The 131504-nt window shown below is 35.0% G+C and overlaps 10 protein-coding genes and 1 long non-coding RNA gene across 22 annotated transcripts in view; 6 read left to right on the top strand and 5 right to left on the bottom strand.

The window, feature by feature from the left end:
• Nucleotides 1-20947: 20947 nt before the first annotated feature.
• LOC115967469 (protease 2-like) lies at nucleotides 20948-47850 on the bottom strand. The gene is made up of 10 exons (XM_031086606.1): nucleotides 47700-47850; nucleotides 47119-47606; nucleotides 27052-27398; nucleotides 26538-26829; nucleotides 24912-25070; nucleotides 23854-24219; nucleotides 23330-23395; nucleotides 23134-23182; nucleotides 22588-22711; nucleotides 20948-21264 (listed from the first exon to the last, which is right to left on the bottom strand). Exons 1-10 carry the CDS (start codon nucleotides 47845-47847, stop codon nucleotides 21174-21176), a joined length of 2130 nt encoding a protein of 709 aa, XP_030942466.1. The 5' UTR covers nucleotides 47848-47850; the 3' UTR covers nucleotides 20948-21173.
• Nucleotides 35063-44970, bottom strand: LOC115967557. Of its 4 annotated transcripts, XR_004086489.1 has the most exons (7): nucleotides 44751-44970; nucleotides 43401-44511; nucleotides 43250-43303; nucleotides 39911-40077; nucleotides 39100-39184; nucleotides 36500-36688; nucleotides 35064-35463 (listed from the first exon to the last, which is right to left on the bottom strand). XR_004086489.1 is itself a non-coding variant. In XM_031086837.1 (4 exons), exons 3-4 carry the CDS (start codon nucleotides 44405-44407, stop codon nucleotides 43261-43263), a joined length of 1050 nt encoding a protein of 349 aa, XP_030942697.1. In that variant the 5' UTR covers nucleotides 44408-44442; nucleotides 44500-44511; nucleotides 44751-44970; the 3' UTR covers nucleotides 43250-43260. The 4 variants fall into 4 exon arrangements, 2 of the variants coding, with proteins under 2 accessions (XP_030942604.1, XP_030942697.1); XR_004086509.1 differs by lacking the exon at nucleotides 39911-40077 and having other exon boundaries at nucleotides 35063-35463; XM_031086837.1 differs by lacking the exons at nucleotides 35064-35463; nucleotides 36500-36688; nucleotides 39100-39184; nucleotides 39911-40077 and having other exon boundaries at nucleotides 43401-44442; nucleotides 44500-44511.
• Nucleotides 47851-49860: 2010 nt separating the features above from the next.
• On the bottom strand, nucleotides 49861-57851 carry LOC115967759 (phytochrome-associated serine/threonine-protein phosphatase). Its single transcript, XM_031086928.1, has 10 exons — nucleotides 57559-57851; nucleotides 56207-56353; nucleotides 56034-56101; nucleotides 54966-55023; nucleotides 53466-53576; nucleotides 53261-53311; nucleotides 52463-52606; nucleotides 52289-52384; nucleotides 52100-52171; nucleotides 49861-50423 (listed from the first exon to the last, which is right to left on the bottom strand). The coding sequence occupies exons 1-10, from the start codon at nucleotides 57637-57639 to the stop codon at nucleotides 50340-50342; spliced, it is 912 nt and encodes a 303-aa protein (XP_030942788.1). The 5' UTR covers nucleotides 57640-57851; the 3' UTR covers nucleotides 49861-50339.
• Nucleotides 57852-59383: 1532 nt separating this feature from the next.
• LOC115967322 (G patch domain and ankyrin repeat-containing protein 1 homolog) lies at nucleotides 59384-63091 on the top strand. 2 transcript variants are annotated; one of them, XM_031086501.1, is made up of 5 exons: nucleotides 59384-59442; nucleotides 59499-59637; nucleotides 59725-59778; nucleotides 61296-61418; nucleotides 62609-63091. In XM_031086501.1, exons 2-5 carry the CDS (start codon nucleotides 59557-59559, stop codon nucleotides 62738-62740), a joined length of 390 nt encoding a protein of 129 aa, XP_030942361.1. In that variant the 5' UTR covers nucleotides 59384-59442; nucleotides 59499-59556; the 3' UTR covers nucleotides 62741-63091. The 2 variants fall into 2 exon arrangements, with proteins under 2 accessions (XP_030942361.1, XP_030942291.1); XM_031086431.1 differs by having other exon boundaries at nucleotides 59388-59637.
• Nucleotides 63092-64022: 931 nt separating this feature from the next.
• LOC115967242 (mitochondrial intermembrane space import and assembly protein 40 homolog) lies at nucleotides 64023-66855 on the top strand. Its single transcript, XM_031086337.1, has 4 exons — nucleotides 64023-64304; nucleotides 65317-65348; nucleotides 65426-65551; nucleotides 66282-66855. Exons 1-4 carry the CDS (start codon nucleotides 64181-64183, stop codon nucleotides 66450-66452), a joined length of 453 nt encoding a protein of 150 aa, XP_030942197.1. The 5' UTR covers nucleotides 64023-64180; the 3' UTR covers nucleotides 66453-66855.
• A 1842-nt stretch (nucleotides 66856-68697) lies between these two features.
• On the top strand, nucleotides 68698-72509 carry LOC115967166. Its single transcript, XM_031086253.1, has 4 exons — nucleotides 68698-69545; nucleotides 70802-70899; nucleotides 71771-71832; nucleotides 72003-72509. The coding sequence occupies exons 1-4, from the start codon at nucleotides 68741-68743 to the stop codon at nucleotides 72124-72126; spliced, it is 1089 nt and encodes a 362-aa protein (XP_030942113.1). The 5' UTR covers nucleotides 68698-68740; the 3' UTR covers nucleotides 72127-72509.
• Nucleotides 72510-76551: 4042 nt separating this feature from the next.
• Nucleotides 76552-79635, top strand: LOC115976685. 3 transcript variants are annotated; one of them, XR_004089512.1, is made up of 3 exons: nucleotides 76552-76814; nucleotides 78118-78206; nucleotides 79385-79635. It is a non-coding gene; the product is annotated as an uncharacterized LOC115976685 (long non-coding RNA). The 3 variants fall into 3 exon arrangements; XR_004090555.1 differs by having other exon boundaries at nucleotides 76553-76814; nucleotides 78118-78179; XR_004089087.1 differs by lacking the exon at nucleotides 79385-79635 and having other exon boundaries at nucleotides 76561-76814; nucleotides 78118-78510.
• A 7092-nt stretch (nucleotides 79636-86727) lies between these two features.
• Nucleotides 86728-88521, bottom strand: LOC115992271. The gene is made up of 3 exons (XM_031116422.1): nucleotides 88190-88521; nucleotides 87967-88072; nucleotides 86728-87831 (listed from the first exon to the last, which is right to left on the bottom strand). Exons 1-3 carry the CDS (start codon nucleotides 88519-88521, stop codon nucleotides 86728-86730), a joined length of 1542 nt encoding a protein of 513 aa, XP_030972282.1.
• An 11327-nt stretch (nucleotides 88522-99848) lies between these two features.
• LOC115967025 lies at nucleotides 99849-108227 on the bottom strand. Of its 3 annotated transcripts, none has more exons than XR_004086405.1 (6): nucleotides 108143-108227; nucleotides 104587-104714; nucleotides 103139-103292; nucleotides 101450-101536; nucleotides 100550-100675; nucleotides 99849-100387 (listed from the first exon to the last, which is right to left on the bottom strand). XR_004086405.1 is itself a non-coding variant. In XM_031086147.1 (4 exons), exons 2-4 carry the CDS (start codon nucleotides 101495-101497, stop codon nucleotides 100109-100111), a joined length of 453 nt encoding a protein of 150 aa, XP_030942007.1. In that variant the 5' UTR covers nucleotides 101498-101536; nucleotides 103139-104566; the 3' UTR covers nucleotides 99852-100108. The 3 variants fall into 3 exon arrangements, 1 of the variants encoding a protein (XP_030942007.1); XR_004086404.1 differs by having other exon boundaries at nucleotides 99850-100387; nucleotides 103139-103284; XM_031086147.1 differs by lacking the exons at nucleotides 104587-104714; nucleotides 108143-108227 and having other exon boundaries at nucleotides 99852-100387; nucleotides 103139-104566.
• Nucleotides 108228-108240: 13 nt separating this feature from the next.
• LOC115966890 (SNF1-related protein kinase catalytic subunit alpha KIN10-like) lies at nucleotides 108241-113576 on the top strand. Of its 2 annotated transcripts, XM_031086047.1 has the most exons (7): nucleotides 108241-108322; nucleotides 110700-110892; nucleotides 111239-111423; nucleotides 111646-111825; nucleotides 111914-112045; nucleotides 112883-113068; nucleotides 113279-113576. In XM_031086047.1, exons 2-6 carry the CDS (start codon nucleotides 110703-110705, stop codon nucleotides 113054-113056), a joined length of 861 nt encoding a protein of 286 aa, XP_030941907.1. In that variant the 5' UTR covers nucleotides 108241-108322; nucleotides 110700-110702; the 3' UTR covers nucleotides 113057-113068; nucleotides 113279-113576. The 2 variants fall into 2 exon arrangements, with proteins under 2 accessions (XP_030941907.1, XP_030941948.1); XM_031086088.1 differs by lacking the exon at nucleotides 111914-112045.
• A 14762-nt stretch (nucleotides 113577-128338) lies between these two features.
• The window catches only part of LOC115966723 (WD repeat-containing protein 26 homolog), a 12678-nt gene continuing 9512 nt past the window's right edge, over nucleotides 128339-131504 (top strand). For 2 of the 3 annotated variants that reach the window (XM_031085987.1, XM_031085911.1), the window contains exons 1-2: nucleotides 128339-128511; nucleotides 129516-130341. In XM_031085987.1, the coding sequence (XP_030941847.1) occupies nucleotides 129544-130341 (798 nt within the window). In that variant the 5' untranslated portion in view covers nucleotides 128339-128511; nucleotides 129516-129543. Of the gene's footprint in view, nucleotides 128512-129109; nucleotides 129205-129515; nucleotides 130342-131504 lie in introns of all 3 variants that reach the window. The other variant, XM_031085943.1, reaches the window with a different exon arrangement.

The following is a 131504-nucleotide window of genomic DNA, read 5'->3' as shown; positions in this document are numbered from 1 at the left end:
TTTTTTGGGAAAATGCTAGATATATAATTTTTTTTTTATAAACTGTTGGTGGTGAGTGATTATTGATAAATAAATAAAAAATGATATCATTAGCAGGTCCAAATGAGAATTAGTAAAAAGTTGATCACAATAACAGTTTGTAAAAATATTACAAAATAGATATTATTGACTAGTTATTGATAATTATACATGTGAAACATCAACGTATAAAAGGTTGTTTTATTTTTGCACACATAATAATCATCGTCTACTCTTTTTCTTTATTCTCAAGATACATAAAGAAATAATAAAAAAATTAAATGCAAAATAACAGTGCTAATGTAAATTTACATAATTACCATAATAATTATGGATAAACTTTAAACAATTATACATAAACTAACGTGAGAGATTTTGGGCCTTAAGTAGGTTTATACACTTCTAAAAAAAGGGGGGTTCATACCCCGGCATAATCTAAGTCTATGTCAAAACCATATAAACCAATCCAATGACACTAAACGGAGTACTGAGTCCGAATCCCACTAGTAGTAGATACTAGATAGGAAAAACAACATAAGAGCTAAGAAGGTTAAATTTTGGTTAAGTCATTGGTCCTCACCTTATGTGTCAAACGTTATTCCTTCTTAGTGTTACCGTTTCCTTATCCATATATAAAAAGGACCCAAGTTTAGGGTTTCTATTATTCAAAGTTCAGACAATTAAACAAACAAAACAGCAAATAATAAACAGAGAAAACAATTGGCAATGGAGCTCGAGCAGGTTTTGTGGTTGAGTAGTGGCGGTGGTGGCGGCGGTGGTGGTGGTGGTTTCTCTACTTCTCAGTTTCAGGGAGGCTATGCCTTTGATCGCGGATTTCAAACCACCTGCACCAAAAATCGATTAGTGTCTTGGTCTGATGATAAAGAACAATCATCAGGAGCGGACTCCATAGCTTAAAACTCTCTAAAAAAAAATTAAAAAAACCTAAAACCAAAACTTAAGCTTAACTTATTTATAAGACAAAAATTCAAAACTGACCCTTTAACTTTCAGCATTTTTCATTTCAATTCTCTAACTTTCAATTTTGTCATTTCAATACTCTAACTTTCAATTGTTGTCAATTTGGTATTTTGTTAACCAGCTGTCAAGTGTCTTCATTAAATGAGCAAAACGACGCCGTTTTGGCTCTAATTTTTTTTTAAAAAAATCGTAATTAAAAGAAATTAAGAAAACTATTATTAAAAAAAAAAAAAAAAACGTTTAGGGAACAAAGCAGAGATTAGTAGACTCACCCTAAGTATATATGTTTTTTTTTTATGGAATATATATGTTCTTTTTAGTTAATTCTTTTAAAAGGTTTTTTTTTAGTGGTCCTATTTTGTAGCTATTAAAAAAAAAAAACAATGTGTTTTTATTTTATATATAATTTTTATTTTTAAAATTTAATTTATAAGTGAGGCTTTTTTTTAGTGCTCCTATTTTTTAACAAAAAAAAAAAAAAAACGTGTTTTTATTTTATATATATAATTTTTATTTTGAAAATTTAACTTATAAGTGGATAAAGCAATTTGAAAATCAAAGTGACCCTATTTTTTAGGCAATATTTTAGTAGGAGTTAGAGTTGTATTTTTACCGAATTATCTTTTAGTTTTGTCTCTACTTAAACATAGAGATGTCGGGGCATTTTAGAACCATGGAAATGAGGAATTCAAACAGGGAAAGCCCCTTAAATAGTAGTGTATGTGTGTGTGTGTGTGTGTGTATGCATCAATTGGGTTCTGTAAAAAAATTGGGTTTTTTTTTTCCTATTCATATCAAGTTATTCTCTAAAAGTAAGAAGATGCTCACATACCTTCATTTCCTAGCTAGTTACGGAAACTATTGAAAGACAAATCAAGAATTCGTAGCTCCTTGAAAGGGTGCAATAGAGACACATTTAGCTAAGCATCGACATAATCACTGGCAAAATTCTCATATTGCCACAAATTGTTGAGAGAGAGCTCAATCACATGACCTTTGGTGGCATTACACCTAACCCCCTCCCAATTACAACACTTACTCTTTGCCTCGTTAACCCATGAAAGAAGAAGGTTGGTATTGTTAATATTGGATTACATAAATCCTTTCAATTCTAAGAGACCAATCATCTCTTCTTCAATACAACTTTTGTTCTCACGAATGTGAGTAAAAAGTAGTATAGCCCACAGGGAAAACTTTACTAAAGGCCACTACATTCACAAAAAGAGCTACACAAGTAAATAATGGCATTTTGTTAATCTTTGATGGTGTATTCTTGTAATTTCATAGAGCCTTCGCAATAAGATTGCTGAATTATAAAAAGGTCTAGTCTTTTGACAATCCATTTTAGAAAAAAATTTATTAGTAACATATGCCTAAAAAGTCAAATTCGGCAACTCCCTAAAAACGTTTTCTACAGCTTTCAAGACTTTAGACTAATTTAAAAAAGGCCAAAACACCATTTTGGTCCTTACATTTTGAGAGCAATCAATTTAGTCCATGCTATTTTCAAGTCACAATCAATTTGGTCCCTACTGTTAAATGACTAACGGAATCTACTTAGGTGGCAAACGAAATGCACACATGGCATAAATCAAATTAAAATATAAATAATCATTCCACATCAGCCTTCCACATCAACTTCCACTGCTGTTAAAATCCCACGTGAGTCTCACTTGTCATCAACGTCATCCTCACTTGACAATGATTCCATTAATTCCACTGTATAACATAAATGAACCTGACTACCATAAAAAAAAATAATAAATAAATAAATAAAATCAATCCCATAACTATCAACAATAAATAACCTGTTGTGTGTTTAACCACAAATCAGAATCACATTCACAAACATATTACAAAATAAATTTTGATTCCATTAACGATGAAAACCATTGTTTAGCTAATAAAAGTCACTGTAAAGCTTGTAAACAGTTAAGGACATTCCAATGGTCAACACAATTATAAAACAAATGTGAAGAAGGCCTTACAAAAATCAAGGAGGCCATTAACATTAATTAAAATCATCTTAATATAAGTTCCAGCTAGTAACAAATTATTAAGCTACCCTCTAATATTAAGCTGCCCTCTTCTACAAAATAACTCTAGCAAATCCTGCTTACAATCCTAGACCATGCATAAAAGATTGGCTCTCACTAAACCTCAATGCATCCATATACCTTGATGCATTTGTAGTGGCTCTTAGAGTCTCATCAATGATTGTTCTTTTTTTTGGCTTTGTTGAATCCCAACAGTTGTTTCTCCTTTGGAGTGAAAGTGGTAGCATTGGAGTTGGGTGGTGCACAAGGGAATTCTACTTCACTGGTGGTAGGTGGTGCACTTGTTTGATTTGGTTCAATAGTGGGAGGTCCACCACTTGGACTACCCTCACGCCCCTACAGACAACAAATACAAGATAATCAAAACTACAACATTAAACAATAATAAAAATTGAGAAAAAAATTCTAGATATATTAAAAATGGAGGGAAAAAAAACAATACAAGATAGTCATAAAGCCTTAAATCAGGTATTTATGTTCTTGGTATTGGTTCTTTTCCTTTTTGGTTTTTTGGCAGCTCCTGGAAGTGAAGAATTTCCTCCAACCTCCCCTTTGCAACTTCTTTTGTTATGGCCTAACCTCCCACATGCCTTACACTTCTTAGGGACTCCTACTCTTCTAAGCTTGGTATGGCAGGTTGGTTCATCAGGTTCCTTTACTCTACTTTTTTTAGGCCTGCCAGGTGGTCTACGTTTAATGGGAGGTTGTACAGAAGGAAGTCCAGTTGATTGCCACATGTTCTGCCCATTGATTGGCTCATAGCATGCCTTATACGCATTGACTTTGTAACAGTCATTTACATATTTTTCAGCATCTTCTCTGTTGAAAAAAAATACATGAAATGACATGGCAGCAAGGTATATCAGTGATCTCCCATTTCCTGCAACTGCACTTGTATTCAGCCAAGTCCACAATGAATCTATTAACCCCATTTTTGACCTCAAACTTGGTATGACCAGCCCAACAAGCTAGCCACTTGCCACTTGCCACTTCCAAGCGTCTCCTTGTACAACCTCTTCTTAACCTTAGACACAACTCTGACTCAAATTTCCAAATTGTTTCCTTGTTTAGTTGAAATCGTCCCATTAAATACAATCTAATGTCCTCAAGCTGAATACACAAACAAATGGAGAAATGAATTATCACAGTATTAAATTACAATTAAAGTGAGAATTTACAAAAGAATATAGATAAATTACCATGCACCAACAAACAGTCAATGACAAAGCTAATAACAGTCAAACAATAGTTATAAAAATAGCAAAAGTGTAAAAGCAAAACCAAGACACGACAAAAAAAGGTGTCAATGTTGAGATTTTGTGGTCCCTAAAAAGGTGTCAACCACAAACCCATTATAAGTGGAATAATATTATGAAATACTTATTCTTAAAATTCACAAAGAAAGTACACATAACAACTCACCTGCTGTTTGGGTTTGTCATTGACATTTGTGTTCTCTGTTTCTTCATCTCTTTGAGGGTCGAGAGCTCAATTGGGAATCAGCAATGGAGTTGGCGAGATGAGAGTGGAATCGGCGAGATGAGAGAAGCTTTGATCTTGGGGATTAGGTGAGAAGGTATGTGGCTATGAAGAAGGAGGAGTTCATGTTCACTGAGGAGCTTTGTTCATCAATGGTTTCAGTCTACAATCACCAGAGTCTGCAAGAAGAGAGTGGAACCGGTGAGAAGAGATTAAGCTTTGATTGTGGGGGTTAGGCAAGAAGAGATGTGGCTGTCAAGAAGGATTTCATCTTGGGTTAGGGTTCAAAATTTCATTTTAGGCTATGAAGAAGGAGGAGTTCATGTTCACTGAGGAGCTTTGTTCATCAATGGTTTCAGTCTACAATCACCAGAGTCTGCAGGAAGAGAGTGGAACCGGTGAGAAGAGATTAAGCTTTGATTGTGGGGGTTAGGCAAGAAGAGATGTGGCTGTCAAGAAGGATTTCATCTTGGGTTAGGGTTCAAAATTTCATTTTAGGGATGAAGAATTCAATCGTGTCTGAGTTTTTGACTAGTGAGGGTGACGTTGATGATAAGTGAGTCATGTGAGACTCACGTGGGATTTTAACAATAGTGGAAGCTGAAGTGAAAGGCTGATGTGGAATGACTATTTATATTTTAATTTGATTTATGCCATGTATGCATTTCGTTTGCCACCTAAGCAGATTCCGTTAGTCATTTAATAGTAGGGACCAAATTGATTGTGACTTGAAAATAGCAGGGACTAAATTGACTGTGACCCTAAAATTTAGGGATCAAAATGGTATTTTTGCCTTTAAAAAACACGTTAAAAAAGGAATCTGAATTCAAGACTTTAGACTGATTTCCAAGACTTTTAGAGTCAAGACTAAAGAGTCTAGCCGAGAATAGACCAAATAAAAACCACGAAGTTTGGAATCTATCACAAATCACAATTTCTCACAACACCGTCGTACACGATCATACTCTAGATTTTACAATACCTACAAAACAACCTTCTTCTCCTTCTTGGCAATTGCACTCACACTGTGCACATTGTTTTACAACATAATGGCAAAGTCATGTTAATTTTTTTTTTCTTTGTAAAATATGTTAACAAATATATCTTTAATGAAATGAAAAAGTCCACTACGCTACCACCCCTCCAAGCCCAAACTTGGATATACATTGTTTTATCGTGTGTATGTGTGTGTGTGTGTGTTACCAATTAGTCGCTAACCCGTGTAATGCACGAAAAAACTATTGAATATGAGATTTTAAAAACTTTTCATTAAACTCCCTACTACAAAGATATAAATTTACCATAACACAAACTTTTAGTAGGAAAACAAAGATAATGATATTTAATGGATTGGGTAATATCACAGGCTTTTAGCAGAAAACAATATTTCTTATAAATCAAATAAAAAAAATGCTAAGTCCACAATATTTTCACAATAAATCACAGGTAAGCTACTATTGATGGATAAAAAAGTGATATTAGCCGTTGGTCTATTTTAAAATCAGTAACAACTTGTCATCTAGAATTTGTTATGAAAGAATTATGGAGATAGCATTTCTATAAATTAAATGATAATATATCAGACTGAAACTTACCACGATTGAAAATAAAGGTATTGTGAAAATATTGTAACATTTTGTTGTGTTTCTAGACTTCTTTTTTGGTTTAATCAAATTTGGAGAGCAAAAATTCACTAAACCCTAAACACTAAGCGCTAAGCCCTTAAGCCCCTAACCCCTAAAGCCCTAAAAACCTAAACCCTAGACCCTAAAACCCTTACACATTTTTGGATTGAATAGTCACTTTAGGATATTGATTATAATGAGAAGAATTTTGTGTTAACATGTTGCCTTCTTTGAAATCTACCATTGGGCCCAAATATTGGAAAAAATATTTCTTATAGGACCTTTAATCCTTCCTTAACAATTGTAGCTGCTCTTGCATGTACTAAAATTTCGGACTTTTTTAATCAAATTGTTTTTCTCTAAAAGCCTATGTTATTACCCAATCCATTAAATGTCATTATCTTTGTTGTCATACTAAAAGTGTGTTATGGTAAATTTATATCTTTGTGGTGGGGAGTTAAATGAAAAGTTTTTTAAAATCTCATATTCAATAGTTTTCCCGTGCATCACACGGGTTAGCGACTAGTTGATAACAAAATCGAAGTCCATCATAAAATTTTTTTTTCCTTTTCTTATTATCATATATATATATATACACACACACACAACAATTGGGCTGGGCTAGGCTGCATCCTAGAAGGAGAAATCCAGTCCAAGTATATCCAAGTCTGGGCTTGGAGGGATGGTAGCGTAGTGGGCTTTTTCATTTCATTAAAGATATATTTGTTAACATATTTTACAAAGAAAAAAAAAATTTAACATGACTTTGCCATTATTTTGTAAAACAATGTGCATAGTGTGAGTGCAATTGCCAAGAAGGAGAAGAAGGTTGTTTTGTAGGTATTGTAAAATCTAGAGTATGACCGTGTACGACGGTTTTGTGTGAAAGATTCCAAACTACGTGGTTTTTATTTGATCTATTCTCGGCTAGACTCTAAAAGTATTGGAAATCAGTCTAAAGTCTTGAATTCAGATTCCTTTTTTAACGTGTTTTTTAAATTAGTCTAGCGTCTTGAAAGTTGTAGAAAGCGTTTTTAGGGAGTCGTCAAATTTGACTTTTTATAATGGGTATGCCTTAGGCATATGTTACTAATAAAATTTTTTCTAAACTGGATTGTCAAAAGACTAGACCTTTTTATAATTCAGCAATCTTATTGCGAAGGCTCTATGAAATTACAAGAATACACCATCAAAGATTAACAAAATGCCATTATTTACTTGTGCAGCTCTTTTTGTTAACGGAGTGGCCTTTGGTAAAGTTTTTCTTATGGGCTTTACTACTCTTTATTCTCATTCGTGAGAATAAATGCTGTATGGAGGAAGAGAGGATCAATTTGTTAGAATTGAAGGGATTTCTGAAATCCAATATTAACAATACCAACCTTCTTCTTTCATGGGTTAACGAGGCAAAGAGTGAGTGTTGTAATTGGGAGGGGGTTAGGTGTAATGCCACCGAAGGTCATGTGATTGAGCTCTCTCTCAACAATTTGTGACAATATGAGAATTTTGCCAGTGATTATGTCAATGCTTGGCTAAATGTGTCTCGTTGCACCCTTTCAAGTAGCTATGAATTCTTGATTTGTCTTCCAATAGTTTCCGTGGTTGGCTAGGAAATGAAGGTATGTGAGCATCTTCTTACTTTCAGAGAATAACTTGACATCTCTTACGTTGTTTTCTATCATACAACCGGTTCAGTGGAATCATATCTTCAATAGCTAATCTGACAACCCTCAAGTTCATTGATTTGAGTAATAATCTTTTTGGTGGAAACTGGTCTCCATCTCTAATAGCCAGCATGACATCCCTTGAGAACATTGATCTGAGTAAATCTTTTTGAAGGTTTATTCCCTTTTAGCTCATTTTATAATCACTCCAAGCTTAAGGTAATTCAATTAATGAATGACGACAACAACAAATTTGACATAGAAACTGAAAACCCCAGCTAGGACCCTTTGTTTCAATTATAAGTCTTAGTATTGTCTAATTGTAATCTAAACAATCCTACTGGCGACTTTCTCAAGTTTCTCTTAGGTCAGCATGATTTAGAAGTTCTTTTTTTTGTCCAAAATGAAGTTGAAAGGAAGCTTCCCTAGTTGGTTGCTTAAAAACAATACTGAACTACAACGGTTGAATCTTCAAGATAACTCTTTCATGGGTCCATTACATTTGCCATCAAATCAAAGTATAGATCTTAATTTTTTTGGATGTCTCTAATAATAGCTTTGATGGGTAGCTTCAAGAAAATATAGAAAAGATTATTCTAAAATCAGTGAATCTAATTTTATCCAACAATCATTTTGAAGGTAGACTCCCATCCTCAATTGGTGACATGAGTAGTTTGAGAACATTGGATTTGTCCTTCAATAATTTTTCTGGAGAGTTACCAATGAAAATCGTTGCCAATTGCACCTTATTGATGGCTTTGAGGTTATCAAATAATCACTTTCAAGGTGAAATTTTCTTAAAGCACTTCAACCTATCCTCACTGGAGGTTTTGGAATTGAGCAATAATCATTTCATAGGTTCTTTTCCAGTGGTACCCTTAAAGTATTTGTTGTACATAGATGTTAGCAACAATCACATGTCTGGTACAATTCCTAAATGGATAGGAGGAAATCAAAGTTTAATATTAGCATCGACTATTAACTTGAGTAGCAACTTTTTTGAAGGTCAGATTCCATGTGGAGTAAGTGCATTTTCTATAATAGACCTTTCTCGGAACTTGCTTTCTGGATTGTTACCGTCTTGCTTGAATTTACAGAAGGTTCTACACCTACTTTTGCATGGGAACAAACTCAGAGGGTCACTACCAAAAGCCATTCTCAATTCATCATATCTTCTGACATTGGACATTAGAGACAATAAAATTTTCGGCAACATCCCTGAGGAAATTGATGGACTTCCAAACTTAAAAAGTCTTTTGTTGAGGGGCAATAATTTTAGTGGTTTGATTCCAAAGAAGCTGTGTAGGTTAAAGATGTTAAGCACTATTGATCTTTCTAAGAACTCTTTTTCTGGGACAATACCATACTGTTTTATGAACATAACCTTTGGGAAACTAGTAGAGAGTGTTTTTCAATATGGCAGTGGTACTTATATAGCTTTCCCAACTAGTCTTATCCCATATAAATCTCTTTTAAATGTGGGCTTTGAAGGGGGTGTTTGTTTCTAGACATGAAGGCACAATTTGGAACATTTTGAAGGGGGTGTTTAGTTCACCGGATAAATTGTTGTGAGCCACATTGAAAATTTCGAGAAAATTCAAAAACATCAATGTTGAAAGAATTTTCCCATTGAGACTGTTGTGAGAAAGGTCTAAACTTTCTATTTGAGTCATATTTGAGAAAGTTCTTGGAATAGATACTATCAACTGATTGTAAGACAAGTTCAATGCATGAATTGAAGATAATTGTCCTTGCTCTGGAGGGATTTCACCTGTTAGCCCGTTTGATGACAAGTCTAATACTGATACCATATCAAGGACAGGACCCATGTACAGGTCAGACCTGTATCTCATCACAATCTCAATCTTAACTAGAGTGTTGAAGTTAATATATGACCCTTCAATTTCAAAACCCACATTTAAAAGAGATTTATATGGGATAAGACCAGTTAGGAAAGCTATATAAGTACCACCGCCATATTGAAAAACACTCTCTACTGGTTTCCTAATGGCTATGTTCATAAAACAGTATGGTATTGTCCCAGAAAAAAAGTTCTTAGAAAGATCAATAATGCTTAACATCTTTAACCTACACAATTTCTTCGAAATCAAACCACTAAAATTATTGCCCCTTAACAAAAGACTTTTTAAGTTTGGAAGTCCATCAATTTCATCAGGGATGTTGCCGAAAATGTTATTGCCTCTAACGTCCAATGTCAAAAGATATGATGAATTGAGAATGGCTTTTGGTAGTGACCATGGGAGTTTGTTCCCATGCAAAAGTAGGTGTAGAACCTTCTATAAATTCAAGCAAGAAGGTAACAATCCAGAAAGCAAGTTCCGAGAAAGGTCTATTATAGAAAATGCACTTACTCCACATGGAATCTGACCTTCAAAAAAGTTGCTACTCGAATTAATAGTCGATGCTAATATTAAACTTTGATTTCCTCCTATCCATTCAGGAATTGTACCAAACATGTGATTGTTGCTAACATCTATGTACAACAAATACTTTAAGGGTACCACTAGAAAAGAACCTATGAAATGATTTTTGCTCAATTCCAAAACCTCCAATGAGGATAGGTTAAAGTGCTTTAAGAAAATTTCACCTTGAAAGTGATTATTTGATAACCTCAAAGCCATCAATAAGGTGCAATTGGCAACGATTTCCATTGGTAACTCTCCAGAAATATTATTGGAGGACAAATCCAATGTTCTCAAACTACTCATGTCACCAATTAAGGATGGGAGTCTACCTTCAAAATGATTGTTGGATAAAATTAGATTCACTGATTTTGGAATAATCTTTCATATATTTTCTTGAAGTTGCCCATCAAAGCTATTATTAGAGACATCCAAAAATTAAGATCTATACTTTGATTTGATGGCAAATGTAATGGACCCATAAAAGAGTTACCTTGAAGATTCAACCATTGTAGTCCAGTATTGTTTTTAAGCAACCAACTGGGGAAGCTTCCTTTCAACTTCATTCTGGACAAAAAAAACCTTCTAGATCATTCTGACCTAAGAGAAACTTGAGAAAGTCGCCAGTGGGATTGTTTAGATTACAATTAGACAATACTAAGACTTGTAATTGAAACAAAGGGTCCTAGCTGGGGTTTTCAGTTTCTATGTCAAGTTTGTTGTTGTCGTCATTCATTAATTGAATTACCTTAAGCTTGGAGTGATTATAAAATGAGCTAAAAGGGAATAAACCTTCAAAAAGATTTACTCATATCAATGTTCTCAAGGGATGTCATGCTGGCTATTAGAGATGGAGACCAGTTTCCACCAAAAAGATTATTACTCAGATCAATGAACTTGAGGGTTGTCAGATTAGCTATTGAAGTTGAAGATATGATTCCACTGAACCGGTTGTATGATATAGCAAACAACGTAAGAGATGTCAAGTTATACTCTAAAAGTAAGAAGATGCTCACACACCTTCATTTCCTAGCCAACCACGAAAACTATTGGAAGACAAATCAAAAATTCGTAGCTCTTTGAAAGGGTGCAACAGAGACACATTTAGCCAAGCATCGACATAATCACTAGCAAAATTCTCATATTGCCACAAATTATTGAGAGAGAGCTCAATCACATGACCTTTGGTGGCATTACACCTAACCCCCTCCCAATTACAACACTCACTATTTGCCTCGTTAACCCATGAAAGAAGAAGGTTGGTATTGTTAATATTGGATTTCAGAAATCCCTTCAATTCTAACAAACCGATCCTCTCTTCCTCCATACAACATTTATTCTCACGAATGAGAATAAAAAGTAGTAAAGCCCATAAGAAAAACTTTACTAAAGACCACTCCGTTAACAAAAAGAGCTGCACAAGTACATAATGGCATTTTGTTAATCTTTGATGGTGTATTCTTGTAATTTCATAGATCCTTCGCAATAAGATTGTTGAATTATAAAAAGGTCTAGTCTTTTGACAATCCAGTTTAGAAAAAAATTTATTAGTAACATATGCCTAAGGCATACCCATTATAAAAAGTCAAATTCGGCAACTCCCTAAAAACGTTTTCTATAGCTTTCAAGACTTTAGACTAATTTAAAACACACGTTGAACAAAGAAGCTTTCAAGACGTTAGACTTTAGACTAATTTAAAAAACACGTTAAAAAAGGAATCTAAATTCAAGACTTTAGACTAATTTCCAATACTTTTAGAGTCAAGACTAAAGAGACTAGCCGAGAATAGACCAAATAAAAACCACGTAGTTTGGAATCTATCACAAATCACAATTTCACACAACACCGTTGTACATGGTCATACTCTAGATTTTACAATACCTACAAAACAACCTTCTTCTCCTTCTTGGCAATTGCACTCACACTATGCACATTGTTTTACAAAATAATGGCGAAGTCATGTTAAATTTTTTTTTTCTTTGTAAAATATGTTAACAAATATATCTTTAATGAAATGAAAAAACCCACTACGTTACCACCCCTCCAAGCCCAGACTCTAAGGGTGTGCATAAAATCGAAGAACCGAAAAAATCGAATGAAACCAACCGAACCGTGTCCAAAATTTCAATTCGGTTCGGTTTCGGTTTCTATTTCTCACAAACCGAAGTTTCGATTTCGGTTTCCAATATGTATGCACCGAACCGACCGAAACCAAACCGATAGTATATAATATATTTTATATTATAATATTATATATATAATATAAAATCAGATTGGGCCGGCCCTAGGACTTTCAAATACATTAAGCATTAAGGCATTAGGCCTCGGGCCTTGCAAATAATCAAGCCCATTAACCCGTTAAACTAATTAAATATCTAATTAAACTTAAATTAATTAGGTAAACTAATTAAACTAAAACAAAAAGTTAAAAACCCTAGAACACGTTTCACTTTCATCTCATTCTCACTCTCTCACACAGAACACAGCCTCCACAGTCATAATCGCACCTTCTTTTACTCTGCTCAACGCTTCTCCAAGGTTCTCACACCCACAAACAAATAGGCAACGAAAGTTGTGCTTGTTTATGAAATTTTCCTCATCTGCAAGAGCAATAGCTTCGCTCTCGTCGATGTAATTGACCCCAATGGCTTCAAGAATCTAGGCCTCAACGAAATGGCCAACACGGGCCCTGACCATTATGGGGATCGAAACGACGTGCTTGATTTCCTTGATGAGAGACTGGTCTGGCATGCAAGAAATGCCTCGTTGAGATGGGTCCGAGACAATGAGACAACATGCACCAGCTTGTTCAGCAATCTTGGCATGTTTGGCGATCTTGGTACGATTCTTCTTTTTTCTTTCTCTCTTCTCTTTTCTTTCTCTGTCGCTTTGTATCAACTTCGTTCATCAGCTTTGTTCAACTGCTCTATTGCTTAATTGCTTTTTGTATTTTTATTTTTTTTATGTGATTAAAGTTAAGGTTTTGAAAATCTCAATAACCCTCTCTCTGGAAAACCGATCGAAACCGACTAAAACCGAAATACCACTGAAACCGACGGTTTCCAACCATTTCAGTCAGTTTCAGTTGAGAATTTCACAAACCGAAATATTTAGTTTCGGTTGGCCATGCACATACAAAACCGACCGAACCAAACCGAGCACACGCCTACCAAACTCGAATATATTTGGACTGGATTTCTCCTTCTAGGATGCAGCCTAGCCCAGCCCAATTGTCGTGTGAGTGTGTGTGTGTGTGTATATATATATATATATATATATATGATAATAAGAAAAGAAAAAAAAATTTATGATGGGCTTCGATTTTGTTACCAACTAGTCGTTAACCCGTGTGATGCACGGGAAAACTATTGAATATGAGATTTTAAAAAACTTTTCATTAAACTCCCCACCACAAAGATATAAATTTACCATAACACAAACTTTTAGTATGACAACAAAGATGATGATATTTAATGGATTGGGTAATAACACAGGCTTTTAGAAGAAAACAATTTGATTAAAAAAGTCGGAAATTTTAGCACATGCAAGAGCAGCTACAATTGTTAAGGAAGGATTAAAGGTCCTATAAGAAATATTTTTTCCAATATTTGGGCCCAATGGTAGATTTCAAAGAAGGCAACATGTTACACAAAATTCTTCTCATTATAATCAATATCCTAAAGTGACTATTCAATCCAAAAATGTGTAACCAATGTTATATATTGAAGTGTTGTACAAGGCAGAGAATTCTTATGACCACGCCCATATAGCTTCTAAGTTCTAACTATTATGATAAGGAACCAAACAATATTAGTAATCAAAAAAGTATCATAATCCAGCATACTGATTTAAAAGTTACAATTTCAAACACAACCTTACTATGAAAATTCCACCGACATTCAAATATCACTTAGTTTAAGTAAAAATTGTAAAAGTAATAAAATTAACATTTGGAATAGAGGGTTAAAACGTATCTTTTGAATTTGGAACATTTTTTCATTTATTATTCACACCTTAAAACAATAATAGCAAATTTCAAAACCAAATATAAATATATTAACATATAATACGAAACACTATTATATTCACACCTTAAAACAATAATAGCAAATTTCAAAACCAAATATAAATATATTAACATATAATACGAAACACTATTATAGATTTTATATTATACAAGGTTCTTAGCTATCTCTGCTAGTTCCAATTGAATTAGATTTCTATTCTATGTGGTAACTTTTGTCTCTACTAATTTTAATTGAACTAGCATCCTCTACATCATACCAAACAACTTTGAACCTACACACACAGTCACACACACATGGTGGAGACCCACCTTCCATCTCTAATGATGATGTCAAATAATCCAACTTTAAAGATAAGAATGTTCTCTAAAGGTGATATCTTTAAGCCTAATAATTCTGCTTAAAAGATATTCTTGATCTCTAAAAGGTGACATCTTTACTCTTATTCATTACACAGTCAATGTGGACTCCGTCCATGCACCAAACTACAGTAGAATGAATCTCCCAGAAAATTTATGCTTTCAGGAGCATGGGATCAAATATAAACACATCAAAGCATAATCAAATTATATCCTTAACCTAATCCTACTTTAGATCAATTTGGCTGAGATTAAAATATACAATTTTATTTTTCTTGACTTCAATCAAACTCAAACTTAAATTTTGATCACAAAAAAAAAAAAGAATAAATAAACATACCAGGAAAATAAATAAAATGGTTCACAGATTTTTATTTAATAATCTCTAAAAAAAACCAGTCCCTAGAAATATCTAGATTAACATATAAAATTTTCTTTTTCTTGACTTCAAACAAACTGAAACTCAATTATAAGTTTTGATAAAAATAATAATAATAATATAAATGAATAAATCAACCAGGAAAAAAGTCCAAAAATATACGGCTTCTATAAGGCTTTTATCACACAATTTTTGCCTGATAAAATTGACCCACTTAGGTTAATTTTCCACCAAATTCTCGTTTAATAATCTCTAAACAAAACCAGTCCCCAGAAATATGCATGTGTGTTTTACTTACTGTGCACAAACACATTATTCAATATATCTATATATCTAAACCAGAACTCAGGTTCAACAAAAGAACAAACGAAAAAACATTCTCCATTAATCTAAACGCAACCCATCAAAGCCTTAGATTTCTAGACAACAAAAAACAGATCCCAACTGATCAAAACGAATAAAAAAGCCTATGGAGTATAATGGTTACCTGCCTGTGGCCAGAACTCGCTGACACAATGGATCAGATTCGAACCAGCGCTTTAAGTTGAGCGGAGCAGAGGTATTTAGGGTCCAAAAGTTTTTTCTCTTTGTGTACTGTAAAGTAGGGCTGTGCACGGTTCAGTCGGTGCGGTTTTTGGGCAAATTTGCCACCGCACCGTAGGGATTGGTTACCTCTCCATCACCTCCGTTCATCATCACTAGAGATCGGTTCTCCGGCGTCCATCGGTGTGGTTTTTGAGCACCGGTGCGGCTCGGTTTAGTCGGTCATTCTAAGACATACCCACAGATCAAAACTCATGTAACCACAGTGACAGATCAAAACCCATATACTCACAGATCGAAACCCACACTACAACCATAGATCAAAAACCCAAAACCGGAGAAATCAAAAGTTGAAAACCACAAAGGAAGAAAGTAAGCTAAATACCTTAACAATCTATACCCAGTTACCCACAATGAAAAAGAGATGCTTTAGGTTCATCCAAAGTCTCAATGGCAACCAAGATTCAAGAGGTGGTGGCGGCTAGGGTTTGGGTTTGGAAGAGAGAGTTAACTGTGAAAAGAAAAGAGTTTTACTGCAAAAAAGGGAGCTGTGAAAATGTTTGACGTGTAACGTGTGTGGGGGGTTTTGTCTCTGAACTGATGACCTAAACTTCACTTGCGCGTTCTTTTTTTGTTGTTCTTTTTTTTCTTTTAGCAGTAACTTTTGACTATTCTCACATTAACCATTAACCATTCATTCGTTCACATGTCCTACAAACTCCACTTTCCACTTTTTCATTAAAAATGGATCTACAATACTATTCATATATTTAAAAATTATTTTACTACAATATTTTCAGTTTTTAATTTTCAATTTCAGCAAAATAAGTTATATTTAAACGGACCTTAAATAAAAGGTGAAAGTGAGTGGAAATTGTAATGAGATGCCATAGAAGAAGCAATCCCTAATAATAAGAGAAATACAACTAATCATGTAAAATGACTTTCCAATGTAAAGTAAAAAATACAACTGTTCGAGGGCCTTTTTCGGATGCCCAACCACGTGTGGTTCGTTGGAGAGAAGACTTTACTAGGCTTGGGTTCTTTTTGGGGAGTTGCATCCGGAACTCAACATTTGGCCACGTGGTCCAACGGCTACCGGCATATTTTTTAAGCCTATAAAATCATTAAAACCAAAGTCTAAGAATCGCGATAATGGTTGAGTAAATATGTAATAAGTGTTTGATATAATAGCTTTGATCAGTGGTTGTAATAATAGTTGAAATATAGTATTTAAACGTGAAATAATCATATATTCAATGATGTAAATTTAAAGATAAGGAAGCAAAATTACTTATCTTTGTATGGTTTGTAGCCCAGCTGTACAGCTTCTGTGAGTTGATAATATCCCAGCAAAGTGCCAGCGGTAGAGGCTAGTTAAGCTTGTTCCTCTTATCATGCATTTAAATGAGTTTAAGCCTTAGGCAATAGTTGTAATAGTAGTTGGAATAAAGTAATATGTATTTAAATGTGAAGCAATCATATATTCAATGATGTAAATTTAAAGATAAGGAAGCAAAGTCGTTTATCTTTGTATAGTTTATAACCCAGCTGTGTAGCATCAGTGAGCTGATAGGATTCTAACAGAATGCCAGCAGTAAAGGCTAGTTTATCATGCATTTAAATGAGTTTAAGTCTTGGTTAATAGATGTAATAGCAGTTGGAATAAAGTAATATGTATTTAAATGTGAAGTAATCATATACTCAATAATGTAAATTTAAAGATAAGGAAGCAAGGTCACTTATCTCTGATGGTTTGCAGCCCCAGCTGTACAGCTTTTGTAAGTTGATAATATCCCAGCAGAGTTACTCCAGCGGTAAAGAGGCAATTTGCCATGATAACTTCGTAATTGAAGGGGAAAAATTGGTGCAACTGGAGGGAGAGAGAGTATGTCCAGCTGTGTGTAGGGGCTGGTTAAGCTTGCCCCTCTTATCATGCACTTAAATGAGTTTCCCCTTTAACAATGCTCTTTTAATTGTTGTGAAGTTATGAATAGAGTTGCCTTCCATGAGAAGGGATTTTGTAAGAAGTAGTTGTGCCTTCTAAGAGAAGGGTTTTGATATAAGATTTTGGTGCCTTCTAGGAGAAGGACTTTAGTAATAGAACTTCATGCCTTCCATGAGAAGGGCTTTTAGTATGAATGTTTGATATCTCTTGAAAAGTGTGGAGATGGTAAAAGATATAGATGTTTTGTGGGATATAGTATTTGTAATATGTATGATATATGGAAGTATGAGAGATATGGTGGTTAATGATAGTAAAAATATGACATTATAACTGCTAAAGAAGTTATAGAGATTGCTTTCCAAGATGAGAGATTTTGTAAGAGAAGAGTATGGAGATGTGTTTAGATATTTGGAGATAGGAGCAGTAAGATAGACGTATTTTCTAGATATGGAGAGTGAGAGAATGAGTATAAGAGAGTAATAGTATTGTAGTGTGTTTAGCAAAGCTGCTGGGATTGTATAAAGGCTTATGAAGGCATTTATGAGTTAAGGGCTGAAAAGTTTAGTTCCTAATCTAGAAACTAAAAAACTCAGAAGCTTAGAACTTCATTCAGAGCCTAAGAAGATTGTTAAAGGGAGAAAGAATAGGGAAGTGTATGAGAGAGTTCTTCTCCATTAGTGTCCCCCCTTGAGGTGTTGATGAGGGGTCCCCTTAAGAGCTGAGTTTAAGGGGGTATTTTAGCAAAGAATATTAGCCAAAATCTATCCCAAACAGCAATGAATCTTCAGAGAATCGATCTTAAGATTTGGCCAAAAATGGTATGTTTAGCTTTAAGATATTCTTGTTATTTCGGGTAAGAGTTGCTGGGGAAAAAGTAACAGAAAAGGAAGGTATTTTGGCAAGGAAAAGGTAGTTACAATAGTTGGTTTTGGTTTTAGCCAAATGTGGAAAAATTAGTAATGCTCAGGCTACTGGGTCAGCTGTCATAACTGTTCTGAAAAGGCTGTTCCAGCTGTCAGGAAAAGCTGTGACAGCTATCATGAAAAAGCTGTCCCAGCTGTCAGGAAAAACTGTTTGTTTTGAGCAGAAACCAATGAGGTCAGATGGGTGCTTTCAGACTGCTGGATAGGACATTCAGCATTTATTGGATGAATTTGGCTGAAAAATGGTAAGATCTCTTTGAAGGGTATCTTGCTATTTTGGGTATAACAGCTGGTTGTTGGGATTTCAGCATTAAATGGATGATGATATCACTTCCAGTCAAGTGTCAAGTGCTAAATGCACTGCTAGGGTTCGGTTGTAAATGTTTCCTTTTCGGGTGTTTGTGTTTTTGGTCCAAGGTTTCATTACAACACATATCTAGCAAGTAATAGAAGGATTGGTTGAAGGCTAAGGAAGCTTTAGAGATTTAGTCAAGGTCTCATTGTGTTGTGACATAATCTTGGTGAGCAAGAAGAGTTTTTAATGCTTTGCTCTGGCAGCTGGCAAAGACATATATGGTCTGATTGTGACAGACAGCAGTTAGGTATAAAAGATATCATGAATATTTTGTATAGAGAGAGATAAAAGATAGCCAATCAGATTAGGCCACGAGTTTGAGTTGGATTTTAGCTGAAAGTAGTAATGAGATTTATGTAGAATAATATAATAAAGTTTCTAAATTTGTATAGCAACAGCTGGGGATTGAATGAACAGTTACCCAGCAGTTAGATGGCTGGAGATATTGAGCATTTGTCACATGATGAATATTAAGTTTTAAGAAAAGAGTAATGGGGAATTCTATCATTTTAAGTGCTACGTGATAAGAGATGCTTACCATATGTTACCCGCTACACACGGACTCGTCAGAGTTTAGGGAGTTGGAGAAGACACGCCAAGCAACATATTTCTTTTATCAACTTTAAACCGCTGGAGCTTTACTAAACATACTTCTTGGCCCTCCAAATCACAACTCCCAAAGTTTCCCCGATGAGACTTATAAGCTTGGGTCATAAGCCGAAGATGAGATGACGTACCTCGGGTTTTGTTGTCATTTTGTGTAAATATGGGCTCTTGTTGAAGAAGCTGCTTGCCATGAGTGTAAGAAAGATAATATGGGCCGTGAGCTTTGATTCATTGCTTAAGCTCAATCCATATGTTGATGTTGATAATGTCGTGGGGTTATGATCCCAATTGATGAAGAGGAAATGTGGACCATGAATATGCCTCTTGAAGTAAGGATCTTGCGGGCCATGTGAGCCCAATCCATGTAGTTGAATGAGATATGAGCTTATTTTGGGTTTTCAATAGATTTACCTAAAAAAACCAATAATATGTTGATGTGGCATGGGGTGCCAATGAAGTAATGTCACGTGGGCCGAAAAAACAGTCCTCAACAACAACAAAATTGCATGTACCATGAGTTGTATAAATGTGTCTGTATAGATTACATATACTTATGAACACAAAATCAGCTACAACATGAAAAATTCAACAACTTGATCAACAATTCAATTATACAATAGCAACAACAGAAGAAAGAAAGAAAGAAAGATAGACACCATGGACGGGACAAGATCAGTGGCGCAAAATCCTTTGAAAGACCTCTCTGACTTGTCATTCCAAGGACCTCCTTGATGGTAGGATAAACTTGGGAGAGCTTCTGCACTTTGTTCCCCAATATCAGCTTCATTTTCTTCTTTAAGTAGGAAGTGAAGGAAATCAGCCAATTTGAAGAGTAGCCTGATGTATTTCTCAATTTGATGAATCTTCCTCCAAACTGCAAAACATGCATGGATAGAAATAGCTTAACATCATTTCAATTTTTCTAACACGTATTTTCACAAACATCTTCTATGCATTTTCAAAATCAATATTAAAATAAAACAAAACAATGAGCTGCTGCCAATTGCCAAACCCAAACCACAATAATAACAACTTCTCATCCCTGTGCAGGCCCAAATTAATTTTCAATGAAGCATTTTAAATTATGATTTTAAATTTATTTGTTTCCCTACGTGATTGATTAAATAATCGTTAGATTAAATAGACAATCTAGATTAATAGAATTGCACACCGTGCAATACCAGGATTCCCCACTTACCGTAATTATTACATACTCCGGGAGCAATGCTCCCTCCTCTCACATGAGGGTTGGGCCCCATGGTGGGACCCACGCGTGGGGCCCACCCCTCATGTGAGAGGAGGGAGCATTGCTCCCAAAGCACCTAAGTTTTTTCCTTAACTTACAATATAGGAAATTTCCTGTTTACTTTAGAAGAGCACAAGCTAACAAACACTAGATTAAAGCTTTTAGTCCTTACCAACTTATTTTTTTGAAGGCAAACTAAACAACGAAAAGTAAGCTACCACTAACAAGCCCAAGTCTTGACATTATTGATTTGAGATATTTTGATCAATACTATCTATGAGCACTGCATATGGTTCCCACAATGTTTCCTTATTGTTTTTTTTTTTTTTTTTTTTGGATGAATGAGAAACAGCTGACTGAAAAACCAGCGGCATGAGGACTCATCACAAATGTCATTTAGAAGAGCAAATTATCGTCGAGAAGGTTAAGCCGCTCAGATTCTAATAATCACTCAATATACAAAACTATTACTCAAGATGTTGATAACACTGTTTCACAAGTGGATTCTTTTCATGGCTCCATCTCCTAAGGCAGCAATTCATCACTTCTGCCCACATCCAAGGTCAGGAATCATATTGAGAGCCTTCATTATAAACACATACTTGAATGATTCTTCTTGAAGCTTCTCAAATCTGCAACCAAAATAATAATACAACAATTAAGTTATTAGAGAGTAAGGCATTTGGATTTTGGAAAAATGTAAAATGGCTCTAGAGATTATCCATCGAGAGGTGAAGGAGTTAGCAAGAGCAGACACACAGGCCCATTAGCATAACAATTAACAATCTCAAACAGCAAAATAGGCATGCATGAATGGGTTTGAATCTACAACCTCATCCTCCACCTTGCTCTTATAAGGGGAGGAGGTATCATTTGAGCTAGAGCTCGTTAGCATAACCAATCCAAACACCATCAGCATCATTGTCATTGTAAATCATTACAAGAACCTTAGAAAAAAATTGGGAATGAACTATTCAAAGAATTTGAGAAAATAACTTCAATCCATAGATATTAAAAATTTAAAGGAATATAATCCTATGTTATCACTATCAATAAACAACTATTAAAATTTTGTGAAAGTTTATTTTTTTTTTATAAATAATTTGCAAGCTGGGTTAATTGTTCAGTTTATCAGTTTTTACCATGCAATAGCAGATCTTAAAGAAATATAACCCTAAGAAAGTACAGTACCAACAATCTTGCCTCAACATAAGATAGCAACATTAAGGTAGCATTATTAAACGTTTTTATATTTCTTCTTGATTTAACTAAATATTTTTCTTCTATTACCAATTTTAACCTACCACTTTTCTCAAGAACTTAAGTTGGGAGGAAATAATGAAATTAATTACTTAATCATTATTCCATCACTCCCCTTCACGATTGGGTCCAAACTTCCCATAATAAGTGGGGCCTAACATGTTGAATTTTTTAACTCTTAAATTGTTGGTAGAATGGAAAAAAATTAGAACTCAGAACTACCTACTTTGATAGGAAATCATGAATTTAATCACTTAACCACTGTTCTAACCGCCTATAAGCAAAACTTAGATCTCAATAATTAAATAAGAGAGAGAGAAAATATAAATATTAGAAAAGCAGAAGGGAAATGAAATAGGAATGAAAACGGAACGGAAAATGGCTCAATCGTGGGTGCTTTGACTGCTCTTCAGGGTAGGACAGATCGGATCAAGATACAGGCATTTTGCCATCCTAATGGGGTGGCAAAGACACTAATGAGAGTGAGAGATGAACGAAGAGGGGAAAGAGGTGGAGAGAGAGAGGGAGAGAGAGAGAGAGAGAGTTTGGAGATGGTAATAAGGCCTGTATAAAAAATTTGAATTATATATAAGTTGAATAGAAGTAGGTGAAAACCAGAAGAAGTGTTACCAAAATCCTTTTTTTTTTTTTTTTTTTTTTTTAAGATAAATAAAAATAACCAAAAGAAGTGTTACCTTCCCGACTTTGAATCATGCCCAGCACCAAATTCACATTTAAACAACAGTAGGTTATCATCCGTCTTCAAATCCCTTAGTTTTGCCACAAACTTAGCAGGTTCCGAATACATTACACGTGGATCTGTCACAATGCACTAGGATTCAGATTGATTGCTAGGAAAAGAAACATATGCATCATATATGAAATTATAACATCCATCTTCATTGTCCATTATGCATGTGGGCCATAATGGTGGATCGGCAACCAGCAACTACTACACAATCTACCCCACCTATGATAATCATCCAAAAGAACATTAATTTGACCAAATTGTATCCAGTAAGATAGTGTCACAAAGCGTATTGGGTGACTGAGCATCTTGAACGTCTTACCATTTTTGGTACTTGTCAGTAAGGATCAAAACTTAATCAATTTGAAAATTTTGCACTTGCTGTATGATGATTTGCCAAAACTAAAATATATAAGAACCAATTTATAGCAATCTGTGTACTGACAATGAAAAAATTGAAATTCTACACAAAAAGTGAAGCGTTTAATCTTACCATTTAAACCAGCTGTGACAAGAATATTAGGATAATTTTGTGCCTTAACCTGTACAAATATATTTAAAGGTCAGATCAGACAGAAAATCAAAATCTTCTATAATACACAATTTGGACATCATGTTTAAATGGAGAAAAATGATGACCAGTCTAGCTTCACGGTTCAGAGAATACTGGTCAACTATATAGTACTCACATTATCAACAGGGGAATATGACTTGATGTAGAAGTAGAACTCTTCCTTCCGCGGGTCGCCCCATTCCTGCAGAAAGAGATAGGAATCAATTAGAACAAAATTGTCTACACAACACTAACGGATAATATAGAAATAGACCTACACGCAAAGTCAATTAAAATCTGAAAGACACAGGGTGAGAAAGCAGACCAGAAGGACCATGAACAATGGACAGAAACTGTAATAGCAAATGCAACAGTCTATTCAAAGCATTCCAGTATCTCTAGAGCACATAATCTGGTATAACAATATAACATGGTCCACAAAACTAGAGTAGAGATTTGTCATATGTATGGCATAGCCACTGGTACAGAGTCTCATCAAATGGTAAATGCATGGATGTATTCATATGGTATCCGTGTTTATATTTGCAGGAATTAAACAAAGTAGAAAACTAAACAATATTCACTATCACCCAAAATCTAAACATTTTCAAAGGTTGACATAGCAATAAACTCAGAATCTCACAAGAGAAAGAAATATACCTCCCACTCTGAAGTAGTAAGGGGGATAGTTGGATCCAGCATTGTAGTCAACACGTCTACAAAAGGTACTTCAGCAACAGCAGCCTTGAACAAATCAGGCCTCATGTTAAGGACAGCTCCAATGAGCAATCCACCAGCACTTCCTCCACAAATGCACAATTTTTCCTTTGAGCTGTACTTGCTTTCTGTTAAGTACTCAGCACAAGCAATAAAATCAGTTAAAGTATTTTTTTTCTTAAACAACTTTCCATTCTCATACCACTGCCTCCCCATTTCACCCCCTCCACGGATATGAGCTATTGCATAAACAAAACCCCGATCTAACAAAGACAGGCATGATACGTTGAAACAGGGATCTATGCATATCTGTTCAGAAGAAGTGGTTCTGGATTACTGAGAGATTTTATGTGAAACAATTGAGTGCAATTGGAAAACAAGAGAAACCAATGGAAGGATATTGCATCCAGACCAATTTGCATGCACATAACTAAAATGATCAGTCCAATTGATAAACATATCAGCATGAAACAAAATTATAAAAAATAATGGTCAAGTACATAATGCAGACTTCTTAAAGTATCAATTGACTGATGCATTATTTCCCATGATTGGGAAGCAGTGACCTATACACACACGCATGCACACACATGCATGCACACACACACACACACACAATGTTCAAAAACAACTTTGATCTACCCCCCAGTGGTTATGGTCGTGGAATGGGATAGGTCCTAAATTCAAACCTTCAAGGGGTAGGACTAAGGTTAGGCTATAGCCTGCAGGCCCTTTACTGTCTAGACATCTTAGGCATTGGTTCTTCAGTGGGAAAAGGAACTACTCTCATCATGCCCAAGTAGGGTTCTCACAGCTGGAAGCTCCATTTCACCCTTTTTATGTAGCAAAAAAAACTACTTTGATCTTTGAAAATCATATTTTGTTAAAATATTACATAAAAGGAATCAGTAGCCTTTTTTCCATAATCACTATGGTACCAAAAGCATATAAATCCCCGATAATGCCAATATTTACAATTTAATGATGAAATCTTTTATTACCTCATAAGATCCATAGCCACCAAGTAGCAATGGATCTGACCCATCAAGTTTCACTAGATCCTTGTGATAAACAATTGAAATAGGAATCTGAGTACCATCTTGAGCATTTGCCCATTTTCTTTCAGTAACATAATTTGATGCATCAAAACCCCCCAACACCTGAGCAAGATAGAGAAGAAAATTAAATGAATAATGGCATAAAAAATTTAGCATAATTAAAAAACTTATATACGGCATTAAGGAAAAGGAATTAATTAAACATCAGAAAAGTAGCTATGAAGCATAAATGAAGATACTGTGCACAAATTTCCCTTTTGTTTCTTTATTTCACAAGCAAAGAATTCAATCAGCATAGATATCCAATCCATTACTTACATATATTTTCTACATAATTATAGAAGCTCTTTGTGTGGAAGATTGCCCCTCTTTGTTTAATGTGAACAATATGGAAGGAGAGGAATAACCAAACCTTTAATGACAAGGAGGTCAACTATTCTAGAATTGAAACCTGGTTTCTTAAGAGATTTGTTTGAGTGATCCCACATCATAGGCACTAATGACTCAAATTCTGTTTCAGATTTTATTGATTCACTGTGTCTTTGTACCCAATGTTGGTATTTTGTACCTCTTAGGAGTATTTTATGTGCACTCCCAGTGTGCATAAAAATTTCCATTTTTCTCAATTAAAATTTATTACTTACCAAAAAAAAACAGCCCAAACCATTTGATCCAACTACTTTTTTTTTTTATTACTTGAACTCTGCATACTTGTGATACAAGCTATTTTCCCAACCAACGGAAAATAAAATCAAACCCTCTCAAATTTCAGTCCAGATCAATCTAAACTTCAAATGTATAAACAAAAACAACTTGGGGGCAGGGGGGTGTGGGGGGGGGGGGGGGGGGAGGTGTGGGAATATACGCAGACTTCAACGCTCTCAAATCAGAATTGTGTGTGTACTTTTCAAAAAAAAATATATTGTGTATGTCCCAGTCTTCAAGATTCTTCAATCCCATAAAGTCAGAAATTCCATGTGATTGTTTTAGCTAGTTTTGAACAGGAAGTATATTTTGACATTTTTGGAAATTACAGAGCAGGATTTGTTACTAAAAGAGATAGGAAATTGAAATGTATTGATTAATATTGTATTTGTAACTGGCATTGTGAGCTTGGCTTCCTTGGTTAACTCCACATTTTCTTGATCTCTTTCCACAAATATTAAAACACTACTTTAAAAAACCCACCAGCAAAGTCTGTGTATCCTCATTTAATAAGCTTTTTCAAGAATAATTTCACTGATTTAATATATGTTTTTTTCTGCCATCCCATGCGTTTGAGGATTCTTGGATTAATAAAATGAGCAAGCATGTACATCATGAAGTCAAATCACACACACAGAAGTATTCAAATTTGCAATTCAATGTTAGTATGTTCCAACTTAATTTATAATTGCAACACAGGAAAATGAATGCCTGCACGCACATGCACACACACACACACGCACACATATATCCATAGACAAATCATACTCATAGAAAAGATCAGAAAAAACAAATATAACAACTATTTTGAGCATGCAAATCAGAAGTCAATGCAGAAAACAATAATTTGGTTATATAACTTACTGTTTTGATCTTCTTCAAGACAGAAATGCCTGTCTTCATATCATAATCATACACTGAGTGAGGAGTCTTCATTGAGCTATAGTCAAGTCGTAAAATGCTGGAAGTAAATTGCGACTCTGATGGTTCCACTGAGTATGTAGGATCCACAAACTCAACTGTATGACCACCTTGAAGGCTCTTAAGCGGTTCTTCAACATCCGGAAGGCCATAAATAGTTACTTTTGGTAGGCCCTTCTCGCGCTCATATACAACGATATGATCGTTAAAGAGTTGTATATCCTGAATTTTTACACTGGACAAAATTCAAATTTAATAAGCTTTTATTTAGACCATGGAACCTCATGCCCTCCAAGAGTGTTGAGGGAACAGTAGCTACAAAAGATATATTACATTCCATGCAAAATTTTCTAAAATGGATACAGTGATACACAACAAATAAGTTCACAAAATGATAAATTTGCACAAACATCTGTGTAAGCTGTTGCATCATGGTATGTTACGATTGGATTGTTACCTTTCCCTGTGTGGAAGAAGAAGTGTAGTTTCAGATGTATTATCCAGAGGACAAGCTATAACTTCAGAATTAAAAAACTCATTAGTCCTCCTCTTGATAAAAAAATGATTCCCACGATGGCTGACTGAGGTGTCAATGCCGTCTACACGAGGTGTGAGAACTTGAAGTCCATCTTCAGGCTTTGAAACATCAAGATAAAAGTTGAAGCTTGTATTTTTACTTTCAGAAGCAACAAACAAAAACCTCTTGCTCTTAGAAGCTTGAAGATCAAGAGAAAAGGTATCATCTTTTTCGTGATAAAGACAGGTATCACTTGATTGCTCCTCTCCCAATTTATGTAACCATGCCTGTGAGCAATAGAAACAGACCAATACCCATAACAAAGGAACAAAAACCAAGAATGAGTGTGCGAATTCCAAATTCTGAGCTATAGTTATCTAATTCAAGACATATTGTTAATTTGGGGTTTTCTTTTCTTTTTCTTTTTCTTTTTTTTGAATAATTGGTTAGTCACACACAACACCCCCAGTGGATACTTATCATATTCTTATATAGTAGAGAGATATACGTTATTGGGAGGATTCATAAAGAAAAAAAAAATTAAATAACTCACTAACAAATGAAAAACATATGTTAGTAGGTAAATTTTTTACACACGTTTCTTATTTATTGGATTTTGATACGGATGATGTAATATCATTTGATACAAAATACTTTTTCGTCATTCCTCCATACCTGAAGAGAGGAGAATTTAATTTTTCCCATTTATTTAAATTTAACAAAATTATGTTTGGGATTTATTATAAGCTAATGATTTAATTTGTTACTTTTTTTTATTTTTAAATTCCGGAGTTTAATTTGGTACTTTATAAATTATATGATTCGTTTCTTAAAAAAAAAAGACAAAAATGCAAAACTGACCCTCTAACTTTCACTGTTTTTCATTTCAGTCATCTAACTTTCATTTTTGTCAATTCAGTCCACTAACTTTCAATTTTTTGTCAATTCAAGGCTCCGTTACTGTGCAGTTACTGCTGCCGTCAGAATCACTAAAACGACGCCGTTCTTTTTTTTTTTTTTTTTTTTTAATTCGGAATTAAAATAAGAAAAAAAGAAAAAAGAAAAAAAAGAAAACATTAAGGGGAACAACGTCGTCGTTCCCCTTCCCCTGAGATCGAAAGGAAACCAAATTCCTAAATCCCTAAAACCCGTGAAACTTTGAGAGAGAAAGAGTGAGCCGGTTTGAGAGAGAGAGAGAGACTGAGTTCATTGCCACCACCCCAGCGTAAAATTTGCCGTGTAAACCACCACCACCCTTGCTGCTCTGCCTTGACTGAATCCGTGATGGAGTTCTGAATCGGTGCTCTGCCTTGCCTTATCGTAGCTCCTCCTCACCTGTCCTCCGCTTCTTTCCCAGCCACTTTGCAGGTATATTTTTGCAGCTTAATGACTAAACTAAACTAATCTGTATATAAATGGGTCATCTCATAAATACCTTCACCCATCAACACTTCTCTCATAAATACCTTCACTCAGCAAAGAATAAGCACAAGAATAGTTTTAGTGTGTTTTTTTTTGGATATATGTAGTAGCAGAACAATGAGTCGTGTGTTTGTTGAAAAGTATTTTTTTTTTTTTTTGCATTTTGTTTGTTTATGTTGGACTTTGTTGACTGTTAGGTGAGAATGGGATAATCTACTTTATATGGTTTATTTTTTCTTTTTTTGAGTGGATAATATATATTTTATTGTCTGTTTGCTGAACATCTTCACATGCATTTTATTGTTTCGAAACAATTTGGTCCCCCACTTGGAGGAATTGTTTGTTGTGTGGGGTATTTCGATGTCAGCACTTTATTTTTCTGTTGGGCTAATAGTGTGTGTGGGGTTGCTTAACACTGTCTTTGTCGGCTAAAATATTTATGTTTTTTGTGTGCTGACTTTTTTTATTTTAAACTTTCAAAGGGAAGATGATTGGTCAGAATTTTACATTAGTTCTTCACTACAATGGAGTATTGCACCACTCGGTTAAGAAGAGGACGTATATAGGTGGCAAGGTGAAAGTATATGATAATGTGGATTTGGATTGCTTTTCTGTACCAGAGGTTAAGAATTATTGTGCGGAGTTAGGGGTATTGGATTATGTCTAGTTTTATTATCTTGTGCCTAGGTTGGATCTTGACAATGGCCTAAGATATTTGTCTACTGATGGTGATACTAATGAATTATTTAAGTGTCTTGACCCCATTGATCCTAAAATAGACATTTATGTAGAACATTCAACCCCTGTTCAGAAACAATTGTTAGTTAGGGATGTCAGTATTGTTGATGCTGCAAATTTGGTTGGTTGTGGTGTTGGTGTGAAGGGTGTGGGTGTTGATGACATTGATGGTGATTGTGATGATAATGAAGTTGATGTGGAGAATGGGGATGTTGATGTTGATGAAGTTGATGTTAAGGATGGGGATGAGGCTCTTGCAGATGATGAGTTTGAGGAGGGTGGTAATGTAGTTGATGAAGGGAATGGTGTTAGGGCCAAGGATGGGAATGGTGCCGTGGGAGATGTGGATTATGAATGGTATGACTCTGACTATGATGACCCAGCCAATGAACAATTATATGAAATTACTGTGGATGACTACACAATTCAGCCCACCATAACCCATAACAATCAGCCCTCACAAGAACTCACAAATGTCATCCATCCATTGTCACACCCACCTAATTTTGCAAACCAATCACTATCCCACCTAGATCTAGTTCCAACTCTTTTTAATTGGCCGTTGGACGAAATTCCAAGTGGATCCGACTATGCATCCTCGGACCAGTTGCATTCTCCCGACAACTCTGATAGTGAGCAAAAGAAAAAATTACCTAAATTTAGAAGTGAATGCTTAAAGGATCCTGAGTTTGTGTTAGGGATGTCATTTAGCGACAACAAGCAGTTTAAAGAGTTTGCACGAGCTTACAAATTGAAGCATGGATATGGAATCAAGTTGTCAAAGAATGAGAAGGCTAGGGTGAGATATAAATGTGTTAAAGGTTGTCCTTGGAAAGTGTCTGCAGGTATTGATAAGGAGGCAAACTTCCAAATTAGTGCGTTGTATGATACTCATACATGCATTAGATCTTTCCATAGTAGGCAAGTTTCTGCACATTGGGTGGCAGAAAAGTATGTTAATCAAATTTAGACTAATATTAAATTTAAAGCTAAAGATTTGGTAGCTGCAGTGGGGTAAGATGTTACTGTGAAGCTAGCCTTGTCGAAGGCATATAGAGCTAGAGACATTGCTAGAAGCATGGTAAAAGGGGACTTTTATGAGCAATACACCAAGGCTAGACGCTATTGTGCGAAGTTGAGAAGATCTAACCCAGGTACCACAGCTAGAGTCACAGTTGTCGTCCCTGGTCATAATTTTAAGAGTGTCTTTGTGTGCTTTGTTGCATGTAAAGAGGGATTTGTTAGACATTGTAGACCATTGATAAGCTTAGATGCTTGTCATTTGAAGGGTGTAGTTGCTGGCCAACTTCTAGCAGCTGTGGGTATAAATGGAAATGATGGTATGTACCCAATTGCTTATGCTGTTGCTGAGGCAGAAAATAAGGAGACTTGGACATGGTTTTTGGAGAATTTAATAGGTGATATAGGGTCTGTGAGAGACCATGGATGGTGCTTTATTTCAGACCAACAAAAAGGTTTACTTCCTGCTTTAGCTAATGTGGTCCCAGAAGCATACAATAGATTTTGTGTGAGGCATCTGTTTGCTAACTTCAAGAAGAACCATCAAGGAAAGGAGTTAAAGGACTTGTTGTGGGGGGCAGCTAAGGCATCAACAAGAGCAGCATTTGAAAGTTATATGAAGCAAATGGAAATAGTGAGCAAGGAAGCTTGTGATGATTTAAGAAGTAAATCTTCGTTGCAGTGGGCTAGGCACACTTTTCCCTATTATCCAAAGTGTGATATGCTATTAAATAACCTTTGTGAGACTTTTAATTCGAAGATGGTGGAAGCAAGAGAGAAGCCATTGGTCAATATGCTTGAAACCATTAGAAGATATCTCATGGTTAGGATCCATGGGAATAGGGATTCAATGGCTAAGTATCAAGGCCCTATTTGTCACAAGATCAAGCAAAAATTGGAGAAATGTAAAGAGGCTAGTATTGGTTGCACATCTATTTGGTCAGGTGGGACGAGATGGGAGGTGAATAGTGGTGGCAAGCAATTTGTGGTTGATGTAGAGAAACGTTCATGTGCTAGCAACTGCTGGGATTTGATTGGGATCCCTTATAAGCATGCAGTGCACGTAATAGCTTTCAGGAAAGAACATGCTGAGGATTATGTGCATGACTTCTATAAGAAGGATACATATATTGCTTTATATTTGCATCTCATTCAACCATGCAATGGTCCTAATTTGTGGCCGAAAGTAGATGGAGATGCAATACTTCCTCCAATCCATAAAATTCAGCCAGGGCGACCTAAGATTGATAGAAGAAGAAATGATAAAGATGAAGTTTATAACCCTTACAGGATGAATCAAAGACCACTAGGAGTAGCAACTGCCAAGGGCAAAGGCAAGGCGGCAACTGACAAGGGCAAGGGCAAGGCAACAAGTAGCGACAGAAAAAGGGTATTTGAATTCATTTCAATTATTTCCTTAATGCAGAAAATTATGCACATTGCTAATGTTTTTCACATGCAGGCCGCCAGCACTGAGGAGCACTTCATGGGATTTAGAGTGCAAGTAGACATGGCATTTAGTAGCCAACAAAGCAATGTATGTGTGACATAAATATATTTAGCTTGGCAACAATGGAATATAGGAAAATTTTGTGTATCACATAGAACTTAGCAAGAAAACATATAGTGTTAATTCTTGTTTTGTTAGCCTGTAGTAAGAAAACATGTAGCAAGAAAACATAAATATATTTGCTAGCCTGTAGTGTTAATTCTTGTTTTGTTCACTTTACTAATGTTCACATATATTACTTTTATATCTTTTTGTTGTCAACTTCTAATGTCTTTATACTTTTCACATCCAGGCTGTCAACATTGAGGGGAACTCGAAGAGATCTAGAGCAGGAGTTGATGGTAGTTAACAAAGTTGCAGAAATTTTAATAGTCAACAAATCAGCAAAACTTAGTTAATTCTAGGAACAGTACTTCAGAACTTAGGCATAGTTTGTTATGTAATTGGCCAAACATTGTCACACGGCTATTATTTTGTGATGTTATTGCCAAACTATTAAGGCAATTTAGTTTTTGAAGCAAGTAGACTAATATTGAAATTATTTTGTTAAGTTAAAGTGAAAAGGCAAGGCAGGGGTGGATTTGTTTCAATTTTTCTTATTTTGGTAGATGAAAATTGCTGCTGCTGGCACTGATGTGGATTTGTTTTATATTAATATAATTGTTGCTGCCACTTAGTGGTTTGTCAATTTTCATCTAATCAAAACAATCTTAGCATGTAGACAGATTCCTTAAATTTTCTTACTTCAATATGTTATCATTTGTTATGCTGTAAATTGGATTACTTATGATAGTTGTAATGTAATCTGTCCAGTATGGAATTGGTGGACATTGTTTCAAACTTTGGAAGAACATTAACTAGCTAGACTTTGAATGGCAGGTGGCACTTTGAAGGACTCTTTTGAGAATGTTGTTCCTAATATGTTGATAGTCTTTGTATAGATGAAAATTGACAAATTGCCTACTGTGTGAGTGAATGTATACTCTGATGTAATTTCCTTTGGTTTGGCCAAAAAGCAATTTACAAAATATACAAATTCATAAGTCACCACAGTTTGCACAGAATTTTGCCATCACAGAATTCATAAGTACAAAAAATATGCACACAATGGAATCTTTTGATTGTTGTAATGTAATCTATCCGGTATGGAATTGGTGGACATTGTTTCAAACTTTGGAACAACATTAACTGGCTAGACTTTGAATGGCAGGTGGCACTTTGAAGGACACTTTTGAGAATGTTGTTCCTAATATGCTGATAGACTTTGTATAGATGAAAATTGACAAATTGCCTACTATGTGAGTGAATGTATACTTTGATGTAATTTCCTTTGGTTTGGCCAAAAAGCAAGTTACAAAATATACAAATTCATAAGTACACCACAGTTTGCACAAAATTTTGCCATCACAGAATTCATAAGTACAAAAAATATGCACACAATGGAATCTTTTGATTGTCTTCTCTCAGTCTTTTGATTGTCTCAAGTTACAAAATATGCACCAAGTTACAAAATATGCATTGTTTTCTGCACAAAATAAACAAGAGGTCGAATCATCATCATCCGAAAAAGAATAACCACCATGCTCAAAATCAGCCTCAGTCTAAGAAGAATTAGGAACAACGGGCAGCTCAGGTTCATGCACGCCAGCGAGAAAAGGATGATCCAAAAGCGTTTCAGCCGTGAACCTGAACATGGGTTTCCTCACAAGACAAGCCTTCAAGAAATCCCTTGCCTCCTTCAAAATCCCACTTGGAATTTTGGGCAATACGCGCTCATTGCCTATAACCCACAAAAGCTCCTCTGTATCCAACTCTTCCTCTCTATCCCAAGGAGATTTCCCAGTAAGCATTTCACACACCACACACCCAAAAGCCCAAATATCAGATTTCGGGTCTTGCACACTCTCAATCACAGTTTCAGGTGCCACGGCGAATTTTCACGGCGAAGTGGTGGTGGTGAACTCAGTCTCTCTCTCTCTCTCTCAAACCGGCTCACTCTCTCTCTCTCAAAGTTTCACAGGTTAGGGATTTTAGGTATTTGGTTTTCTTTTGATCTCAGGGGAAGGGGAACGATGACCCCTTAATGTTTTATTTTTTTTTTCTTTTTTTTTTTCTGATTTTTCTTATTTTAATTCCGAATTAAAAAATAAAAAATAAAAAAACCAAGCAAAACGACGTCGTTTTTAGTGATTCTAACGGCAGCAATAACGGAGCCTTGAATTGACAAAAAATTGAAAGTTAGAGGATTGAATTGACAAAAATGAAAGTTAAAGGACTGAAATAAAAAACAGTGAAAGTTAGAGAGTCAGTTTTGCATTTTTGCCCAAAAAAAAACAATAAATTTAGGGTTAAATTTATTTTATCTAAAATTATATGGTTTAAAATGTAATTTTTTTAAGTTTTTACTTTTATTCCTTATTAGCATATATTAGTAAAGAAATAAAACATTTTAGCCATGATGTTTATGGTATATCATGAAAACTATATATCATGAAAGATTAAGTTAATTAAATAACTAACGATTTATAACTTACACTACAAGACAATTTGCTATTTTCAACGGTTGAAAACGTCGAAAAAACTATTAGAAACCGTCGAAAAAAGTATTTTCGACGGTTTAAGTGACCGCTGAAAACCGCCACTAAAACCTATGTTGAAACTTTGTTTCTACACCCTATGTGACCGTCGAAAAATGTGATTCACCTTTATCAACAATTATTAAACGTCGAAATATTATTGAAAACTGTTGAAATATATGTTCTCTTGAGATAAATTTCAAGAGTTTGAAACCGTTGAAATAAGTATTAAAAAAAAAAAAAAAAAAAACTAAAGCAATACCCTTTGCTATGAGTGTCTTTCTAGTACCAGGAGGCCCATATAGCAAAATTCCCTTGGGAGGCTTCACTCCAATATTTTCAAAAAGCTGTGGATGCCTTAAAGCCTTAAAGGCAATTCCACCAACTCATGAATCTTATTTAATGTTTAAGAAATCAACATAAATCAGTGAAAAATGGAAGACGATGGCTGTGTAACACCAAAGTACTTAACCCAACTTATTTATCCACCATAAAGCAAAAGTATTAGTATTACTATTAGTAGTTAGTACTGAAAAAGATGGCAATAACACTACGATCACAATGTGGGAACTCTAAATTTGTAAACTTTAATACATTGGTGGTGGTGAATATAGATACTCCTGCATAGTTTAGGCCTATGATTCAAAACCATCATTGCAGTCCAACATGCATAGCTTAGAGAACAAGAATTGTATAAAAAAAGAAAGACAACCAAGAGGGTAACAGATTCACAGTTAGAGCAAGACAAAAGTAATTTTCCTGGAAATTCTACCACCTGTACATTCTAATCAGTACATATAGCAGTAATTTCATTCATATGACGTCATAGTGAACCAAAGAATATTTAGAAAAGTAAAGAGGAAGTCACATGTTTACTTTGCACAAACCAAGAATTTTGGAAATCATCATCATGAGATCTGCTCTGCACTTGAAGCAAAGGGTGAATCAAAACTTGCAAAACATAGCATTTGACAGACTGCTGATAGCTCATACTGTACCTACACGAAGATGTATCCAGCCAAAATAGAATGAACTTTCTCTACAAAACAGACTGATTTTTCTCTTCCATACACTTCCAACAACAACCTGCAATGGAAAATTAACAAAAGATTCAATAATTAACTGTGAATTATTTCCGTAACTTGTAGAAGAGTTTCATCTCAAATATCAACATTGTACAGGCACAAGATTGAGCATAAAAAAATAAATAAATTACCATATAGCGGTAATACAAATACAGCAGTGAGTTCCCTAATGATCATCCCCATTCCCCCCAGGAAAAAGAAAAGAAAAGCCTGCCCTCCCCTCATCTCATAAATAAAGAAGGAAAAGGTGTTGCAGGGGAGATTCTGCCATGCCTATTGCAAGACATAACACATTTTTTTATGTTATTTACCAAACTCATACGAGTTTTTCAGTTTTTGTCAATACTAGGATCGGCAGACATGGCAGGAGAAATTGGGGTAATTTTCAACATCCCACAACCGTTTACAGTGCGAACTAGGAGGCTGTGTCAGGTCATTAGAATCAGTCATCATGATTTCAAGCAATTGGAGCAGCCACATAATGAAGATGGAAAGAAAATTATCTCCAACTTCTTTCAGGTTTGGAAAATTGTGATATCTTCTATTCTTAGCTTTAATCTGACTTATAATTTTATGAAGAAATTAAAAGAGATTAAACATCACAAAAGAAGTTATAATGAAAGTTACTTCTCACTGGAAAATGCCCACATTGGGCCTAACGAAATTGAAACAACTTTTAAACAAGCACATGAAATGCTACTTTGATTTTGACACAGCACAAGAACCAACGTGGTTTGATAAGAAAATAAAGCAAGACCTTCTTCTTGTATGGATATTATGAGTTGGAAAAATATCATTTTCAACCGTGACATTTTGTATTCAAAACATAGCTAGCAGCTGGAAAATTTATTGAACCATCACATATCCCCAAAACCATTTCTCTTTACCCTTTCTTAACCAAAAAAATGGCAGCTTGAAATGTAAACAGAAAAGTGTCAAACAAACCCAACCATCCAAAGATTACACAAAAAAAGAAAAAAAAAAAAAAAAGTAACAAACCCTTTACTTAAAAGAACAAGTAAAGTTAACAAACTAACCTGATTGGTAAAGTTAAGAAGAACGATCAGATTGAGCTAGCTCAAATGGGGCCATGTTTTAGATTCTGTGAAACTTTGCAAAAATGTTACGTTTCTCCTTCAGAGTGGACGTTTAAAGGCCACTCCACCTTCAGTATAGAATTCATTTGCCACACACAAAACTGTATCTTAACCATAAGCCCATATTTCCTGAGAAAGGCCACATTAAAGCAGTTAGAGCCCGCACTGAAAGGTCTATGTCATGAAAAACTATAAAATCCACTTCCTAAAAAAATTGAACTGCTAAACTTTTAGTCACCAGTCTTTTACACCTAGTACATGGGTACGCTCCTTTTTTCAGGTCCTACATAGTAAACTGATTACTTCCCCACGCACCCATGAATCTTTCCTCACCCACCAACCAAAAAGAAATCCTAAGCCTAACCACTCATTCAATTACCAGATTTCACTCAATGTGGCTTAGTCAGTCCTAATTGGTTAAGAAATTTGGTGATTTTATTGCATATTTATGACACCCAAAAGAACAAAGAAAAAGAAGAATAAAAATTTACACCATGTAAATGTTTGGTTGGAGGGATAGAAAATAGGCAGAATGAGAAGGGAGGTGATAAGCAAAACGAGGTGAAAGTAAGAGAATTCCACCTCTCCATCATGTTGTTTGGTGGAAAAAGAGGAAAAGTGAAAAGCAGGCAATGCAGTAAAGATTATAAGTTACAGCTACACCATATTTCAAAAAAAATTTGAAGAGGGGATAAAAGTGAGTTTCTACTCTTCTTTCTAAACAACCCCTCCCTTCCCCTTCCATCTCCCCACCAATCTACCCACTTTTGGATAGGATTGATTTGATCGGTCTAGAGGGTTATTGATTCCCCCTCTGTTCCCACTCTATCTCCTTTTTCCCCATATCAAACATATGGATTCTACCTCTACCTCCCACCCTTTCCCCTTCTCCATTTTCCCTCCTACCAAACATATGGATTCTATCTCCCCCTCCTACCCATACCTGTCTCACTAGATGCATGTGTAAGTTACCAATACTTTTTTTTCTCTTTTCTGATGAATAAGAAAAGCCTAAATTTCTTGATGCCTAATTTTTTCCAATCTTGGAGAATTCCTAAGTTCAACTTTATGGTGACAAGTCCTACTTCATCATTGAGGCCATGGGTCATATAATATAAGTTTAATAGTTTTGCAAATCTCTCAGTACCCAAATTAAGCACATGATTTTATTCTCTACTCATCCACGGACTCTCCAAAGATGGTGACTTTACCTAACTAATTTGACTCATCATTAATTCATAGCAGAGGTAGCGTAAGAACCTTCATTGTCTTTTACAGTTCCAATTTTGTTTTCCCTAAGAACTCGGATAAATAGGCTACCTTTAGAGGTCTAGACTATGCGAACTTAATCCAGATTCAATAATACACCAGGACACAACATGTGTTAACAGATGGAGCATGATTGAGAAGTTGTACTGAAGTACCTAAAAACCAAAGGAGCAAGGGACCACAGCATTGTTTAACAGATGGAATGTTAAAAGACCATGAACTTTTGGACTGCTTCCCAGTATATTTAAGATTATAGTGAGTCAATATTCAATGCTTAATAATACTAATCATACACATGTTCATTGTGCAACAAATTCCTATGCCTATAATTGTATTCAAAGCATTGCACTTACAATTGATAAAAGCAATCTAAATTGTGTTTCAAATTTTTGTGTACATCACAGCCCCAGAGAAGAGACAACGGGTTCCTTCAGCATATAACAGGTTTATTAAGTAAGTAAAATGGTTTTTACTCTCTCTCTCTCTCTCAGAGACTACCTTGATTATGAGTGATGGTAGGAATTGGATTTGGTCTTGAAATTGAGAGATTAGTAACATGCATATACCTTGAGTTTGCATGTAACTTATTTGTTGCACTTTGCAGGGAGGAAATCCAAAGGATTAAGCTAGTAATCCTGACAATGATAAGTATTTCCACCTTAATGTAGGTTCAGTACCTTAATGTCTTAAGCATAAATAAAGAAAAAAAATTTTAAAAATAAAAACACCTAATGCGCCCTAGAGAACAAAACATTCAAAATTTTCAGTCATAGAAGCCATTGAACAAAAACCCCAAATTGCATTAGAGGGTGAAAACATAACACATTTTTCATTCACATACATATTTAAAATGTTTTTAGTTGTGCATATATGCGTCTTCGCAATTATGGGAGTTAATGAAATTCATGAAACTTTCAAATGCAAGAGAAGGCCACAGATTCTAAGCCTTTTTTTTCTTGATAAATTACACGCCTACCAGATGGGTCTTGAATTGACGACCTCAACCCCACCTTGCTCTTACAAGGGGAGGAGGTGCTATTTGAGCAACAAATTCTAAGCCACATAATCATGAAACCAAATACCTTTTTGTAGACCCAATATAAGTCATCAGGATTTATTTCACACACACACACACACACATACAAAAAAAAAAAAAAAAGTCAAAAGGATTTTGAAAGAAATATTCTCTTTTGTTACATTGATTTCATATAGAAAGGAAATGGCTAGGTTTCTTTAAACAGTCAAATAACAATTCTCTTATATATTCATACCTTGTTACGGTTCAGCATCATTGACTTTTCCATTGCCTTCATAGCATATAGTTCACCTGTACCTTGCAATTCCACCAAATGAACACTGCAACAAAAACCACAGTAATTTAATCATAAAGAAGAGCAAAGAATCTAATTTTTACTTTAATGCTTTTGATGTTAGGCAAGACCTTTGTGTGACCTGGAGAAAGACAGCAATTTTAATAGAGAGGAATTAACACACTAAAAAAGTGTTAAGAACTCATATTTTGGTGTTAACAGGACAAGCCAAAGGAGTATATGGGCTAAGCTAATGAGACATTGACAAGCAGATAAAAGCTTAACAGAACGTATGAACAGACCAAATTCATGAAGCTAACCTAGAAACACACATTTAAATTATCAAAATGTGGTATGGCTGATATCATGGTTCCACGAGGAGAAGGTAAAAGAGTTTTAGGTCATGAGACATTTCCAAGTGGTTTATAATTCTACTAAAATGGCAAAACTGGATTCGTGAAACTAATAACAATTTATTTATATAAGCATTTTTTTAGTAACTACAATTTATAAAAACCAGAAACTACAGAAACAGGAATCCAAATCTTCAAATAATCACAATGCTCGAGCAACCTTTGAATAGAAAGTTGTATAACTTATATTCAAATGCAAGGAATGCCGTGACAATCTTTATTCTACATCCAATTTTCCTACAACAACAATTGCTTATAAAAAAACAATTGCACAATTCTATACTCCACAAAATGAAGTTCAAATGATCAATTCCAACATGAAAAATGACACGTATACATATGTTAAAAGTTTAGATTACCCAAACTCCTAAGCCTTCACTTCCACTTGTTTCGGTCCTTGTTTTGGAATCAACAATCCAAGCCCTCCCTTCCTCTCTCTATGCAAATACTTATCCCGATACAACAGGTTCAAGGTCAAAACTTTTAACCCTGAATTCTCACTAATCTCCAAAACCAAAATCAAACTCTGAATTCCAAAACACCATTGAAAAACAAACCTAAATTATATAGTAAGAGTAATTATATTAATAAACAATAATTCTAGATTTGCAGTTTAATTATACAAGTTACATACAAAAAATCCAAAATCAAAAACAAAACATTTATGCTATCTATGGAAAAACAAAGAAATACAAAATTGAAGGTTAGGTTTTCAAGGAGAATGTGAAATTGGATTCATCAATGTATAGAAGATACCTAATCAGAGGTTTGGATAGGTAAAAGTGTGAATATATGCAAGATTTGGATGCGATTGTACCAACTCGGTGAATCTGAAGCAAAGAAAAATCAACCAAAGTCAAAAACTCTGTTCGGTTGCCGAGAAAATAACATAAAAACACAAGGAAGGAAGAGAGAGAGAGAGAGAGAGAGAGAGAGAGAACCTGTGAGGAGCCGAGAGAGATGTGAGCTATGAAAGAGAGCGGGAGCGAGAGCGAGAGAGCCCCTTAATGTTTTAAACTCTTGAGTTTAAAATGAGCTTTTATACAATATAGTGTTATTGTTTTCCAACGTTTTACAACTGTTGATACAAAATTTAAATTATTTTGTCCACAGTTGATCAAACTGTTGATTAAACTATTCTCTCTTTTGACCCCCTTTTACTACGGTGCCTGAAGAAAAAAACTAAAACCAAATACTTTTTAATACTTTTTTCAACAGTTATAACAACTGTAGAAATAAGTTTATGAATTTCCTTATTTTTACTCTACAGTTGTACTCAACCGTAGAAAATTAAACTTTTATTTACATTTTTTAGTGACCATGGATATAAATATGTTGAAAAAACTCAAGTTTGTTGTAGCGTTAATGCTTTTAAAACGAGCTAAAAGAATAATGGCATTGAAAAATCATAGAATTAAGTCAAAATTTTGACTTCGACTTCTGCTGTATACAATAGTAATGAGTATTCAATCAAACCAAATTGTCTATATCACTAGACCACTTATCTACAATCTCACTAAACCCAGCCATCTTATATCATACAAAATCATATGTTTCAATAATTCCATGATTTTCAGCAAACTCTAACTAATTCAAGCAGTTAAAACGTATTTAAAAAAAAAAAAAAAAAAAAAGCATAAGATCAATCAACTATAGGTGCAAAGAATATAAAGCCATCTGTGATATAGTGAAATATTAAATTAGTCTTATTTATTTATCGCTTACCACCAATAAATCAACTTTCTGCAACCTGGACAGATTGCAGAAATTAAGCCCTTTTTTTTGGTGGGGGCTGAAGGCAAAGAGATCAAGCTTGTCAAATTGTTCATGAGGGCAATCACATGTGATAAGATTATTTTAGTTAAGCACGTATACAGCACCATTAAATTGCCATCTTTGTGGTTGTGAACAATGTTATTGACACAAATATCAATTGAGAAATAACAGTCACAATCTCTATTAAGATTTTTTTCTTAATAAATTAATACCTCTGATGCTCATGTCATAAACAATAAGAAGGAAGAAAGAAACAACATAACAAGAGCTCGAATTCAAATTGCATATTTGATACCAAAAGACTTGTCATTGAACTTCACAAAAATAGACACCTTCACAAAAACAGTCTCTTATTAATCATGGAATGGAGATGCTAAAGGGCTGGGCATCAAAGTGGGTGATCACTATGTCCCAATTCATTATGGGTGTATTTTAAATCCATCTTTGAGGATTTGATGAATGCTAAGAATGTAAATTGATGAATGGTGTACGTAAACCTTGTTTTGCTCTTATCTGCTTCCATTTTAAAATTTGAAGATTGTTGATCAAAAGAAACAAATAAAAAATTTGCATACAGATTTCATTATTAAAAAAAAAAAAAAAAAAGTATCTGCGTACACAAGTAAAACGTGCTACTCCTGTTGAATATATGAAAACCTGCTTAGGATATGAAATTTGAATAAATTAATGCCTGATTCTTAAAAAGTTATCTATGGAATACTTAAGTTCATCTTTCTCTAATAATGGATGTTCTGGGTTGTCTCAATCACAACTGGATACTGAGAAAGCTATCCACAACAAGGGTGCAGGATGGTAAAATTGAAGCAATTCTTTTCTTCTAGTACTGTTCATCCAGCCCCTAAATACCACAGAATCATCTCCATTTCCTTATTTCTTACAACCCCTAATCAATCCTTTCTTTTATCCATCAACACCTTAAAACTCTGCAAACTTTCTTCAATCAAATAATCATCAAATAACTCATCTACCCACCTTTTAATTCTTAATATAAACCCATAACCCTCTATTTAACAACTCTAAATCAAAATTTCCTCATCCTCCTAAATGTAGGGGGTAATGGCAGGGTTCAAAGCGATTTAAGGTGTTGACAATAGCAGAAGAATGCACAAGTCAGAGTTTGTTCAAACAAGTGTTCTTAATCTTAAATTGGAAAATTCTTCTCCAAAAAAAATCAAACATCACCCCCACCATACCCCAAATAAAAAGTGTCATAAAGCCATGAAAAAGGTATATAAATCCCGTTTTATCGATACTAAAAACAACCATCAATCTATCATTGGGAAAAGGGTTTGCATCATTTTAACGGTCAAGCAAATAGGAGATTGAAGTTGACATAAACATCAATTCAAATACATGTTTAAAGTTAGGGAGAACCAGGGGCCTTCCATTTTCGTGAAATTTTATCTAAATTCCATACACAAATTAAATGAAGAATATATCTACCTCACATTAGTATTAGTCAAGTAGAATGTTTACACCTACATCACAGCATTTACTCTAGATATTGAGAATTATCCATTTACCATAGTTACAGTTCATTACAGTACAAACGTAGTACACAATAGACCATCTAGAAAAGTTACCTTGTGCATTGCACAACTGAGAATATTTATTAACCACTGCAGCAACACTTAAATAAAAAATTCTGAGGTAATCCTCCTCAATTCACACCCTCCCCTTCCACCACCAACAACAAATTCATGAATTTAGAAAAGAGCAGGTAGTAAGGAAAAGTATGCATACCCACAATACTCAATGCAACTATATTCTATCAAAAGAATAAAAGGAGGTTACAAAAGGATTACTTCACTAATTAACCAAAAAAAAAAGGATTACAGCACTAATATCTTGTTCCATAGAATCAAAAGGGGAAAATGAAAAAAAGGCAAACACAAAAATACCACTCATGTTGTCAAACTTTCAAGCAGTTGTATCCCAAATCCAAATGACCGTCCCTGCAGTAAAATAACAAATATATAAAATTAGAGTGGCAGAGGCATATAAATTACAGAAAAGAAAGAGTCACAAATAGAGAAAGAGATGCATACTTACCCCACGAAGCCATCAAGAAAGAGCTTTACCCAAGGCACAACGTAGGATTGGCATGACAGGATAGAGGCATCCAAGCGAAAAGTTGATCCTTGCTTTGGGTGAACTTTGGAAATACGAAACTTCAGGCAGTGAAGGCGAGATGTGACGCTGTCACGAGGGGCACCAGGTTCGTCGTAATGCTGGCAGGGGGATCCCCAAAACAAGCAGAAATCATCACCGGCTAGATGAGCCAAGCGCGGAGGTGAATCGATCTCTCCATCCAATAGACATTCATGACTGTCATGTATAGGGACATAGGCCAATGACCACTCGTTTGTGACCACATCAAATGCAGCTAGGCATTGATAGTTGAATTCATACCAATAAAACTTGCTATCAACAGCCACAGGTTGTCCCCGAGGGAAAAGATAAAAGCCATCCTTGTTTATAAACTCATGTCGTCTCCAACACTTGGTATGCACATCATAGATTTGGAGAGGAGAAGACTGCAAAGTTGAACCCACCACAATAGTTGGGGTTGGGACCTCTAAAGCCACTGAAAAACTATTATCAATATTTTTGGGACGGCGAGGAGGATCCACTAGAGAATCCCATCTATCAAGACTCAAGTCGTAAGCCATGGCCCAGGGTTTGTTTTCTTGATAACCACCTAGGCAATAAAGCTTGTTGCCAAGAAAGAGGGCATGCGCTAACGACACGCCATAAGGCATTGGAGGAAGAAACTCTTGCCTAGATTTTTTGGTATTGGTAAGGTCAAAGCGAGACACTAAATCGTCGCGTCCAGAAGCACAATAATCGCGGCCAGCTATATGGTATAAAGTGTTGTTGGATCCTAAAACGGAACACTTCCTTCCTGAAGGTACAATCACTGCAGGTTTGATATGCGGCTGCTGGTGGGAGTTTGGATGAAATATTGTTTGTAGAAACGGACTAGGACCAGGAGGAGGAGGAGCCTGATTGTGCTCAACATCGTCGGAGATGTTAAAGACATACCACTCCAAAGCCATACGAGAACCTTGTACGAGAATACAAGCAAATTTCTGGTATGGAAGAGAATCTTCATCACTCGATGATTTCGGTGTTGAAAATCTGGAATTCGACATGGCCAACTCTACATAAAACAAAACAAATCTCTCAGAATATAAGTCAGAACCGTAACCCTAACCATGGCATAAACTAACAACCGCCAAATTTTCAGAGCCTTAAAAGACAAAGAATCAAAGAATTCCATATATACGAAATTAACAAATGTAACATGGGATTCAATCTAAACTAATCAAAGCAAAATCAATACCCCTAAATTACAGAAAATCGAATCAAGAGAGAGAGAGAGAGAGAGAGAGAGCTTACTTGCAATTTGCTTTGCGAAGAGAGGATCGGATAGAAACAGAGCGACGCAAGCCAAACAAACAGACGACTATGAAAAAGAGAGAGCAGAGAGCGTATTGCTTGTTTGTGTTTGTGTTTGGTGTTGTTATATATTAGGATGGAGGCGGTGGACAAATGGGTCCGGCTCCCGCCCCGTTTCAAACTCTCATGTTTTCTCAGTTTTAATATAGATGAAAGACATCTGGCAGACCAACAATCTTAAGGCTAAAAAAAACCCACTTCATTCTCTCTCTCTCTCATTCTATCTCAATTCTAGACCCAGCAAACCTACCGTTAGGGGTGTGCATGGGTCGAATTGAGTCGGGTTGAGGAGATTTTTTGATTCAACCCACCATGATGGGTAAAAAAAAATTCAACCCGACCCGACCCAACCCATCATATAAATCCAACCCAACCCACATGGGTCGAGTTGAACCCATGGGTTTGACAATTTTTTTTATTATTATTAAATTGTCTAGAAAAAAAAAATATTAATATATCAATGTAACTCCTTAAAGGCAAACAACACTAATGACTAAACAATAATAGTAATTTATTAGAATTTGTGTGAACTAATTGGCTTTTATATAGGATAGGAAGAACTGGCTATTTAAAAAAATTTATTAATTATATAATATTATATATATATATATAGTAAATTAGTATTAGTAGAAGGGACTGAGAAAATGCTGCCCTACAGCTGGTTTTTTTTTTTTAAATTATTAAATATAATATATATATATATATAAGTGCCCTACAATTGATTTTTTTAAAAAATTAAATATAAAAAATATTTTAAATATATATTAAATATGAGTGGGTCGGGTTTGGCGGGTTTGTAATTTTATGATCCAAACCCAACCCGACCCACCATAAAATTTTTTTTGTAACCCAACCCAACCCACCAAGCCTTAAAAGTTGGGTCGGGTTTGGCGGGTCGGTGGGTTTTCTGCACACCCCTACCCACCGTCATACTCATATACCCATGGCCAACACGTTAAATACAATTTTTTCTTCTTTATAATTTGTCTTTCTTTCCCTTTCCTTGCTCCAATCTCTCTCCAATATCATCACTGTCAACCAGGTATTAGAGCTAAGACCAGATCTCGCTAGAGAAGAAAGCATCACCCAAATGGAAACAAAATTTTATGGACAAATTCAAAGAACCCATAAGAGGTAAAGCAAGAACTCTCTCAAAATTTGTCTCTCTGTTTCCCTCAAATAGAAACCCCAAGAATAACCTTGCAAAACCCATAACAGTAAAATCAAAGAAATTTAAGCTACATACTAGTACCCATAATCAATCACCCATCCATCAAATATATCACAAAATGAAGTGCTAGAAACAAAAAGAGAGAAGAGTAATCATGCAGCAGTGATGAAATTAGTAGCAAAAAGGAGAGACAGACATTGGAAATTAGGAATATAAAATCAAAGAAAAATTTGTTGAGCTTCTAAGTATTTGCAGCAACGATCTTGATGTGCTGGCCACGCGTCTTAGATGGCGTCTCCGGCATTATTTTCGACAACTCATTGTCGTCCTTTGCCAAGGCAAAATTTGGTATTTAGACTGTTTTTAGAAAAAAAATTTGTGAATAGCATGCGCGTCAAACTATTTAGTTAGTTGAACTGATTTTGGAACTCGAGTTTTGGCCCAAAATTCAAACTATAGTGACGTTTTTTTTAGTGGCGTTTGTCAAAAACGCCACTATATTTGCCCTATAGTGGCGTTTTCTATAAACGCTGCTATAGGCACTAAAAAAACGCCACTATAGTGTTTGCTTTCCAGCCCAAAATCGTGTTTGGCAAACTCGAGTTTCAAAATCAGTCCAACTAACTAACTAATTTGACGCACATACTATTCACAAAAAAAATTTCTAAAAACAGTCTAAATACCAAATTTTGCCCCTTTGCCAATGGTGTTGGGTGTATGTATGATAGTGCCTAGTGGGTTTGCTTAGGCTGTGAAAACTTCTGAGTAATTGAGAGAGAAAGAGAGACAAAATTGAGAGAGAATGACGTGGGGGTTTTTTTAGTCTTTGGATTGTTGGTAAATTTTGGGGTTGAATTGGGATTCGTGTGAGCTGTTGGGCTGGTTTTTTTTATTTGAAGGTTTTGGAAAAACTGATGGGCCGAGTGGTGTTAGAGGGAATCTGAGTGGAGTGGGTTTAAGGTTTTTAATTAAATGGGGCTTTTAATGCCAGTTGGGCTTTGTGTGTGGGTTTGATAGAGTTTGGGCTGCAGTAGCTGAAGGGAAAAAGGCTTAAGTGTGCTGGGTTTCCGTTGGACCTAAGTGTTCCTGCTATTCAATAATTTTGTAATAGAAGAAATTAAGAAGTAGAAGTAGAACCTTGTGAGGGCGGAGAGTTTGATCCATGGTGATGTAAACAAAAGCCCCATCACCATTAGTAGCCCATTCAAGAGAGGCAGTGACACCAACAAGAGGTTTATCCATAAGAGCTCCAGTGTGAGCATCAATGACATAAATAGTATAAATCTCATCTCCTTTAGTATCCTCAGCATAAGCCACCAACTTGTGATTGGGACTAACCTTAAACGCAGCAATGCTATAAAAAAGGTGAGATTGAGCCTTAACATTCTCGTCCAAGATAATATGTTGTTCGTTGTGAGGAGCATCGGGCATGGGCATGGTGTCGGCAACAGAAGGTGGGGCGTCCGGATTGGGTACAGCACGCCTACAGCATTGAACATACTCCTTGCCCTCAAGAGTCCGATGGTAATAATAGTAAGCTCCTCTGCGTACAGGCGCAGACACATCGTCCTCTTTGATCCGCCCTCTTATTTCGGCATACAGATCATCTTCAAACTTTTTGGTATCTATAGCATATAATGAGAATGAGTATTTGATATTAGCAGAGAGAGTAATAGTAATAGTACTAACTAGTAGGATGAAGGAAAGTGAAGTAGTACCGGACATGATGGAATGGGTGTAATGGTTCTCTTGTTTGAGGTAGGAGAGAACCTCAGGATTGGAGCGAGAGTCATCGCGTAGCCAATAGTAGTTGTCGACCCTCACGTCCCCCAACATTTCCATCAACTGACTCACTTTCTTCGCCATGGGAGGGTTGCCCTTTCCCGTCGTCGTCGTCGTCATCTTCCACCCTGATGAGATCCAACTCAGATAAGAACAGAACAGAACGTGGCCCTCCTCTCTCTCTCCTTGCACTCAACACTCAGGAGCTTACAGACATCATAGTCATAGTCATACAACAAGACAAAGTACAGTGTCCACGGTTGACAAGGTCCGTATTTCCATAATTGGACAACCAACATATCTAAATACGAATGTGCCGGCTTTCTAATTATTTGCCTAATTCTTTATTTATTTATTTTTTCCTAATATAAAGTATAAACTATATTGAAAGGAAATTCATTGTTTACTGGAAATAATAAAATGCAACCATCGTGGACTTTCTCATATATTCGAGAGAGCACTCGCAATCAAGAATGAGTGATCAATTAACAATAACATAGACTTACTTCACATATAGTTTGGTTGGTATTTCAAGAGCACAAAATCAACTTTGAAGATGCACATCATCAACTGATGATACAGGGACCTCCATGAGACTGAGATTAAACTAGACTCAAATGTCTTTATAGCATCACATCTTCAGCCAGTAGCTATTACTTTGATCGCAACAAAATATATAGGGTCCGTTTGGTAGAGAAGTTTAAGTAATATAGTTTGCATTTTTTTGAAATACATATGGGTAAAAAAATAAATATAAATGCATGTAATATTGTTTAAAAACTAAAAACATGTTACTAAGATACTCTACCAAACGGGCCCATAAGATCTTCTAACAAATTGATTCCCTCCATCAACTAACTCTCTTGTATATTGGTATATTAGCTTCCAATCTATTTATCTACCAAAAACCTAGCGCTGGACCCTTTGTCGATAACCCATTTATGCCCATTCTAACTGCCCCCACCTCGATTGGGGGACAATAGAGAGTAGTAGGTTCCATTGAAATCTTTGGAAATTATAGTTTTTACCCAAATAGCCTATCTTTCATCAGTCTATATTCCAACTTGACTAACAGCATATTCCTAGGCCTAGGCATAGGCCTAGCCAAGTACCATATATGATTTATGTAGAATTTCTAACCAATGCAACCCAAAAGAAAAAAGAAAAAAAAAACTATATATATATATATATATATATTCAACCTTCGGTATCACAGATGATAATATGATATATCTCATGACTCATCTTTCAACTTTTTCCAAGACCTAAGTTTTATTAATATTCTATGGCCAAGCGAACAGATTTAAGATTTGGCAAAATTAATGCATGGATTAACGTATTGCAGTACTAGATCCCTCTTATTTATTTTGGAACTAAACCTGTACTTCCAGTTCCGGACAAGGAGAATAATAGTAATAATAAGAAGCAAAGCAAGAAGAACAAGACTTAAATACAGTACTTAAGTGCTGTTCCTTAAGTTTATTTCTTAAAATTTCGTCACGTGACTTTTTTCTCATGAATGAAAGTGTATTTTTTAAATTAAGTAGTCACATGACAAAATCTTAAAAGAGAAACTTAATAAAAAACACCTAAAGTACTGTACATAAGTTTTATCCAAACAAGAATATGGAGAATGCCTTTAACCAAAAATGCCAAACGTACCCCTTGGGGCGAGGGACACACTATAATTTTCTAAGCATTGTACTACGCAAGGCCCATAAAATTCATGATCGGATCCTTCCAACAAATTTTACAATTCAGTTAGGTCATGATGTAAAACACGTATCTTCATTGAAATTTCATTACAACAACTACTTCTTTGAGGTGCAAGAAAGCAGTTTAGTAGGTTTCTCTAATCTTTCCGATCCTAGGACAGATTTGAAGTTTCAAAAATATTTTAGATCAAATTTAGTAAGGGTTACATTATAAAACCTGAAAGAAATTAGATTTTAGATCTTTGGCATCCATCCCAATCATAACTGTGATATAGTGTACACATGGGCCTAGTCTTGAACTAAACATCAGTCTCACCCTTCACCCAAATATTATAGGGAAGGGAGTCATTTCATTTGAGAGAGAGAGAGAACCACAACAAAATAACATATGATGACAATTCCCATTTCATAGATGCATCAGGTGTAATAAATTTCTTTACCCCCTTTCACTCTTGCATGTTTTTCTCCTGATACTTCTGCCCCACATTGGAACCAACTTATCTAGGAAACAGGTTATGCACAAAAACCAGTCTGGAAGTCCAAATGCGCGCTAAAATACATGGCATAAAAATAAGATGCTAGTTAAAATTACCTAAACCACAATAACAGCCTAATAAATAGCACAAGCATCCAAGAGCAGGCTGGATCAGAAACTTACTGGAATGAGGACATTAACTGATAAATAATGGATGGAGTTACAATTAGCAACCTAATACACAGCTCACAAATATTAAAGCAACTTGGCCAGATGCAAATATCAACATATTCAGGGCTTCCTCAGTATGGCACTCTCAAGTCTCAACATCAAATCACAATTCTTCAATTGGTTTACACGTAATGCAGGCAAATAACTCTAAGTGATCATAAGAAATATGGGACTCCTGTCCTTGGCCCTCTCATCTGGTTGTTCTCCTCTGTTTCAGTGAAAAACTTGACTTCTCTCTCCTGTTTCAAATGGCAGAAATGAGCATCCACCAACATGGTTTAACATAATAACGATTCCTCACAATAAGTTAAAATCTAGGAAATTCCTGTTTAGAATGGCACAAGCTGACAAACACTAGATTCAGCTTTAGTCATTCCCTAAAAATTCCATTCCTTAAAAAAAAAAAATTTTTCTTCCTTTTTTTAAGATGCAATGCTTGGAAACAGCTCATGCCAATGTAAGCAGGAGCCCAAGTCATGACCCTAACGATGAGAGTACTTAGTCAAATTGCAATAGATTTTCATGCATGGTCAATATAAAAATGTTCATAAAATCTTAAAATGTATTATCAGAATTACTAATCAAGAACAACAGTGACAAACATCAACCTCCATCCGCTCCACCAACAAAGTATTACAGAATAACATTTGCTAATAACCAATAGTTGTCTTCCAAGAAACATTTTTCCATATTTTTCAATGAAATAAAATTTGGTCCGAAACAGTGACTTTTTAAAAAAAACTAATGACATAAAAGAATTTTATTGGCAACTACGATTGACTCCCTCCATCCCTATTTCTTGGTCCTCTATTCCATTTTGGGACATCCAAAATATAATCATTTTTGAAAAGTCAATGGATACACTTTTATAAACATTCCTAAAGTGCCCTTAAAAAGGAGAATATAATAAATGATATCCCTAAAAGGTTAAATTTTTTTCTAAAAAAGACAAGAAAAAGGAATAGGGTAGTATTTTATTTTATACACATAAAAAAAATGTATTTACAGACACATTGTCCAGAATGAATATACTATACATGAGTAAATGAAACCAAAGGAAGACAAACATATGGAACCTAAGATGCAAACTAAGTCAATACATGATCCAATATGATGAACCATCAAAATAATAACCATCATTTTGGCTGGCTATCAAGTCCACGAATATCAAACAAAAAGAGAGAGAAACTGCAAGAGAACAACAAAACTTAAGAGGTAAAAAAATCCCCAATTTGACGTTGCCTTCACTCCTACCCCAACCTGAAATCTTCACTTCTACCAACTGTACTGTTGCTATAACCTCATTCTCCCCCACCACCACCCCCCCCCCCCCCCCCCCCCACTCCCAAAATTTTTTTTTTTGATAAATGAGTTCATAATGCCCCTTCTCAAAAAATGACTAATGTTAAGAGGCTTCTCTTTCTCAGAAAACTACTAAATTCGTTCATGATTATTTTGGACAATCCTGGGGAAGGAGACAGGCAACCATGGATGCCAATGTTAGGAACTGCAGCAACAAGGGGCAAAAGATCAATACCAACAATAAGGGCAGTCAATAATATCGCCTATATATCTTCTCCAATCTTGTAAAAGTCAGTGTCTACGCTGCACAAAAAAAATGGTGTCCTCTCTCTCCCGTCCTCCCTCCCCTTAATTCAGTCATGAAAAATGGTCAATCATGGATGCAGTGTCTTTTTCCCCCTCCTCTCTTTGTAATGGTAACATTTGAATCAAACACCTATTGCATCACCACCCCACACCCAGGGCTAAAGAAAATAATAAACTATGCCTAACATGATGACAGAAGGATTCCATATACCATAGTATCAGATATAGCATGCAAGTCTGAATCTGAACATTCACCTTTATCATGAACACATAACATAAGGAATAGAGTAAGTTCATAATATCTCACCATATTCTCATTGAAGCTCAATATAGAAGCCACATTCCCACAACGATAACAGTAATTTGGTGCAGACCACACCTGCAAATTTCCAGAAACAATCTACTCAATCAACCTTTTTTTTTTTTTTGATAGGTAAGACTCAATCAACCTATAAATAATTAAGCAGCAAAACTAAAATAAAAAGTAGAGTCTCACAGTTACTAAGCCTTTATCTTGAAACATGTACTTAAGGCCTTCTTGTACAAGTTGGTGTGCTCGACAAACCAGATCCAGATTGTTTATGTGATTGAACTGCACAAGAGCAAAAATTCTTAAGTTGGAGAACAAACTATCCTGTTAAAGTTGAGTATTGAGAGCATGTCATATTACCTCTGAAGTGACCCTGGACCCAAAGAGCCAACCTGCTCCACGTGGACTGACTGCCCATGTTTCAATATCTTCAGGATCACTCCACATGAGATCACAAAATGGCCCCTCATGTGGAATTTCACAATTTCGTTCTATTAACCTTATCTGCAAAAGGAAGTAGTTTGAATAATATTCAATCCATACAACTGCACAATTCCTGCATCCTAAGCAATCCAAATATATGAACCACAAAAGTAACAGAATTTTTATCCATCTTCGTGCATGCACCAAAGAAGGAGAAAGAAAAACCATCAGGTGCAGAATTTTAGCGATCATACTTATTTCATATGTATATAGAGAAACAGAGCAACAGAACTTCCTTAAAATGGTTTTTTTTTTTTAATAAAGGTAAATAGTGAGGAGGGGGGGAGGAGGGATTTGAACCACAAACATCAAGCACCACAAACAGTGCAGTACCACTAGACTATCACTTGAACCCCTCCACCAAAGGAAAAAGTTAACCTTGAAATTGGTTTGAAAGAAAATTCCTCCATCCGACTACATGGTGATTCATAAAACCATCCACGTGACTTGTTTAAATAATAAATAGAAAACACAACTACTTCGACTGATTATTAGTAAAACTATTCAGGAAAATGAGATTGATACCTTTGATTGATTTTCACAGAAATCATTCAGTACATAAAAATGTTATATAGCTTAAATTAGCCCATGCATTACTTGCGACATAAAATGCATATAAATATTGATATTTTTTAATATAATTCAGATGACCAACAGCTAAAGAGAGGAAAAAACCTGATCAATTGTTCGAATGTCAGGAGAAAGACCACCATGGACACAAAGCACCTGGACAACAAAAGCAAACAAACACATTAAATTCCAAAAGTGGAGATGCAATTATAAAAGTTGTTAAGTGATTTAACATTTTATATCAATTACATTAGATGTAACCTAAATATAGGTAGAGAGACAAACAGAGGAAAAGAAGAGAGAGATTTACAGTTCCATCAATAATTGCTGAGAGCGTTAGATAGTCAAAAACATCTGTACAATACCGCCATGCATTAGCATTTCCATACTTCCTCTGGCACTCATCATAAAAACCATATACCTAGCAAAGTCAGAAATTCCACATCAACATATATCAGAACCACAATCCTTTCTTCCTTTTTAACAAGCATATCATACCAAAAATCTGACTTGTGGCAAATGCAAGATGCCCTTCTTGCAACAATGCGATCTTGAGAAGGGAATTCAAGAACATTTTAAATATAGCAACTTTTGATAGCTTAAGCTTTACAAAACTCAATCACAACAAAATTTTTAAAACTTTGTTGAATACAAGTACTTTATTTTATCTGATAAGTAGTGAATCCAAGTGTTTTATTAACAAATATCTGCTTAAAATACTTGGTGAATCCAATTATTTTATTAACAAATACTCACCACTTAATTTTTTTATTAATTCCAAATATCCGCTAGTGAATGAATCTCTCAACTACAAGTATTTCACATTTCCTGTTGTGATTGCCACTGATTTTTTTTAAGTAATTGCCACTATGAATATATTACAAACTACAATATTTAGAACAAAACTAGAAATTTCTATTCAAGATATCAATATTGATTACCAACCAAAAACATTTCCCTGAAAACCAAACCAATCTTGTCGACAAAACTGAAAAGGTAAAAATTGCATATTGTATTAATCTCTTATGTATCAAATTGGTTCACACCACACATAGAACAATAATAAATATAAAGGTATCAATGAGATGGTGAGGGATTCTGCATTTAGTTTTACAGTCTTTTGTACACAATGTAAAATTATATCAATATATGAAAGAAATATACAAAGGGTACAAAATCAGTATATCAGCAATATACCCTAAGTATCACTGACAAGTTTTACAATCTTATTATTTTCCCTAAAAGAAATATACAAGAAAAGGAAAGAAACCATCAATCTATTTAATTTGTATGCCATCTGAATTCCAACCAAAACAAGAAAAAGATAGCTTTTAATTTAGAATCCTATAAAACTCTAATCACCAAAATCTTTTATTATGACGGAAAATATAAAAAATTTACTTGCCACAAACCATAAAACCAATCAAATGTATTCCAAAGTCACTTTTATTTATAGAGGTAAATAGGGGGAGGAGACTGGTGGGTCCAAACTTCAAACCCCAGTGCCCAGGCACCACAAGAGGTGCTAGAACCACTGGGATACTCCTCAAACCCCCAAAATAACACCAAACTGAGAGAAGAAGGAATAAAAATAAATGTTAGGATACATGACTAAGTTAGCAAAAATAAAATCACCTTATTGTTTTCCTCTATCCCCAATTTAGAGGAGCATCTTTGTCTAATGCTCAAATGCCATTTCAATACAGAACTATACAGATCACTCTGAAGAGTCTAAAAATAATTGACTTTTGACTCACTTCAGCAACTCAAATGACACAACTGACAATTAAAATATGACAGAAGAGCACACCTGGGTTAGTTGCCTGCTTTCATGGTTTCCACGCAAAAGGGTAATATTTGCTGGGTATCTATGAGCAAACAGAAGCACACCAAAAGAACAACGGCAAAATTAGCTTTTTTATAAATGGATAAACATCTAATAACAAATGAGGTCAAACAGAAAGGTATTAAAAGCAAATGCACACACACCATTCATAATATTAACAGGTTTGAACCTTTAGGGAGCCCAGACATAAATCAATGTGAGATTTCACAACCAAAAAAGGTCACCATTACATAGATAAATGCAACCAACAAAAGAATAACACTCTCAAATTTAGTGCTGATCCTTAAGGCCCAACCATACTACAATCTGTCAGGAGAAGTTTACCACAACACCAAATAAAGTTAAAGATATACAAAAAATAAACACCTAAAGAGTAAAATGTGTGTGTGTGTGTGTGTATATATATATATATATATATATAGAACAACCATCATCCAAATATTCTGCATGAGTACTTACTATCTTCCTGCCATATTGGCAAAAAAAAATCTACAATTTATCAAAAACCAAATTTAGTACTTCCTATCCCTCTTAAGCCTGAACAGCACAACAATTGATAGGTGCATTGATCCATTAAACATAAATCATTGTGCTAAACATGTACTTAACAAACTAGCCTTCAATAAGGGTGATTATCTGAAAGTTGTAATATTTCATTTGAAAGAAGAAGATACACATATGTATGCATACATCCTACTCATAGTAACCTTTTTTGGTTAATTAACTCCTTTAAACTTCTTTCTTCGAGGGACGGGGGGGAGAACAAGAACTTCAAAGTCCTTTTCTTCTCACTGGCATATGATTTAGTATTTGGCCAATTTACTACCAGCCAAAACTGAAATCAATTGTACACCATATATTCTAGTTTTGTTGGGAGGGCCAACAGAGAGGGTAACTGCCCTCATGAAGTACAAAAGAACAAGACTAAGGGAAGTGATATGACTAAAGAATATGGTTTACATATAATATAACACAGTGTATAGGGGGTAAATAAGGTCACTGACAAACTCAAGCATGCCTATAGAAACACACCTAGCTTTAAGCAGCAAAAGGATAGTGAAAACTTCAAGACTATTGTAACCTCGATCAACAAAATCCCCCTGCCAAGAATTCAGAAACATTAAGCACCCCATCATACTAGCAAATGATATCAGATAGTGCAATAACATGTCAGAACATTTTCTAACAAAAGGTGTAAATCATACCATAAATATATAATTTGTTTCTGGTACATGACCTCCTGTCTGGAAAAGTTTCATTAGATCATGAAACTGGCCATGAATATCACCACAAACAGTGACCGGGCTATTGACGGGCTGCACATTGGACTCCTCAATAAGGATCTCTTTTACCTGTGATAATTACGCAATAGCGAATAAGAAAACACCAACTATAAACCACTTTCAAGAAGGAGGAAAAAAAAGGGTAACATCTAAAATAATTTGTGAAAGAATGCATGTCTTCATTAATAAGATGGCAACTTCGTTTTATAAAAAGCATTGACAACTACAATGTCATTAAATAGAATATTTATGGCCAAATAAACATACACAATTGAAAGAATCTTGTTGCTTGACATTCACTAGATAGATTTCAAGTAGAATATAATTCCACAAAAGAAGCAACAACAATTGTGCATTAGTCTCAAATTTTGGGGTCAACTATGAATCATAAACAGACAAATCAGAGTGAACTACATATATTCTTTTCCACCATCCTATCCTATTCAAATTCATACTATTCTAAAGATCTTGACAAAAAAATCAACATAAACTGTCACTGATGAAGCAAGCTGCTTGCTTACAGGGATGTCTTCTTGCACATTTTAGTAGGGAAAGCAACAGATTTGCTTAATAGGAGGAATTCTTTGCTACCCACCTTGTTTACCATGGAGTCAGTCTACCATTATTTTGGACCAATATTTGTCAACTTGCGCAAGACAGCAATCAAGAAATCAACAAAGTGGGAATCAACAGTTTCATTATAAAACCAAAAATCCAACACAAAGATTGAGATATACTTCATATTTTTCACATCTATAACATAAGATGCAGCCACATCTTGTAAATTAGCAGGATGGATGTCAAGCATTCAAGGGTCATAGTTAGAATCTTGGATTCACATTCTACCTGCTACCTATCATTGAGATAGAGCTCTAGAATGCCAATGAACTCTCACTTGAATCCCTAGAAAGAGGGTGAGGTCGTGGCTTCAAGATGCATTGGGTGCCGCCTATGTAATTTACGAATATAAAATAAAGAAAAAGAAGACAGAATAGCGCATGGGCGATATTGCCTACTGTTTACAAATTACAAATGATTGAGTAGATTCCATAAACAAACGAAGTTGGATGCTTCACACAAGGTCTTGCAATACGAGTTTGTGAGACGGACAGATTCCTTTAAGGCCAAAGTGAAGTAACAGAGAACATAAATAAACCCTAATAATACGAAAATACAAACAAAATATATATATATACGTATAAGGAAAGAGAGATCGATATAAATAGTCAATAAAATAAAACCCTAGAATTGGGAAAAATGGAGGAAATACGGACGTATTCGCAGAGGAGTTGAAGCTCATCTTCGAGGAGATGCTGACCGTCTTTCACCTTCGAGATCCACTGGTCCAAATCCATCTCCGATTATCTCCACTTCTTCTTCTTCTTCGTCTTCGTCTTCTTCTGTCTCTCTCTTTCTCTCTAATATCTCTCTTGGGATGGAGATGGGGATGGGAGGTGGGTTTAGGTTTGTTTGAGCAGAGCAAAGCGAGAAGAGAAGTGGAGCGTGAAGAAGAGCCCAAAGATGAAAGAACCAAAATTCAAAGGCACGCCCACGGCCTACAACTATAAACAGATCTGCCTATATTTTGGGCTTTACCCTTTTTTATTTCTTCCCAAACAGATAGCTTTTTCTTTTTTTACAAGTAATTCAAAACAAACAAACAAAAATATGAGTTTTTTTAATAATAATTTTTTTTAAATGGATTTACATATTAGGACATTTGTGTAAAGTTTGCCGTTTGGTAAGTTAAAAAAAAAAAGTTTTCCCCTTTTGTAACGAGAAATTATAGAGTCCTCTGATGAATCACGTCACTTGTCCACCATTTCATTAAAAAATTTTCGCTTGTTTAAAATTGTTGAGTCAGTAATTAATTTATGTTTAAAAAAAAAAATTAACTAACAATTTTAAACAAGTGAAAGTTTTTAGTGGAATGGTAGATCACATCACTTGTCCACCATGTGGATCTTATAATTTCTCCTTTGTAACCAATTAAACCTTTTTTTTTTTCACCAAAAGAAAAAAATAATAATAATCTTGTCTAATTAAACCCTAAACTTCATTAACCATAACAATTTAAACATTTTTGTTAATTAATAACATTAACAGATCAACCTATTGGACAAGAAGGATAAAAAAAATCCAAAGCTTTTGGTGTAACAATGTAAAAATATATCTCTAACTCTCACCTAAAACATTTTCTACAAAATAGGATTACTCTTCCACTAACCCATTTCTTCAAAGCAATTATACGTTTTTTTTTGTTTTTTTTTTTAAATAGAAAAACAAGTAAAAAAAGAAGAAGTTAAAATGCCTACAAAATAAGCCAACAAGTGCAATTACAAATTTCAAGAGACCCGTTTCTATCTCTAACTCCCACCCAGGCTGAAAAACAAGAACCCACTCCCCACACAAAGTTCTCGCTAAAGCTACCCACATTCAAAACTGTCCTATTAGGTCTTCAGTTTTCTTCTAAAAAAAAAAAGAAAAAGAAAAAGAAAAAGAAGATGGATCTTCACTTTTGACAGAAATTTGGCCATCCATATTTCCTCCTCATTAGATTAATGGCCACTTGACTACAATGGTGGTGAGTGTTTTGATCCAATTATTTTAATTATATTTTTTTTTTACTACAGACCTTTTAGAAATCTATTTGTTTTACAATATTAATTATTGTCATTACTATTTGGGGATTTTCGCATAACAAGAGATTGACTTGACAAAGGTATGTTATATTTTGTCATATTTTCTCAAGAGCAGTGGGTCACTTACCCTATTAACACACATAGCCTCTAAGCATGCGCATGCTTAGAGGCTTTTCTATTTTTTAGTAGAGGTTAATAATTTCAATACATTATAATTTGAGATTACTACATTTTCTAATCATAAAATACATAGAGGTGTGATGAAAATTATATTTCATTTACAAATGCATAATACTCATCACACTCTAAGTATTTTATGATCGGAAAATATAGTAATATTCAAATTATATTAAAAAAAAGAAAAGAAAAGATAGAGCAGCCTCTGTACAGGCGCGAGCGCGTGCTCAGAGTCCAGTAAATAATAAAGCATAAATATATAGGAGAACGTTTTAATTAATAAATTAGTTGGGTGTCCGTTCCCAAACAGCCAGAAACAGAATTGGATTGGGTTCCGGAGAAAACGAGAGAGAGATTAAAGAAAAAGAAAAAAAAAAGGAAGCCACAACATCGGTGATTTGATTTCCTCGTATACTGATACTGATAGATTACTGAAAAGAGGAAGCCATAGCCATGGGAGACGAGGTGTCGTCTTCCTCTTCTTCAAATAATTGTTCAGCCGTAGCCATAGATTCCTCCAACATTGGTTTTCAGGTTCGTCCCTCTCTCATTATCGTCCCTTTCCCTGTTAATTACTTCTTTTTATTTTTTTTAAAATTTGGATTTTCTTTTTTCTTTCAGCTTTTGAAGAAACACGGTTGGAAAGAAGGTACCGGTCTTGGTGTTTCCCAGCAGGTTCCTTTTCTTTTCCTATCAAATTCCCAATCTTTTATTTACTTGATTTTTTCCACATTCCTTCCTTCCTTTTTATTTTATTTTATTTTAATAATCTAATGACTATAATATATAATTGTTTCTCTTGGCAGTTCTTGAAATCTTTTGCCACAAACTAGGATTTCAATATGTTTATTAATAATATTGGATGATACTTACTTGCTTTGGTTTTTTAATATGCAAGTCAACTAGATCGATGTTTTTAGATGCTAAATTGCTAATCCAACCCATACCAATTTGGTTTATTGCACTGTATACACATTTAGATTTGTAAACTTTATACTGGACCATGAAAGAGGCCCCAAACCCAAAACACTCAGCTCTCTTTGTGATTTAAGTAAGACCAAATTGATTTCATTGAATTTTAGCAGATTTTAGGTTGCTAGAAGCAACAGCATGGCTGCAGTTTAGTTGTAGGGAACTGGGGTTGCATGTGTTAGGGTTTTGCCGCAGGAGATATCAAGAAAATCAGTTGGTTTAAGGTTTAATTATGGTGCAAATGTAGGGGTTGGTTCGGGGTTTTAAATAAGCAAGAAAGAGGCAAACTTCAAGCTGGTGAGGAATTACGGATGATAGTAAAATTGGAATATCTGGTTTTGTGGACTGGAAAGCTAATATAAGGTAGGTTGCATTATGGTTTTTAAGCAAGGGATCATTGGGTTTTAAAGCTGAGAAGTAAATGTTTGATTGCAGACTCTACAAGGTTGCTTTGTTGGAGGACTTAGGTTGAATACAAGATACAGCAAACATTGCACTTGTTTTTGGAACTAAAAACCCAGTCCGTAGTAGGTCTAAAGTCAATCAGAAAAGAATTGACTAATTTATAAGGTAGGTTGTGGTTTCAATACTTCTGGGTGTGCATGTAACTCACAAATGAAGAAAAAAAAAATTAACCTGTAGTTTCCCGATTCCAGTCAAGAAATACTTGATATGCTTGTGGGAGTGGCTGAGTGGGTTATAATGTTTTTTTAGTATTTATTATTTACTACTGGTGTTAAAAGGTTATTTAACACTGATGACAGTTGCACAAGGTGTTAATGACCGGACACGCTGCAAGCTAGGGATCACCAGGGAGTTCTTTCCATAGGTCATGAAGAGAAACCTTATATTGTATTCTTGATGACATGTTAGTTGCTCGGCTTAGACATGTTGAAGGTTCCCTATGATTTTTGGCTGCTATGAAATGATAACAAGTATGACTTTGCTTATATAATAGCTACACATTCAGTGCTGGTCAACTATATTTTAAATTGCTGGTGGGGTAAATTACTTCATATATTGGGTTGGTGATCCCAAAGCCATGTGGAACACAGTAATATGTAAACTCTGGAACTGTCATTTTGTTTATTTCTCTTTCAACACCCTTTTGTTTAGCTGGTGTGCACTTTCTTTTTAATGTTTCAGTGCCGAGCCTGTTTACCATAATGGCAAGTTACATGGACGCAAAATCTAATTATTTTGTTTTATCGTATAAACAGGGTAGGTTGGAGCCTGTACAAGCATATTTGAAGAATAATAAACGAGGCCTTGGAGCAGATAAAGTAAAGAAGACTGCCAAGAAGCCTCATGTCACTGCTGCATCTAATGAGAAAAATGATCAGGTGAGTTGCTTTATTTGAATAATCTAAAATTCTATTTCTTTCCTTCTTCTTCCTTTTCATCATCATCTTTTTCTTTTCTGTTTTTGGGAGAGGGGGGGGGGGGTTGGATTTATTTGTCAACCATGGGAGAATAATGGTAGCAAAATAAAAAATAACTTATTGAAAAAGCAGATTTTTCATGGTATAATTTGCCATGGTGCTGATACAGTTGCTAGTTGAATCAATAATGAATATTTACATAGAGGAGAGATTTTACAAAGAATGGAAGGCAGAAAACACTACATTTGGTTTTCTCACATTTCTCAATTTTTAAATTTCATTCCTAGAGTTTCAAAAGTAGCAATTTGGTCCTTAAATTATGTAAAATGATCCAATTTCTTCCTTAAAATTTGTAATTTTTCACTTTTTGAACTTGAATTTGCTGAAATATTGTCTATATTCCTTTTTTGGCTAATGAGAAAATGTGGGGAAATACAGTGATATAAAAAGAAAAAAAAAGGGTTTAATATACTTAAAATATATTTTCTTTGTTTTTAGCTGTTTTTGATAAAGTCAATGCATCATGGCAACAGTGAGCCATCATGGTGGCCACATGGCACTTTAACTTCACTTGAGCTGCTCAGATATAATTTTTAGGCCACCAAGACTTTTATTTTGTAATTGTTTTAAGTTATGGAGTGCTCATCATTGCCAAGAGCCTGGTAGATCTACTGGCACCACCTAGTGTTTCCAACGAAGACATCCAGGATTCAAATCCCCCACCTCCAACTATTGACACATAAAAAAAATGTTATGAAGTAATCTATTTTATTAATAAATTTTTACTACTTATAAAAAAGACTTTCCATTTATTTTATTTATTGTAAATTTGTCCAATCAGATAATAAATAAATGTCTCGATCAGCATATGGATCAAATTGGATCATTTTGCATTATTTAAGGACCAAACTGTTCCTTATGAAAATATAGGGATGGAATTAGAAAATTTGGTAAATTGTAAGGACCACATGTGGTGTTTGCCCAAGAATGAATGTTAGGTTATTGTAAGGCCTCATTGGATTCATCAACTAGTGAACTGTACAGCCTCCAACTTCTTGACCTCACTCAATACGTGTTTATTCTGATTGTCTCAAACTATCATATTTTCTCAAATGTTCTGTCTAACAATCCTTGTATCATTGTGAATCCAGGATCATTTGCGTTCCAAGAAATGCAAGACACTTTCAAAAAGGATAAGGAAGATGCAAGAGTTGGAAAAACAATTGCAAGAAAAGGAATTTGAGCGGGCTTTTTATAGGGAGTTTTGGCCAGATAACGTTTGACTGAGGATATGTCATTGCTTTTCACTTATGATTTGGAGTTTGTACAGGACAGGAATTTGTATTGTTAGTCTGTAAGTTATAGTTCATTCGGAAAGAGTAGTATTGCAAAGAATTAGTATGTTGTTACACATCATGCTTGGTTGCCAATTAATGTTTGGTTAAACTTTGGAAGCCATTTTTTGGTTTTATGATGTTGATTGAATGATTTTAACTTCCAAAATATCGGCAGTTAACTTATTCAGTGTGTAGAGTGAATGAAAACCCCCCATTAAGCTCTGCATTTGACAATAACAATTGCTTGCTGTTGGAAGATGGTTGTGGATATGAAAACAGGGAGAATTTATTTATTTATTTTTCTTCTTGTTGGGCAATTTATTGGAGTTCCAGATTGTATTCGATTCATGCTGGCTATTAGTATTAACTGTTGTCAAAAAAAATCAGGTCAGTTACAGTTGTAAACTTTTCTTCCTTGATTGATTTATTTATTTAACATGCAAAAATTGAGTCGAAGGAGGGGTGAGATAAAGCTTATAGTGTGGTTAGATGCCTTAAAATCAAGATATAGATTGGTTAGATGCTTTAGAGCGTATATTGTAACTAACACCAATAGTTTATTAATGTGTAGGTCCTGTAGGATGAGATAAGTGTAGAGTGTAGTGGTTACCTAAAAATAAAATTAGGTTATGTTTGTTTCGGTAGAAAACTTTGTATAATGATAGCATCAGTAAAAATGAGTCAAAAGAAAATTATCTCTAGTCAACCGAAAAAGTATGACTTACTTTTAGAAATTGTTTTCTACCAAATTATTTTGGAAAATAACTCTATCTTTTAAGCTAAATAAGGGTAGTTAAGAGATTGTCTTTTTAATTCATTTAAGGTTACTACCAAATATAAGAAAATAAGATAGTTCTATAGAAATTTTTTTTTTTTTAAATGACTAATTTTCTTAAAAACAAACAACAAACAGAATTAGGTCTAAAAAAAGAAAAAAAGAAAAAAAAAAAGGTAATTGTTCTACATTACTTAAGAGAGTATTTTGTGTATAGTATAATTTATCCCACTCTTCCTTAAAAATTACTATAACTTTTGAGTGGAATTGTGGTGTGCCTTTATGTTAGAACTAATTTTCCTCTCCTGTGTGTTTGTTTATCCAAAAAAAAAAAAAAAAACAGAATTAGGTCTCCTTCACTTCTCCTCCCCAAGGGCTTAAAATAAATAATATTAAGGGGGAAAAAGGAAAAGAAACAGAAAAAGTAATATTTAGTTGGGCAGCTAAACATGATGGCCCAATGGCTCTTTCAATTGTTTAATGGTGTGTGTGGGAACTTGAACTTGCGCGTGCGCCGTCATGAAATTTCTTGGAAATTAAGGTGAGGCAGCCTGCCGCCTGAATAACTAAATTTCATATTTTCGGTTTTGTGCGACAAAGGCAGGAATAGGATGGGTCAAGTGCAGAGCGAGGCGGCGGCAGCAGCAGAGCAGTTATCCCCTGCAGTAACACCACAATCGGATTCTCACGCTGCTGCCGCTACTTCCTCCATAAACTTGGACTCCCTTATTGCTGGTACCTCTTAATCTATTTCCCCAACACCCCTCTGCCTCTGCCTTATTTCTCATTTCATATTTCACGGGAATCCAATTATGGGTTTCATTTTCATGCCTTTCTTTTAATTGTTTTCGTCTTTTTTTTTTAAGGAATTGCTTGTAGATCTTTTATAGCAGTAGTTTTAAATGTTGTAGAGGTGAACAAGGGTTGTCATTAGTTGCTTTTATTTTTATGGTATACAATGTTACGTGTGTTTTAATTTAGATATCAGCATACCCTATAATTAATCAACTGTAAGACTCGTTATCATTAATCCAACCCCCCAAAAAGTTAATTAGGATTTTGGGATGCCATTGATTTATTCTATTGTTAATATTTTCTTCTTTTATTTGTTACCAAAATGAAGTAGCTGTAGCCTGTAGCCTGTACCTGTGTAGTGTCAGTGTCTGTATGAAATCATGTCAAGTTGGTGCTTCTTTCTTCTAAACATGTGCAGAAAAGGATCAGCCAACCCGATTTTCTACTGATATATTTATAACACTTACAATCCCACCTTCTCATTTGACATGTAGCATGAAAGACTTAAATTGGGGCTCTTCAAAATTCAGACTAGAAAACAAAAAAAATAACAAGAGGCATTTATGAATGTAGAAGAGAATAAGAAAACAGTAAACCAAGACTTACAAACTTTAACTTTAATTTATATTTTCAAGACACTTATTTTGTTTCAGAAAGCCAAGATTTGCATTATGTTACAACTTTTGGTGGTATCTTATTTAAAAGACCAAAGCACACAATTTTTTGGCTATGCCGAGTCCCAGAATATAATTAAGTCACATTATTTTTAATAAACGTATATAAACTCCCCCCCAACTCCCCTAAAAGAAAAAAAAAAATCCAAAAGAATTTGTACCACATACTACATATGTTATTGAAATGCTGGTGTCCTCATTCTTGTATACCTTGTTGGATAATTATATTTAGAAATTGGTGCAATTTCTGACAATCCTGTCTTGTTTTGCATTTACAGAAGCTGCTGCATATGGCAATGATGAGAATGAGGTTGGTTCATTTTAAAGATTTAAACTTACTTCTCCATTTCAAAAGTGAATAATTCAATTGAAATTTCCATTTTTCAGTCTCTCGAGGCAAAGGCTCAGAAAGCTTTAGAATGCCCTTGCATAGCTGACTTACGAAATGGTCAATGTGGATTTCAATTTTCAGAGGCATTCCTTTGCTTCCTCAAGAGTACGGCTGAGGAAAAGGTAGTTTTGACCTAACACATTTGATTGTCTCTACTTTGTGCTGATGTTGGATCTCTTACATGCAAATAATTATTCCTGTATACCTTTTCCATATTTTTACTCCCTATACTTTATGACATAAAACTTAGTATGGCACTTTAAATGTGATAAGGAAAAGTTAGGTATGGGGGAAGGAAAATAACACCTGAAAAAATGTATTGCATCAAAATTGAAGCTGTCAAAATAGAACATACTATGTTCTTTTAGGTAGGAAATACTGCAGTTCTGAAAAGCTGGCAGTAAATTATACATCTTTAGATCCTGTTTCTTTTTGGTTACTTCAATGATCATTTGGCTACTGTGGAGACAGGAGAACACATTAGGATTTAGGAGTGTTTTCTTAATTTTTTAAATACTAATTAAGATGTTGATTGAATTTTCATATCTCTCATCTTCCCAGCTACCAAATGGCACATTGTTGGATTTGAGGGCTCATATATTTGTAGTTTGTTGGCATTTCTGCTTATTTACATAACTTGATGCTGTCAATCTGCCTTTACAAGGTTGATGGCCAGGAAATTTTTAAAATGGATGCTTGGGAAGTTAGGGACCATCGAGTCTTCCCTCACCAGAGCATGGTGTTTGTAGGATCAGACTGAATTTGATAGCATTCTATCAACTTTTTATTATTTTTAAAAGAATCTCTTAACTTTTGAAGGCGGCTAACCTGTTACATTTTTCTTCTTTGAAGGGCTCAGACTGTGTGCACCCATTCGTGGCTTTGCAGAAATGTATTAAAGCTTACCCCAATGCCTTCTCCAAGGACATTCTAGAAGAGGATGAAGTCAAGAAAGAGGAAAAGCCAACGGAAGAGTACAAAATCAGGCCTCCTCTATGGGCCAAGAAGAAGTCCAAAACCTGAGCTTTTGCTTAGGAATCAGAAATGATTGAATACTCTTTGTGAATAAAAGTAACTTTTGTTGTTACAAAGCAAAACAATGATTTATACTGACATGGATAAAAAGATGCCCGACATTGTTCCGTATATTTGTGATTTCACATAGAATGTGAATTTTTCTCAATGGAGATCCACTGAAGCATACCCATAAGGACCAGATGATGAGGAAGATATGGCTGGGGATAAATGCAGTACTGTTATGCATTTGTACTGGATTAAAAGACAAAAATGATGGTATGATAAGAAATGACCAGGGTATGTGAACTCTGATTTGTAATATCAAAACTTAACTATAATTCTTTAGCGTGACATGCCTTAGGTTTAAATTGTTCACAATATAATAAGTTTTTATTTTTATCGTTCTTTACCCTTGAAAATAAATTAGAAGATTCGACATATTACTTTCAATTGCAACCTATCCTCTTGTGGTTTGGTTTTATGTTTTATGATCTATCACAATTTAGTCCCACAAAACTTTTCATTTGCTAAATTTTGATTCTTTACTGCTTATATAAAAATTAAATTATAAAGGGGTCTTTGGATTGAACCCTACTAAAATTGAAATGTCCTTTTCAAAATGTTAGAATCTTGTGAAAAATAAACAAGAAAAGAAAATCACATTTTTGGGAGGCAGAAGGGAGAAGAAAAGACATTATCGATACTACTATTTAAGAGCTTCTTCCATTTAGACTTTAAAATTTTGATGTCCCAAACTAACCTACGGTAACTGCACATATATCCACAATCACAGTTCATTTGTAAATGATTTTTTAATTATTTTTTTTCTCTCACTTCGTTACTGACCCATTCTACTCACATTCTTCCTCAATTTTCTCTTCCCCTTCGTCTTCCTCTTCCCCTTTGTCTTCTTCTTCTTCTCTTCGTACAAAATTGCTACCCCAACCTAAGAATAAAACCACCGCCTGGCCCAGCCTTAACCACCAGTCAATGTAGTATCACCCAAATACAAAAACCCCAAAACTAAAATTAACAATAGGTCATTATAGAACCAAGCAAAAACCAGATGAAATCAAATGAGGACCATGGCGGCATGACACCAAGTGGGAAGGGATTGGAGGTGCCAGTAGTGGGTTGCTACAACGGGGATTGCTTGGGTTGTTGGCAGCGTTGTGATGCTGGTGGTAGTGTGATTGTGTCAAGTTTGAGATGCTGTTGTCTTCTTTGTAACTTGTGTTTGGATTGGTTGGATATGTGGTTTTGATTTGAGTATGATTTGAGTTATTTTGTTGGGTAGTTTATAGAAGAAGAAGAAGAAGATGATGATGATGTGGATTTGGTTTGGGTGTGATTTGAGTTAGTTTTTTGGGTAGAAGAAGAAGAAGCAGCGGCAGCGAAGAGCAGCAATGACGGTTGAGAGAGAGGTTTTGGAGGAGAGAGAGGTGAGGGGTGAGAGGATTGGTGTGGTTTGGTCTGGGATAAGAGAGAAGTGAGAAGTGCAAGTTATCTTTAGAGAGAGTTAAATAATAATTAAAAAAAAGAATAAAATGATTATTTAAATAAAAATAGTATGTATAATAGATAATTTGATGTGGTTAGTGTTTTTGAAAAACGATAGTGTAAAATAGAAAAATTGGGTTCTTATACTAAAATAGATAGCAAATTTTACAAAGACTGGTTCAATTGCTCTAATAGTCAATTGAACTCATATCTCTCTATTTATTTATTTTGAAAAACTCTGAAGGAATGTCAAAATTTATTATTAGATGAAGTATAAATTTCTATGAAAAATTTACTATATTATAAAAACTGGTTGATCATTTTCAAAATTTTACCTATTTGTAAAATGTAAATACTGAATAAATTAATTACATTAAATAAAATAAGAAATATTAAAGAAATATTAAAGAATGAACCATTTACATTCTTTATCAAATAATATTAATTTTCAATAATAGATAAAAATTCAATAAAAAAACTATTAAGCTTAAATACAAAAACTTAATATGTATAATATGTAATTGTATTCATTCTTAATTGAAACGTGTTGGTGTGCATGGGATTCAGGGATTAGAATTGAAAAAGTTCGGGAGAAAAAAAAGAAAAAGAAATGCATTAGAAAATCAAGTTGATTATTATTTTCCAAATTTTATCCTAAAATAAAGTAATTGTAGTAGGGAAATTAAAAAAAATAAAAAAAAAATAAAAAAGAAGAAGAAGAAAAGAAAAGAAAAGAAAAGAAAGGAAAAGAAAAAAAAAGTCCGCCCAAAAATGGAAGGGGGAGCACATTTTATATGAGAATCGAATTGAATCGAGTCGAAGGAAAAGGAAGCCCTCTCTTTAGAAATCAGAAATTGATTATGGCTTTGGCTACTGCTACTGCTACTGCTTCTACTTGTAGTTGTTCTTCTCAATTGCTTCCCCGCCCTAAGTTTTCAACACTGCCTTTTCCAATTCCATTTGCTAATCCAAGTCGTTATCGTCGTTTGTCAATTTCCTTTGCTGCTGCTGCTGCGGCGAAGAAAGATTCCAATGCTATCCAGTCCCAAGACAGCCACAAGAAGAAGAAGAAGAAGAAGAAACAAGTAGAAGTGGAAGAGGAAGAGGAAGTGGAAGAAGTGGAAGAGGAGTTGCCTTGGCTTCAAGAGAAGGCCTTGGATGTGGTTGAGTTCACTGGGTCCGTGACTCAGGCCATTCCCGGTCCTAGAGTTGGCACCAGCTCTTTGCCTTGGATTCTCGCTCTCCCTTTAGCCTATGCGGGTCTCACCTTCGTCATCGCCTTCGTTAAGACTGTCAAAAAGTTGTCTTCTCCCAGAGAAAAGCGCAGGAAATTGGTCAATAAAAACGCTTTCCTCTGCAAATCCATAGATCAACAACTGCACTCTTTAACGCCTGATGCCCTCAAGGCACTCGAGAAAAAGACAGGTTTTGGGATGCAGGAAATATTGCGAAAGTACATTCGCTATGCTTTGAATGAGAAACCCTTCAACCCTGACTTGGTTGCTCATTTGATTCACCTCCGCAAAGCTTCTATGTTGGATGATTCCCAGGTTGCTTCCATTTTAAATGACATTTCTGCTCGGATTGTGCGCGATAAGGGTACGTACTTTTTCATTTTCTAGATTCAAGACTCTATTATTTCATACTTGCTGCTTGTAGTTGTAGTAATGACTAATGAGAGTCTCAAAAGTTTTTCTATTTGACCACTAGGCAGGCAATGACACTACAATTTGTTTGGAATGTATTCTTCTGTGTCATACTCTTGTCCTCAAGCTTTTTTGTTATACATTAATCCCACATTCAAACAATCTCGACTTATTGAACCACCACAGGCAAAATTAACTTCTCCTCATGCGCCTTGAAATTCCTACCTACTTTTTCCTCCCAAACGAAAAGACCTTCTTGTGATTATGGCTTGCAACAAGTAATGCTTTTTTATTCTTGAGACATCTGAAACTGCAATTTACTACCATATGATTGCCATTATAACATCTTTAAGGGAAAAACCATACCCTTTCTATATAGAATTTCACACTGGTTTTTCCTCCCTTTGCATATAATCTAGCTGCAATACTTGCTTGTTCTCTTATTTGGACTAATTATGACTTCTTCTGTTTTCAGTTCCTTAATCTAGTTAGTTTCCCTTCTGTATATGTGCTAACTTTTAGGACATATTAATCACTAATTTTGTAGGAAACTGCTGTAGTTATTTATGCAAATTATGGTCAATTGATCAACTGTGAACCTCTTCCTTTGGGGCATAAGGATTGTTAAGGTCACACTGTAACATTATTTTTTATATTATTAACTTACACATGCACACAATGAGTCTTGAACCTATGGCCTTACCTTCACCCACACTATTGAGAGGAAGAAGTGCCATTTTTTTTTTTTTTTAGTTAGAGCACATTGGCTCCTTGTAACTTTATTGCTAGTAGGCAGCATCATAGGTAGTAGACCCTGTATTGTGTTTTGATTGGGACTCTTTTTCTCTCTAGGCCCTGAAATCTAGGATTTGTTATTCTAGTTAAAGCTATTCACAACCTAATACAAGACATGCTTTACAAAACTAGCTACTTGGAAGCAAACCAAGGGGAGGAGACCTTTGTTGTAATGAAAGCTTATGCTCTTTTCTCTTCCATTTTATTCTTGATTTATTCTTCTCTTCTCTCACCCTTTACTAGTGATGGGATGTCTACATTGCCGACTTTCTCATCCCCTTGTGCACTTGATATAATTGAATTTGCCAACTTAACCTTTTGAAGGAACATTTGAAAAATGAGAATTTAGTTAGAGAAATACCTCACAATTGATGCTATGCTATTGGATACTTATGGCTTGTCTATGATTTTCAGGCCCAGTTGTCATGGATATGTCAGGTTATTCTGAAAAGGGTTTCAAAAGAAAACTAGCTGTTCAGGCCCTTTTTGGAAAGGTTTTCTATCTGTCTGAGGTAAGTGGCTTAACGGTTGTTGCATTGACTTTTTAACAACACTACATTGCTTGCTGATTAATGCATATATCTAGCTCTTGTTAGTATAGTACACTTTTTTACCCATTTATGTTCATTTTTCAATGTAAGTTAATTCTGTGACTGGTTGAAAAACTGCCTCAAGAAAGGGGAAAACAAAAGTTTTTCTTGGAATTCTTTTGGCCCTTGTTCCTCTTTGAAGTTTTAAACAAGTTTGCAAGAGTTAAACCTGCCTGACTCAAGCGTATCAAGTAAAGGTTTATACCTTCAAATGGTTGAGTAGATCAGTAGATGTTAAGGTTTATGGCTTTAAAAGTATGGATAACCAGCTTTACTGTATTATTGGGCCCCTCAAAACATTCTTGAATAGAAATGGTTTTTGATTTCTGAATGAGGAAGACACGTATATGTCAGATTTGGCACTGGGCTCCATGATCCTGAATTTTTATTCCTAATGTAGCATAGTACATATCTGACATTCATGTAAGAATTCCCAGTATATTGTTGTGCACTTAACTTGCATATGATTGTGCCAGCTAAGTCCATCCTTTGTTGGAAGAACATTAAAATCAGCAACAGATCTAAATATCTTTAATATGAATTTCTAAATTCTGACTTTTAGCTTATGTTCTTTTGGGGGTGAAAGGGGATGGGTCGTTCAAACCAAGTTGCATGTAAGAATTCCCAGTATATTGTTGTGCACTAAACTTGCATATGATTGTTCTGGTTAATTAAAATTTTGGTCAAACAAGTAGTTTCAAACTGACTTGATTACTTTGAACTTAATTTGTGGCTTGCTCTGGATTTTAATGCATTGAAATTGATCATACTTTTGTTTGACTTTCTGGGCCAGCTGCCGGAGTTCTGTTCAAGAGATAGCTCCTTGGTTGTCAAGGAAATTTTTGGGGTTACAGAGTATGCCTCGATCCTTAATTTTGGACTTTTTGGTTCTCATAAAGAAACAAAGGAGTTAAAAGTGCTATAAATTGTCATTTTGACACATTTAACTCTGCAGTTTTATTTCTGTGTTACATTAAAATCATTGTTTGCAGTGCTCACTCAATTTTTGTTTTTTCCTCCCTCAGTGATGATGCAGACAAACTTAGGATACACACTCTCTCTGAAGCTGGGGATATGGATTCGCTTGAGAAGATGGTTGATGGTTCAGATTCAGAAGATTCTAGTGAGGAATCACCTTCTGCTTCTTGATTCACATGTGCAAATTCGAAGATTCTAGTGAGGAATCACCTTCTGCTCCTTGATCCACATGTGCAAATTCACTTTCTATTTAGCGCAGAATGCTTTTAAGAAAGGTTGTGGGGGCTTTTTCACTTACTGGGATGGCGTTATTGAAACTTGGTTACGGGTTTGAGCTATGTTTTAACAAGTCCTGTAAACTTGAAATTTTTGATGAGTGCATCAGTTCAGATTCTTTCATAGGTCACTTTTAAGGAGTGTGTATGATTTCAATTTTGGTTGGGAATTTTCAGTACCTGAAAATCAGTGAGGTTCCATTGACATGCCGAATATTTTGGCTTCAAAAGATAAAGGTGAATTGCAATTTATTATTTTTATTCATTAGGACTGGCTTTTGTTATTGTGATTCTTGTGACAGATATTCTTTGTTCAAATGACAAGATGCTTGGAGGTATAATATAAGTGATTAAAACCAACAGCTTTTGGCTGGTTTGTGATTTAAAATCCTTTGCTTGGATTTGGAGGTTAGAGTACTACTTTTTCAGATGGGCTCGCGTCACCTACAAGTCTCATTCACTCATCTCTTTCTTCATTGACTTGGCAAAAGATATTAAAATCCTTTGATTGGATCAATTAGAGCTTTGTGGTATTGATCGGTTGATCAGCTTTCTTGATGGTGTGTGCAAGTAGTGAATGTATATTAATAATGTGTTGAAATTTTGAGACATGCCCTTTATTTATTGGGTTGGGTCCTGGTTAGAATATCTCAATCCAAATCATCATCCCATATAATCCGAACTTTGAGTCTTGAGGGTGCGCAGAAATAAGAAAGAAAGTGCAAACTATTATTAGTGAGTCCATGAGAACCATGCATGGTGTTAGAGCTCGGTCCGTTTTTACTACTACTAAGGAGTGAAGTGGGCTTGCATTTACCTCAAGTCCATTAGTCGATTGAACCTCTTGCAAGCGGCCCCATATGCTTCATTTGTAATTCGTTGAAAAATATCAGCGGGAATGTTTGTATAGGCAAAAACAGGAACAGGACAGTATTATTAAATGCATAACAATAAAACATTAATCCTAAGTTTTTGTTTTTGGTTTTTTTTGTGTGTGCCGCAAAACTATGTGTTTTTACTTAAAATTTTGCATAAACAAAAAAAATACAAAAGAAAATACAAAAATTGAACTAAAGAAAACGGTATATATATGAAATAGTAAATTTTGGCTTAACAAAAATTGACTAATAAAAAAATATTTCTAGAAACATAAAGAATGGCACAACATTTTCCTAATACTTTTATAATTTTGTTATATTTTACTTTAACTTGTAAATAATTGACACTTTAGCAGTTGTGAATATATTGTGACAGTAACAAGATGTCTTAACATTTTCATGAGAGAAATACTATGTCTACAACATTTTCATTACAAATCATAAGTAAGTTGTTATGGGTTGTTATTGGTGAGTAAAAAAGCAATTTCATTAGTAAGTTTAAATTAGAATAACAATTACCATCTAAGATTTGTTATGAAAATGTTGTAGATGTAATATTTTTTTCTTTCACAATACCTTTATTTTTAGTTGTGGTTAGTTCCGGTATGATATTTTATTATTTTATTTTGACATATAAGGAATTAATATCTCAACAATTGTGACATTTGCTCTTTCAAAAGTTTTAGTCTCTACTAATTTTAAAATTTTTTTTTTTTTTTTTTTTTTGGGGTTCTTTGGTTGGGATTTGATAACCAGTTCTGAGGCGGTGTATGAACAAGGATGAGCCGCTTATAGATGGGCTTCCAAAGGAGTATTATGATGATGTATGTATATATGTAGTTGTCAATATGCATCAGCTATGGCATTCTTTTCACCTTTTCTTAAATGGGTGTCTCTTATTTTTCTTGTTTTGCTATGTTGGCTGGATGATTGTTCTTTTTTGATTATTGGGTATTCAAATTTATTAATTTCCTGAGATGGGTCAATGGTAGATTTCCCATATATGCCACTAAATCATTAATTTGTGCGTGTATATATATATAGGTATAGTGTTTGTAAAATGGTTAATAGCAGTCTCTGTGTGTAACTTTGCTAAAGGAATTTATTAGAGTGGGTCTTATTGATTTGTTTTCGAGCTGATAACTAAAGGCCCACTGTCTGCTACACTTAGTCCTGACTAGAGTGTTTTGGAATTTTTAATACAAATTAATTACAGTAAAAGAGTGTGTTGGAATCATTTGGCACCACACCAATAAATGGTTTGGTATGTTTTGACAGTGATCACATATTTGAGATTTATGTGTGCAAAATTACATCATGCAGGGTCATGTTACACTTGAGCGGTTGAGCCTCTATTACTATGAAAAATATTAGAATAGCTTATGAAGTTAGGCTTGACTCAATCTCAGTCAATTTGAAGTGCTTTTCTATAACAGCTTTAATGGAATGCCTTCATAGCTTACAAATTGAGCAATCTGAGTTTATTGTTTATGAAATTACAATTGACATGCAAGTTAAAAGACGAACCTCTTTTCACAGTTGCCTATTACCAGTTAAGAAAAATTTATTTTGAATTATATTGCATTGTCCATGTCCTCCAGAATTAAATTTAATTTATAGCATTACTGTTTCCCGTTTTATTACTTTCATATATAGCTTAATCCAATGTTATAATTTTCTTAATTCTTGAAATATTTTGTTAAGATTATGATCACTCCCTCAATTGAATGGATAACTGGTCCTGATTGATGGGTTTTGGGGCATCGTGTGCATTCTGTATATAACAATATGTTGCCTAAATGACGTGTAGCATGGAATTCTTACAAAGGTAGACTGAGGCCTTCTAAATGGGTCATAAGGAGTCAGAAGGAACACATGGTGGGTCCTCCTAGTGGGTCACGGGTGCAAAAAAATCCTGTGATAGGCTCAGCCCATTTTAGGTGTGATGTAGGGATTTCTAATAAAGGTAGTTGGAGGAATTCTAAAGGGGGCATTAGGAATCTGAGGAAGGCTGTGGTGGGTCCTTCCAGTGGGTCAGGAGATCAATGTTTGTGTCCCACGGTGACCCAAACTAGTCTGGGCTCTTTTCAGTCTAATAAATTCTGCTTCTCGGGCCCAAGTGTTTATGAATTGGGTGAGTCCTATTCTATGACTAGCCCAACACCCCTGGCCCACTTGAAGATAGCTTTATTACCTCCTTCAGACAAGCCCAAGGCATTAAGGTCCATTCTCAAGGTGCCCGAGCGACAGGTAGAGCTTCCATTGCTCGTTGGTTGCAGCGGGTCTGATGGTATCAGCTCCGATAGCCTCACGGTGGCCGGGATTGGGGCTAGGTACAACTCCGATGGTCTCACGGCGAGGCCGACGGTGGGTTTTAACAACGGGCTTGAGAGGAAAAGCTCTTACAGCACCGCGGTGGATGGGTTGGAGCTTGGAACCAGCTACGACGGTCGTGTGGTGGCTCCAATGGTTGTTAATCGCTTTTTCTCTGCTGGGTTTCTCTCTAACAGTCACGAGGTGGCTCAGATGGGAGCAAATGGGTGCTCTATTGATGAGTTCAACTCAGTTGACTTCACGCAGGGTCTGGGCAAGACTGTCATGGTCAATTCGCAACTCTTGAAAGGTATTTTCTTAGCAGATATCCTTAAGAGACTATTGGCTGCAGGTTTTGTGGAGTTTGGTGTCAATAGAGGGGTTAACGTTGGTAGTAAGTGTGGCCTATCTATTTTGGATACCTCGACGGTGGAGAAAGTGGCTCTCCCAGTAGCGGTTTTGGATGAGGAGGAGAGTCTGGTAGTTTGTGATCCACTGTTGTAACACCCCGACCTAATTTTATAATTAAACTATGTGTTTTGAGTGGTTAAGTATTATTATTATATTAAGCTACTTTCTTTTATAATTAAAAGAGGAGTATTTAATAAACATATTATTTTATAATGCCATTGAATAAGAATTGTAGAGTATAAATAATTAAAATGACTATTTGTATTATAAATATATACTTAGTATGTGCAAAACTATATTAAGTGGTTAAGTTATGAGATATATATATATATATATATGTATGTATATATGTATATGCAAAGTGATATTATTTTTGTAGAAAAGTGTGAGTGTGAATGCAAGAAATTATTTTGGTAGAAAAGCGAGTGTGAATGCAAGAAAGTTGAAAAGATGAGTTATCCTCCCTTTCCTTAGCAATATACGTATGTCACCCAAGATAGTTCACCCAAGATATATTTTGCTTGACTTCTTGACTACACCAAGAGGTTCATCTCTTATTCTTCTTTCCCTATTCCTTTTCTTTGTCTTATTTCTTTGTTCTTTCCTTGTACTTACACGGCAACACTTCTTTTTCTTCTTTGACTTTCTCAAAGAAATAAGACTCAAGAAGCTCTTTTGCTCCCATTTTTCCACGGGTCCACACAAGAATCTGAAATTCTCACCACATTTTGCTCTCTTTTTCTCTTAAGGAAAGTGTTAGGAAGCTCCCTTGAGTCTTTCTCTTGAGTCCAAGGGTTCACACAACAAAAGAAAGAAAATTCTCTTAACTCTTCCCTCACTTTCATTCCCACGGGTCCTAAACCAAAAGAAAGAAAATTCTCTCAAGCTCTCTACCTCTCATAATTTTGGGCCCAGCCACTAGGAAATGGGGAAATCCTTCCATGCAAGAGTGATTCTATTTCTTCTTGGAACCAGAAATTTGGTAAGGGTCTAGCTACTCTCACCTTAGAATACATAATTTCTTCATGGAATCTTTAGTATTGGTATTTGTGGTTTGTGAAATTAGGGAACTTGTAAGTCTATATATATATATATATATATATACATATAGTGTTTTAAGAAACTTTGAAATTGTGTTGGTGATTTTTTGAAGGTAGATTAGGGTTTTTCCTAACTAATGATTTTATATGATTAAGAAAGTAAGAAAAAGTTAGGATGAGTATTTTTATGCTGCTGCTGGATTTTTGGTTGTGTTTATTTTACTCTAAATGGTTAAATGACTAAGTATAAGTGTTTTATAACATGTCCAATGAGTGTATAAAAAATCCCCATATGATAATACCATCGTTTGATAATTGTTTGTGAATTTACGATAAAACGTTACAAAGCTGTCACTGTGACAGATTCTGTGTTCATGCATGGTAAATTATGTATTAAATTGAATATAGTGAATTTGGAAGCTAGGGATATTTCCTATGGAATCTAAGACACATGTGATTGTAATGGAAGTGATCTCACAGCATTTGGATGAACATAAAAATAATGGTTTAATTTATAAGTTGCATGAAATTCTGTCAGGACAGATTTGAGTATGCCATCTTGTGTGATTTTTAGTAAATCATGGGTTTATGATTTGACTCCGAAATTTTTATGGTTTATACTGGACATATAGGGGAGTAGTTATGTAAAATTTCATGACAATTGGATGTGTGTGAACAGCTCATTTGTATTTTACAAATGAGGCATACGCTGCTGGAATAAAACAGTGAACAGTAAGGGACATGCTTAACTTTGAGGATTTAATTCCAAAGTTAGGGTGAATGTTTTGAGCTATAATTTAATATGCTTATCTTTTGGTATGTCTCGATCATAGATTAATTTTTGTGGAACTTTTTTTGAGGTTTAGTACTCAAAGGAGGAGTTCTAAACCATGAGACAGTTGTATTCATGAAGCTGTTTTGTCCGACGTGTTGTATGTTACCATATGAATGTATACAGTTACATGACCATGCTTAAAGGATTTTATATTTATGCATGCATTATTGCTCTAACCTCAAAATACCTTTTGAAATAAAGTTGGCTCTTCTAGAGATATGAGATTAATATAAGAATGTTGGTTTTTCTAGGATTTTGTACTTATTGTTGATGAATATATTTTTGTTTGTGGGAACCTCGTTGAGGTGGGATTAGGATTTCCTTAATTCTAAGAAATAGGCTTTGAGATGAATGTGTAAGTCTATGACAAGGAAATTATGGATAGTAATAAGTTTTGATTTATGGTTTAGGTGTTATCAGTATCCAGGTCTAAGCTCCTTCGACTGTAGGCTCTCGGTTCCTCTGCTTTCAGGTAAGGGATAAGTTATATGGGCATTTGGTAAGTCATGAGGTTATTTTGAAGTAGATTATGTATTAAAAATGTTTTTGATTAGAGATATGGCATATATTCATTATTCTGACAAGATATGTTCGTGAGTTCTCGAAACCCTATGTATATGATTTAAGTAGATTGATGCCATTACTAATTTTCACGAACATGATGTTTAATAAAAAGAATGGAAATGCTATTATTATGAAATGTTATGCAAAAGAAGAAATTTCAGTATGATGTAAAAGTATGAAATGTTTTCGGGTTATGTCCTCTGATGATCTGAACTCTGTCAGTAGGGGTTAATTACTGACTTTCCATGGAAAAATGTTATATGATAGGCCATTAAGTGGGACTGGCTCTGCTGTACCCGCCCCTTGTTGGTTACGGCCAACTTGTGGGGGAAGTCAACCTACCCCCATGGTTGAAAAATATGTATTATGATGTGATCCCGGAAATACCTGGCATTGTGGGGAATGCTGGATGCCTAGCACCGTGGTGTTAGAAGCCTCCCAAATAAGTACAGATTTATTAGATATGGACTAACCAATATGTTATGAACAGCTATGTTATGTTATTAATCATGAGAGAATTATTTTGTTTAAATGCATTGCGAAAAGTAAAAGCTCTCATGGCAAGAAGAAGTTTCTGATGAAAAGAAAAGCTGTTCATTAAAGATAAAAGTTCCGAAGTTCTGTTATGCTATAAAGATAAAGATTCTGATGAAAGTATAAGTTATGTTTAAAAGTTAAGATATCTGTTTTTATGAAACGTTAAGTTTTATGACCATAAAAGATATAGCATTTTATGAGAAGAAGTGTATAAAGAAAAGTTTTCTTATTAGTCAAGATATTTCTAGTTTAATACAAAGTTACCGATTATCTGATTCAAGTTAAAATAATTATTTTGTAATGAGAATATATATATGGCGACTTTGTAGGAAATGAAAGAAGTTTAATTCGAAAGGTTTTGGTAATATTAACCTGATAAGAAAAAGGAGAACAATTATTTTCTATGAAGAGTGTATAAACTATTATTATGAATAGTATAAAATACTATACATGAAAAGATGTTCTCCTGTTCGAATATTCATAGAATGAAATGATCTGATTTACATGCATCCTTATTGAATTCTCATATATCTTACCTTTACTGAGCTGTGTAGCTCACCCCTTCCACTCTTTCAGTTAGCAGGTTTTATTTTGGAGCCGAGGGAGCCTTAGTCGAGTTTTGGAAGGAGCTGGTTTAGTTTTATATGTATAGATCCTAAATTAGCAATATAATGTTTAGATTTGTAGCATTGTTTATTTTAGGATCTAATGAAAGTGTATACCTTAAAGTATTAAGAGATGTATTATGTGAAATTCCGAATTTGAACAATTGGTGAATTATGTTATTCTTTGGAGTACAATGTAGATGCTCTGAATGTCAAGTGAAAGGTTATATCATTTAAGTAAAGAAAAAAAGAAAAAAAAGAAAAAAAAAAAGAAATAGGAAAGCTTTTGTAAAAGTTTTCAAAAAGTTAAGTTGGTTCTTGTTAATATCAGGTTCAGGCTTGATATTAGCATGCCGGTCATGGTCACAAACCCGGGTACTGGGTTTGGGGCGTGACAACTGTTGACTGTTATCCCTCCGGGGATGGCTTTGTCAATGGATGTGCACAATGATTCTGAGGTGTTAGATATTGGTGGCACGCTGGATGTCTCTAAATGGGTGAAGAACAGAATCCCAGGTTTTAGTAGAGTGATTGGGCTTTCTGTTAATCGTCATGAAAAGTTGTGTATTGTTTATCTTCAAAGGCTAGAAAGGGAGATGGTGGTTATTAACCAGTAGCGGAAGAAAGCAGCTGCTAACCAAAAAGTAGCATTTTCCACGGGTAAAAGGATAAGAGAGTTGAGAAATTTAATTTCAACGGTTAATTATGATGGGAGATAGTGTGGTGGAAGTGCGGTAGAGACAGTAGTGGGGCCATAAAAGTCTTTATGAAGCTGAAAATGGTTTCATGAAATGTTAGAAGTTTGAATGATTCCCAGAAACGTTTGGTTGTGAGGAACTTGTTACGTGAGTGGAAGTGTGATGTTCTATGCCTTCAAGAAACAAAGCTTGCTGGCATAGATAGGCAGCTGGTTTGCAGTATTTGGGGCTGTTTGTATGTGGATTGGGTGGCTTTAGATGCTGATCAGACGGTTGGTAGGGTATTGATTATGTGGGATAGGAGGGTTTTAGAAAAGTTGGAAGTTCTGGTGGGCTCGTTTTCGGTGTCCGTTCAGTGAAAAGGTGTGGAGGATGGTTTTATTTGGGCATGCTCAGGGGTGTATGGCCCAAATGATAACAATTTGAGGGGTGATTTGTGGGATGAGTTGGTGGGTATTCAGCAGTATTGGAATGTTCCCTGGTGTTGTTTTGGGGATTTTAATATTGTTCGTTTTCCTAGTGAACGAAGGGGTGGGTCTAGGCTTACTCCGGCTATGGAAAAATTTTCTGAGTTTATTGAAGATTTAAACTTGATAGATTTGCCGTTGGAGGGAGGGAGTTATACATGGTCTAATGGTACTGACCAGCCATCCATGTCTAGGATCTATAGGGCTCTAGTGTCACATGACTGGGAGCAACACTTTCTGGATGTGACCCAACGGATTCTACCACGACTAGTTTCAGATCATTTCCCAATTCTCCTGGAGGCAGGGGGTATGGCGAGGGGAAAAAGTCCCTTCTGATTTGAAAATATGTGGTTGAAGTCGGACGGGTTTGTTGACAGAGTAGACTCATGGTGGAATCGCCATTCTTTTTCGGGTACACCCAGTTATGTGTTTGCTAAAAAATTGAAAGTTTTGAAAGAAAACATTATTCAGTGGAATCGCCAAGAGTTTGGCAATGTTGGGCGTAGGAAGAAAGATTTATTGGGGGCTTTAGAGTTATTAGATGCTAAGGAGGGGGTTCTTGGACTCACTGAGACGGAGAGAAATGAGAAAAATGAAGTGAAATCGCAGGTAGAGCATCTTATTTCTATAGAGGAGATCTCCTGGAGACAAAAATCGAGGATGTTATGCATTAAGGAGGGTGATAACAATACTAAGTTCTTCCACAAGATGGCCAATTCTCATAGAAGGTACAACCATCTGAATTTCTTAGAAGTGGATGGCGTGATTTATGAGGAAGGAGCAGCAGTGGCTTGGTACATGAACCATGTCTTGATCGTTTTTAACATTTATAGCATCAATTTGTTGGATAATTTGGTTTCAGCTCCCCTTCCGCTAGAGGTGCAGTTTTGAGGAAGATCATGAAGTCTCTTCATCCTTTTAACTTTAGCTGATATGACAGCCCTTGAGCACTGTTCACATCAGGCAGAGGGTGGCAGAAAATTGATGGGACAGCCCTTAGTCCATTTTCAAAGGCTTGGTTAGTTGCTTGTATTTTTTGTTTGGGCTTGCTCACAAAGGGCTGGGTTGTGTGCACATGTTGCCATGGGCTTTCATTCCACATGGAGTTTATTAGTAAATATTATTGGGTTTTTCATAAATACTTGCAATGGGCTTTTGAGCAATTAGTTGTAATGTTTGAAACAATAATACAAGTTTCAAAATACTTTTGTAAATACTATTTACTTTGATGAATTCCATGTTGCAATAATGTTCATGGTTTCTAATAATCGCATCATAACTTAAACGATGAGCTTGTGGGTTTGAATGTTTACCATGAGTGTCGAAGGCGTATATTATGGATGTCACGATGCAAATGATGTCCATGTATTTCATGGGTTTATAACAATAAATATATGTCATGCGTCTAACAATCATAACTTTCCATGGGCTTTTACAAGATGATTGCCATGGGTTTTGAGAATAAATAATTCATAAATTCCATGAGCTTGTAATATTGTAATAATATGTTTAAGAATAATTATGATATAGTATTTTGCCGAGTATTTAATAACCTTGGGCTTTAGATAGAATAGTGCCAAGTAGTTAGCTTGGGCTTTTAATAGTGCCAATGTAAGTTGAGTTTTTGATATTGTCAATGAGAATTGGGCTTTGATATTGCCAATGAGAATTAGGTTTTAAATAGTGTCAACGTAAGTTGGGCTTTTGATGTTGCCAATAAGAATTGGGCTTTGATGTTGCCAATGAGAATTGGGCTTTGATGTTGCCAATGAGAATTGGGTTTTGGATAAATAAATTGCCATGTGTTTAAATCATGGGCTTTGATCATGGATTTGAATTCCATTGATAAAATTGTTTTGCCATGGACTTGAATCATGAGCTTCTTAAATATTGCCAAGCATAAGTATTCTTGGGCTTTAAATAGAATATGATAATAAAATTGGATAAAATATGAGTTTTTGGGCTTTTTGTGATAATTTATATCATAACCCAATTTAGATAATGAGATATGAAACATTTGTGATTAACATAATAATAGAGCAAAAAATATTTGGGAAAACCCAATAACTTATTAGTGGTGTTTGAAAATAAATAGGTGGTACCCAAATAAAATTAGGTGTAAAAAAAAAGTACCCGTTATACCTGCAGATCCAAAAAGGAAGAGGGAGCAGAAAGGAAAAGACGTGGTTGATGCTGGAAGATCCCATCCGACCTGAGAAGACGAGGCCCAACGAGCTGCAAAGCAGCAAAAAGTTAGCCACTTACCCCAATGGGGCTTGGAGAGAGCTGACACTCAGCCTCCAGAGCCACAAGCCTGGCTCCCAGCACCCATGCTCGGCGGTGAGCCCATGAGAGACGATGCTTCAATTAGGGACTTCAATGGGGGCATTGGGAGCCACGTTGCTTTGGCCCTGGAGGAGGCCTTATTACTCCCCAAAGACATGACCGAGCTGCGGGGTATGAGGAAGAATGAGATCTTCCTCAACTGCAAAAGATATTTGGCCATGGTATGAATTTACTGTTAACTTATAGTCCCAATATGTATATTCGTTTTTTTTTTTTTTACTTGTTGTGATATTGATCCTTCTCTTTTTAGGCCATCCAAAACACTTTCAGGCTCGAACAGATAACTAATTCCAACTATCAGCAACTGGAAGACGAAAGAAAAAGATGGACGGTAGCGGTGCAAACACTGACCATCTCTGAAAATAAAAATGCAGAGCTGAAGAAAAAGCTGACCGAGGAGGAGCAGGCCCGCCGGAATGCTGACTCGGCCTTGGACGGCGCGCAAAGGCAGGCTGAGGACCAGAGGAAGCGTCTGCGTGAGGCAACCGATCAACTAACTGTTGCTAGGGAGCAAATGGCAGCACTTAAAAAACAACTGGAGGAAGCCCAAAGGCTAAAAGATCAGGCTGAGAAGTCCCAGGCTGAAGCTGAGAAGGAAAGGATTGAGGCCAAGAAGGATAGGGACGAGGCCGAGCAGAAGGGTTACGACCTTGGAGTAGCTGAGACTGAGGAAACCCTTAGGGAAGAGGTCCCAACTGTGTGTCGTATTTACTGCGCCCAAACTTAGGATGAAGCCCTTAACCAAGCCGGGGTTGAGGCTTCATCTAAGTTGAAAAGCAGAAAACATGTTTTACCCTTCTGCAATACGAGCCTCAGACCTTCCTTCTGCTCAAGATGAGGTGGCTTTTACAGCTGGTGATCCAGGTAAAGAAGTACAGCCTCAAGATCCTCTTCCTCCCAGCCAGCAAGGGCCAACAAAAGAAACTGATGCTTCCTAAGAAGCACCCTCGGACAAGGCTGCAGTTGTTCTGGAGGTAGGAGTAGCTTCCCAGGGCTTTCAGCAGGACCTAGCTTCAACTGTCATGCCCGCTGAGGGAGCCTCCAAATATAAGGAGGGAGCAACTACCTCGGAGGCAGATGATCCAGCCAACAAAACCTCCAAGCTTTAGATTAAGCTCAAAGAATAATCTTTCTTTTGTAATATAATTATGACTTTTGTGAGGGATTTTGTTCCCCCCCCCCCCCCCCCCTTTTTTTAGATATATTTTAATGAAGTATGCATTTTTACCTTTTTGAACTCGTTTGAGTTATTGTTTATTTCATTTTTGTTTTATTTGTTTTGTTACTTTGGTTTTGAGTAGTTTTCACTTTGACTGTCCTTTGCTTGTATGAGAGAAAAAAGGAAAACTTAGTTCACACATGCTTTTAATTGGCAGTTAAAATGGACGATAAAAATTGAATCCGTAACATTACACAGACATATTTTGAATATATATACATCTATTCTAGTGAGTTTAACCTCGAGAAAATATCCAAACATTTGATTAGATAAAGTTAAGTCTAGAGCACCTCAGTATGCTTTAAATGATGCTCATAAGCTTATTGAGGTTTATATCTTTACTAGGTGATCACAAACCCTGTGATCCGAGAATGGGAATTAATGGTTTACTCCCTTTAAATGCTTAAGTTCGTGTTGAACCAGCACTTTAATAGTACGAGAGGGTATTAACTTCTATTGGACCTGTTTAATGCTTCAATAGACTCCACTAAGTTTATGGTCCGAGGAACATGACATAACTTAGTTTCTGTTTAATATTTCAATAGATGTCATAGGGTATTAATTTCCACTAAGTTTGTGGTCTGAGGAACCTGACATAACTTAGTTTCTGTTTAATACTTCAATAGATGAGGAAACACATGACATATAATCAGGATAAACTAAAGGGAAACTAAACAGGACTATTTTTTATTAATAATAATACCTCTTTAGATTGTTTACATTCCAAGGGTGAAGTACAGCTTTCTCATCTAGATCTTCCAAATAATAGGCACCTATTCCCGCCAAGGTTTTAAAACCCAGACCGTTCAATGAACCGTAAAAGGAAGAGGTTTAAGGTTTTTGAGGTTGGACCGAGGTCGAACCGAGGTTGAACCGTGATGACGTCATAATTAATTTAATAATTATTTAAAATATAAATAAATATATTAAATTAGTAAAAATTGAAAATTTATCTAAAAATAAAGATAAATAATTATATACATACATATATATATATATTTAAAATTTTTGTTAAAACTCTTAAGTCAAGACAAAGCTCATTTGAGTACCCCATAATTTTTATTTTTATTTTATGAGACCCAATAAAATGGTAAAGAGATAAATTAATGTCTGCCCATAGCTAAGCCCATTTGACAACCCAAACAATTTTTTTTTTTTTATGCCCAAGCCCATTTGTATAGCCCACCATTTATGAATTTAAAAAAAAAAAAAAAAAAACTATAGGATAAATACGGAAGAGCCTAGAACTAGAAGTGGTTGACAGTTGTTTGACTTGTTTCAAAAAAAAGAAGTGGTTGACAGTAAAGCAAATAATGTTTGTGGTTGACAGTAAAGCAATAGGCAGTAAAGCAACAACAAAAAAGACAACTTCATTTACCAAAAACAGAAGAAGACTCCAGAGGGAAAAATGAAGAAACAACATCATCAAAAACACAGAGAGGGAGTGCGAGCGAAACAGAGAAGAAGAATAGGAAGATGGCAGTGTGATCTCAAGTCTGATAGCATCTCACGGTGGTTGAAGCTTCAGCCTTCAACAATGGCCATAAGTGTGTAAATACTCTGAAGGGAGCTGCGTGATGTACTCTAAGCTTGTTTTTCTGTGTTTTTTTTTTTTTTTTTTTTAAGGTTCAGATTCAAAAGGGAGTAGGGAACCGGAAGAAGCGGTCTATTCACGGTTTTCAGAACCGTACGGTTGGACCGCGGTTGGAACGGTTTTCTACTTTTTTGGCATAGAACGGTTCTTAAGGCTAAAAGAACCGTGTTTGTGAGAGGTTCACGATTAATCCGGTTGGACCGTACGGTCCGGTCCGGGTTTAAAAACCCTGATTCCCGCCACTGAAGTGATCCGATATGGTCCTTCCCAATTAGGCCCCAATTTTCCTCAGGCTAGATTCTTGGTGGTTCCCAGAAATTTCCTCAGTACCAGATCTCTTACAACCAACGGCCTCAGCTTTACATTGGTATCGTAACCTTGCTTGAGTTTATGCTGGTAGTAAGCCAGTTGGACCATTGCATTCTCCCTTCGCTTTTCGATCAAGTCTAGACTCTTCTCCAATAGCCCATCATTACTGCCCGGGGTAAATGCACTAGTTCTCAACGTTGGGAAACCAGTTTCCAGAGGGATTACGGCCTCGGCTCCATATGTCATTGAGAAAGGGGTCTCTCCTGTTGACCATCGAGGCGTTGTTCAATACGTCCAAAGGACATGTGGTAATTCCTCCACCCATTTTCCCTTTGCGTCGTCCAACCTCTTTTTAAGTCCATTCACTATAACCTTGTTGACAGCTTCAGCTTACCCATTCCCTTGAGGATAGGCCGGAGTGGAATATCTATTCTTTACTCCTAAGTCAGAACAGTATTGCCTGAAGGCTTTACTATCGAATTGAAGGCTATTATCCGAGATAAGGGTGTGGGGAACCCCGAATCGAGTAACAATATTTTTCCATATAAATCTTTTGACATCTACGTCCCTGATGTTAGCCAAAGGTTCAGCTTCGACCCACTTGGTAAAATAATCTGTGTCGACCAGCAGATACTTCTTGTTTCCTAGTAACTTAGGGAAATGGCCTACAATATCCAAGCCTCATTGAGCAAAAGGCCAAGGGCTAGATAGAGGATTAAGGACTCCTCTGGGCTGGTGAATGTTTGGAGCAAATCTCTGGCACTGATCACATTTTCTAACATATTCTTGCGCATTCCTTTGCATGTCTGGCCACCAGTATCCTTGGGTAATAGCCCGGTGAGATAAAGATCTTCCCCCTGTGTGACTTCCACAAATTCCTTTATGTAGTTCCTCTAGGAGTGACTCTGATATCTCGGGATGTACACAAAGCAGATATGGCTCAGAAAAAGAACGCTTATATAACTTTTTGTCCTCAGACAACCAAAATCGAGGAGCTTTCCTTCGTACTTTCTCAGCTTCTGACTTATCTCCAGGCAATATATTCCTTATGAGGAAAAGCAGTATAAGGTCCATCCAGCTCGGTCCTAAGTTGACTTGATGGATCTGAAGCAAGTCTTTTCTCGTTGGGGTAGGGGTGTATAAATCTTCGATAATTATCACTTGGGGCAAATTCCGTGCCGAGGAGGTGGCAAGGGTAGCCAAGGAATCTGCATGAGTGTTTTCACCTTTGGGGATATATGACAAGTCAAAAGATTCAAATTTCGTTTGTATACGCCTAATTTGACCCAAATACTCCTGCATCCTGGTATCTCGGGCTTCTAGTTCTCCCTTTACTTGTCCCACGATCAGTCTTGAATCTGAGAACATTTTCACTACCTTTCCACCCATTTTCTGGATCATAGTCATTCCCATCAGCAAAACTTCATATTCCGCCTCGTTGTTTGTAGCCGAGAATCCCAACCTCAAGGACTTTTCAATGATGATCTTTTCAGGGGATACTAGAACTAGCCCCACTCCTGCTCCCCGTTGGTTTGCTGCTCCGTCCACATACACTTTCCAGGACGAGGGGTCTTGTGTGGAGATTAGGCCAACCGATTTTTCATCCATGTCATGTTGCTTCACTTCTGCTTCTTCTGGAAGCTCAGCAAACTCGGCTACTAGATCGGCGATGACTTGGCCTTTCACAGAGGTACGAGGCATATATTTAATGTCAAAAGCCCCCAGAATTGTGCCCCATTTAGTAATCCTCCCGATATAATCCGCACTCCAAAGTATGGATTTGAGCTATAATTAAGTTAAAACAACCACAGTGTGCGCCTGGAAATAATGGGAGAGTTTTCGTGTAGCATGCACTACTGCCAAGATAGCCTTTTCTAGTGATAAGTACGGCACCTCGGCTTCATGAAGTGCCTTACTTACGTAATAGATTGGTCTTTGGATGCCACTGTCTTCTCGTATCAAAACAAAAATTACGGCATGAAAGGCCACCGCCAAGTAGGCAAACAGGACCTCATCCACCTCAGGACTGGACATGATAGGTGGCCAAGATAAGTACTCTTTCAGCTGCTAAAATGCTACAACACATTTTTCAGTCCACTCAAATCCTTTCCACTTATGTAGTAAAAGGAAAAAGGGTCTGCACCTATCTGCGAACCTAGAGATAAATCGGTTCAAAGTAGCAGTCATCCCTGTCAGTTTCTTCACCTCCTTAGGGTTTCGAGGTGCTTGTAAGCCATTAATGGCCTTAATCTGATCTGGATTTACCTCAATTCCCCTGTGAGTCAGCATGTATCCCAAAAACTTTTTGGAGCTTACTCCAAATGAACACTTTGAAGCATTCAAACGTAGCTTGTGCTTTCTCAGAATTCCAAAAATACTCGTAAGATCTCCCATATGCCCGGAAACCACTTTGCTCTTTACAACCATATCATCGATATAGACTTCAATGTTTCTGCCCAATTGTGGTTTGAACATTTTAGTTATCATCCATTAATAAGTAGACCCTGCGTTTTTCAAACCAAAGGACATCACTTTGTCATGATAATTTCCAATGGGAGTAACAAAAGCTGTCTTTTCTTGATCATCCAATGCTAACAGTATTTGGTGATATCCTTGGAAGACATCCAAAAAGCTCATCCGAGGATGGCCTAATGTTGCATCCACCAATTGGTTTATTCTAGGCATAGGAAAGGGGTCCTTGGGACAAGCCTTGTTGAGGTCAGTGAAGTCTACGCACACTCGCCATTTCCCAGTCTTCTTCTTCACCACCACCGTGTTGGCTAACCATTGAGGATAAAAAAACTTCATTGATAGCCCCTGCCCGCTAGAGCTTGGCCACCTCATTTCTGACAGCCTCGGCGTGCTCTTTTGACGGACGCTTAGGTGGCTGTTTATTCGGAGTGATGGAAGGATTAACATTAAGATGATGATAGATGAAGCTTGGGTCTATACCCAGGGCTTCATACGCGCTCCATGCGAACACATCAACATTTTCTCTAAGGAATTCAATCAATTGCTCCCTCTCCTGCGAAGGCAGTTTAGCCCCAACTTGAAAGAATTTCTCCGGATCATCGTCAACAATTACCCTCTCCAGATCTTTGCATTTTGCCTCGTCGGCTGGTCTATTTAAGGGTAATGTCGAGATTTCTGATTGCTATAAACCATTATCAGTGGTGGCCGAGGTCTCCGCCTTTGGCAGATGTTGGATAACCGCTACCAGGCATTGTCGGGCTGCAGCCTGACTTCCTACTATCTCAAGAACCTGGTCTCCGGATGGGTATTTTACCTTCTGGTATAGAGCAGAGGAAACGGCCGTAGGGTATGAAGCCAAGGTCTACCCATAATAGCCGTGTAGGGAAAGAAAACATCTACAACGATGAAGTCTACTTCCATCACATCCGTACCGGCCTGCACAGGTAATCTGATCTGACCTTTTGGGACGACCATTCTTCCCTCAAAACTCATCAGAGGAGAGTTGTAGGCCGTCAAGTTCTCAGGTTTCAACTTTAGCCCTCTATACAAGTCAGGGTACATAATGTCAGCAGCGCTGCCCTGGTCAATCATCACCCTTTTCACATCGTACCCACCAATTCTCAACGTAACCATAAGAGCATCATCATGGGGCTGTATGGTTCCAACCTTGTCCTCATCTGAAAAACCCAACACCAACGGAATGCCCAGCCTGACTCTCTTAGGTATTGAGCTAGACTCCTCGGCTGGATGACTAGACACCGACATCAACCTGGAAGGACAAGATCCGGTCCTCCCCAGGGTAGCAAAGATAACATTTATTGTGCCGAGGGGGAGTCTTGAAGAGGCATCTCCCCGAAGCTCCGTGCTCATCTAGCTTCCTCGACCACTGGAATGATGTAAGAGTTGTTTCAACTTCCTTTCTTGGACTAATTGATCCAGATGGTCCCACAAGTTTCTGTAATCCTCAGTCGCGTGTCCATGATCCTGATGATAATGGCAATAGAGGTTCTGGTTGCGCCTCATAGGATCTCCTGCCATCTTATTCGGCCATCTGAAGAATGACTCATTCTTAATCTTCTCTAGTACTTGCTGCACTGGCTCTCGAAACACAGCGTTGACCACCTAGGTGTTGGCAGATCTTGTCTGCCCAACATAGTCTTTCCGAGGTCGGTTATTAACGTACCGGTCCGACCTGAAATCCCTCTTCTCCTGAGGGATGACCTTAGCCTTTCCCTTCCCCTACAGCTGGTCTTCTTCTACTCTTCTGTACTTGTCAATTCGATCCATTAATTGATGTACACTAGTAACAGGTTTACCAGTTAGAGATTTCCTCAAATCATGTTCGGCTGGAAGATCAGCCTTGAAAGTGCTAATGGCCACATCATCATATTATCCTTCTATTTCATTAAACATCTCCCAGTATCTATCTGAATAAGCCTTCAGAGTCTCACCCTCCCGTACGAACATAGACAATAGGGATCCTAAAGGCCAAGGAACCCTGCTGCAAGTAATAAAACGAGCACCAAATGCCCGGGTGAGTTTCTTGAAGGAGTCGATAGAGTTCGCCCTCAAACCATTGAACCACCTCATTGCCACCGAGCCCAAGCTAGATGGAAAGACCTTACACATCAAGGCCTCATCTTTGGAGTGAACAACCATCCTTTGACTGAAATGGCTAACGTGTTCTACCGGGTCTATCCGACCATTATAAATGGTGAATGTGGGTTGATGAAATCGTCGAGGAAGGCTCGCATCCTCTATGTTCCGTGTGAAGGGTGATTTAGAAACTTTACTCAGTGCCTTGTTCATGGCATCGTTCCCTAAGCTTTTGCAAGGCGGGCTTTTGTACCTTCGTCTACGGTGGTGCTTTTCTTCATATGAAAAGGTCTCGCTAGGCGGAGTTTTGGATCTCCGTCTATAACTAGCACCATCTGTCTCTTCAGAGGACGGTTCGGAACTGGGCAGTGAACGTCTTCGTCGAGCATGACATAACTCTCTCCTCAACTCATCGATTTCACTTTACATGTCCCTATCATTCTTTGCATGGGAAACATGACTCTTCCCTCGATACTGGCTCTTACTGGTATGGGTTGTGTGCATACTTCCCTTATGATCTCTTTTCCGTTCGAGATTCACAAACGGATTGTCATGTTGAGACCCCCTTGATTCTGCTTGGTGTATAGTTGCGTCTACATGATGTGGCTGGGCTGTTGCATGGTGTGGACTTGCTTCCTCCATCGTGAACGTTGTAACCGAATCTCCTTCAGAAAGATCAAGCTCTTCCCACAGACGGCGCCAATTGTAAGAACTGAAATTGGATTGGACCCAATATAGAGTTGGGTTTTGGCCCAAGAAACCCGAACAATAAATTTATAGAGCGTGGATGAAAGAACTAGATCTGCTCCAAAAGAAAGATGATAAAATTTGCTAATTTAAGACTATCAAACACAGGTAAGATGAGAAAATCTGTCATCGGAGTGGCTTGAGGAGCCTATATTATACTATCTTGCTTAACAACCAGATTACAAGAGTTCATAGTCTTCTCATAAAAATTGTCCGATCTCCCTTTTTGGCTCATCTTCCCATGTTATATACTACAATCTTGATATCATCCTTACCACACACGTGTAGATTAGATTCGAGGCACTCTCTCCTGTCCTATCCAGCACCTCCTAGAAACATCAACTAGTAGCTGTAAGGCTGTTTGATCACTGTTCAGGTATCACTTCCACATTAATGCGGCTAGGGAGTTGGTTGGGAGCCATTTAATGCAGAGGTAGCAGCTTTTTGAAGATATTTGTTGCCCTTCTCCTTTCTTATCCCTTGTCCAACGTCTAACTCTTAGTGTTGATGTAACCTCGGAGAGAGTCCATGATGATATGGCACTCTTACTGACCTCGGTCACTCGTTGCCGAGATGGATTTTATCCTCGGACACTTGTTGGATTTATCTCATATTATCTCTACCCTTCTCTTTACTCCGTTCTCCTTATAATCTTATCTGGTCCTCCTCGGATGGTCTAATGTTCTCGGATCGGGCCATAGGCCCAGTTAGCATGGCCTTAACCGTACCTCCTGATTAATTGGCTCCTACAATAATATATATAGAAATATACATTGCACTTACAATGTAAATTTATATTGTAAACACATAAAAATTGGTAAATGTTGTAAACATTTGCAAAATTTCTACAATTTTTTTTTTGCAAATGTATATAATATTTGCTACTTTTTGTGTGTATAAAATGTAATCTTACATTACAAGTAGAAAGTAAACATATAAAGATCCTTAAAAAAAAAAAAAAAAAAAAAAAAAAAAAAAAAGCTCAAACCCAAGTTGATAAACTTGAAGGAAAAAAAAAAGGAGGAAAAAAGCAAGTCACTAAACCAAAAATACTGTTCATAACACTATTCATAAGCTTATTCACTCTTTTTATATATAGGGAAAAAGAGCACAAATCGATGACTGGGAAAAAATAAAAAATAAAAATAAAAAAAAACGGTGAACAATACATATTGAACAAACCAAAAGTACTGTAGCTTGTACATATTTACCCAACATGTGTCACAACATTTTCACAAAACATTTATTTTCAGTTGTAGTTGGTCACAATTTCATATTTTATTATTTTATTTTGATTTATAAGAAATTGACACTTCAATAATTGTGAAAATATTGTGAAATTTGTTGTATTAGTATAACAATATATATGTGGGTTCTTATGAATATTTAAAAGGGAAAAAAAGTACAAACGGAAGACTGAAGAAAAAAAAAAAAAAAAAGCTGTAGCTACAATGCCACTTGAATAAACCAAAGTGGCACTGTAGCAACTGTTCAAAACTTGGGGAAAAAAAAAAGGCTCACTAAACCAAAAGGGGCACTGTAGAGGCATTGCCTCTTCTTATATAGTTAGTAGAAAAAAGAGCACAAATCGATGATTGGGAAAAAAAAGAAGTACATATTGAATAAACCAAAAGTACTGTAGCTTTTACACATTCACCTAACAAGTGTCACAACATTTTCACAAAACATTTATCTTCAGTTTTGGTTGGTCACAGTTTCATATTTTATTATTTTATTTTGACTTATAAGAAATTGACATCTCAATAATTATGAAAATATTGTGAAATTCGTTATATCAGTATAACAATATATATATAAAAGAAAAAAAAAGTACAAACGGAAGACTGGACAAAAAAAAAAAAAAAGCTACAGTGCCGCTTGGTACTGTAGTTACTATTCAAAACTTTAAAAAAAAAAAAAAGACAAAGTGGCTAACCAAAATGGAACTGTAGATAAACAATTTCTTATTTTGACTTATAAGAAATTGACACCTCAATAATTGTGAAAATATTGTGAAATTTGTTGTATCAGTATAACAATATATATAAAAGAAAAAAAAGTACAAATGGAAGACTAAAAAAAAAAAAAAAAAAAAAAAGACAAAGTGGCTAACCAAAATGGAACTGTAGATAAACAATGAAAAACGCTGTATGAACAGTGCAAAAATACTACACAAATCGATGACTGGAAAAAAAAAAAGAAAAAAGAAAAAAAAAAAAAGCGATCAACAGTGCATATTGAACATACCCAAAGTATTGTAACTTTTACACATTCACCCAACAAGTGTCACGACATTTTCACAAAACATTTATTTTCAGTTGTAGTTAGTCACATTTTCATATTTTATTATTTTATTTTGACTTATAAGAAATTAACACCTCAATAATTGTGAAAATATTGTGAAATTTGTTGTGTCAGTATAATAATATATATGCGGGTTCTTATAAATATTTTTTTTAAAAAAGTACAAACGGAAGATCGAAGGAAAAAAAAAAAAAAAAAAAAAAAACGCTATAGCTACTGTAGCTACAGTGCCATGTGAACAAACCAAAAATACGGTAGTTTTTACACATTCATCTAACAAGTGTCACAACATTTTCACAAAATATTTATTTTCAGTTGTGGTTAGTCACAGTTTCATATTTTATTATTTTATTTTGAATTATAAGAAATTGACACCTCAATAATTGTGAAAATATTGTGAAATTTGTTGTGTCAGTATAACAATATATATAAAAGAAAAAAAAAATACAAACGGATGACCAAAAAAAAAAACTTGTAACTACTGTAGCTACCATGCTGCCTGTTATTGTAGCTACTGTTCGAAACTAAAAAAAAAAAAAAAAAAAAGCAAAGTGCCTCACCAAATTTCCACTGTAGATGAACAGTGAGATACGTTGAATGAACAGTGTGTAAACACTGAAGCAGCATAGCCGCTTTTTATATAGTTAATAGAAATAGATATGGGGTTTTGGAATCCCAGTTTGCTGCATTTGTATTTTGTGCCCGGGTTTATTGTAGCATTTGTATTTATATTAGGACCTTTGTGCGCTTATATTACAGTTGATCTATAAAAGAAATTATGTTTTTTTGTGCACAATTTCAAATTGGAGTTTTTTTCTCCTTTCCTTTTCTTCTTTTTTCAATGAATATAAGTTTCCTTCAACCAAACTGGAAAAATACATGAAAGCTTCCAGCTGTGCAAATCTCATGCAGTTAAAGAACGTACCGTGATACAATGAACTCAAGTAGTGGTTACTTCTTCACTGCTATAAGAACACTGCCAGTCTGTCAACTCATGCTAAAATTTGTAGTGGCACCCAAAGCAACTAAGACAATGCCATTCTCCAGTATTAACATATGAAGAAGCAAGCAATATCAACATGACAAAAATAAGGGGGTGGGGTGGGGGGGTAGGGGAAATGAAAGAAGTATCGAGTGGACTTATCTTTTGCCCATTAAAAATAAAAAAAATCCCAATTCCCCTCTCTTGACTGGGCTTATGTCCATCTAATATTGAACTTATTAGTGGCTGACCAAAAATGAGGCCTATAACTTGAGGCTAAAAGGGTATTTTCCTGTCTGTAAATTATCCTAATTGTCCAAAGATTAATTCATAAAAGCTACCCTTCTCAAAACCAATAACCAAGATTGCTGCATCTCTAACTGAAATCAAATTCTTCCTTCACCGAGCAAAATAAAGACAAGTGCATGAGTCTGCATTCCTTAAATTGAACACAACTTATAGTTGAGATTAAATGAACCAAACTAAAGATGAATAATTGAGTTAGTGGTTAATTACTATTATCTTTCATGCAAACAAAGCCCCAATCTTGAGAAATTGAGGCAATTTATAGCTATGGCTGATTTAGTTAATGGGTTACAATAATAGAGAGTTAAAACCTGCTATTATTGTTATGCAAGCAAAAATAATGGTAATACACCACATCCACATATAAGAATATTATCACCATCTTCTTAGCTGTTAAACAGTCTTCCAATCACAAAAGCTACCCTTCTCAAAACCATATTGCTTCTTGCATCGTTACACTGACATCAAATTCCCCCATCACCAAGCAAATTAGGACAAGTGCATGGGTGTGAATTAAATTGAACAATACTTGTATAACATGATCATCCAAAGGTTAAGATTCAATGAACTAAAATAAAGACGAATATTTGAGTTAGTGGTTCATTACTATTGTCGTTCATGCAAACAAAGCCCCAACCTTGTGAAAATTGAGGCAATATATAGCAATGGCTGGTCATTGCTTTTAGTTGATGGGTTACAATAATAGAGAGTTAAAGCTTGTTATTCTTGTTATGCAACAAAACCTCAATCTAAGAAAGATTGTCTGTATGAATGTAACCAGAAAATTGATTGTCCATGCAAGATTGAAAATATGCACATCACTAAACTCTGAAAACAGTGCTTTGATGCCTTCAAACTCAAATGGACATGCATGTGAGATGAATCCATATAAAAGATTTCTATCATTCAGTTAAATATTAAAATAAAAATGTTTTTAAGCAATTGAATTTTGAACTGCTTACTATAGTTTACACAAATGTTTCTACAGCATTAGGACTTAGGATTTAACATAACAAGAATTGTTTTTATAATCTTAATTTCAGAGGTTCTGAAATTAAGGCTACATCATGCTTTGATTCCAGATGGATGTAAAACATGGAACTTAGGAAGTTGCAATAGAAATTAAGTAATGACCAACAAAGACAATAAAATATTTTAAATCAAGAAAAAGGTATTATGAAAAATTATAACTAAAAAACGACAAGAGTCGAAGTTCGTTCTTGCAGCCAAGTTCTATACTAGACGAGCGCTGAACTTGGAGGCAGTGCTCGCACTTTCAGGCCACAGGGCCGGCTCAATGAATTTGGGGGCCCTAGGCGAATACTTTAAATGGGGCCTTTTATTTAATTTAATTATAAATTCATATATTTTTTCAATTAAAATTTATTTTTCTTGCTTTTTGAGAGGCAAAATTACTAATTAAATTAAATTAAATTTAATTTAATTTAATAATGTTTGAACATTATCATGACTACATTCGTTATTATCATTTTGTTGTATATTTTCATTATCTTCCAACTCTTTTTGATGAATTTCTTGTTCATTTATGAAACCTTCACTCAAATTTTCTACAAAATTTTGTTTTTTATTAGTAATAAATTTGTCCATAGCTCCTTTTTGAGATTCAATTAATTCTTCTCTTTGTCTTTTTTTTTTAGTTTTTCATATCCAGATGGATATTTTCTAGTAGACATTTGTAATTAAAAAATATTTATGAATAAATGAAACACAATCTATAATAAAAAAAATAATAACAATTTAACTAGAATAATATAAATTTAATGTATAAAACAATAGAACCTGGTTTATCAAAAGCACAATTGCAGCTCTACTTAATATGATCACTTTACAATTTAAACCTGCACAAAAAAAAAATTTAAAATTAATATTAATACAAAGTAAATTATTCTTAATTTATAATTTTGTTATCACTTATCAATACTCTTTTTTTTTGTGTAGCATTAAACCTTTTTTTTTAGCAAAAGATTGAATCTATTAAGACCAACCCACTAGCAAAATGTGTAAGACCCAACTTGATCCACACTAAAACTAAGACAAGCCTAGAGCCCACTATACCTCATGGTTCCATCCCACTAAATCTGATTTCTTAAAATAAAAAAATAAAAAATAAAAAATAAAAATAAAAAAACGTGTAAAGCCAAAAAGAATAATAGAACAAAACGTGTAAAGCCAAAAGCAAAAGCAAAACAATACCTGATTTCTTAAAAAAAAAAAAAATGAAAAAAAAAACGTGTAAAGCCAAAAGGAAGAATAAAACGAAACGTGTAAAGCCAAAAGCTAAAGCAAAACAATACTTTACATCTTTAAGGGGTCATCTGGACCATTCCATAGACAACTAGGCTTCTAGAGAAATCTGTAGCCAAAAAGAAAGAGCAAAAACCCAGCAGCTCCTCTTCCAAAAAAAAAAACTCAGACACCCATCAACTGAAGAAGATCTAAAGCCAAAAAGAAAGAGCAAAAACCCAGCCGCTCCTCTTCAAAAAAAAAAAAAAAAAAAACTCAGACACCCATCAGCTGAAGAAGATCTAAAGCCAAAAAGAAAGAGTAAAACCCAGCAGCTCCTCTTCAAAAAAAAAAAAAAAAAACTTAGACACCCAGCAGCTGAAGTAGACGAAAGAGGCAAAGGAAGAGAAAGCAGAAAAGAACCTGAAATGAAGCTCTGTGAACACACCAAGTCTATTGCTAACACCGATTGATGAGTAAGTTAACTAAAAACAGTGTTTTTTTTTTAGAATCAAGATGGAGAGAGAGTCAGAGAGTGAGAGTTTTTTTTTTTCTTCTTTCTTTTTTCTGCCTTTTCTTATCTGTTTCTTCTTTCTGCGGTTTTGCCTATAAGCTAAAGATTTCTGCCTTTTGCAATCTTTTCTTCTGCAAGCAAAAGATTTGGGGATGGGAATAGTGTCACTTCAGTGTGAGAAACGGCCCTTTTTTTATTTATTTTTATTTTTTTCAGATGATGGGAATTGTCAGTTCAGTGTGAGAAACGGCTATTGGGATTAGCCTTCACGTCAGTTCACAGGCTTTTTTTTTTTTTTTTAATGGGAGTTGGGATTAGCCTTCAATCTTCTAGGGCTCTTTTTTTTTTTTTTTTTTTGCCTTCATGTTAGGTTCAGAGTGAGAAACGGGACTATTTAAAAAAAAATGAAAAATTAATATTATATAATATATTATATTACTATTTGGGGGGCCTCTTAGAAGTTGGGCCTTTGCTTTAATCGCCTATAGCTTCAGCCGGAACTGAGGCCACTCTGGAGAACTAGGGAAAGGTTTCATATTTCAAATGCAGGAAATAATATTTTACTCTTCGACTTTGATGTGGAAGTTGATGCCGATAAGGGCTTGCTCGGTGAACCGTGGTCTTACGATAGGCATTTGGTGAGCATCCAGCATTTTGATGGCAGTAAGGTTCTGAAAGATATTGATTTCAAGTTTTGCTCCTTCTGGATCCAAATACATGACATACCTTTTAAGCATATGACGGAGGATACTGCAAAGGAAATCGGAGATACTATTGGGACCGTCATAAAGTTAGGCGATGTTTCTGAATGGAAGGGAGGGACTTTTTTACGAATCAGGGTGAGAGTTGATACTACTCGTCCCCTCTACAGGGGAAGGAGAGTGACCTTTGAAGAAGGTTTAGAACGTTGGGTCTCCTTCCAATACGAAAGACTCCCCAACTTATGTTTCTGGTGTGGCTTGTTCTCTCACGACGATAAAGAGTGCGATATATGGCTAAAAAGCAAAGGGACACTCAAAGTTGAACAGCAACAGTTCGGTCACTGGATTAGAGCTAATCCGTTTGGGTCAAATAGGAGTCGGAGTATTGAAGTTAAGGGCTTTGAGTCAAGACAACCCAGATCACGGGGGGCAATGGAGCAAAGCGAGGAAGTAGTTATGGAACAAAGTTCACAAATCGGTGAGGGCGTCAGTCCCGGTGGGGGAGAAGAAAATCAGACGACGACAGCGACGGCAGAAGATGTATACCAAAAAGTTTCTGTTTCAAACATGGGGACCGGGTTTCGAGGACCTCCAGATGGAAACAACAAACAAGCAGATTTCGAGGCGATAATTGCGGAGATTGATAAGGAAATATCACCAATACAGCCCCTGTCAAATCCTGGAGATTCAGAAAATGAGCTACGGACTAAGGTTAATCTTTTGGGTGAGGATGTAGGGGAAGATCTAGTGGATATTAGGAAGGGCCTGGGAAGTCAACCAAGTGTACAGATATCCCAAAGCAAGGACAGTCAGAGCAGGGAGGTAGGTTTGTTGGGATGTACAACAGGACAATCTGCAATGGACGAACAAAAAAAGAGTGCGAACATAGAAAAAAGCAAAATCACAAAAGGGCCAGGTGGGTCCGGGAAAATAGAAATTGGGCCCGGCCCACAAAGTGATTTAAAAAAAGGCCAACGGATCAGAGTTTTTAACAGGTCCAATTCGGATTTAAGGGAGGAAGTTATGTATGTGGCTGAAAGTTTAAAACGGAAAGCAAAGGAAATACAAGGCAGTGAATTATGTAGCAGATGGAGTTTTTTCATTTTCTTTTCTATTGAAAGAGAGATACAGTAGGCTTTTGTGTGATCATTTAGGAGTGGTTGTACTTTGTTTTTTGCCCAAAGGTTGGTTGTGTGGTGTAGGTCATCCTTGCCGTGCCTATGTCAGTGTCTGTTGTGCTTGCACAATCATATCATCCTACTTTCGACTATGAAAGCAATAATTCATAAGGATCTTTTGAAATTGAAAAGAACACTTACCAGGGTCTTTAACTCCATGAATAGTGGGAAATGTTCTTTTCCATTTATTAATTTGTATTTCGTCGAAGTGAGACATATTCCGCTACTGTGGCGAAATTCAAAATATCAAACACCCCCTCCCCCCCTCCTCTTCCACTCTTAATTCTTGAAATTATGATATTTATTTTGAATTACATAACTCATTGAAACATAAAACATCTAGATATACAACAATGTAAGAGAATACAATGATTACAAAACAATTACAAGTTATAACAATGTAAATGCTTACATATCGTGAAAGAACTTGTAGGTTTTGATATCTTCTATGATAAACTTGACTGCACCAATGCAACCCAACACTGCAACAACTGAGAACCAGGTAGCTATTGCAAAATTAAGGAGCTGCATTGAAAGACGACATTTGGCGTCCTTGGGCATTCTTCCCGCTTTCAAATATGCTACAGAAGGGAAGACAAAATCCAGTGGAGTGAACCCAATTGCGCCACAGAAGGACACAAAGTCCCCAAAAAAGGGCACCGCCGCAGCAATAAGAGCCATGTAAATGGAAGTGAAAATAAGTCGGACAAGGTATTTTCTCAGGGGGGAAACGGCCAGTAGCTTTGCTGGACATCATTTTTTCCCCAAAGTAGGCATACGTTGGCCTGCCATATATCTAAAAGAAAAAATTCCATTAAAAGAGGCATTGAATTCATAATCGTTTAAAAACGTGACTAATGCAGAACCAAGAGAGGAAGTAATCATAAATATGTGGGAAGATGCCAGCATAATCATTTAAAAATGTGACTAATGCAGAACCAAGAGAGGAAGTACTCACAAAACTGGTAACATTGGGATCAGCTCCAGCATTCAACAAGCATTTGATCATTTCTGTTAACCCTTCAGAAGCAGTACTTTCTAGAGGTGTCACTCCATGCTTTCTTATGTTTGGATCAGCTCCTGCCTATTGAAATTGCACAAATGCTCTAAAACTTAAAATTTCTGTGATCAATTACTCAAACTATCAGAATATAAGTGCTAGCATATACAAACAGCTTGTCGCAATATAATTCAACAAAAAATAAATATCAAATAATGAGACTTGTAATGATGGTATCTCTGAGACTAAATTATGGAAAGGGAAACAGCCACCATAGATCCCTTTTTGTAAACAAAAATAACATAACTGGAGTTTATTTTGAAAATTGAACTTTTTAGAATAATATAACCAAGAGCTTTAACAAAGCATAAGGAGCTTTAAGGTCAACTAATAATCACACTCATTGGCTGGTGACACTCAGCATTCTTGTGTGGGAAGCGTGAGCATTTGACACAAAAAATAATTATGTTGAGAAGCCAATATGAGCCTTCTCATCTTTCTGAAATATTGATAACATATAATAATTCCAATTTTGGAGAAGACATTGTTATCGATTATTTTGCTTTTTAAAATTTTAATTAATCAATTTTTTTTCCAGACAAGATTTACTTCAACAAGTAAGAGCTATTACATAGAAAAAGATGTCATGAATCACATAATTTTGAATGAAAACTAAACGACTGAAAAAACTTTACGACAGTGAGCCAAACAACCTCATTTGCATGGTCGTTGCTAGAGAAACTCTAGGATTATAGTGACATGCATCACACATTCATGTTAACTTCTGTGACTGAGTAAAACTAGCAACAAAATATATACATGCTATGGTATAACAAAAAAAAAAAATTTTGAACGTACCTGAAGCAAAAGTTCAACACACTCAATTGAATTCGCATGGATAGCCATCACCAAAGGAGGTAAATGATCATGGAAAATTACATTTGGCTGCAAAAGAATTATCAAATAACAATTAATTCCAAACAGTCGTCAGACTAATATGTGAATTTAGCTGGGCTTTTCTCTCCTAATATGAAATGTAAGGACCCGGCTTGAGTTCCCAGCCTAGTACGTAGACGGACTTAGGCCCAAGAAGCCCAAAACAATGAATTTGTAGAGGAATGGGTTGGAAAACTGGGTTATAGTTGATCAAACAACGATATAGATAGGCTTGATGACAAAAAGATATAAATGGACTATTATGAAATGAAGAAAGAACGTTCTCGGCGAAATCCGAGGACAATAATTCCAATATTATGTTCTTAGATAGCGTTACAAATTTGATTGTGGATTGCTACAATATTTCTTCTCTCTAATTTCCGATCCTCTTCTTCGTCCTTTTTTCTCTTCTTTTATACTTCCTTCCCCTTTCACCTCCACCGTCCACCTGTATGCTAGATGGTTAGGGTTGATACTTGTCCCATCAGTCCTTCTCATAAGTTTTCAAGTAGTAGTTGTAAGGTTGAAATACACTGTTCAGGTATCACTTCTACATTAATGCGGCCAGGGGATTAGCTGCAGTGCATTTAATGCGGAGGCAGCAGCTTTCTCCCCAGATATTTTAGGGCTCATCTTCATCTCATATCTCTGCAGTGCTTGTCCACCCCAAACGAATTTCAGGGATTGCCATCTTTGCCGTCAATCCATTTTCCAGGACCTTGGCCAAGTTCGGCCGAGAAAGTTTTCATCCTCGGCACACTTTCCAGAGCCTTTTGGACCAAACCCCACCCTTTATTCATTAGTGCAATCTTTTCTGACGAAGACATCTCATCCTCGGGTGGATCTTTGTTCTCGGCTTGGGCCTGTGGCCCAACATATGAATAAATAATGCACTTCTGGGCCCAAGGACCCTACATGAAATCTTCCACTTGACATAATTTTTATTTAATCAAAAGGCTATATATATAGTAATTGTGATTGCAACAAGCCAATTGTCAAAGCCATTGTAATTAAACTAAAACAATAGAAAATTGTCAACTAATACATAAAAGTTTATGTTGAAACCTCAAAAAATATAAATCAAGGTAGAGTACACTATGATCACAACAAGCCAATTGTCAAAGCCATAGTACTTAAACCAAAAGAAAGAAAAATGACAGAACTAGTGCATAAAAGCTTATATCACAACCTTGAAAAACATAAATCAAGGTAAAAGTTAGTGCACACTGAGAAAGTAAGTTATAGTCCAACCAAATTTAACACGAATGTCTCAAACAAGTTTGGCTGAATTTACAGAGTTACAAAATATCTAAAACTACCTATGGATTAATAGCATATGCAATTTATTTAACACAAATAGGAAATATTATTTCTGATAGCGGTTATCCAATCCTAATTTAATACTGACATCAACTCTCTCATGATATTTTTACTATAACTTCCAACATTTGGAAGCTAACAAATATTCTCATAGATTGTCAAGGTTAGGACAAAAGTTATATGCTAGGTTTTACATAATATTTTTCCAATCCATCCTTTTTTGGAGCCCCACCAACAACACACAGGTTATAATTAATAGTTCTTCCAAATTAAAAAAACAAACTTGCTCACATTGGCATGGTTTTCTAACAAAATTCTGACAGAATCTTTCCTGCCGTGAGTTGCCGCATTATGTAATGGTGTGCCACGATTAGAAATCACATCCACTTAGCCACCTTTTGAAATCAGGAGGCGTACAATTCTCTTAATCCCTGCATCTGTGTAACTACATAAGTGATAATAAAGCATAAATAAACCAAAAGCTATACATAGAAACAAGGAGAATAGTCAGAATACAATCAATGAGATAGGCAGAATGATAAATAGTGACAAGAATTACCCTATGCACCATCTCTCTGATTATAGCTTAATCTGAAAAATAAAGCTCCTCTTTCTCCCTCACATACTTTTAATACTCTCTACTGACCATCCTGCATCTTTATTAATCCATCTATTCAATCTATTCATCTTCCCATTATTTATTTAATACTTTGAATTTTTTCCTCACTTCCATTAATATTGCAGTCTAGTTTCCATCATCAGAGGAAACCATTTCATTAAATTTGTAGATACTTGTTATGCAACATAGTACTCGATTTGTTGAAGGTATTATTCTCATTTCATAATTTTAGGCACCACCTTGTAATTATTTAACATTGAAGAAGCTCCACAAAAAGTAATTTATATTGAGGCAGTTGAAATTTTGTAAATTCGCTTAACATATTAATTATTCATGTAGCATTATAATTTTTTTTTTCTTTTTTGAAAATTCAATATTTACAATGGGGAAGGGGGATTTGAGCCCTCAATGTCTTTGTTAGAAACATGAGATGTCAATTGAGCTACTAGGTTCTTGGCCATTAGAAAGAAATTTGAATGATATTAAGCAATTTCTGCATTATAGATCCCATCAAATGAACAAATCAAAACACTTATATTGACAATTTAAGGGAGCAAAAAAACTGCACTTGTAGTTAAGGGAACAATAACTACAATTGCTTATATATATTGACATGGAAGTTCTAGGTCCCCAAGAAAAGCAATAACCAAATGCAAATGCGAATGCATTAGATAGAAAGATAATAAAGCATATCCAGTTTCTAGTTAAACTTTTGTCCCAAACCTATCATCCTTCCAGCCATGTTATTTTATGTAAACTAATAGTTTTTGAATTCTTTTTCTTATACTCATGCAAATTAACAAGTGAATATACTAAAGAGTTGCGGATGTAAATTTTTTTATTGGTTAAGTTACAATACACACCCAGTGGGTTGTGAATCCATGATTGCAACCTCCACCCATTCTTACAGGATAAATGTCATTTGAGCTAAAGCTCAATACATCCGATCAATATTCAACCAGCATCCAAATTAATTTTTCTATTATAGCCAAGCAAAACAGAAATGTATAAATTCTAATACTCATGAACTGATTGACATCTGGATCCAAAACTGAATAAGGGAAAATTTTTTGAGGGTGAAGGAGACCAGTTTTCCTTTTTGCAAAGAGATATAGCTAACCTGTACATGCAGCATAATGCAGAGAAGTCTCCTCATTTTCATTTGCTGCATTAGGATCCGCACCGTTCTCAAGAAGTTAAGCCGCAGTGTGATATGTCCTAGAATTGCATGGTGTAAAGGAGTTTGACCTGTAAAGAGCCCATTGCCATAATGCATCTTTCACTATACCATCCACAGCATATTTAGGTGAGAAAAAAATGCCAAGCTCCGCATTACTTATCAACATAGCTAATTGAGAGGTCTCAGGAATTTTAACAATAATTGCAACCAACAATGAACACAGGAATCAGACGCATCACAAGAAAAGTGAACATTGTTAATAATTTAAGGTGTATTTGAGCAATCCAGATGTGTTTCCCACACACCATTTACAAGCTTTAAAATGCCTGTACATAAAAAAAGGAACAGCTAATGACATATCACCTCCGTTTGGGAGGAGGGAATGGAATGGAATAAAATGAATATTTTTATAATATTCTTCCTTCCTCTTGTTTGGGAGTTTTAACGGAGGGAATAGAATGTCCATTCTCTCGTTTGGGAGTTTAAGTGAGAGAGAATGGAATGGTTAGGAGGGAATGCTCATTCCTCCCTTTTTCCTCAAAACCTCAAATTTTTGTTCCCCTCAAAATTGGGAGGAATGGGAGGGAATGAATTTAGATTTAATGAAATTTTTGTTAAAATCCCTAAAATACCCCTTTAATATCAACCTTTTTTTTTCTCATTCAGCCGTAAGAAAAATAAAGCTATAATTCTTGCACAATATTGTCCGTCCTCTACAAAGTGAAGCTGCTACCGCTGGTCTTTTTTTGTTTTTTTGTCTGTTGCAATTTTCAGATATTGCTCAAACCAAGTATGTCTATCTTTTTCTTTTCGGTTGTTTGCTAGTCTTTTTATTTATTTATTTATTTTTTTATGAACTATTTGCTAGTGATTCATGAGAGTGATATATAGTGTTTTTGTACACCTAAAAACCAAAACAAACTACATTCTGTACAACAAAAAACCTTGAAAGTGAAAAGAAACGAAAAAACCTTGAAAGTGAAAAGAAACGAAAACTGCTGTTACCTGTACAACTAAAAAAAAATTGTATTTAGAAATTTGAAAGTGAGAATTGCTGGAAAACTGCTGTGAATTTGAAATTGAAAACCGCTAGAGAACTCAAATTTGCTTTTTACTCTGTTTCCTCTTTGATTCTTCTGTTATTTATGAAGCAAGTGGTGTGTTACGTACACTTGCAGTTTTAAGTCAACCATCCAATTAGTTAATAGCTCCAAGGCTTCACCACGTGTATGGTTAAGAGGAAATGTCTACAAAAGCTAGTGTACAAGTTTAGACAAAAGACAGGTGTGTGGTTAAGAAAAAAGCAAGAGTAAAAAAAAATTTAAATGATAAGAAACTAGAAAGTAATGCACTGTTGTAGAAAATCATACACTGAGTTAGCATAGAAAATTATTTTTTTACTATTAATGTTGAACATGAAAATGATTCAGCCTAGGACTGAGTAACATGACTCTGCCCAAATTCAAATCAAGGCATTTCATTGAATATATTCTTAGCCAAAAATAATTCAAACAAATTTATTGCCCACTACTTATTCATGAAATCACAACAGAATTCTTGCAATGCAAAGAACAAAACCAATATCAGACTAAGATAGTTCCCTTTTCTATCCATCAATTTATGTTATAATTTATCAACGTCAATTCCCTTTCTGTCTAAACAAAATATATACATAATATATTTTATGCATTTGTTTACAACTTATTAAGATGTTAAAGCTAGTGTACAAGGATAGGTGTGTGGTTAAGAAAAAAACAAGAGTAAAAAAAATTTTAAATGAGAAGAAAATAAAATGAAAAGTATTTTAATTAAAATAATAGTAGTTTAGAACTTTAATAAGTTGGAGTAGATTATTTTTAATATAAATTTTTTTATGCTTGAGGCCTACATATTTTTGATGGAAAATCCAACATATAAAGAGATGTTCTTTGGTTGCCCAGATCATGAGCGCAAATGTGTCTTATTGACACTGATGTCTAGGCCTAAAAATTAAAAAAGTGTGGGATTTGTTGGCTAACCTTAATTTTGGAATGGATTATGTTATTTTGTTTTGTTTTGGCATGACTCATTACCGAAGTTTTTTTTTTTAAAGATATTTGTTTGCATTGTTAGACAATATTTATTTTGTTGAGAATAAATATATGATGCGTGAATTGCTTTACAACATAGAAATATACATAACTTGTTTTTTAGCTACAATAATTTTTTTTTCCTTAATGAAATTGGGAGATGGAGATGTATTAAATTATCAAATCCATTGTAAAGCATACCAGCTAAAAAAGATCCAATCCAAAACTAGCAACCCCTAAAAAAAATTTGCAAATTGAAATAAAGAAATTGTACTATTATTAATTTTTCATGCCATTATCTTCATCTGTTAAATTATTGATTAGTGTGATACAATCTATTCACCTTGACAAAACAATATTGTAATTCAATAATCTAACACAGACCCAATTGTGGCTAACTAGTTTCACATCATCCACTAAATACTAAGCATTTCAAAGCAATTATAAGTTCTCATTGATTATTTTTTATGTTCTTTAAAATGAGGGGTATAATAGTAATGTTATTATAAAATGATTCAATTCCATTCCTTCTAATGTCACTCCCAAACGGTGTTACTTACTTTCCATTCCATTCCATTCCTTTATTTTATAACATCCAAACAAGATTTTTAAATTTCATTCCATTCAATTCCATTCCATTCCTTTCCCTACTAAATTCATTCCATTCCTTTAATGATCATTCAATTCCATTCCATTCCATTCCATTCCTTTATAAACTCCCAAACGGATTAAACTAAAACGGAAAAAGCAAAATCACCTCAATCAATTACAGGCCTTGGGGGTAACAAAACACTTCATTTTCATATTTCAAACAAAAATAATTGTAGTTCTAAGATTAAAATTTATGAAACTTCAGAAACTATAAACCACATCAAACAAATTCCTACTATTTCCTGAATATAGCTTACCATGCACCATATAATGGTGGCAATTAAGTATCACATTGTACATATAATACACCTAAAGCAAGTACATTGTCCAAGATGAAAGTACACACTTTGACAAAAGTCACAAAACCTACCTTAACACATTTGTGTCACTATGTAGAAATGTTCTTAGTTCTGCAACTACAAGGAGGTCCTTATTAAATGTTGCAAATTTCACAATGTATCACACAAATCAAACTATTTATATGGAATTTTTTTTAGTTTTACTCACAAAAACCGTCTGTATGCAAGTAATAAACAGACCCTTCGGTATCATTGGGACGGACCCAGGTGGGGGCCTAAGGCCCCCCTCCCAAAAAATCATGAATTCCTAGCCCACTAAGCCCAGCCGGCCAGCCCAGGAGGCAAGAGCCCATGACCCATGTAAATAAAAAAAAATAAATAAATAACTCAGCAGTCCAAAGCGGCTAAACCTAACGGAGAAAGTGAAAGACGAAGGAAAAAAGAAAGAAAGAAAGGAGACAGAGAGATAGAGACTACCCAGACGCCGACGCGACGCCGCCATCATCATCACGCCGACGTGAGAGTCTACTCAGTACGGCAGTACCCACGCCGACGCGAGAGTCTCAGCTGTCGCCGCCGCCCACGCGAGACCCATCTTGCCGCCGCCGCCGGTTGCTCGATCTGACCAGCCCAGCTTCGTTGCTCCAGCCTTCACAGGTATTTATAATTTAATCTATCCTTTCCTTCAATCTGTGCCGGTTGCTCAATCTGTGCTTGTGGAGTGTTTGTGTTTTTACTGATGACTGATGAGTGATGAACTGATTACTGATGTTGGTGATTGTGAATTGAATCTGTGCTGCGGCCTGTGGTGTTTTTTTTTTTTTTTTTTTTTTTTGGCTTTTTGGCTTTGTGACTATCTGTCACTCTGTGTTTGTGACTCTCTCTCTTGTAATTGTATTATATAGATAAGAGAGAGAGAGTAGAGTTTGTAGAGATTACTCAGATGAGTCAGATCAGAGAATATTTGTTTGACTTTTTGTCTGTTCTTTGTTGGCTGATAGTTGGGTATAATAGGGACAAGTGAAAGACTAAAGTTAAAAAAAGTTTTTGTTAGTAGTGCAGAATAAATTGATAGTGTCGGGAGTGGGATTGGGTTAGTGGGTCAATGTCAGAAAGATGGAGACAACACGAATACAAAGATAAATAAAGGCAGATCAAAGAAAAAAATATAAAAAAAACAAATCATATAATATAGAAAATTGTCACACAAATTTAAGAAAATAATAGTGATTCATTTGCATCTATTGTTAGCTCATAATACTAAATTAGATAAATTTATAAATTGAAAAGAAGTGAGAAATACTAAATTTATAATTAAATGCATCATACATATTACCTAGATTCTAGTATTTGTCTTTAGTTAGTAACAACTAACATCAATCGTATGTGCGATAATATATATGATTCTTATTTTATTTGTAGATCATGAAAAAATCAACTACAGTGCTTGATTTTTTTCAAAAGAAAAGATTCAAATTCTTCCGAAATCAACGTGGGATTACCAACTAATGTTGCTATTCCAATTCTAGAAAATGTGGATGTTCCAATTCTAGAAAATATGCATTCCCCAATTTCGGAAAATGTTGATGTTCCAATCTCTCAAACACAATTTGAAATTTTGGATGCGTATTAATACTATATGGATGCGTATTTGAATTATTTTTTTTTCACTTATCTCTGGCCCCCCAGCTTGAAATCCTGGGTCCGTCCCCGTAATTAATCAAGATACTACGATTCAAACATTAATGAAAGTATGTAGTAAGAACAAAATCACAGTGCAAGAGCAGAATGTTGGGGGCAAATAATATGACCTTAAACCAAACCAAAAGGTAGCAGAACCCTAAATACATATAGACCAATCATTTAGGCACTCCCCCAAATTTATGTACCCCTAGGCAGACTAAGGGGCTTGCACCAAACACCAATTGAATTAAAGTAAGGACTACACGAAACCTGTTGTTTACATACTTGTATTCTTCTTTCATCTTAAATCACCTCAATATCAAAGTAATTAAGATCCCATTATGTGTGTGTTCTTTTCATCCTGAAAAACTTTCATAGCTTTAAAATCTTCAATGATCTCTTTGTTTGTATTCCATGCGTGTATGTGGAAGTTTATAAAAAGAGTGAAATATATATATATATATATATATAAAATAAGTAATGGGCGTTATGTACTTTGCACTTCTGAAACAAAAATAAATAATATAGGAATAGGAATTCCGTGAGAAAGACACAATTCAATTTAGACTGAATCCAAAAAAAAAAAGCAATTTTGACAATTTTTTTTTAATATAATTTCTTATAGTCTTAATAATTATGTAATTGACACACCAATTTGTAAGCTAAAATAGTGATGATAATTATAGACTTTTCCAATTTTAGGCTGCGTTTGTTTCAGGTGTAATTGAATTCTTGAAATTGTTTTACACCGTTGTTGGTGTTTGGCAACATAGAAAATTACGGTCAAACTGAAAATAGATTTTAGTTGACCGTAAAATACCCACCCCACACCCGTAAATCATTTTACACTTCATTTTACCTTCAAACCATTTCCACTCTCCTCAGAAAATTTCTCTCCTCACTCACTCTCATCACTCACGCCAAGCCCAAGCCGAAAGACGGAGAGAGCTATCACCGGTGAAGCCTAGATCCAATCCCCGACCCATGGCCCCGCTGGTCTGATCGCACTGCTCAAACGCATCGCCGATCTGATCGCGCCGCCTCAGCTCCTCTATCGTGCTCAAACCCATCTTCGATGAACCCAGCTAAACCCACTCTGATTTCACCACATCCCAGTCCCTGACCCACGGCCCAGTCCTTAAAATGTCTCTGTTATTAAAATCCTCAAATTGTTTGTATATTACTATCTTGATTGTAAGTTTGTAACAACAAACTAAGTGAAACAAAAACTTCTCATAAATTGCTTCAAGGCTAACAATGCTCCTAATCCTAAAACTTCATATCTTGTGGGTGGGTAAATTTTTCTAAAATTTCTATGTTGTCTTACTTTTTACCCATGCTTATTATATAGGAAATGGATAGCTCAATTGAACAAGGCGGCAATTGTCCAAATGTGTTTAAACAAAAATATGAGCCTGGAGACTTAATTGGCTGTGGTGGCTTTGGTGAGGTGAGAACTGCAACAGATATCCAAACTAGACGTAAGTTTGCTGTAAAGATCCTCATCCGTGAGAGGATGGAGAGAAAGAAAATGGAAGAAAGAGGTTTGTATTACTTGTTTGGATTCTTGCATGATTATGTAGTCTATCTGAATGAATTTACAATTGGGCCAGATCATTTATTCTTTCAAATAACTTAATTTATAATCAGGGATGATGTATTGAATCACAATCATATTTACAATGCTTAATGGATTTAGAGAGTATTTCTGAAATTTGAAAAGCAAACATTTTATCCTTATTCTAAGGGAATTAATTAAAGGTTTTCTAACTTTGTTTCTCCATGCTTATGGTTACTTTAATCTTGCCTATGGATATAAAATGTTTGCCTATTCTTTTCTTTTTACCTTAAAATTTTTATTCATTTATTTTTTCCTTTAAATTGTTGCAGTGAAAAGAGAAATTGAAATATTGAGATTGTTGAGGCATCCTCATATAATTAGACTTTATGAGGTTATAGACACCCCAAAAAAGATCTATCTTGTGATGGAGTATGCCGAGTTGGGAGATCTTACTGTTTACATGGAGGCAATCGGAAAATTGCAGGAGGAAGAAGCTCGTAAAATTTTTCAACAGGTAGAATTAGCTAATATTTTTAAATTTCCTCCAACTTTGGCCCGTTTGGTAATGTTGTTTTAGTAACATTTTTCGTATTTTTTGGAAATACGTGTGGATGAAAAAGTTTATGAAAATACGTGTAATGTTGTTTAAAACTAAAAAATGTTGTTTAAGTTGTGGTATCAAACACTCCCACTACTCTAATATTTAAAGTATGCTAATCCATGTGTTTTGAAGCAGATAATCTCTGGTGTAGAGTATTGTCATGAGAACAGGGTGGTTCATAGAGACCTTAAGCCTGAGAATTTGCTTTTGGATTCCGAACGGAATGTGAAGATTGCTGATTTTGGTGTCTGCAATATAATATCTGATGGTCAGTTTACGACACGTTGTGGATGTCCAGACTATTTTGCCCCTGAGGTATGGATATGTGGCATTTTTGCACAGGAAATTTAGCTAAATTTTTCTTGATCATCTAATGAGTTACTATCTTTCTCAATTTATTTAGTTAATTTCGGGAGGATTCTATGAGGGGCCTCCAGTAGATGTTTGGGGTTGTGGTATCATCCTATATTTTCTACTATGTGGCACCCGTCCATTTGTTGCAGACAACAATCATAGCGTTTTTAAGAAGATAATGGTAAAACAATCATTTATTTGACTATTTTAAATCATAATTTCAGTTTGGCATGTTTGGTGTGCACCATTCTTATATGTGATTCACAATAGTTTGTCTTACTTGAAAGTTTGTATTTGATCTAAACATGTTTTTTTGTGTTCTTATTTTTCCTTCTATTAGCATATACTCTTTTTTAGGAGGGAAATGTAATTTTAGTGAAGTTTCTTTTTTCTTTTCTGAATTTTTATTTTGTTTTTTTGGTGTATTTATGGCTGTCTTTATTATTATGTTATTATTATGATGTCATAAAAATCTCATTTGGTTTGTTCTACAAACCTCTTAGTTTAACATTTGTTTTGAAGTTCGTTTCTGCTTTGTTTTGAGGTCTTTTCTTACTATGTTTAATGGTTACTTTTCCCCTTTTTTTACGTGGAAATATTGTCTTAGATGGAAAGGATTAGGTGTTCCTTATATAATCGCTTTTAGAGTTTAATGTAACCGTTCAAAATTTAGGGTAAAACTATATACATTCCAGCAACTACTCTCAAGTTTTGTGGGTTTAATTGCTTTCACATTTCTTAATGTGATTGCCTGGGGTTTATCTTCTTTGTTCTCGTTCAATTCACCTTTCAACAATTCTATATCCGGCATTATCAAGTGGTTTTATTGTTTATTCTTGAGATTTATTTCCTATGTCACTGGTTGAGTGGTAAGTCCAGAAAATGTGTGTGCACTTTTCTTATGTTTATTTGTTGATTCTTTTTGCTTGCTATGCATTATATTCGAATTGTTAAGAGTCGTGCTTTTGCAAAGAGATCAAAGGTAATGTGAACTTAACAACACAATTTTGCATTGTAGGATGGGATATACACTCTTCCAAGTCATTTATCACCTGAAGTGAAAGACTTGATATCAAGGATGCTTGAAAAGAACCCATTCGAGAGGATAGAAATTCCTAAGATTCGCGAGCACCCGTGGTTTCAGGCACATCTTCCACGGTATTTAACTTTGCCCCCACCCAATACCCTTTAACAAGTAAAAAAGGTTTGTGTCTCTCTCTCTCTCTCTCTCAATTGTTTTAGTTGATTTAGTTGTAAATTACTTCAACTACCAATTGGATGGTGGTAATAAGTATCCATGTTGAATGATTTTTTTTTATTTTTTTTTTTCCTGAAACTTGAATGTTAACTATTAGTCTATTTATTTGCTTGCTTATGATAATTGTTGATATATTTATTATCTTCATTTTGGCAGTCTCGAGCTCATCAAAGTGATATAATGACATGAGTGGTTGTAGCACTGAAAAAACTGAATGTGCGTCGGAAGAAGAATAGGTTGGAAGAAGAACGGGAGCATGAAGTGAAGGTGGATTCTGGGTGTCCCTGGTCCTCATGAAGGAATGATTAACAATCCATTATTTGATATTTAATGTTTAATATTGTTGGTCTCGTAATCTTTGTATTTAATTATATAACCAGTTTTTTCATTTTGTTATTCTTCCTACTCTTTTATAAGGTAATATTTGCTTGGTATGAGTCAATTGGTTCTTATATGTGGATGTTGGTACTCTGCCTTTCCCTTGATTAATTTTGGGTAAAATACAAAACTGATCCTCTAACTTTGCTTTTGTTTATTTTAGTCCTCTAACTTTCAAGTTTATTCAATTAAGGCTTTTTCATCAACTTTTGATATATGTTGTGGTTAATTTTTCAATTTTATAAATTTTTCTTCAAATTTTTTAAATTAAAAAAAAATTCAATTAATGATTGAAAAATATTTTTCAGATTTTTTTTTTCCAAAAAATTTTAATAAAAGTTAACGGAAATGTTTTAATTGAATAAATCTGAAACTTAGAGTACTAAAATGAACTAAAGCAAAGTTAGAGGATTGAAATGAAATCTTAAGAAAGTTAGGAGGTTAGTTTTGCATTTTAGCCTTAATATTATGAACCCTAGTTGGAGTTGTTTGATGAATCTAACATTTAGATATTTACCTCTTCTACTTCTGGAGGATGCTTCAAATGTGGAATTATGAACGATTCCTTCAATATTTTTCTATTGAGAATGGTATATAGAGCTGACTTTTGTAGTTGTACGGTAATACGTCCCTATATTCTATAGGGTTTTTATTTTTTATTTTTTCTTTTTTAAATTTTAAAGTAGGTATGGTCTTGCCAATTAATGATTTTGTCATTTGAGATTATACCTTTTCCTTATATTCTCTCAAGAAAGTGCCTTTGTGATTGGAATTATAACTTATTTGTTCATATAAATATCATATATTGCCATGCAGTGAGTTTGTAAAATTAAAGATTAGGTGTTAAAATACAAGCCACTCACTCTCTATTTAACAAATTAAAACTCAGGTATTTATTTATCAAACCCTACTAATCTCTCAAGACAGTGCCTTTTAGTTACAGTTTATTTATCATTTTTAATATTATTAAAATACAACAACACTGAACAAAATAAAAGAAAAGATGAGTTAAATGTAGGATGGATAATTGAGCAATGTAGTAAACTACTTTGTTTATATATATTGATTGATTAATTAATTAAAGATGGGTTTTGCCCGAGGCAACACAACGGTAATGCAAAAGTGGGCTTCAAATTCAGTTTTTATGGAAAACAAAAACACAACTTTAAGAATCAGCTGCTAGCAGTTGTACCCAAAAAAAGAAGATATACACCCAGAGTTAGGGTTTGTTTAGATTGAACTTATTTTATTGAAACTGAAAACTAAAAACACTGTTCCAATTAAAGTCATTTTTACACTAACAAAAAAACAAGTCACAGACTTCCTAGTTCCTAGTTCTCCTACTGTGAGAGCTTTCCCACTTCATCAGATTCACAACCCAATGTGAAATTTTAGCAGAACATACCAAAACTCGAATTGTGTAATTTCCTCCCTCCACATACACATACTTTACCTAATCACAAACCCAACAGCTTCCCTGTTTCAAGAACATGAACAAAACAATCAGCGTTCAAGTAGCTTTTAGAATAAACAAAGCTCAGATCTCAGACGCAGTAACAAACCCAGAAGAATGTTTTGAACCAAAGAAGATGGTCGTAGACCATATAATAATAATCTAATCACTGACTCTATTCACCATGAAATTCACATCACATCATACTCATTTACAATTGCTACAACATCATTGCAAGCTTTGGGCCCATAACAAACGGCATAATCATCCATCAAAGGAGGAAAAACTTTGAATAAAACTCAATTGCAAATTCATTTACAATTGACAAATCTTCTCTTCAAGGGAAGATCTGAATTTCAGTTTTCAAGCCAGTGCAAACTTAATAGAACTATATTTTGTATAACAGAGGCAGGGCTCAATATGTGGTTGGAGGGTGCACCATGGTCCCCTCAAACTTTATATACATACATACATACATACATACATAAATATATATATATATATATATTTATTTATTTATTTATTTTATTCGGTCAATTTTTCCAAAAAAGTTTATAGACAAACCCCCAAATATTCAAATACTTCTTATAAGCCATAAGATAAACCAGGATTGCGGATAGAAGCCAATACCAGAAAGCCTTTTGAAGCTCCTCATTCTTGGGATCCAGCTCTAATGCCTCATTAAACAAATATGCAGATTTCACAAAATCCTGCAACATTGTAAAATGATAATCATCAGATCATGAAATATCAATTTTGAGTAGGATAAACTTGGAATTAACAAAAAAGAAAATATTCACATACTTTTAATAACTTGTATGCTACACCTTCCCTGTAGTATGTGTACGTTTTTAGACCCCTTAAACACAAACAGATTAACTTAGTTATTTAGCTAAGTGATTAACTTAGGTAAATTATTCAAATCTAGGTTAATACAAGTAAATCATATCATGTAAATAATGCGGAAAATAAAGAACACAACGATATGATAACCTAGGAAAACCAAACCGGTAAAAAACTTGGGGAAGATTTAACCTAGCTATCCTCAAGGTAAAATAGATCCACTATGAAAGAATTGAAGTTTTACAATATCGACTTAGATCACAAACATCCTATTGCTACCTCGAGTAGAAAACTTATTACCACGATCACGTGACAGCTCCGAGTCCACGGACTACTTCTTTCTTGGATTTACAGCAACCACAAGTACTCTCAACATCAATCTTGATCTTGATAACCCTAAGTGTGTATGAAGGCAAATACCTCTAGATCTCACAAGAGATTCACACACACAACATAAACAACAACATAAAAATGTGGCTAGAGTTTTTCCTTTTATACTTAAGGCAAAACATAAAACCCTACACGTCATATGAGCTTGGGTTGAGTTGGAAAATTCTGCAGAAAATCAATCTGCACGAACTTCAATCGATCGAGTCTAATTTTCGATCGATTGAGCCTTGCAAAAAGTGAATAGTAATTTTCTGCAATTACTCAATTCCAATTTCACAATAAACATACTTTGAGTAGCTTAATTCTAGACTCTAAGTTTTGATCATGGTTTGCCAACATTACACATTGAAATTCTAATACATTTAGATCCTAAATCCTTAGAACCTAACAGTATGCCTTTGGCCAGTCCAGCCTTAATGCAATACAAGCCTCAGCATCAGATAAAGCACGACTTTCTTCATTCAAGCGAGCCTAACACAAACTTCAGTTCGATAACACAGTAGCATCAAAGGGATCTGCGTTTATTGCCTACAATTTTCCAAGAGATCAGTTGGAAATCTATTATTTTATTGTTTCCCTTTAAATTAAGTACAAGTCTCTGCTCACCTCTGTATACCAACAAATCGCACCAAGATAATCCTTTCTCTTAAAAGCATTTTCTCCCTTGGATTTTAAGGTCAAAAAGTTCTCCTTTAACTTTTGGTTCATCTACAAGAAATCAAGTGAAAGTCAAGAAAAAAAAAATTGGACATAAAAGTTTAGTATAGGAGTCGAGCAATGCACATGATAATTTTAACTGATTTTGATTGCCTATGGCCAATTAGACTTTACCCTCATAATAGCCTATTCAACCAAAGATCTTATATAGACCATTGTAATAATCACATTACACCCAAAAAAAAAAAGAAAAAAAAAGAAGACAACATAAATAACTACAGTGAAGGCATCCAAATGAGAATTCTACAAGGTGTGTTTTTTATCTAATCATACAAGATTTTGTACATCCTACAGCAAATGAGAATTCTACAAGATGTATTTGTTAGAAACACGAGATGCTAATTGAACTACTAGGTTCTTGGCCATTAGAAAGAAATTTGAATGATATTAAGCAATTTCTGCATTAGAGATCCCATCAAATGAACAAATCAAAACACTTATATTGACAATTTAAGGGAGCAAAAAAATTGCACTTGGCGACCATAATGGTAGAGCCACAATAACTACAATTGCTTATATATATTGACATGGAAGTTCTAGGTCCCCAGGAAAAGCAATAGCCAAATGCAAATGGAAATGCATTAGATAGAAAGATAATAAAGCATATCCAGTTTCTAGTTAAACTTTTGTCCCAAACCTATCATCCTTCCAGCCAAGTTATTTTATGCAAACTAATAGTTTTTGAATTCTTTTTCTTATACTCATGCAAATTAACAAGTGAATATACTAAAGAGTTGTGGATGTAAATTTTTTTTATTGGTAAGTTACAATACACACCCAGTGGGTTGTGAACCACTGAATTTATTTACTGGCATCCATCCTGTGTCTCTAAATTTCTTATAGCATTCATTTAGGGATTTTGAGTCTTAACCCTTTTTCTGTGGGTTTTGTTTGATTTGTTTCTGATTTTTGTGGATTTGTATCTGTTATAAAATTCTTCTATGAGCTGGGAATTCCAGGAGCTGCTTGTATGAGTCAGTGATACAAGTTTTTTAAGCTGTAGCTATAAAAATATTAAAAATACAGACTTTGACATTTTTTTTTTCTTTTATTTGACCAAGACATTATCAAAATATTAAGATTGAAAGTGGTACTAAATTTTTGTTTAAAAAAAAAAAAATGTTTTTGCCCTTTGTGTGTTACTTTGTTTAGGCTGTATCAGTTGTATAATTGTGTTGCTGGAAATGGTGATTAAATTACTAGAATGAGTTAGAACTTAGAAATGGTCCAATGTACTTTGCACCTTCAGTTTTGAAGTATCAATTTTATCCCTTGGTCAATCAATCGTAATTGTAAGGAAAATGAGATATTCTAAGGAAAATGATAAATTGACACATATAATAGTTGGATCTCCTTCAAAGATGTTAGTTCTTAGGGCTCGTTTGGTAAGAAATTTTTAGTAACGTTGTTTAAGTTTTGTGAAAATACGTGTGGGTGAAAAAGTATGTGAAAATACGTGTTGTGGTGTTTAAACAACAGTTTTCGTTGTTTAAACACCGTTACTAAACGGGACCTAAAAGTCCTAGTTTTTGTGTGTGTGTTTTAAATTTCACAACCTAATTCAAGCTGGACTTATGTAGGCTGTTTTTATTTCTTTCATTTGTTTGATTGATACTTGCAAAATATATGCTTTTGAGTATGTTATACATCTTCATCTCAACTTGTAAATTGTGATCACATAGATTCTGTTTGATCCACATGAGCTTGGAGTCTTGCAAACCTGCTTGACACTAGCAACTATTTGGTACCCGCTTCTAAATAACAGTTTTTAGTGTTTAAACAACAATAACACTTCTGACACCTATTGCTATAGAAATTTTCTATAGCATTCAAACACGTATTTCCACAACACTGAAAACTGAATAACAATACTTAAACACTACTATCAAACGGGCCTTAAAGTCTTTGGTCGCTATGTTAAGAATTCTATATTTAATGGTAGAGTACATATTTCTTTTATATTAAACAATTTGGGTTTGGATTAGGGTTCTTTCTTTCCATTAACTTGGAAATCAATCTCTTAATATTTTCATCATAATGTTATACACACACAAATTGAATCCGCCTAAGATCTGGGGCTTTAGTTTGTGTGTATCTTAATTCACGTTGGCATTATAAAATATCAAATAAGATTCTACAGATTGATTTGAACACTGAAAGTAGTTATGGATATGTTGTAAGATTTTAGAAGAAAAAAGTATTTGCCGGTTAACCTCTGAGAACTTGATTGCTCATTTTACACTTACTAGCATGCATTTTTTTGGGTTTTGCTAATTGTTTTTTATTCTCAATATTTTTTTTTTTGGTTGAATATATATATATATATATTTTTAATTTGAGACAGGTATTGAATATTCAAATATGTTTAACTGTTTTATCAATATATATACGTGTGTGTGTTAATTGTTAGTTGTGATCTCTTCTCTCTCAGAGAGCTGAAATTGTTCAATGGGTAGTTCAAGGAGGAGAAAAGGTAGTGGATGATCCTGTGAAACAAAATATGCACTTTACATTTTTTACACTTTTAGATAGACAGTGAAGCCAATCATCAACCAAAGCTGGAATGTTCAAGGACAAGGTGGATGCCATCCATTTACAAGATATTTGCGGACTTGGTTGTTAAGCATATACAACTTGTGAAAGAGCAAATTACTTTTAGTTGTTATAAAGTATTAGTTGTTGGAAAAATGTATTTATAGTGGTATAGATTCTAATGTGATATTATAGAGTTTTTAGCCAAAAAGAAGTTATTGGCGAAACTTAATTCATTCATGCGTGGACTTCATCTGTGTGTTAAAAGTTAAAACTATGAACTTTCCATTGAAACTATTGATTTTTGGTTTATAGTATATCTTCAAATGCTACTATAGGGGATTTACTGAGATGTTGGCAGTTTAAACAAAAATAAAAAATAAAAAATAAAAAAAACTAGTAGAAGTCAAGTCCACAAAATTTGAGTTCCAATGGGATAAAAATAAAATATATATATATATATATATATATAAATCAGTAGAACATCACATATGACTGATTATGAGTTAGTGATTTAGTGAATTGTATTTTTTTTTAATGAATGGGAGATTGAATTTTTATCTTTCATATAAAGATTTAGTGAATTGTATTTTTTTTTTGTTTTTTTTTTTTAAATGAATGGGAGATTGAATTTTTTTTTTTTTTTTTTTGGGTGATCACAAGTGTATGTGTTGTGTGCAAGCATGTATTGAACTTTAGTGTTGAGGCACTCATTCTTTTTAAGTTTCATAGTTGACAATTAGGTTTGTGACAAGAATTTGAAAATAAATTTGCAAGACACAACCATTATACTTTGAAAAAATAAAAATAAAATGTTCCACTTATTGTTAATCATATTTCACTAGTTCAAAGTTCAAACACCTACTAGCAAATGGATTGCACAGTTTGACTAAAAGAGAAAGATTTTATTAGGAGATGGAAACACTACAAGAACGGATTTCTTTGACTTGCAAACTATTAAATAATATCTAATTTTCCTACTTTGACCCTTTGATGATTCAATGCCAAACTTGTTGAGTAGTCTTACACTCTCAACAAGGGTATTCTGGAAATTTACAAAGGGAATCAAAGGTATTTTGGTCATTTTATTGCTCTAAGGGTATTTTGGTCATTTTTTAGTCTTCATGGTTATTTTGGTAATTTTATTTTTTTATTTTTTTAGGATCATTTTGGTCATTTTTTAGGTTTTAGGGTCATTTGGTCATTTTTTAGATTCTAAGGGTAATTTGATCATTGTTTGCGCCCACAATCATTTTTTAGATTCTAAGGGTATTTCGGTAATTGTCAAGGGTTTTAGGGGTATTTTGGCCATTTTCAAGTTTTATGAGGTATTTTGGTCACTTTATATGTTTCACAGAAATTTCAAAAATTTTAAGGTTTTAGGGTCATTTGGTCATTTTTAAGGTTTTATGGGTATTTTGGTAATTTTTTAGATTTCAAGTGCATTACGGTCGTTTTTTAGGTTATAAGGGTATTTCAATAACTTTTTAGGTTACTAAGTCATTTTTAAGGTTTTAGGGTCATTTAGGTCATTTTTTAGGTTCTAAAGGTATTTCAATCATTTTCTAGATTGTAGGGTCATTTCGGTCATTTTCTTTAGGTTTAAAGAGTATTTCGGTCATTTTTTTAGGTTTTAAGGGTATCCTAGTAATTTTTGAGAGTTTTAGGGGTATTTTGGATATTTTTAAGTTTTAGGGAGTATTTTGGTAATTTTATTATATTTAAGGGTATTTCGGCAGTTTTAAAGGTTTTAGGGGTATTTTTGTTATATATATTCGTCAATTATTAGGTAAGTCGGTGGGGTTGGGTTGGATTGGCTACGATCATATGTGATGTCAGTACTACTTCAAGTGAAAATGGAACCATCAAATGTGAGAAAAAAAAAAAAGGGAACCATTGAATGTGATAAGAGTACGGTCACATGTGATGTTAGTATTGCCCAATATAACAATGGAACTGTCAAATGTGAAAAAAAAATAATGGTCTTACCAAATGTAATAAAAGTATGGTTAGATGTTATGTTAATACTGCTCAATGTGACGATAGAACTATCAAATGTGAGAAAAAAAAAAAAAATGAGAGTACCACCGAATGTGACAAATGTAAGGTTAGATGTGATATTGGTATTGCCCAATGTGACAATGAAACTATCAAATGTGAGAAAAAAATAATTTTACCACCAAATGTGATAAAAATACGGTAAAAAATGATGTTAGTACTGCTTAACATGACAATGAAATTGTTAAATGTAAGAAAAAAAATTATGTACCACTAAATATGATAAAAGTACGGTCAGAAGTGATGTTGGTACTACCTAATGTGACGATGAAACTGTCAAATGTGGAGAAAAAAATAATGGTACCATCAAATGTGACAAAAGTACGGTTAGAAGTGATGTTAGTATTGCCCAATGTGATAATGGAACTGTCAAATGTGAAAAAAAAAAGGTACTATTGAATGTGACAAAAGTACAGTTAGATATGATTTTGGTACTGCCTAATGTGACAATAGAACTATCAAATGTGAGAAAAAAAATAAAGGAACCACCGAATGCGACAATAATACAATCACATGTAATGTTGATACCGCACAATGTGACAATAGAACCGTTAAATGTGAGAGAAAAAAATCACAAAATGTGACAAAAGTACTGTCGAATGTTATATTGGTACTGATGAATGTGACAATAGAACCATCAAATGTGAGAAAAAAAAAAAAGGGAACCATCAAATGTGATAAAAGAATAGTCACATGTGATGTTGATACTACATAATGTGAGGATGGAATCGTCAAATATGAGGAAAAAAAAGGGAACCACTAAATGTGATAAAAGTACTGTCAAATGTGATGTTGGAACTGTACAATGTGAGGATGAAATCGTCAAATGTGAGAAAAAATAAGGGAACTACCACATGTAATAAAAGAACAGTCACATGTGATGTTTGAACTGCACAATGTGAGGATAAAATCGTCAAATGTAATGTTTTTTTAAATTTGGTATAACAAGTTACCTACTAGTGGGTACTATATCTTTTTTTTTTTTTTTGGGTTACCATAGAATTAAACTAAGTAAAAGAAGAGGAACAAGGTTTTGAAGTTTGTATAACTATAAAATGTATAATAATTAGTTTATGGCTAAAACACTATTTTAGTCCCTAAGTTTTGGGACTACGGTCAATTTGATCCCTATATTTTAGTAGCAGTCAATTTGGTTCATGTTATTTTCAACTTTTAGTCAATTTAGTCCCTACCATTAACTCACTAATGGAAAATACTTACGTGGCAAACGGTCTGCCTTGTTGGCGCACATGTGGCTAACATAATAAAATAAAATCAATTAATTAAATATTATAAAAGCCACATCAGTATTTTAATAATAAAAGAAATCCATGTCAGACAAAAAAATTCTGAAAAGATTAATTAAAAGAAAAAAATAAAGAAAATGAATTTTTAAAAGAATCCTCACTTTCTTTTATTTTCTTTAGAATTCTTGCACTTTCTTATTTTCCAAACACAATATACCCAGCAACACCACAATATGAAATCAAATCCCAATACTGAGTGTATAGCCAAAAAAATCCCACAATATGAAAGTGAGGACTCTTTCAGTTGAAGGAAACAAAAAATTTGAAGTTCAATGGAATATGATAAGGAAAGAGACATAAATGCTTCTCTTCTGCATCAGTTGTCCATGGTTTATCCTGACTACCCCCCCTGTGACTACTGTTGCATCTTTTTTGGGTGGCTTTCAGTTTTCTAGCAAAGCGAGTATCAACGAATTTCTGATATTTTTGATGAATACAAATTTTGACATTTGATTCTTGTTCTCACAAGAGTGCTTGATTGGTGGCAGTGAAAACAAGCTTTCCGGGTGCTGGTAATCTGCAAATACTGAAATATCAAAATATGGGCATTGGGATTTTTTTGGCTAAACACTCGATATTGGGATTTGATTTCATATTGTGGTGTTGCTGAGTGTTGGGTGTTGCTGGGTATATTGTGTTTGGAAAATAAGAAAGTGCAAGAATTCTAAAGAAAATAAAAGAAAGTGAGGATTCTTTTAAAAATTCATTTTCTTTATTTTTTTCTTTTAAATAATCTTTTTAGAATTTTTTTGTTTGACATGGATTTCTTTTATTATTAAGATGCTGATGTGGCTTTTATAATATTTAATTAATTAATTTTATTTTATTATGTTAGCCACATGTGTGCCAACAAAGCAGACTTCTGTTAGTGAGTTAACAGTAGAGACTAAATTAACTACAAGTTGAAGATAATAGGTGTCGGGGGCAGTTTTTGTGCGCGTAGCCACGTGCCTTTGGAAGTGTGACTTTGCTAGGCCCGAATTTGTTTTGGGGAGGTCAACCCGGCACTCGACATTGGGCCACATAGACCAATGGCTACCGGTGTATTTTTAAGCCTACAAAATAGATAAAACCCAAAGTCTTAGAATCATGATAATGGTTAAAATAAATAAATAATATGCTTAGCATGATAGCTTTGATTAAATGGTGAGTTGATACGTTATTATTATGTTTATTAAGTTATATTCAATATTAGAAAGTGTTTAATTAGATGTCCAATGTCCAACAATGGAATGAGTCCAATAGTCCATGCTTAGTTGCAGTTCATGGTTCATGTTCAACATAATAAGGTATGTCCGGTAATGGTCCATGTCCAAATAATATATGTCCAAGGGTGGTTCATGTCCAAATAATATGTGTCCAACAATGGTTTATGTCCAAGTAATATATGTTCATTGGTGGTATATCAATTTATTAATATGTATGTTTATTATTAGTGAGACCATGTTTATTAAATGGTGAGATAATGGTAAAATGATAATGAGTTAACATACACTCAATAATGTAATTTCAAAGATGGAGAAAACATTGACTTATCTTTTATGTTTCTGACTCCAACCGTGTAGCATCACTTTGTTATTCATGTGATTTGTGGCTCCAGCCGTATAATGTTGGTGAGCTTCATAGTTTGTGGCTCTAGCCTTATAGTGTTAATGAGCTAATAAGATTCTAGCAGTATAATGACATTAGTTGAGTGGTATAATAATGAACAAAATATACTTGATAATATAAGTTTGAAGGTAAAATATAATGATTTATCTTCATAGTTTGGAGCTCCAGCCGTAAGACAGCAGTGGACTTAGACATTTCAGCAACGTGATAGAATGAGTCCAGCGGTACAATATGATATTATGAGTCCTTCCATGGTGACTTCATGATTGAAGGGAAAAAATGAGTGCAACTGGAGGGAGAGAGAATATGTCCAGCCGTGTGCATAGGTTGGTTAAGTTTATCCCCTTTCATCATACACTTAAATGACTTTCCCCATGTAATACTATTTTAGTTTTTAGTCAAATATGAGTGATATTGCCTTCCATAAGAAGGACTTTTGATTTTATAAGTTTTTGTCTTTCATAAGAAAGGGCTTTTAGTAATAAGTTCTTGGAAGAGTGTTTGATATATTTTAAGATATGTGGAGATGGTAAGGAATATGTATATATTGTGAGATATGGTGTTTGTAATATGTATGAGAATTATATGTAAATACTTTGTTGGACATGGATCTTGTATATGTATACTTTGTGAGACATGGAGCTTAAAGATATATGAGAAGTATATATGGGTATTTTGTGAGGAATGTGTTTTGTAAAATAAATAGAAGTATGAGATAGATAAATGAAGGTTAAATGTAGTAAAGGCTGCTGCTGGGATTGTTTTTTGTATCATGACATTGGTTATGCTGCTTTCTAAGGAGGATTTTGTATGAGAAATAAATAATGAGATGGAGATGTGTTTTGGACAGCAAAAATGATGAAGTTTCAGAGTATTGAAGTGTGGGAAAGATGGGTAATGGATAATGGTATGTTGTAACATGTGTGTTGTGTTGTTATCTATGAAGAGAGACTTTGTAAAAGAGATGGGGAAGTGTGAAAATGTGTATTTTGCAGCAAAATAAGTGAAGTTTCTGCATAAGAGGGTGAGAGAGGGATGAATCTGAGAGAGAGGATCAGAGAGGAGGAGATCAGAGAGGGGGGGTCCCTTGGTGTGTGACTTGATCCTCTTTTTATAGAGCCAAGCTATATAACTAGATCAGAACTAGTTGAAGGGAAACTTAGCAAATCAGGAAAAAATTTTGACAAAGTAAGTGGTCTTTTGTTTTTTGGCCAAAAGAAGAAAGTTTGAGACTTAATGGTTGAAGTTATAACTGTAACAGCTGTCAATCACAGCTGTTACAGTTGGATGATGTCATCCGAATGACATCATTTGCTTGGAGGAAAGTATATGACATTAAATTCATGATTTGACTAAAGATGATGAGATAAGCTTTATGAGATTTTTCTGGTACCACAGCTGAAGCTACTGCAGAATGTGCTGGAACTGTTTCAGCTTCTGCAGAAGGTGTTTCTACTTTTGCTGGAGCTGTCTGCAGCTTAGCTGGAGCTGTTACAGCTTCTGCAGAAGCTATTTGTAGCTTCCGCTGGAGCTGTTTCAGCTTCTGCAGAAGTGGTTACAACTTCCGCTGGAGCCGTTTTTGGTGTTTTCGGCTAAGTTTTCTCTTTTGAAAAATATATTTGATGAAGTTTTAGAGATATAATAATGGTCTTTTTGTATTTTAACCAAATTTTGGAGAGTAAGGAGAATATTTTAATGCTAGATACGAGACAATATATATTTAGCCATGTGCTTGGAATTGATTTAGATGATAATAATATAATTGATATGAAATACTATAATTACATTTTTAAACTTATATTATATGATGAACATTAATTTTTATGTAAAGAGTATGGAGAGTTTTATCATTTTAAGTGTTATGTGATATGAGAAGCTTATCCAAATGTTACCTATTTGCACACTAACCTGTCAGAGTTCAGGAAATTGGGGAAGACATGCCAAGCAACATGCTTTTCTTTATCAACTTTGAACCACTGGAGCTTTATTGAACATACTTCTTGGCCCTTTAAACCACAACTCCCAAAATTCTCCCGATGAGACTCATGAGCTTGGATCATGAGCCAAAAATGAGATGATGTGCCATGAGCTTGAACCATGGGCTTTGATGCCTTTTTGTGTAAATATGGGCTCTTTTGGGCTTTAAAAGAGGTTTTTCCAAAATCCATGATAATGTTGATATGGTGCGGATCGCCAATGAAATGAAGCCATGTGGTGTTAAAAAATTTGTCCTCAACAACAGGGACCAAATTGACTCTACTAAAATGTAGGGACCAAATTGACCGAAACCCCAAAATGTAAGGACTAAAATGGTGTTTTCGCCTTAGTTTATTAAAATAGCAAATCCTTTAGAGTAGAGGAACAAGTTTTTGAAGTGTGTATAACTATAAACCGTATAATAATTAGTTTATTAAAATAGCAAATCCTTTAGAACACATGGAGGATAAGGAAAAATCAACAAATTCCGTAGCCATGTAATGCATATTCAGAATTCCAGTCTTGTATGTTTGTGGCTGTGGGGTTTGAGTTTTAATTAATACTTGTAATTACCAGCACGACAAGATATCACACACACACACACACACACACACACACACACACACACACACACATGTGACATGCCCATTGAATTTGCAAATACTCCATTTTAAACTGGGTTTTGTGAAATATGTTTGGCTTACCTCCAGTACTTTTTAAAAAAGAATCTCCTTTTTGTTTTAATAAGAGATTTGCCACATCACTCACTAACTAAATAAAAGAGGAATTAAAACTCAAAATACTGGAGGTAAGTCAAACCATTGTAAAACATAGAGACTGAGACAATCACACACTATTTCAAACCTCACACACAAGAGGAGTCCAAATCTTATGTCTCATCAATTGTGCTCCACTTCATGCTCCACCAATAAAACTTGGACTCCACACAAGAGTGGCATTAGTCATCATCTCATGGGAATTGTGTTGGGAAAAATCTTTAATGAACCCATCTCATGAAATCAATCTTTCACTTATATATGAGAATGGCGTCAATAAAACATTAACCTTATGAGACCGTCTTAAGAGATACTCTGTTGGCATTTCAAAACCCCTTCCCCCTCCCTTCCCTGCATTCGCTCTCTGCCGAAACTCAAAAGCAAAATATACTAAATAAAATTAAAAGATACTACTTCACTTATTAGATTTTATTTTTATTATTATAATATAAATAAATAATATAACATTTCATCCATATCTACTACTCTATATATATATATATATATATATATACACACACACAGAGGTATTGTGCATATCAGATTCCTTCAGCCATTCAAAATAGTAAGTTAGGCACGTTTTCAAACAATTAAGAAAACTAACATCTCGAGTTTTAGAAACTCGAGATCCATATTATAACTCGAGTCCAAAAGACTCGAGTCGCGAGTGTGAAAATGCCACATAGATCTCGAGTCTTTAAAACTCGATTTCCATGAAAAAAATTTAACCTATAGTGGCGTTTTTAAGCCTTACAGTGACGTTTTAAAGCCCTATAGCGGCGTTTTTCTGTAAAAATTTTTTTATAAGTGCAGGTTTAGGGGGTCCTATAGTGGCGTTTTTAAGCCCTATAGTGACGTTTTAAAGACCTATAGCGGCGTTTTTTCTCAATTAATGGAAATCGAGTTTTTAAAACTCGATTTTCAGCCTGATTTTTTTCCCACTTCAACTTAATCCACTTACAAATCGAGACTTAAAAACTCGAGTTTTATCTTGGAACTCGAGTTTTAAACACTCGAGATGCTAGTTTTCAAAATTGTTTTGAAACGTGACAATTAACTAAATTTTTTAATATTTATTGTTATTTAGAAAAAAAATTCCACACACACATATACATGTCACTATTCTCTATACATGACTTCTTTTTTTTTTTTTTTTTTTTGATAGCCTCTATACATGACTTTCGGTGGTGCTTTTGGTCTTCCAAGTTCCAACCTTCTTTAATTTGTGTACAACTACTACCTCTTCCTTCTCTTTCTCCGTACGCCATTCTATTTTCACTTTACATTTCTTTCCTCTTCTTCTTGGAGGAATCTCTAATTGTTATCCATCACAATTTTGTTTTCTAGGTGAGAAAACTTCCACCTTGTTTTTATTTTTTGATTTTTTACTTCTACTCTTAATCTTCATTGTTACTGGATGTGTTTGATTTGATTCTTGCTGCACTCGTTTCAATTGTTAACAACTCTTCTATGTACTTATGTTCTGTTCTCATAGCATTATATCTTTTTATGCCCATTCAATTTGCATATAATAGTGTATTTCGTTTTCTTCATAATCTTTTTTTTTTTTTTCATTCATGCCAGAAAAGGTGGGACCAAAATCATCTTCTTCTTTTTTTTAAGTTACTTGTGAAAATTATTCACTAAGTGTACAACTTTCACTCCCTCTTGGTTGGATTAGGAAGCTGGAGGGTTGGTGGTGCTTTTCGATTTGATGGGAATTTATACTTACTTATATCTAAAGCTCTTTTTTTGATTAATATACTCGCACCATAACAAAATACTTTTATGTTATATAATAATACTAGGTGATTGCATTTCCTATTTCTAAGACTGCATTTTACTTGCCATTTCATTTTATCTTTTTTAAAATAAAAAAAAATAAAAAAAATTTATTCATCATGATGATGGAAATGGTATAATTTTTCATTTATAAATTTTCTAGGTTAGCTGGATAAGCCTTTAATTTCGTCAAAGTGGAGCCTTTCAATTTTGTGAAAGAAGACATTGTGTTGAAATAATGACAGTTGGCTCCTTGAGGTAGTCTGCAAGGATTTTTTTGGCTTTGTGCTTCTGATTGCATTCAGTTGTGACCTGTGAAAGATGAATATTGCTTCTGATCTTGTTGCTTTCTTATTATTCTCAATATTTTTCCCCTTTTGGAAGATATTTGTTAATAACCATATTCAACCAAATCATTGCATTCGTTTTCCTTCATCTGCTTGCATTTTATTAAACCTTCTCCATCACTTGCTTTTTAAAAGATAGATTTCTTTCTGGAAGTTTTTAGAATAATTTTTTTCTGAGTAAGATGTTTCTCCTATTGACGTCCATTCCTTTATGACTTGTAGAATATATATGGGCTAAGTTGAGTATTTCATGGGAGGTGTAGACGACAATGAACCCCCGTTGAAACGTCCAAAAGTTCCCTTGGGAGATTCAAATAGCTTCTCAGGAGACTCATTTCTTACACAGTCTGCTGCTTGCTCTTTGGGAGACTTGATGGCTAGGCCTCTACCCTCCCAAGGGGATGAAGAAGCGGTTGGTTCAAAAGGAGTCATCAAAAGATCTGAATTCATCAAAATTATAACTAGAGCATTATATTCACTTGGATATGATAAGAGTGGGGCCCTTTTAGAGGAAGAATCAGGAATACCATTGCACACTTCAGTGGTTAATTTGCTTATGCAGCAAGTGAGGGATGGAAAATGGAATGAATCTGTGGCCACACTGCATACAATTGGGGGTTTAGATGAAACAACTGTAAAATCAGCATCTTTCCTGATGTTGGAGCAGAAGTTCCTTGAACTTCTGAGAATTGATGAAGTGACTGATGCTTTAGATACTCTTGGGAATGAAATTGTCCCTCTTTGTGTCAATGTGAGCCGAATTCATGAGCTTACTGCCTGCATTGTCTCTCCTTCATGGAGTGCAATTCTTGGGCTTTCCAGCCATGATACTGATGTTGCAAAGTCACGGTCAAAGATTTTGGAGAAACTACAGAGGTTATTTCCTGCAGCAGTCATGATACCTGAAAAAAGGTTAGAACATCTAGTCGAGCAAACTCTTGATGTGCAACGAGATGCTTGTGTGTTTCACAACACTCTGGATGGTGATTTGTCTTTGTATTCGGATCATCATTGTGGGAGAAGGCAGATTCCTTCTCAAACATTACAGGTTAGAGTGCCTCTGGATATGTGGATCTTTCTTCTATGAGTGTGTGTGTATTTTTTACTCCCTTGGATGTTTCACTGGCCAACAAACAATATAACTCTTAGGCATTATTTGTTGAGCATATGAAAGATAATGCAGTTTTTGATTTGTTGAGATGGTTTATTTATCTAAAGCGGCAGGAGACATGAATGAACTTTTGATTTGTTTTCCCCAACTATATCATGTGGCATCTCTAGAATGAAAACTGTTCTTGCCTGTATTCAGAATTGCTGGTATTTTTTAATTTTTAAAATGTTAGTAAGTAGGTTGGAGAAGGGTAGCTTTTTAATGACTTTTGTGTTGCATTAGCGTGGAGCTAACTGCTATTACTGTAGCTTTTCATGTCTGACAAAATGTCATGACAGTGGAGCCTATAACATCCACTGAGGCATGTTGGATTTTGACACCACCTTAGCCCAGCAACATGGCATGAGATATTGGAAAATGAAATTTTAATTGACTTTGTTGGCATTGTTACTTACATGTAGAACAATTTAAATTGTTGGCTATATAATAATTTTTTTTTATGAGAGTAAATAATGTAATGATTTTGAATTTTGGTAGTGAAGGTCCATTGGTTTTCATTTTACGTGCCCAAATTTTTTTGAAGATACTGGAACATGTATGGGAGTCGGATGAAATTACACAAGTATAATTTATTGCTATTTTGCAAAATTTTGTCTAAAAAATTGAATAATTTGATATTATTTAGTAAGCAATGACATTCTTTATTTCTTTTTTCTTTTTTAATGAAACCTGAAATGTCAGCCGCAGTCTCTCAAAAAGTTTGCTGTAAATAAAGGTCCTTAGTATTTTTTTGAGATACCTTCAACATACTTACAGCAACCTTTATGAGACTGAATGTCCTTAGTTTTTAGTTGTGCTCATATTTGGAATACTGAACATCCTTGATTTTAATTGTTTTCAAATTTTCTTCAGCATACTAATACAATTATCATTTTCTGTTTTTGATACTGTTATCTTGATAAAATCATATTATCCCCTTATCTTGCATGTTTGTGTCAATTTTAATTTCCTTTGTTAGGTTGTTAGTGCCCGTTTGTTTCGGCTTTTTGAGCCCAAAAAGCGCGTTTTGAAAAACGCTCAACCAATTTTTGCGTTTGGTA

Source organism: Quercus lobata, chromosome 1, assembly GCF_001633185.2.
Source record: "Quercus lobata isolate SW786 chromosome 1, ValleyOak3.0 Primary Assembly, whole genome shotgun sequence".
Taxonomy (NCBI): domain Eukaryota; kingdom Viridiplantae; phylum Streptophyta; class Magnoliopsida; order Fagales; family Fagaceae; genus Quercus; species Quercus lobata.
Note: the sequence above shows the minus strand (reverse complement) of the source record. Positions and strands in the feature narration are given on the sequence as shown.

What these genes read in the sequence shown, in the direction of transcription:
- LOC115967557 (XM_031086744.1), bottom strand. Translation starts at nt 44,503, where the DNA reads ATGTCGAATTCCAGATTTTCAACACCGAAATCATCGAGTGATGAAGAT. An exon ending in TTTCTTGATGGCTTCGTGGG is followed by an intron (nt 43,304 to 43,400) that starts GTAAGTATGCAT and finishes ATTTTACTGCAG; the next exon opens with GGACGGTCATTTGGATTTGG.
- LOC115967469 (XM_031086606.1), bottom strand. Translation starts at nt 47,847, where the DNA reads ATGGCGAAGAAAGTGAGTCAGTTGATGGAAATGTTGGGGGACGTGAGG. An exon ending in TGTCACAGCTGGTTTAAATG is followed by an intron (nt 22,712 to 23,133) that starts GTAAGATTAAAC and finishes GCATTGTGACAG; the next exon opens with ATCCACGTGTAATGTATTCG. An exon ending in CATGATTCAAAGTCGGGAAG is followed by an intron (nt 21,265 to 22,587) that starts GTAACACTTCTT and finishes TTTTGGTTGCAG; the next exon opens with ATTTGAGAAGCTTCAAGAAG.
- LOC115967759 (XM_031086928.1), bottom strand. Translation starts at nt 57,639, where the DNA reads ATGGATTTGGACCAGTGGATCTCGAAGGTGAAAGACGGTCAGCATCTC. An exon ending in AAAGCAGGCAACTAACCCAG is followed by an intron (nt 53,577 to 54,965) that starts GTGTGCTCTTCT and finishes TGACTTTGCTAG; the next exon opens with GTATATGGTTTTTATGATGA. An exon ending in ACATTCGAACAATTGATCAG is followed by an intron (nt 52,607 to 53,260) that starts GTTTTTTCCTCT and finishes TTCCTTTTGCAG; the next exon opens with ATAAGGTTAATAGAACGAAA.
- LOC115967322 (XM_031086501.1), top strand. Translation starts at nt 59,557, where the DNA reads ATGGGAGACGAGGTGTCGTCTTCCTCTTCTTCAAATAATTGTTCAGCC. An exon ending in GTCTTGGTGTTTCCCAGCAG is followed by an intron (nt 59,779 to 61,295) that starts GTTCCTTTTCTT and finishes TCGTATAAACAG; the next exon opens with GGTAGGTTGGAGCCTGTACA. An exon ending in CTAATGAGAAAAATGATCAG is followed by an intron (nt 61,419 to 62,608) that starts GTGAGTTGCTTT and finishes TTGTGAATCCAG; the next exon opens with GATCATTTGCGTTCCAAGAA.
- LOC115967242 (XM_031086337.1), top strand. Translation starts at nt 64,181, where the DNA reads ATGGGTCAAGTGCAGAGCGAGGCGGCGGCAGCAGCAGAGCAGTTATCC. An exon ending in CTTGGACTCCCTTATTGCTG is followed by an intron (nt 64,305 to 65,316) that starts GTACCTCTTAAT and finishes TTGCATTTACAG; the next exon opens with AAGCTGCTGCATATGGCAAT. An exon ending in ATGGCAATGATGAGAATGAG is followed by an intron (nt 65,349 to 65,425) that starts GTTGGTTCATTT and finishes TCCATTTTTCAG; the next exon opens with TCTCTCGAGGCAAAGGCTCA.
- LOC115967166 (XM_031086253.1), top strand. Translation starts at nt 68,741, where the DNA reads ATGAGAATCGAATTGAATCGAGTCGAAGGAAAAGGAAGCCCTCTCTTT. An exon ending in TCGGATTGTGCGCGATAAGG is followed by an intron (nt 69,546 to 70,801) that starts GTACGTACTTTT and finishes TATGATTTTCAG; the next exon opens with GCCCAGTTGTCATGGATATG. An exon ending in AGGTTTTCTATCTGTCTGAG is followed by an intron (nt 70,900 to 71,770) that starts GTAAGTGGCTTA and finishes TTTCTGGGCCAG; the next exon opens with CTGCCGGAGTTCTGTTCAAG.
- LOC115992271 (XM_031116422.1), bottom strand. Translation starts at nt 88,521, where the DNA reads ATGTTCAAACCACAATTGGGCAGAAACATTGAAGTCTATATCGATGAT. An exon ending in ATCTCTAGGTTCGCAGATAG is followed by an intron (nt 88,073 to 88,189) that starts GTGCAGACCCTT and finishes TATCATGTCCAG; the next exon opens with TCCTGAGGTGGATGAGGTCC. An exon ending in TCCAAAGACCAATCTATTAC is followed by an intron (nt 87,832 to 87,966) that starts GTAAGTAAGGCA and finishes ACTTAATTATAG; the next exon opens with CTCAAATCCATACTTTGGAG.
- LOC115967025 (XM_031086147.1), bottom strand. Translation starts at nt 101,497, where the DNA reads ATGGCTATCCATGCGAATTCAATTGAGTGTGTTGAACTTTTGCTTCAG. An exon ending in GTGTTGAACTTTTGCTTCAG is followed by an intron (nt 100,676 to 101,449) that starts GTACGTTCAAAA and finishes CAATTTCAATAG; the next exon opens with GCAGGAGCTGATCCAAACAT. An exon ending in ATCCCAATGTTACCAGTTTT is followed by an intron (nt 100,388 to 100,549) that starts GTGAGTACTTCC and finishes TTTTTCTTTTAG; the next exon opens with ATATATGGCAGGCCAACGTA.
- LOC115966890 (XM_031086047.1), top strand. Translation starts at nt 110,703, where the DNA reads ATGGATAGCTCAATTGAACAAGGCGGCAATTGTCCAAATGTGTTTAAA. An exon ending in CTCGTAAAATTTTTCAACAG is followed by an intron (nt 111,424 to 111,645) that starts GTAGAATTAGCT and finishes GTTTTGAAGCAG; the next exon opens with ATAATCTCTGGTGTAGAGTA. An exon ending in GCGTTTTTAAGAAGATAATG is followed by an intron (nt 112,046 to 112,882) that starts GTAAAACAATCA and finishes TTTGCATTGTAG; the next exon opens with GATGGGATATACACTCTTCC.